Source organism: Callithrix jacchus, chromosome 7, assembly GCF_049354715.1.
Source record: "Callithrix jacchus isolate 240 chromosome 7, calJac240_pri, whole genome shotgun sequence".
In the NCBI taxonomy this organism is placed as follows: Eukaryota; Metazoa; Chordata; class Mammalia; order Primates; family Cebidae; genus Callithrix; species Callithrix jacchus.
Window position 1 is genome coordinate 157785376 of NC_133508.1, and position 117227 is coordinate 157902602.

A 117227-nucleotide genomic window follows, 5' to 3' on the forward strand; every position below is an offset into this window, starting at 1 on the left:
TTCTTGTGTCTTTTTCCCCTAAATCAAGGTGACAAAAATAAATGACTGTGCTCTTGGCTGTTACGATTTCGAATGGTTACTGTACAAAAGGCCACATGTGTTAAATTACCTACTGCAGTGCGAATTATCGTGAAACCTTGTTCACAATGCTGGAGAGACTGTGTTTTGCCACTTCTCCTGTAACAGTTTTTAAAGATCCAACGTGTATTCATTTTGGTATTGAAAGCCTCAAAACTCCTAAAGACCCCATGTGAATTTAAAATGCGAAGTTGTTTCACCTTTTTATACTAGATGGCATAGCAGTTTTTAAAGTAAAATGAAAAGTGTGATGTGTTGTGATACAGAGATAAGGGCAGAGAGAGAGAGGGAAAGGAGTAAATTGGAGCAACAAAAATTCCACTGTCATTTATAAAGTGCTGTATATGGGCTCTAAAATTCCATTCTGAAATACTCTTAACTCCGGAAGGGGTATGTTTCCTGCCAGCTTCTGTTAACACAGGAACCATAGTTTTTCTGTTCTTAAAATTAAGAACTTTATATCCTTTTGGAATTTTTAATATTTTTTCTCTATGTTTATAATGCTTTTGATTATGTTTATTATTAACTTATTAACTATGCTTATAATTTGTATACTCTATTCTGTTTGGAAAGTACAAAATGATACCGTAGATACTTCCTGAAGTTTTCTAGAAAAATTAAAACTTCATTCATCTTTATTCATAGCATCCTTGGACATTCAGTTAGTAAATTTTTCCACTAACAAACACCTCTCTTCTTTAATTCCTAGGATAGTTCATCTCAACCCTTATTATAAAATATCAGCGTGACTCGGATTGCTGTTGAAGATTTCTTAGTACAGTGTCTTCAGGAAGACACTGCCTCCGGGCTACTCAGGTATGTCATAGGGCTGTTTGTCCTTTCAGAAACAATTCTCAGTAGCTGTTGTTGCTTTGCATTTTTGTAAAGTGTCTGTTTTCAAAGCTTGATATTAATTCTTTTTTTTTTTTTTTTTTTTTTTTTTTTTTTTTTTGAGACGGAGTTTCGCTCTTGTTACCCAGGCTGGAGTGCAATGGCGCAATCTCAGCTCACCGCAACCTCCGCCCCCTGGGTTCAGGCAATTCTCCTGCCTCAGCCTCCTGAGTAGCTGGGATTACAGGCACGCGCCACCGTGCCCAGCTAATTTTTTGTAATTTTTAGTAGAGACAGGGTTTCACCATGTTGACCAGGATGGTCTCGATCTCTTGACCTCGTGATCCACCCGCCTCGGCCTCCCAAAGTGCTGGGATTACAGGCGTGAGGCACCACGCCCGGCCTAATATTCTTATAGCTACCGGTGTGCAGAGAACGGCACCTGTGAATAAAGTGAGAGAAACACGTTGGTAATAGGTTTGAAGAGCGCTTCAATGAGTGACGTCCTTGGGCTGTACGATGTTTGCTTTCACGTCACCAAGTCTTGCCCTAGGCCCCTGCCCCTGCCCTTTATGCCCTAGCCTCTTTTTAAAACGTGGTACTGGGCAGTGTTACAGGTACTGATTGTAAGAAAGATGAGGTTAGACTTGGAGCTTGACAAACGTGAAGGGAATTCAGAGAGGATCACTGAACAGCTCTGGAACCTGAGGCAAGTTCGCAGCTGTAAAATGGGTTTGTGTACACTCTCTCTCAGGATTGTAGGATTCAAAATAATGGATCTAGTTTCGGAGGGATTTTAACAAACGCTAGTTCCTTTCCTTTACGATAAATGACCCACTTACTTTGGAAATGGTATTTGCCTATTTTAATATGATGCTATAAGAATTAATGAGTCAGTATCTCCAAAATATGATAGCTTTTAAGATCTCTTTAATTATTCAGAAATGAACGGTATGTGACAAGATATTATTGGTTAATTTGGTTGATCACATGAATAAAATGTGCTGAAATATTTTGGAGACTGAAAATAAAATTAGCAAGAAAAATATTTTAAATCTGACCGGGCGCATTGGCTTACGCCTGTAATCCCAGCACTTTGGGAGGCCGAGGAGGGTGGATCACGAGGTCAAGAGATCAAGACCATCCTGGTCAACATGGTGAAACCCCGTCTCTACTAAAAATACAAAAAATTATCTGGGCACGGTGGCGCGTGCCTGTAATCCCAGCTACTCGGGAGGCTGAGGCAGGAGAATTGCCTGAACCCAGGAGGCGGAGGTTGCGGTGAGCCGAGATCGCGCCATTGCACTCCAGCCTGGGTAACAAGAGCGAAACTCCGTCTCAAAAAAAAAAAAAAAGAAAGAAAAAGAAAAATATTTTAAATCAACATGGAAAGCAGTTTTTTCATCTGCGTCTAATCATGCTGGAATATTTTATTACTATCCCCAGAGTGTTCATAAATTAGTGAGTGATTTTTTTAATGCAGAGGTAAATACCTAGAAACCATATATACACTTAAAGTAAAATCTCACAGCATTCTCAAGACCATTTTGCATTTACTTCTGCCATAGCAGTGGCGATACAGAGAGCCGTAGTAACCTGAAACAGTACTGCATGGATGCTCTGATAAATTTCATGTCTTTCATTATGGAATTTTATAACTGTTTATACCTTTTATTTAAACAATTCACAGATCAGATTATAGGATATCTTTCATTTAATAAGTATACTAAGTACAAACCTTATACCATTGGGTTTTGATAGTATGAGAGGGAAAAAAGAAAAAAAGTATGGCCTCTATCTTTTTGTTTTGTTTTGTTTTGTTTTTTTTGAGACGGAGTTTCGCTCTTGTTACCCAGGCTGGAGTGCAATGGCGCGATCTCGGCTCACCACAACCTCCGCCTCCTGGGTTCAGGCAATTCTCCTGCCTCAGCCTCCTGAGCGGCTGGGATTACAGGCACGCGCCACCATGCCCAGCTAATTTTTTGTATTTTTAGTAGAGATGGGGTTTCACCATGTTGACCAGGATGGTCTCGATCTCTTGACCTCGTGATCCACCCGCCTCGGCGTCCCAAAGTGCTGGGATTGCAGGCTTGAGCCACCGCGCCCGGCTTGGCCTCTATCTTTAAGGCACTGTTTCACAGTCATAGGAATCACTTGATTGAGATCCATTTGTGTAATATAATGAATTCCACACAAATCGCCTATTAAAAAGTTTTGAAAAAGTAGAGGTGAGATTGAATATAGTAAAGCTTTATTGTTGATTTTTTTGTTGGACAGGGTAAATTTGCTCACATTTTACATTGTAAACTATATCAAAATATATTTGTATGCTCTACTAAATATAGGGAACATAATTTACTATTTAATTTAAACTCTAGATTACCATCATTTATAGGCATTCTATTCATGAAACTGTTTTGCCTTTTTTTTTAACTCTTCAGTAACACCTTTAGGCCTTTTGATGCATTGTAGGGAAAGGCAATTGTGAGCTGCTGGCTCTAGCAAATCAGAGCTAATCAACCTGCGGATAATGTGTGCACTTTCCCGCTTCCAAGTCTTTGCTCAAGCTGCTCTCTACCTTTGCTACCACAGGTCTGTCCTCCCCCCCATCTAAACTCTCTGACCAGCCCTGAGATTACTTTTTTTTCAATCAACACAAAAAACATTTATTGCACATTTGTATCATACCTCCGTTGGCTTGCCTGTATCCTATTAGCAATGATGGATCATGTACAAAGAATTATTTTTGCTGTTTGTTTTATCATCATTTGCGATATAAGGTGGGAGATTTTCATGCAGTTATAATGCATTTTAAAAATCCTTATTGTGCAGTTTTTGTCAGTTAAATATGCCAGAATAAAGATAAACATTTTGAACACTGATAGCAGAACATATATTTTTAAGATAAATCATAAGCAAGTGTGTATGAGGGTATACCTGTTGATCAAGGATGCCCTGATGTTTCCCTTAGCTTGACTAAACTTGACAGGCTTCTTCCAGACTCTGAGCCCCAGACCTCTTTTTTCCTACAACATTTACATAAGAAGACATTGTAATTGTAAATTCTTTCTCTGCCTCTTTGGGAATGGGAGGGGGGTTAGTTGGGGAGAGATAGCATGGGGAGAAATGCCGTGGGGAGGAAGGCAGCAGATCACACTGCCACGTGTGTACCTATGCAACTATCTTGCATGTTCTTCACATGTACCCCAAAACCTAAAAAGAAATTAAAAAAATATTTACATGTCAAAGAAGCCTGAGCTTACTTTTTATAGCTCTCACTGTCTACGTCTCCTTCATCTTGAATATACCAGAACAGACTGGAAAGCTCAGGAAAAAAAAAAAAAACAGACATAATACTCAAGTCGTCTTTGATACCTGTTTTCTCTTCACTGCCAATTAATGGATTAATTTTTAATTTTTTGTTTTATTTAATTTTGTAAAGACAGGGTCTTGCTGTGTGGTGCAGGCTCCTCTCAAACTCCTGGACTCAAGTAATCCTCCCACCTCAGCCTCTTAAAGTGCTGGGATTACAAAGTGTGAGCCACTGTGCCTGGCCGTAATTTAAATAATCCTTTAGATCCCTGTCTCCGTCCCTCTTCAGAGCCAGGGTTACACTATATTCATGATGCACACCACCGCCAGAACAGTCTTCCTGAAGTACTAATCAGATTTGTGAGCAGAGAATGCTAAGACCATCCTTTCCAGTGTTGGCAAATACTCAATGTAGTCTCCTGAAATACCTGTAGTACCTCCAAGTTTCTGCTCTGTGCTCACTCTGTTTTCTTTGACCTCAAATGCAATTTCAACCTATAAAAATCTTAGTCATTATGTGGCCTAGCAAAGATCTTTTCTCTTCTATGAAGCCTTTTTACTGACCCTAACTAAAATATCTTCTCTGAGCTCCCAGCTTATACCGCTTGAGCTGGTGCAAGACTTCCATGATCTTTAGAAGAAAGTGGTAGGTTATTTTCCCAAGTAAATTCCAGGAAAGTTTCACTTCTTATAGTTAAGTCCCCTTTAGCATTCCACATATAGTTAGTGCTCAAATATTTGATAATTGCTCTACTCACAATTTTTTTGTGTGTGAAATTGTTAGCTATTCTCTACCCAAGAAGTAATGAAATGTACAGGCTTCTACAACTCTTTGCTGAGCACAGGGCCCCTTACTTTTTCTGTATCCTATCTACTCTTGAGTAGTAGGGTCATCGGAAAGCAGCCATTGGCTTACGGGATAAGTTGTATGTATTTTGGAGGTGGAGTAAAGGTGTTATTTGACTTTTAAAATGGAAGCTTTCTCTGTTTTAAACTATTCTGTTTCCTGTTTCTGTATTTATAAAATGATATTGGTATATGTATTATCTTGGCTATTTATTCCCCTTTCTCTTTAATACAGTGTTCTAGAACTTTGATGTGATACTGAATTAGAATCTCGTGTGTTCTTAGACTCTACACCTTTACTAAGAATCGATTGAGATGCTTATGAAGGTGGCGGTAGTAGTGATGGTGGTAGTAATGATGATGATTGTAACAGCTCTGCTGTGGAAGGCTTATGAAGGTGGTGGTAGTAGGGATGGTGGTAGTGATGATGATGATTGTAACAGCTCTGCTGTGGAAGGCTTATGAAGGTGGTGGTAGTAGGGATGGTGGTAGTGATGATGATGATTGTAACAGCTCTGCTGTCGAAGGCTTATGAAGGTGGTGATAGTAGGGATGGTGGTAGTGATGATGATGATTGTAACAGCTCTGCTGTGGAAGGCTTATGAAGGTGGTGGTAGTAGTGATGGTGGTAGTGATGATGATTGTAACAGCTCTGCTGTGGAAGGCTTATGATGTGCTTAGTGCACTTTTCTGGGCAGTTTGCAACTATTAACCTAATGTTCACAGCAAGTCTATGTGGTAAGATGCTATTATATTCATTTTACAAATGGAGAAACTGAGGCAGATATAAATTACGTTGGTTGCCTAAACAGCTTTCTTATAAGCATGTGAAGAATCCATGAAAAGGATGAGGCATATATTTTGGCTTATAGTTTTAACACTCACTGTCTAAAGAATTGCTTTAAGTAATGTGAATATGAATGTAAACCAGTTCTTATATAAATTGAAATACCAATATGCTAACTTTTTATAGAGTACTTCAGCAACTAGACCTAAATATAGATATTTGCTTTTGCTTTTAGGAAGTCTGTCACAATTCTTTGTGAAAAAGTAGGCATGCACCATCAAACTTAGAACATTGAGGAAAATTTTAGAATAATTACACTTTCTAAGAAACACACATGATTTTAGGAAGACTGTGCTTGACTATATACTGTATATATGCATACGTAGACATACACACATGTAGATGCATATACAGTTACTCTATGGGTGTGTGTGTTAGCCCTCAGTATCCTCAGGTGATCGGTGCCAGGACCCCCTCAGATTCCAAAATCCAAACACTGTGGCATGGTATTTGCATATAACCTATGCATATCCTCCCATATAGTTTATTTACTTATTTATTGAGACATGGTCTTGCTCTATCACCCAGGCTGGAGTGCAGTGGTATGAACATGGCTCACTACAGCCTTAACCTCCTAGGTTCAACCAATCCTCCCTTTTCTGCCTCCCAAGTAGCTAGGACCACAGGCACATGTCACCATGCCCAGCTAACTTTTTAAGTTTTTTGTAGAGATAGAGTTTCATTGTGTTGCCCAGGCTGGTCTTAAACTCCTGGGCTCAAGCAATCCTCCCACCCTGGCCTCTCAAGTGTTGGGATTACAGGCATGAGCCACTGCACCCACCCATCCTCTTGTATACTTTAAATCATCTCTAGTTTATTTATAATATTTAACCCAATATAAATGCTATGTAAATAGTTGTTATATTAATTTTTATTTGTATTATTTTTGTGTTTATATTTTTTCTGAATATTGTGTGTGTGTGTATTGAGATACTACTTTGTGATCTAATGTAATTCAAGTAAAACTCCTTAAGCATATATTTTTTGTTTTAGTAGCAGAAGATAAAACAATTTTAATATGTATGCTAAACTATTTTATTATATTTTTAATAATAAGAGGTGAGAATATTTTATTTCCTTCAGTTCATAGACTACGGGAAGTGGAGTAGGGAGTGAAAGTGGTGGCTGTGGTGGCTGTGGTGGCTGCGGTGGCGGTGGTGGCGGTGGTGGCTGCAGTGGCTGTGGTGGCTGCGGTGGTGGTGGTGGCGGTGGTGGCTGTGGTGGCTGCGGTGGCTGTGGTGGTGGTGGCGGTGGTGGCTGCGGTGGCTGTGGTGGTGGTGGTGGCGGTGGTGGCTGCGGTGGCGGTGGTGGCTGTGGTGGCTGCGGTGGCTGTGGTGGAGGTGGTGGCGGTGGTGGCTGTGGTGGCGGCGGTGGCGGTGGTGACTGCGGTGGCTGCGGTGGCTGTGGTGGCTGCGGTGGCGGTGGTGGCGGTGGTGGCTGCAGTGGTGGTGGTGGCTGCGGTGGCTGCGGTGGCTGCGGTGGCTGTGGTGGCTGCGGTGGCTGTGGTGGTGGTGGCGGTGGTGGCTGTGGTGGCTGTGGTGGTGGTGGTGGCGGTGGTGGCTGCGGTGGCGGTGGTGGCTGTGGTGGCTGCGGTGGCTGCGGTGGCTGTGGTGGCTGTGGTGGCTGTGGTGGCTGTGGTGGCTATGGTGGTGGAACTAACTTGTTTAACATCGATGCCTGTCCAAAGAGTTTTGATGAATGATTTTTGGTGTTGTCTAATAAGTGCTCTGACTTTTGAAACCAGTTGAACTAGCAAGCATGTTGTGCTTTACTAGAAACATCTTTTTTTCTCTCTCTCTCTTCTTTTTTTTTTTTTGAGACAGTTTCGCTCTTGTTTCCCAGGCTGGAGTGCAATGGCGTGATCTCGGCTCACTGCAACCTCCGCCTTCTGGGTTCAGGCAATTCTCCTGCCTCAGCCTCCTGAGTAGCTGGGATTACAGGCACACGCCACCATGCCTAATTTTTTGTATTTTTAGTAGAGACGGGGTTTCACCATGTTGATCAGGATGGTCTCGATCTCTTGACCTTGTGATCCACCCGCCTCAGCCTCCCAAAGTGCTGGGATTACAGGCTTGAGCCACCGCGCCCGGTACTAGAAACATCTTGTAGGTTCTGACTCTGAGTAGACAATGGAATCTAAATTGAGTTAGTGGAGGACATATCTTTACAACTAAATCTAAAGTGTTTTAACTATTTCTTTTTTAATCTCCTGTTTATTTTTCTTATAAAATTAATATTTTTGATTGACCAATCATAATGGCATACATTGATGACTTACAATGTGATGTTTTGATATATGTATTGAATGTGATGTGCTTAAAGCATGCTAATTAACGTGTCTGTCACCTCACCTATAATATTTTATAGTGAGGCATTTGAAATTTACTTTTATTATTTCAAAATACTGAATATATTATTGACTGTTGTACTAGCCTCTGGTAACCGTTGTCCTATTCTCTACTTCTGAGAGTTTAACTTGATTAGATTCCACGTACAAATGAGATCACGCGGTATTTGTTTTTCTTTGCCTGACTTCTTTCGCTCAGCATAATATCCTCTAGATTCATCCATGTTGGTGCAAACAACAGAATTTCCCCTAAAAAGCTAGCTTTTATCAAAAAAGATTGAAGGTAAAGTGGAAGGGTGTAAAGTAATATCACATTGTGGTTTTAATTTGTAATTCTCTAATGAGTGATGCTGAGCATTTTTTTCATGTACCAATTGGCCATTCATGTGTCTTCTTTTTTTTTTAGAAATAGTAATGCTGTTTTTTTTTTATTATTTTGAAGTGGGTTCTACTTATTTATGATTGTTTTTAATTCTGGCATTTCATCTTGCCAGCTCCTATCCTGTTTAAGCAATGTTGTCAGCTAAAAGGAATTTCTGATTAAACTAAAGTGGTCCAGTGATAAGTTACATACACACCCTACTCTCAATAATCCCAGCCAAATTGGAGAAAAATGCTACCACATTCTTATTAACTAATGTAATAAAATCTCCCAATTTCATGGTTTACTCTTTGCTTTAATCAACTAAAAGTTAAGTTGCTGGTAAATATTTACTTTGACCCATATTTTGATTTTATAATACTGTTTACCAAGGTGGTGATGTAGGCAAAGCTTGGGGCAAGAAAGGCATGCTCTCTACAGGTCTCGTTGCTATATTGAGAGGGGCGGCTATGTCATAGGCGTGGGCAGATTCATTGGAGATGTGATGGTGACAGGGTGTGCTGTATTCACTGGGGCAGTGACCGGGGTGGGGGTGAGTGTTAAAAGAGAGGTCATGGATAATGGGCTGGTTATAGTTACAGGACGCCCTATGCTCACTGCGCTGGTTATGTTAACAGCACTTGAAACATTTACTGGACTTCTCATGCTCATTGCCGCTGCCACTGTGACTGGGTTTGACATAGTCCCAGATGACACCGGGGTTGTTATATTGAAGGGAGCTGTGAGAGTCCCAGGCGTCGTAGCAGCTGTGGAGGTTTGGCCCAGGTTAGCAGCTTCTTTCTTCCTTGTTATCAGCTTCTTCCCAGTCTCAGCGTTTCTACCTGCTTCCCTGGCCAGCTTGTCACATGCTGCTGCTGCTTCTGGTTGCTGGTCTCTTCACTCACGCATGTTTTACTGATGCCTTGTTTACATGTATTACAGTTGATACTTTGGCTCTGCCCATGAGTATTTTTTTTTTTTTTTTTTTTTTTGAGACGGAGTTTTGCTCTTGTTACCCAGGCTGGAGTGCAATGGCGCCATCTTGGCTCACCGCAACCTCCGCCCCCTGGGTTCAGGCAATTCTCCTGCCTCAGCCTCCTGAGTAGCTGGGATTACAGGCACGTGCCACCATGCCCAGCTAATTTTTTGTATTTTTAGTAGAGATGGGGTTTCACCATGTTGACCAGGATGGTCTCGATCTCTTGACTTTATGATCCACCCGCCTCGGCCTCCCAAAGTGCTGGGATTACAGGCGTGAGCCACCGCGCCCGGCTCCTGTGTCTTCTTTTGAGAAATGCCTGTTCAAGTTGTTTGACCATTCTAAAAAATTGGGTTATTTGTTTTCATGTTATTGAGTTGCATTTACTCAAATATTTTACATATTAATCCCTTATTAAATGTACGATTTACAGATATTTCTTTTTATGTTTCCTATTTACAATGTTTCTGGACTTCTCTTGCTGCTCACTTTACATAGAGTTGAGACCTTTATAAAGGTCCTTTGTCCGCTTTCCCATGAAGAATTTCTCGCTGGCCACATATGTCCCATGGGCTCTGGTATCCTGCTTGTCACTTGACCGTCTCTCTCCTCCTCTGGCATTTCCTGACATCTTACCAGTTCTTTGTCTTCAGGATTTGCTTTCCCATGGGCTACTTAGAGACCTCAAAATGCCCAAGGGAAAAAATCAAGCTTTTAAAGAATTAAAGTACCTTTTATTCACAATTCTTTTTGTTGTTTTTTTTTTGAGACGGAGTCTCACTTTGTCACCCAGGCTGGAGTGCAATGGCTCGATCTTGGCTCACTGCAGCCTCTGCCTCCTTAGTTCAAGCGATTCTCCTGCCTCAGCCTCCCGAGTAGCTGGGACTACAGGTGTGTGCCACCACGCCTGGCCAATCTTTTCTTTTCAGTAGAGATGGGGTTTCACTGTCTTAGCCAGGATGGTCTCGATCTCTGGACTTTGTGATTCGCCTGCCTTGGCCTCCCAAAGTGCTGGGATTACAGGTGTGAGCCACCGCGCTCGGCTATTCACAGTTCTTACTGAGGACCACAGATTGAGGCCCATAGCCCGGGAGGAGTCTTTCTAAGCTGCGTCGACCCCTCTACAGCAGTGTTTCGCCCATTGGTAGGTGGTGAAGGTTCAGTATGTGCAAGCTCATATCTAAGGTTTGGGTGCAAGAGTACATTTGATTGTAGTTCTCATATCTAAGGTTGGGTGCAAGAGTACATTTGATTGTAGTTTACTAAAGCATATTCGGTTCCAGGCAGTAGAAGCATTAAGACCAACCCCATGAGATGCTACCTTGTGTAAGAAAAGGCAAGGACTAGGGTCAATTAACATTTAAGAAATACAGTGACTCAGGCAAGAGGTGTGGGGGGTTCATGAGCTCTATCCTGTTTTGTCAAAGTATCTTTCTGGAGAGCTGCTGGCCTCACAGCCAGGGACTTTGTAGAATTACACTGGCAAGCAGGAACAAACACTGTTCCTTCCGCTTGCTACTTTGTCTCATGGTATGCTGAAGAATTCTGCTTTCTATCCCTCTCCATTCCTAAAGCTTTGATCATATCTAGACTACTGGAAGGACCCATTAATTTGACCTCAAGCTTTTTTTTTTTTTGAGATGGAGTCTGGCTCAGTATCCCAGGCTGGAGTGTAGTGGCCCGATCTCACCTCGCTGCAACCTCCGCCTCCTGGGTCTTACTTCAAGCAATCTTCCTACCTCGGTCTCCCAAGTAGCTGGGATTACAGGCACGAGCCACCATGTCCAGCTAATTTTTGTATTTTTTAGTAGAGATGGGGTTTCACCATGTTGGCCAATGGTCTTGAACTCCTGACTTTGTGATCCACTCGCCTCACCCTCCCAAAGTGCTAGGATTACAGGCGTGAGCCACCACGCCCTTCACCAACCAAGATTTATAAGTAAAAGGAAGCAATATCGATACTTGTTTTCCCTCTGCTGTGAAATATGCCTTTCCTCTTCCCTTACAAGTGGCTACTGTTTGTGTTTTAAATGCCTTTTTTCACCAAGCTGTATTTGTAAAAGTAAGAAAATTAAAAGTGGTCCGAATGATCACTGGTACAAGATGCCCGGTTAAATAGATCATGAAAGAATTGACTGAAGAATGTAGTAGGTCCAGATGTTCTGAAACGGAAAGATGACCAAACTCTATTGTTAAAACACAACAACAAAAAATGTACGTTAGAAAGCAAGTTGCCTGAAGTATGTATAATATGAAAGCATTTGGCAATGTCCGGATACACTGTCACAGCCAGGCTGCAGCGGGGGTGGTGGTGAGGCTGTCCTCTAATGGGCAGAGCCAGGGCTACTGCTAATCAGTCTACAATCCATGGAGCAGCTTTCCAAAGAATTTGCTGGCCCCAAATACCAACAGGTCTGAGATGAAGAAACCTTGTTCTAAATATACACCAAACTCTTAACAGTGATTATCTCCAATAATTGAATTATAGAGGAATTATACTTTTTCTAAATTTTTAATCTATTTGCATTTCTTGTAACGAGTTTATTATACTCAGAAAAAAATGTGAAAGCTATAAACAGTTGGAAGAGCTTGCACATTAAAAAAATAAATATTTCTAATCAAATTACACAGAAGATGAGCAGAGAAGGAGAGAGCAGTGCCACAGAATCTAGGAGAAGAAAGATATCCCTTCCCTTCCCAGGGACAGCCAGTTGGGAGGGAACTCAGATAAGAATCAGCCCTTCATTCAAATGGAGGAATCCCCCCCCCCACCACCAAAGCACATCTCACCAATAGCCAGTTCATTCCTAGTCTCACCCTGCAGTGCTCTGTCTTCAGGAGGTCATGGATGGTTGGTTGCAGGGGAGGGAGACAGAGCGTGGAAAATTGTGTTCCTCCTCATCTGAACATCACACCCAGAGTCCAGGGGTTTGGGGAATGTAACTGTCATGTGCTTGACAGAAAATAAAAGTACACGTGAAGTAGAAGTCATAGTGCTATTTATTCTTCCACGGGGCACATCTCCCTTTTTAGTTTTTCTACAGTTGTTTTACTACACTGGAATTTCTCGAGTGCCATCTGGTGGACAGATTTTCATCACCCAGTCGGATGGTCTGCCTTCCCCACAAACATTTCAGTCACACTGTGCCGCTGTCTGGCAGTGTGACTGAAATGTCTTGTCTTCAATTCCCCAGCACTTTGTGCAGTTGACACAATATAGGTAACCAGAGTCTGTTTGTTGAAATAGATAACACTGGTCCATTAGAAGCTGGGAGTGAATATGGAAGTCAAGTATGAGTTGGCATTGGGGAGAAGGAGCTGAAAACCAGAAATAAGCTGTCCTGATTGTGAAGGGTAAGTGCAATGCCGGGCTGACGAATAAAACCAATTCCAGGCCAAAGAGCGTTGGAGATCCGAATAGGGTCCCCAAGGACACACGGAGGGCCCAGTGGAATGTTCCTGGAGCCTACTGAACTTCTACTAAGAGTGGACTCGGCCCTCTGCTCAGATGAGGTGCCATGAGGTAGGCAAAGGCTCTAATATACAATTTCACACTTCCCCGGGTAAAACAGTGGCCAGACCCAAAGTAAACATGGGTACTTCCTCTTTTCCCCCTTTTTTCTGCTTAAAAAAACTCAGCAATTCTTTCCTGTCTTTCAGCTCTGCACCTCTCAATTCCCCAATAACACAATGCCTGTTCTCCAAAGAGTGGGCCCCAGGATAGCTGCAAACTCATCACCTTCTGAAGGGACAGCTGTCACCAAATGGTCCCAAGTGGGCACTTGAGGCCAGTGTTGCTCTGTTTTCAGACTTTTCAGAATAAACAGAAATCTTTATTATCCTGTGAAATCCCTTAACTGGGAGTCAATGTGGGCTCCCATTACTTTCAAAACACTCCATGGGCCAAAAACACATTAGTGACCCATCAAAGAGGCTCTCTGGGCAGAGTGGGGTGACTGACACCTGTAATCCCAGCCCCTCAGGAGGCTGAAGTAGGAGGATCACTTGAGCCCAGGACTTTGAGACCAGCCTGGGCAACATGGCAAGACCCTGTCTCTACAAAATTAAAAAAAAAAAAAATTAGCTGGGTGTAGTGGTATTGGCCTTTGGTCCCACCTGCTTGGGAGGCTGAGGTGAGAGGACTGCTTAAGCCCAGAAGGTTGAGGTGGCAGTGAGCTATATTCTTGGCACTGCACTCCAATGTGGGTGATAGAATGAGACTGTCTCAAGAACTTAAAAAAAAAAAAATTCTAACTTCTTCCAGCGTTTGTAACACACTGTGGCTCTCACCTCGGCCCACATTGCTACATGACTACTTTTCAAATAAGGCCAGTTGCTGATCCTAGGTCAGTAAGAACCACAAGGTCAGGAGCGTTCTTTCTTTGAAGTTTCAGGTTACTCAGTTTCTCTCTAGGAAAAGACCAAGGCTTCTCTTTAGGTAAGGTCTGCCAGAGCAGCACCCACGCCCACCCGAAACTCACCTGGAAACAGCTCTCTCCTGTGTTTTGTGTTATGCATGGAAACTACATCGACCTCCTCTGCATTCTGATCACTTCCCCAGGGTGTGGTCTTTTTCCAGACTTTCTGTTTTCATTAACTTTAAAGTCTCTGATGCTATCAGATTGATTCAACTCATTCCAATCAGCATCACATGCTGAAGCTGGTGAGTCACATTGCCAGTAGCTTTAAAAAGAACAGGGTTGAATGTAGACCCTCATGTATTATATAATATATTGTGAGTAAGGATCGTGTTGAATCTGTAAATACGAGGGATTTAACACATTGCGGTCTACATTCAACCCTGATATACACATATTTATGTATATGTAAAGTGTTTGCCTCCTTAACTTAGCCTTGCTGACAGTTGTGGGAAAGTTTCTAGAGGTGTCGGCCCCAAATTTCTGTGCGAATCTGATCTAAGCAACTCAGTCTTGCCTCAAGGACAGAAAAACACTCATAAGCAAACAATTTCCCAAAGCCTGTACATAGACCCTTAAGCATACCTGGACCCCAGGTTAAGAGCTCCTGCGACATCACTGAGGGGCAGAGCAACTGCTCAGAGCCTGTATGTCTCATTTGATTTGAAGATGGCTTGTTAACATAAGCTTGTACTACATCGCACCTTCCAGTAGAACTGAACCAAAGCTCTAAAATACTGTTTTTATGCTCCCTTGGGAATTTAGGGCCCTTACCATGTATAGCTTCTCTGGGATGGTTTCTGATGCCAGTCAATCCTCCGACACCAACTGGGTATGTTGCCAGTGGAAGATATCCTGGTTATCAGTGGCAAATTCGTACGTGTCTGCAGCGACCTCAAGTCTTGCCTCCTCAGAAGAAAGAATTCAACTGAGGGGCATCAGGCAGGAAAAGAAAGACTGCAGCAAGTTTCAGTGTAGGGGTGGACGATTACTAAAAAGCTTTAGAGCAGGAAAAGAAAGAAAGTGCTTTCAGAATAGACGCAAGCAGGCGCTGAGAAGGTCAAGTGCCCCATTTAACCGTGATCCTAGGGCTTCATGGGCTGGCAAACTCTGGCATCTTGCGCCCCCTTTCCATGATTCTTCCCTGAGCGTGGGTCGCCTGCACGCACAGTGCTGTCCTTAACCCTTGGGAACTGAGCACACGCAGTATGTTTAGGAAGTTGTATGCATGCCCATCTGAGGCTTTCTTCCCTTTTCCAGTGGACTGCCTCCATACTCCACCATTTTGTCTCTTTTTTTTTTTTTTTTTTTTTTTTGAGACGGAGTTTCGCTCTTGTTACCCAGGCTGGAGTGCAATGGCACGATCTCGGCTCACCGCAACCTCCGCCTCCTGGGTTCAGGCAATTCTCCTGCCTCAGCCTCCTGAGTAGCTGGGATTACAGGCACGCGCCACCATGCCCAGCTAATTTTTGTATTTTTAGTAGAGATGGGGTTTCACCATGTTGACCAGGATGGTCTCGATCTCTTGACCTCGTGATACACCCGCCTCTGCCTCCCAAAGTGCTGGGATTACAGGCATGAACCACTGCGCCTGGCCATCACCATTTTGTCTCTTAATGTGCATGTCTGGGAAGTTGCCTCTCTGGTGTCTGCGGTCAGTCAACACTTCAGTGCAACAGGTGGGGACCATCAAGAAATGGCCTCTCTCTGGAGGCTGGCTGCCAATTTATCACTTTTAGAGAGGCAATGTGATAATCATCAAACTGTCACCTGACATTGACATTCCTGGTGGGTGGGAAGAGCCCTCTCCTGCCCAACTCATGCCTGTCTTAACTGCCTGTAATAGGTATCCAAAAATTCAATTATGACACTGTCTGGAGTTAGTGCAGACGACACAGATTAAGGTCTCAGTCCTGTAAGGCTGCACCCACTTCAAATGCCAGTCTCATCTAGGCCAGGCCACCCATACTTCTGACCAACCAGCTATAAATCGAGGATTCCCAAGATCTCCTCCTCAAGTTCAATAATTTGCTAGAAGAGCTCACAGAACTCAGCAAAACAGTTTACTTACATTTACTGACTTATTATAAAGGATAGAACTCAGGAACAGCCAAATGGAAGAGACGCAGAGGGCAAGGTATGGGGGGGTGGGGTGAGAGTGGCACAGAGTTTCAATGCTGCGCTCTCTGGGTGGGTCACCTCCCAGCACCTAGTAGCTCTCTGAATCTGTTGTTCAGGAGTTTATAGAGCTCAGTCTCTATAATCCCATTTCCCAGAGGTCAGCTCCAAGCCTCCAGTCACTCGGTCTTTTTAGTGACCATCCTGTTCTGAAGCTATCTAGGGACCCCACCTTAAGTTACCTTGTTAACGTGAGCTTCAGTGTGATCTAACAGCGCTCATTATAAATAACAGAGATAATCCTTTCACTCAGGAGCTTCAAAGGGTTTTAGCAGCTCTGTAGCAGGAACTCAGGACAAAGATCAAATACATTTTAAAAATACTATTACAGAGGATCGATCCAAGATGGCCGACCACTAACAGCTCAGGATTGTAGCTCCCAGTGAAAGCCCAGAGAACGAGACGACGCCACACTTTTAGACAAATTTTCGTCACTCACCGATCAGCTGATTCCCAGTGGAGGAGCCCCACGGGTCGCCAGCGCGACTCTTGTGGCCGCCGCAGCGGTTTTGCCGGCGTCTCGGCGCAGCAGCTCTTCATGCAGAGCCAACGGGACCGCTTCCCCTACTGACCGGAGTTTGGAGCTCCGGGAAGTCAGAGCCGCTTGTTGCGGACTCAAGAGGGAAGCCAGACCAGAGATTCCTGGGCAGAAGAGCACCATCAGTCTTACCGCTGCTATTTAGGCTGCCACAGTGGGTGGCTCGGATCCCAGCACTGGGAATCAATAAGTCGGACGTCGACTCAGAAACCTAATTAGAAAGGCGGTTCATCTACAATGAAGGGGAAAAAACAGCCTAAGAAGGCCGAGTTTACTCAAAATCAGAACCCATCAGCAACAGAACAAGCCCTGATGGAAAAGGACTCATCAGCAACCGAACAAGCCCTGATGGAAAAGGACTCATCAGTAACGGAACAAGCCCTGATGGAAAAGGACTGTGTTCCATTATCTGAAGTAGGCTTTAAAAGGTGGATGATAAGAAACTTCTGGGAGTTAAAGGAACTCGTTCTAACCCAATGTAAAGAAACTAAGAACTTGGAAAAAAGGTTAGATGAAATGTTGAAAAGAATAGACAATATAGAGAGGAATACAAATGAACTTATGGAGTTGAAAAATACAACACGAGAACTTAGTGAAAAATGTACAAGCTTAAACAGCCGAATGGATCAAGCAGAAGAAAGGGTATCAGAGGTCGAAGATCACTTAATGAAACAAAACAAGACAAGAATAGAGAAAAAAGCATAAAAAGGAATGAGCAAAGTCTCCAAGCAATATGGGACTATGTGAAAAGACCTAATATACGCTTGATTGGTGTACCTGAATGTGACGGAGAGAATGAAGTCAAGCTGGAAAATACTCTCCAGGACATTATCCAGGAAAATTTTCCTAATTTAGCAAAGCAGGACACTATTCAACCCCAGGCAATACAGAGAACACCACAAAGATATTCCTCAAGAAGACCAACCCCAAGGCACATAATCGTTAGATTCACCAAGATCGAAACGAAGGAGAAAATATTAAGGGCAGCCAGAGAGAAAGATCAAGTTACCCATAAAGGTAAGCCTATTAGGCTTACAGCAGATCTCTCAACGGAAACCCTACAAGCTAGAAGAAAGTGGGGGCCAATATTCAATATACTTAATCAACAGAACTTTCAGCCCAGAATTTCATATCCTGCCAATTTAAGCTTTACATTTGAAGGAAAAATAAAATCTTTTAGGAACAAGCAAGTACTCAGAGATTTTATTACCACCAGGCCTGCTTTACAAGAACTTCTAAAAGAAGCACTATACACAGAAAGGAACAACCAGTATGACCCTTTCTAAAAATACACCAAAAAGTAAAGAGCATTAACATAAAGAAGAATTTTTATCAACAAAAGGACAAAATAGCCAGTTAATATCAAATGGCAGCAACCCTAAATTTAAATCGACCAAATCTCCCAATCAAAAGATACAGACAAAATCTAACGGTATATCCAAAGATATACATAGACTCAAAATAAAGGGTTGGAAAAAAAAACGTACCAACCAAATGGAGAGCAAAAATAAATAAATAAAAAGCAGGAGTTGCAATTTTCACATTTGACAAAATAGATTTCAAAGCTACAAGGATAAAAGGATTAATGTAATAATAAGAGATCTTAACACCCAGATACATAAGACCCATAATGAGATTTAGATTCAACGAGACAGAAAATTGATAACGATATCCAGGACTGGAACTAAGATCCAGAACAAATAAACTCAATAGAGCTCTCCATTTTAAACACACAAAATATACATTATCCACAAAATCTAACGATATATCTAAAGATATACAAAGACTCAAAACAAGGAGATGGAAAAAAACTCACCAACCAAATGGAGAGCAAAAATAAATAAATAAAAAGCAGGAGTTGCAATTCTCACACTTAATAAAATAGATTTCAAAGCTACAAGGATGCAAGGGTAAAAGGATTAATGCAACAATAAGAGATCTTAACACACAGATACATAAGACACATAATGAGATTTATATTCAACGAGACAACAAATTGATAACGATATCCAGGACTTGAACTCAGAGCCAGAACAAATAAACACAATAGAGCTCTCCATTTTAAACACATAAAATATGCATTAACCACTTTAAACACTCAAAATATTGATTGGCCATTATTGAAACCCATTTTAGGAATGAAGTAATATTCCTTTTTCCCTCTTTTTCTTTTTTCCCCTTCTTAAAAAAAAAAAAAAAAACAGTTAGACTACCCCAAAAGCTAAATTACAATTCCAGCACTCACCAGCTCTGGAACCTCACTTGGTTACCTAAAAAAAAAAAAAAAAAAAAAAAAAAAAATACTATTACAGCTTCTCTGTGCCATCCAGGCTTACTAAGACCATAACTGGTCACTCAGTGTTCCCACCTCTAGCTTTCTGCTTGATTGCCATCTCCTCCATTCGTGTGCATCTCCCTGTCTTCAGCTGGATTAGGATTGGGTTTAGGGTCAGAAACAGGGTTCTTTTGGCATTGGTGATGGATAAACCAAGAGCAGGCTAAAACCTCCAAACCTGATCATTCTACCAGGTTGAAACTGACTCCAGTAGTAGGTAACACAAGGATGTCCAGGGAGATGCAGCAGGTAAATAACCAGGCATGTGGGCAGTGCAGAGCCTCAAAAAAGCCTACCAGGAGAGCAGGTGGCATTAGAGATGGCTGGTATCGGGAGCCTAGCCAGAGGATCGGGAACCCCGCAGTTCAGGGCCAGGACTTTATGGGAAGTGCAAGACAGAAAGCAGAGTTCGAAGCCAGGAGTCAAGGTAGGAAATTGACGCAAGGGAGCAAAGCAGGCACCCCGTTACTAATGTTGTAGCACAGGCCTTGTATTTGAGATGAGGAAGATGATGGGCACAGTAGCGAATGCCTGTAATCCCAGCTACGGGGGGGCTGAGGTAGGAAGATTGCTTGAGCCTGGTAGTTCAAAGCCAGCCTGTGCAACACGGTGCAACTCCATCTCAGTAAATGAATAAATGCAGAAATAAAATGTAAAATAACCTAAGGAAATAACTCCATAAACAAAGTACATCTAAGCAGAGCTAGCAGGAAGTTGGCTTGGTTCCGGGTCAATGAGCTTTAACCCTACATACAGTTCCTAAAACTCTTCTTGGGGATCAAGCCGTCTCTGAATCAACATGAACTAAACCTCCAGGTGGGGACCCGTTGGGTCTAGTAGGGGGCTTAGAGGTCTTCAGGGGGTAGGGAGCCAGGTGGGAACCGAGAAGGATGCCACCACCAGCACCCTCATCTTTGGTAATATTTTAAATAACAATTAATGTGAGAAGTCAGTGCTGAACATTTCCTGGGCCAGAGGCAGATGGTCCAGCGGTTTCTTGTTTTCCTTAAAGCAAGTAGAAAGACATCAGAGTATTGTGGTTAAAACTGAATTTGGAGCCAGACTTCCTGGATTCAAATCTCAGTGCTGCTATGAGGTCAGCTGCCTAAAGTTGGCTTTTTAAATCTCTTTAAATTGTCTTTAAATCGCTATATTACTCATTCAGAGATTAAATATAATTTCTATTATGTTATGGATGCTAATAATAGAACACAGCTCATAGGGTTCTTATGAGTAATGAATGAATTCTATAAAAGTGCTTATGACAATGCCTGGCATGTAATAAACACTGTATGTGTTGAAATCTAAATAGAGATTGAAAACATTTTATGACTCAAGCTGCCTCAATATGAGTCCTGAGTCTCAAGTGAAATCTCTGTGGAAAAGGAGATAGTGAGGAAATTATCCAGAAGGGAATAGTGCTAGGGTGCCAAGAGGTGATAACCCCAAGACTCAGGCTCCTGTTGAGACTTGGCCCTAATATATTTGGGTCTTGCTTTTCTGGAATTCAAAATGTGTGCCCAGGCCAGGCACGGTGACTCTGCCTGTAATCCCAGTACTTTGGGAGGCCAAGGCAGGTGGATCACCTGAGGTCAGGAGTTGGAGACCAGCCTGGCCAACATGGTGAAACCCCGTCTCTAAAAAAAAAAAAAAAAAAAAAAAAAAAAAATGTGTCCAAGAGCGAGAATCACAGTCAATGCATCAATGGGTAGAATCAACTATCTAGGAAAATTTAAAAGGTGATGGAATTAATACTATTTGTCTCATGCAATATGATCCCCTTGGACCTGCCAAATTTTAAGGAGGTGAAAAAGAAACACCGGATTTATCCAAATACCATTTAATCCCAGTTGATCTCAGTTTCTCCAGTCTAGAACAATGTTCAATTTATGTTTGTATTCCTTACCAATAAGAAAAGGATTTTGATCCAATGATTCGGTGTTAAATAGCATGTTGTTAAACAGAGTAGCATTAGGTTTGGTATTAGTCAACGTTCTCCAGCGAAGCAGAACCAATAAGATGTGAATATCTACATATAGAAAGAGATGATTATAAGGAATTGCTCATGTGATTATAGACTGGCAAGTCCAAAATCTGCAGAGGGGCTGACGAGGTGGACATCCAGGAGAGCCAGTGGTGCACATGAAGCTGGAAGGCAGTATGCTGGAGAATCCTTGCTTGCTCCAGGAGGCCAGCCTTTGTGTTCTGTTGGGCTTCAAGTGATTGGATGAGGCTCATCCACGTTATGGTGGGCAATATGCTTACTCAAAAGTTCACGGATTTAAATGCTAATCTCATCCATAAACAACCTCCCAGTTTTGAATGTTAATCTCATCCAATAAGATCCTTCAAGTTGACAGAAAAAAATGAACCATTACAGACTCTAAGCCACCTTTAAGACCAAAAATAATCTATTGTTCTTTCATCCTTATTTTGAAGGAAAACAAACAAATTTAATATCTTTCCACCATCCTTTTCTATTTTTTTAAGAGATAGGGATCTCACTCTGTTGTCCAGGCTAGAGTACCATGGCACAATCATAGCTCACTGCAGCCTTGAACTCCTGGGCCCAAGTGATCCTCCTGCCTTAGCCTCTCAAGTAGCTGAGGTTACAAGTGCACGCCACTGTGCCTGCCTCCACTATTCTTTCCTAATACATACTTTTAGTGTACTTGTATTAGAAAAAGTGGACATTGTTTGGGAAAGAACGATAAATTCTTATAACAAAAGCAATTTTAGTTATAAAAAAATTTTTGCAATCTACCCATCTGACAAAGGGCTAATATCCATAATCTACAAAGAATTAAAACAGATTTACAAGAAAAAAAAAGCCCATTCAAAAGTGGGTGAAGGATATAAACAGACACTTTTCAAAAGAAGACATACATGAGGCCAGCAAACATATGGAAAAATGCTCATCATCACTGGTCATTAGAGAAATGCAAATCAAAACTACATTGAGATACCACCTCACACCAGTTAGAATGGCGATCATTAAAAAATCTGGAGACAACAGATGCTGGAGAGGATGTGGAGAAATAGGAACACTTTTACACTGCTGGTGGGAGTGTAAATTAGTTCAACCATTGTGGAAGACAGTGTGGTGATTCCTCAAGGGCCTAAAAATAGAAATTGCATTCGACCCAGCAAACCCATTACTGGGTATATACCCAAAGGATTATAAACTGTTCTATTATAAGGACACAGGCTTACAATGTTCATTGTAGCACTGTTTCCAGTAGCAAAGACTTGGAACCAACCCAAATGCCTATCGATGATAGACTGTACAGGGAAAATGTGGCACATATACACCATGGAATACTATGCAGCCATACAAAACGATGAGTTCGTATCCTTTGTAGGGACATGGATGAATATAGAAACCATCACTCTCAGCAAACTGACACAAGAACAGAAAATCAAACACCGCATGTTCTCACTCATAGGCGGGTGTTGAACAATGAGAACACATGGACACAGGGAGGGGAGCATCACACACCGGGGTCTGTCAAAAGGAAACAGGGGAGGGACAGCAGGGGGTGGGGAGTTGGGGAGAGATAGCACGGGGAGAAATCCCAGATATAGGTGAAGGGGAGGAAGGCAGCAAATCACACTGCCACGTGTGTACCTAGGCAACAATCCTGCCTGTTCTTCACATGTACCCCAAAACCGAAAATGCAACAAAAATTAAAAAAGATAAAATAATAAAATAAATATAAAAATAAAAAACCAGGTCTGGTACTAAAGGGGATGGTGCAGGAGTAAGGTGCAGGGTCCTGTGTGACCTCGTGGAGTAGGGCTGCTTCCCAACTTCCCTGCTCATGGCAGGATCACTATGTGTGTAAGAAAAATGTTTCCATTCTTTTAAGTACTATATTTTGGAGACTTTGTTGGTAAATAATATAAACCACTGATACCTGGGGATGGATGCTGCCATAGAATGACCTTAAATACATAGCATCATCTAAGCAGTCAGGGATGGGCAATAAGAACAGATATTGTGGCCTAGAAAACCGGTGAGCCTTGTGGAAGGCAGACCACTGTCCCTTCTTTTCCCCTAGAGAAAGTTAATGTCTCTTTCAACTATGTTCCCCAAGACACATGAATTACTTTGGATGCCTAATTATTTCTGTGTGTTTCCGCAGAACATCTACTGTATGGAGCTGTTTGTCCCCAGCATCTGACAGGATGTCAGGCCCAGATATACGGGTTGGATGAAGAAGTGAATAAATGCCCAATGAACCAATGAATGGTCAGGAATTGTTTTTTGAGACTTCACTAGATAGGATTGGCTATAAACACATGGCATCTCTAGAGAGTGTGAGAACTTTTCCTTCCCTCTAAGTGAAGAGATTCAGGTTAGTTATTCCTCAAGGTAAATCACCGGTGAGCCAGGGCGTCAAGACACACTGGAAATGACCTGTAATAAATTCTAACCTTTGCTTATTCACAATGTCCCTGCTGGCCAAGGGAACGTTTCCTTTATTTGCTGCCTCAGATTTATTTCTATGAAAAGAGTCATAATCAAACTCCAGGAGAATGGTAAATTGCTATTGAGATGATATACAGGATATAAAAACATAAAAATTAACCTTTGTTGGACCCCAAAATATTTTTTTATAATAGATCTATGTTTATCGTAGAATGTAAGAGATCCCAATGTCTTAGTCTTCCTGTTCTTGTAATGCCTATGCTATGAGAACAGAAGGAATACATTATTCAGTAATTATAGAACAAATAACTGGAGGATTGAATTCTGTATCACATTCGGTTCTGTTAAAACAATGAAGCTGGGCATGGTGGCTCACACCTGTAATCCTGGGAGGCAGAGGCAGGAGGATCCCTTGAGTACAGAAGTTCGAAACCAGTCTGGGCAACACGGTGAGACAGTGTCTCTATTTAAAGAACTTTAAAAATTAGCCAGGTGTGGTGGTCACCTCTGTGGTCCCAGCTACTCGGGAGGATTGCTTGAGCCCTGGAGGTTGAGGCTGCAGTGAGCTGCAAAAAACAATGATAACGTACAGAAATCAAAACAAAAGAAAATTCATCTATAATCCTATCATCTTACAGTGTTTAAAATTTTTTTTTTCAAGACAGGGTTTTGCTCTATCGTCCAAGCTGGAGTGCAGGGGTGCAATCATGGCTCACTGCAGCCTCAGCCTCCTGGGCTCAAGTGATCCTCCTGCCTCAGTTTCCCAAGCATCTGGGACTACAGGCTGTTACCCCCATCCCAGCTAATTTTTGGATTTTTTGCAGAGATGAAGTCTCATTATATCGTGCAGGCTGGTCTTGAGCTCCTGGCTTCAAGCAATCCTCCAGTCTTGACCTCACAAAGTGCTGGGATTACAGGCATGAACTACTGCACCTGGCCTGTTTTAATTTTTATATGTTCTGTTTTACACTTTATATGTTTGTCTGTATTTTTCAAACACATGATGAAAAGAACTCATGCACACAAAACACGCACAGACAGGTTTTATGGGTATGCACGCTAGGCCAGCCTGGGGGTAGATGTCAGGTCACACTAGCAGTAATCAGACAGTATTTCTCTGATTCTAGCCCTACTTATTCTGCAGAAATTCCAGTCGTTCTCACATCCTTCCTAACCAGTTCTTGAATTCTCAGGAACTAATCTCCCAGCTATCATGTGTCATCTCCAATTTTCCTCTCCTTTTAAGCATCTCCCTTTCAGAATGTCTCTTTTTTTTTCCTCAGTGACGGGGTCCCCTACTTAGGCGCAGACGGGTAAGCGGAGCCAGCATGCCAGTGGGCTGGAGCTGGGTTTGTAGCAAAACTTAAGGGACCCCACGGAGACCCTTCGAGAAATCTCGTCTCAGGCCGGGCGCGGTGGCTCAAGCCTGTAATCCTAGCACTTTGGGAGGCCGAGGCGGGTGGATCAGGAGGTCAAGAGATCGAGACCATCCTGGTCAACATGTTGAAACCCCGTCTCTACTCAAAATACAAAAAAAAATTAGCTGGGCATGGAGGCGCGTGCCTGTAATCCCAGCTACTCGGGAGGCTGAGGCAGGAGAATTGCCTGAACCCAGGAGGCGGAGGTTGCGGTGAGCTGAGATCGCGCCATTGCCCTCCAGCCTGGGTAACAAGAGTGAAACTCCGTCTCAAAAAAAGAGAGAGAGAGAGAGAAATCTCGTCTCCACCAAGAGCTGAAGCTGATCGCCGAGTATGGGCTCCGGAACAAACGTGAGGTCTGGAGGGTCAGATTTACCCTGGCCAAGATGGCAAGGCGCGCTGGATGAGGGCAAGATGAAGCTGGATGACATCCTGGGCCTGAAGGTTGAGCATTTCTGAGACGCCTGCAGACCCCGGTCTTCAAGCTGGGCTCGGAGTCCATCCACCACGCTCGCGTGCTGATCCGCCAGCGCCGCATCAGGGTCCGCAAGCGGGTGGTGAGCACCCCGTCCTTCACTGTCTGCCTGGATTCCCAGAAGCACCTCGACTTCCCTCCGCCCTCCCTCCGGGGGTGCCCGCCCGCCCGGGCCGCGTGAAGAGGAAGAATGCCAAGAAGGGCCAGGGCGGGGCTGGAGCTGGGGATGACGGGGAGGAGGATTAAGCCCACCGGTCCCCCTCTTGGGCTCGTGGATTGCCGAGTTTTCCTGCTGAATAAACAGGATTAGCCCTTAAATAAAAAATAAAAATTAAAATTAAAAAAAAAAAAAAAAAAAAAGGAATGTCTCCAGTTGCTGGTGCTGCTGCTGGGTTCCCCTCTTCCGTTTTCCCTCTCAGCAGCCCGCGAAGACTGGCTCGGCTCCTTGGTTACCTCCTTGCACTCCGTCAGCAAGTCCACGGTGTTAGGGTCAGGGACACGGGCTATCGCGCAGTGCAAACCTGGAGGTCTTCATGGAGCCGTGCTTGTGGTTTTCACAGGCTTTTAATTGCAGGCCAAACTCGTTTGAGCATCTGTGAGTCCCCGGTTTGAGGGAGAGCGAATTAAATGGCTGACAATCTTTTTAGGATCACCTGTTTCTTTCTTGGCTGACTCTGTTCCCAAGCTGAGCTGATGATACTTAATTCTCTTCTTATAATGAATTTGTATTCAGTAGGTTCCTCAGTACCACATGCAAAGGTATGCCAGGCCCACGTTTAAAGACTTGCATGAACACAAGTTGAGGCGTCTGGGCACCCTAACACAATAGTGTCGATAAAATTCTGGGTTTTGCTTTTTTCATTTCACATTGTGAGTGTGTTTGCAAGGTTACTAGAGAGTTCCAATAATTATTATGTAAGTGGTTATATAAATACTATACAGCGTGGACATGCCGTAATTTACCTAATTGTTCTCTTAATTTGGACATTGATGTTATCACTGACTTTTCTCTAGTTAAATAATGTGAGTTGAGCAAGGACAAAGTAGGTGGTCTTGATTGTGTGTCTTACTTTGGACACATATGTATTAGTTAAGGAAATGATTGCTTCTATAACCCCCCATATTTCAGGAGCACAAAACTCTAACCATTTATCTCTCAGCAATATGCCAATCCAGTGTGGGATTCCTTTGTCAGCAATGTTGGGGAGAGTCTGCCCCACACAATCATTAAGAGACCCAGGGAATAGGGGCACCACCATCATTAGCACATGATTTTCATCGTCTCTCTGCGCACCAAAATCAGCCGGCAGATGAGTAGGAGAGACAGGTTTGTGTGAGGGTTTTTTTTTAGATTAAATTCAACCATTTTAATGGTCTAGTTTGATGAACTTTTGCTAATTGTGTATAGTTGTATAACCACCATGAAAAGAAAAATATAGACTTTCTAACATCCTAAAAATTTCCTGTTGCCCTTTTACATCTGATCCCCTCTTACAAACCCCTAACCCCAGGCAACTTTCTGTCAATACAAATGAATTGTGCCTGTTCTCTAATCTCATGTGAATGGAACACAAGATGTATTACACTGTGTTATGCTTCCTTTGTTCAGCGTAATCCACGTTGATTACCGTATTAGTTCTTCATTGATTTTTATTGCTGTGTAGTATTTCATCGTATGGATATGTAATCATTTATTTGTTTGTTTTTGCAATTTTATACGTTTATTTGATGTATGTGACCATCAGTGATTAGTTCTCATCCACATTGACTGTCTGTAGATTTTTGAAAGTGGTAACAGGTACACAGGTAACCAAAGTATACAGCTTATTTCGTGAGTCTTCATCCTCATTACGTTTACTGGACAACGGCACAGGATTCGGTGTGGGACATTCCTTATTCCTCTGGCCGACACAGCTTTGCTGAACCTGGCATCAATGTGCACATGTGGAGTTCCCATCTCCTTCAGAGCAAATTTCCGAAAATCTTTGAGTCCCCGAGGAGCACGCTTCTCGAAGCCCACTCCACGGAAGCGCTTGTGAATGTTGACGGTGTATTCTCGGGTCGTCACCTCGTTGATGGCAGAACGGCCCTTTTTCTCACCACCCTTCTTTGCGGGAGCCATTCTGTCGGGTCCGAGTTGGAAAGGAACACAATCATTTGTTTATCACTGGGTTTTGGTGCTTGGATAAGCCCCAGTTATTAGCTATTACTAGTAATGGTGCTATTACTTGTATATATGCCCTTTTATATACACATATTTTAATATGTCTCAGGAGATGACTGGGTCCTATGGCAGGTGTATGTTTAACTTCATAAGACACTGCCCTACGGTTTACCAAAGCTGCGGAACCGTCTCGCACTGTCAACAGAAATTACTGGGAGTTCTAGTTGTTCCAAATTTTGTCAATGCTTGGAATTGTCAGTGTTGTTAATTTTAGCCATTTCAGTGGATGTGTAGTAGAATCTCATTTCTCATTTGCATGATCCTAACTGGTAAGGTGAGCATCTTTTCACAGGCTTATTGGCTATTTGTGTATTTTCTTCTGTGACATATCTATTCAAATATTTTGCCCATTTGAAAAATAGGGTTGTAAGAGTTCTTTAAATATTCTGGATACAAGCAAAGAGTATATTCTTCTCTATTTCTTTTTAAAGCAAAATAAAATTTGATTCACTTTTAAGGAATATTTACTTGGAGAAATTTACATGACATTAAAGAAACACCAAGCCCAGAAGCCTACTGGGGCTGGAATCCATGCACTATTTCTTTTGTGATTTTCAGAGCTGCTTTAGGAAATTGTTCTTGAGTTGGCTGGAGGCGAAGTGACGAGTTATTGCTTTTTGCCTTATGTCCAGATTTGATAGGTGTTCATGAAAGAGTTGGTCTTGAAGAATCTTACTGTATCACTACAGGAAATGTAAACTATGTTAGGGGTTTTAAGAGCCGGGACTAGAACTGGCTCGCATCAGTTCTGCTTACATCCTATTGGCTAGAATTTAGTCATGTGACAACACCTAACTCCAAGGAAGGCTGGGAAATGTAGTCTCACCGTGCCCACAGGCTAGTGTGCCCTGCAGAAGAACAGGGTTGGTGATCAGCCAGCACTATCTGCTAGAAGGAACCTAGCAGGGCCTGGAAGGGCCTAGAAAGAATATGGAGTGGCAGAAGTTTTAGCCCAGGGACATGGTAACTATTTCTAGATCCCTTTTGTAATAAGCAGTCATGGTATACCTATCACATTCCAGATATTGAGCTGTAATATCTGAGGCTATCACTTACTGAGCACTTACTATGTGTCAAATATATGTTGACTCTGTAAATGTTTACTGACTGTTGAATGGACCTGATTTCTCGGAGTGGCCTGGGGAAGACTGCGCGCCATCTGATGGTGTGTTTGATGACGACTTCCCATCTTGCCAGCCCAGCATTAGCAGGGTTGTCAGTAACGAGGCTGCTCGCAAAGCACTGCCAGGTCCCCTGAGGGAAGGGGTCACTGGAGAAACAGTAAAATTGCTGAACTCCAAACTCCAGCAAACCAGTCTTTCGCCTCTCTGGGTGATTATTGCTGGGCTCTAGGGTTTGGGTAAGATGCTAACTTGCAAGCTCTCTCTTTGTCTCTGCTATGCCCCTACACCAAACTCATGACTATTTACAGCGTTCCATTCCAAAACTGTTCACAAATCAATGCTTCTAATTTTTTAGAGAATTTTCTGCTTCCCTACATGGTGCTGCCAGATTTATTGGTAATCGTTCTTCGAGTACTAAGTGGATTGAAAACGCTGCCTGTTACCATTTCTCTGTTGAAAGCAGCTAGAAACAAAACAAACATAATAATAACAGTCAGCACTGTTGGGCACCGTTGCTCACAAAGTGCATCCACGTACATTATTCTGTTTGGTCTACCCCCTCACATGATTCATTTGGATGACCAGTGGTAGAGCGATTTCACTTGTTCACATGCTTATTAGAGTAACACGTTCAAAGTTAATTGAAGTTCCTCCCCATCCTACTCTTGCTACAAAGACAATTGACATTGAAATGGTCAAAAGACATTCAGTAGGGATGGCCAGTAAGAGAAGTAAAAGGACCACACAATACAAACAGGATAAAAGGCTGCTTAGTATATTATAAGGGAATGGCTATAAACATATCCACACCTGGGATCTTTCTCACGTATCATAGATAAGACCTCACCACCTTGTTGTGCGACCTGTTTCTTCATTGCTGCACTTCTATTTTTCCTGACTGTGCATCCTCCTCTGCACAGCAGCTCCTGACCTGGCTCATGTCCAGTCTCCTGTGTCAAGACTGATCACTTCTCCCTTAGAACCGATACGCGGAAATTACTAATCTTATTGCAGTTTCCTGGATATGTTATGGTTTGTCACGTATTGACCCTTTACTTACTAGATTGCTCTAGCGGTCCCTGACATTGGAAGCTTCCTCAGCCCAGCCCTGCCTCCCAGCCAGACAATCTGATTTCTGTTAGAGCATTTCAGGAGCACCCTCTTCCGAAGTCCTTTTGACTTTCTTTTGTGGTAGTGTTGTTGATTTACATGACTACTTTCTTTTGTGACAGTGTTGTTGATTTACATGACTACTTTCTTTTGTGGTAGTGTTGTTGATTTACATGACTACTTTCTTTTGTGACGGTGTTGTTGATTTACATGACTATTTTCTTTTGTGGCGGTGTTGTTGATTTACGTGACTACTTTCTTTTGTGGCGGTGTTGTTGATTTACGTGACTACTTTCTTTTGTGGCGGTGTTGTTGATTTACGTGACTACTTTCTTTTGTGGCGGTGTTGTTGATTTACGTGACTACTTTCTTTTGTGGCGGTGTTGTTGATTTACGTGACTACTTTCTTTTGTGGCGGTGTTGTTGATTTACGTGACTACTTTCTTTTGTGACGGTGTTGTTGATTTACGTGACTACTTTCTTTTGTGACGGTGTTGTTGATTTACGTGACTACTTTCTTTTGTGGCGGTGTTGTTGATTTACGTGACTACTTTCTTTTGTGATAGTGTTGTTGATTTACGTGACTACTTTCTTTTGTGGTAGTGTTGTTGATTTACGTGACTACTTTCTTTTGTGACGGTGTTGTTGATTTACGTGACTACTTTCTTTTGTGACAGTGTTGTTGATTTACATGACTACTTTCTTTTGTGACGGTGTTGTTGATTTACATGACTACTTTCTTTTGTGACGGTGTTGTTGATTTACATGACTACTTTCTTTTGTGACGGTGTTGTTGATTTACGTGACTACTTTCTTTTGTGACGGTGTTGTTGATTTACGTGACTACTTTCTTTTGTGACGGTGTTGTTGATTTACGTGACTACTTTCTTTTGTGGCGGTGTTGTTGATTTACGTGACTACTTTCTTTTGTGACAGTGTTGTTGATTTACATGACTACTTTCTTTTGTGACAGTGTTGTTGATTTACATGACTACTTTCTTTTGTGACAGTGTTGTTGATTTACATGACTACTTTCTTTTGTGGTAGTGTTGTTGATTTACATGACTACTTTCTTTTGTGGTAGTGTTGTTGATTTACATGACTATGTGATCCACCTACTGTGAGCTCCTTAAGGATGTAGATTTTTTCTTATTTGCATAATTTCTGGAATATTTTAATTGAACAATTAGTGTGAATAAACAAATAGTTAAATAAATGTTCATACTACACACTTCAACAGTTTCATTTATTTGATTTGTATTTGAGGTACATTTTATAATCTTGTATAGATGGACAAGGAAGAAGAGACACTGTGGCAAAGGGAAGATCAATAAATAAATTGGCGATGAGAAAAACAGGTTCGACGACAATGGTTATAGAATAACAGAAAGAAAATGATCATCTTTAGGCCAGGCGCAGTGGCTCATGCCTGTAATCCAAGCACTTTGGAGGCCAAGGCGGGTGGATCGCCTGAGGTCGGGAGTTCAAGACCAGTCCTGACCAACATGGTGAAACCCCGTCTTTAAAAGAAAAAAAAAGAAAGAAAATGAGCATCTTTGAGCGTGTTTGCCTTCTTTTTATCAAGCATGCACTCTTCAAACTTATTCAGAATGGGTGTGGAATCATGTCTCCTAGACCTCGTTACTACACAATAATCACAAACAGTTGTTTAGGAAGTATATTTTCAAATCCATTTCTTTTCAGGACATGTTTACAACAACTCTGTTTTTCAGATGAAGACACTGAGACACATAGAAGAGACGTGATGGATCAAAGGTCATATAGCCACCCTGGCCCAACTGAATGTATAACATCTCAGGTCTGTAGCTCAACATGAAGTTAAGTCATTGGAACAGTTTCTGATTCCTGGATTGCCAATTTACACTTTATCTGCCAATCTAATTTCCTTAGAGTCCCTGTTTGCTCTCTGCAGAATAAAAAACATATTGCTTATTGCTTACTGGGTAGATTATACATTGTCTAATAACTGGTTATAGTTAGTTGAAGCAACTTATTAATCAATATGTAATCTTGGATTTGATTCTAGAATTGACCAGTTATCTTGTCTTTTCTTCCCCTATTAATAGCCTGAGCCCCCTGCCAATCTCTAAATTAAAAACTTCTCCATAGCCTACTCTTCCAAGTTAATCTCCTTTCTTTCCTTCTTAAACAGGCAGACTAGGTTTCCTCTCTTCACTTCCACCAACCTCCTATGCACATTGTTGCTTCCACACCTGTGCTCAGAACCTTCTGGACCAGTTCATTCTGCTTCACTGCCTGTTCTAGTCTATCCTTCTTAAGGTCCAGCTCACAGAGCCTTCCAGGAATGCTGACCCTCAGTGATCTAGCCCTACTCTGAGTTAACCAGCTGACATGTGGCCCACTCCACTTTGTTGGTACTTGACACTACTAATCATAAGAATACTATGGCTTGTTTCAGTTTTTACATTCTCAGCATTCTTTACAGCTCATGGCAATAAATGTTGTCAAGTGAAAGAATGGGTGTTGTTTTTCTTTAAATCTTCTAATACCAGACTCATCTTTATCAATAAGTACTCTTTTTTTTTTGAGATGGAGTTTTGCTCATTACCTAGGCTGGAGTGCAATGGCGCTATCTCAGCTCACCGCAACCTCCGCCTCCTGGGTTCAGGCAATTCTCGTGCCTCAGCCTCCTGAGTAGCTGGGATTACAGGCACGTGCCACCATGCCCAGCTAATTTTCTGTATTTTTAGTAGAGACGGGATTTCACCATGTTGACCAGGATGGTCTCAATCTCTTGACCTCGTGATCCACCCGCCTCGGCCTCCCAAAATGCGGGGATTACAGGCATGAGCCACCTCACCCAGCCATCAATAAGTACTCTTTTAAGACCATCACAGGCCTTGGGCTCTTGGACCTGTAATCCTTAATGGATGAAATGGCCCTGCTCTTGATTTGAACGTGGACTCACTTATTAGCATTCTAATTTGCAATTTTGAAGGTGGAGTTGCACTCTCAGGACATATTCAGAGCTTCCCACACTCTTCTCTAAACTTCTCTTTCCTTTTTATCTCTGATTCTCCAAATAGAAGCTAAGCCCTTTGAGAGCAGAGCATGTACTTCATTTCCTCTTAGATTCCCCGCAATTCCCCGCAACACTACCGATCTTGTACCAACTTTCTGTAGAATAAGAATGTAATCAGCACTTGTTAATTTAAATTAACGGCAGTGTTACATGCAGCTGCACAGCGTGGTGGGTTAAGATTGACCTGGGTGTCAAAAGCCCTGCACTCGAGTCCCAGTTCTCCTGCTTTCTGACTTTGGGCAAGTCATCTTTGTACTCGCTCACATAATTAGCATTACTGGGACTATTTCATTCCTTTGTATAGACCAACATCTCCATTTGGCATCACTTGACTTCGCTAAAGGACTGCCTTTAAGATTGTTTAAATAGTGAAAGTATGCTGGTGGTTAATTCCTTCAGCATTCGAACGTTTGAAAAAGTTATCATTATTTTTGAAAGGTGTTTTTGCTGGTTATAGAATTTTTCTTGATAGACTCATTTTTCCCCCTTTTCAATACTTTAAGGATGTTGCTCCACTTTCTTCTGGCTTGTGTTGATGAGAAATCTGCAATAATTCGTATCTTTATTCCTCTATATTTGCCATTTTTTTTTTCTTGGTCTCTGGCTGCTTTTAAGATTTTTACTTTGTCCCTATTTTACTTTTTGTTTTGATTTGCTTTTTTTTTTAAAGGAGTGAATATTTTATTCTTTAGCATTTAATTGTATACATAACAAGTCACATAATCAATGATTCATTACTTCACACACAGGAAGGAAAACAGTATCTAGTATTTTTGTTATACAGCTGGTTGTGAAGAGGGAGAACAAAAATCTTTACAGCATTAGATGGTTAAAGAAAGTCTCAAAGTTTGGGCGTGTCTGAAAAGACTTCATCTTTTTTCAATATAAAGGGATTTTTTCTTACATTTCTGTGTCATTAGAAAAATCTGATAATCTTATAACGATTTTTTTCTTCTCTTCTTACATTTAGAGAAAATGGCTTAATGATATGCACTACTTAAAATTTCAGAATCCCAGATAACTCTGTGTGAATCTTACAGTGTCTAGCAGAGAAGGTTTTCAGATGCCTGGAAAGATTTAAACAATATGTAATTGACATCTTCAAAGTTAACATCCATGATGGACGTTCTAATACTTTGTCACTAAATGGTTGCTTACGCTGTTAGAGAGTCATAAAAGGTCATTTGTATTCAACAGCAATAGAAAGATTTACCTGCCTCTAAAGGGAAAACAGTTGTATAATAGTTTACATTACGATTAATGTATACATACTTCAAAACACATTTAGAATTTTAAAAAACTGGCTTGGAAAAAAATCACAAAATATGTAAGTGACAATAAATCTTGATCAACCAGTCCATCTTCCTACCACACACGAGTGTACTCTAATATAGATATTCTACTGAATTTCTTCCATCGAAGTTTCAAGGGCCCCAGTAGACAATCAAGTGTTAATACTTTTAGATATTTATTGTCTAAAACTATGACAAAGAAAAGCTAACGTCAACATAACTTGTTTTAGGGTATACAAAAAGCTCTATCAGGTGCTACAGATACTGAAAATAAGAGTATTTTACTTCTTTCTCAAGAGACAGACTTAGGCCATCTAAGAAAATTCATTCCGTTTTTAAATGACTTATAGTAGTAAGGAAAAACAGGAAAAAATTCCGAACAAAGAACTGACTCTGATATGTTTACAACAAAAATATTCAGTTTACTATTTTAAAAACTAAATTGAGTAAAGTATTGTGATTCATACCATAAAAGAAATTCTCACAGAATTCAACCCCTCCAGTCAATACTTTTCTTAATGTCTGCATTGTCGTTCAGCATTTTACATGTGGGAGTAAACAACTGATTTGAATATTAGATCAGAATTTCCCCTAACTGGAGAGTAAAAACTTATCTAAGTGTCACCTTACATGGCTTTACTGAAATAAAAACTTTCCATGGAAAATTACAATAAAAATTGGAATATATTATGAGCACTGCCAATTGTTCATTTTGTCTGAGTATTCACAGATTATGCATTTCCTCAGAGAAGCAGCAAGCCCCATATATACACATATGTATATGACTCTGGTTTGAAAGAGAAGACAATTTTGTCTAGTAGTATAATTTATCGCTGTGCTATCAATAGAAAAAATAAGAAATACAGTAAAAACAACATTTGAAAGAGAAAAAACTTCAAATCTCACATCTTCCAGGAATGTTTTCTACAGCATATCATTTGAAAAATTAGAATGAATACTGTTCATTGTCCGCATGTATTAAAAACAAGCATGTCAATTACTTAGTGCAAACACATAGAACATGGTACCTGTTTTTTTTTCCTTTAACCACCATTGTCTACTCATCTTTTAAAATTTTTGCTACTAAAAGCCTAATGCCATTCACTTGTATTTATGACCATCAAATAATAATTAGGGCAACATATGTAAATGCATGCCTCTGAGTCGGATTCATGCAGTGATACTTATCTGAATAATTTGTGACATACTCCAGGTTATTTAAACAGTATCTCTGGAGGGCTTACGCAAATGAACCCACAATACCTCCATTCAAGTTTATACGGGATTACAATCCACTTTACAGGCCTCAAAGGTTCATTCCGTGGCCCAAAGCCCATGGAGGCGAAGGGATCTAAAGGTGCTCATGTCACATGCAAGGATACACAAAGACTCAAAACAAAGGGATGGAGAAAGATTTACCAACCAAATGGAGAGCAAAAACAAATAAATAAATAAATAAAAAGCAGGAGTTGCAATTCTCCTTTCTGATAAAATAGATTTTAAAGCAACAAAGATATAGTGGTAAAAGGATCAATGCAACAATAAGAGCTAATGATCCTAACACCCAGATACATAGAGACTTAGACTCAATGAGACAAAAAATTAATAAGGATATCAAGGACTCAAACTCAGATCCAGAACAAGTAAACTTAATAAACATTTATAGAGCTCTCCACTTCGAATACACAAAATATACATTCTTGTCAATACCACATCACACCTACTCATAGGTTTAAATGAAATATTGATTGGCCATTATTAATACCCATTTTTTAGAATAAAGCAACATTTCCATCTGTCTCCCTCTTTTTCTTCCTCTTTCTTACTCTCCTTCACTCCTTTTTTTCTTTCCTTCTCTCAAAAAAAAAAAAAGGCGCTCATGTCAAGTTATTTTGCTTGTTTATACTTTCCACCCAATGTAAAATGAATTTTCTTCACAGCCTCTACTTTGGGCTAAAAATAGACAGTTTTCTTGTATTGACTTTAACTTTAGAGGAGACAATTATCCCTGGAAAAAAGAAGTAGATTTACTGTCCCTAAGCATTAAATTCTCAGTCTTTCAAATAATGTAGGGGGTGCTGGGTGTGACAGCGTGGAGTGAATAAGAAGCCTGTGTACAAGACAGTGGAACAGTTCAACTCAAAGCTCTAGAAGGTAACATTTGCAAGACTTGAGTGACAGAGACAAAATTGTAGCAGTGTCTCAAGACTCTTGGAGTTGAGCAGATTTGAGAAGGGAACTCAGGATCACTGAGTCTTGCCATCTCTCAGTGGTTTTGATCTGTCCCAAGATGTTCTCAATCATGTGCTACCTGTTGAACAATCTAACAAAATGCCATACGAGGTAGAGAAATCTCTGTAACATTCACTTTTGGTCAGTGAATAACTCCTAAATTATTTCAGGGTTCAAACAGATAAATTCTGATGCATGAGTTAGTCTGAGACCAAACTCAACATATAACCAAACACAACTTCTTAGATTTCTGCTTCCATTTCCCCTAAAACTATAGGCTTTGTAAATAAAGTCAACTTTACTTCTCAAAAAATGTTAGTCTAATAAAAGACTTAAAATCTTTCTATTTCCAACTAAAAAAAATTAATGGATTAAAAATACAGGTACCTTGATTTTAAGTAGACAGTTAATCAATATATGATTAGTAATACAACTAATACTTAAGAAAAAATGTACAGAGCAAACTCAGTTTTACAATTATGCATTTTTTCCTAACCCAATTTCTTCATAGATATGGATATAAGAAACTCATCAGCACTTTGGGAGGCCGAGGAGGGTGGATCATGAGATCAAGAGATCGAGACCATCCTGGTCAACATGGTGAAACCCCGTCTCTACTAAAAATACAAAAAATTAGCTGGGCATGGTGACACATGCCTGTAATCCCAGCTACTCAGGAGGCTGAGGCAGGAGAATTGCCTGAACCCAGGAGGCGGAGGTTGCGGTGAGCCGAGATTGTGCCATTGCACTCAGCCTGGGCAACAAGAGTGAAACTCCATCTCAAAAAAAAAAAAAAGAAACTCACCAAAACCATGTTTCTTTATTATATACATCAGCTGATGCAAGTTACTGGGGTAAATATAGGAAATTTTATAGCATTAGTAAATGAATTTAAAAAGTAAATGATTCGTGTAAAATGTTTACATATGTTATGTACATCTTGGGTCACATGAGTCTAAGAATAAACTTTTCCAATTCGTAACATCTCTACAGACATAGTAAGATACAGTACGAGATTCATTTTTACAAACAGGGAAAAATAGCACTAATTTAAACACTGAAAGCTCTTACAAAATTCGTAAAAATGTACATTAGAGAAAGACGCTGAAAACAAAACCAAATAGGCTTCTCTGTAATCACAGAATAGCCAAGGACACCTCGTAGCATGAAGCATGACGAGGTTTATTTCCCTTGACTTACGACGTACATGGGATATGCACTGGGAATTTAGTCCGGGTAAGAGTAAAGCCATAAGGCAACCAGGTCTCCTCCTGTTTCTGTTGCATTTGCCTAAAACGCCATTTTATTGCTCAGCTCACTTATAAGTACTTATTTGCCTTCATTTAAAAAATATGCCATTTTACAGCTATCTACAGACGGGCAGCCTCTGGTGCTGAGTTCTCTGCAGAGCTGTCATTTGAAAAGATGCCACTTAACTTCAAACAAACTGCGTGAAAGTGGCATTTTCGGGTTTTTAGGTTTGCCCAGAAGTCAGTGTTTGCTGGGCTTGGAGAAAACAATGACTTTTAATAAGTGATCTTAGGTCTAAGTAACCAAAATGAAACTTCTTTTGCTCAAATAAATAGACTTTAAAATCAAGATTTATAATCAACAAGAAAATAAAAGTTCAAACACTGAGACCGTGCTGGGTAAGTCTTTGCTTAGATCATACACAAGCATTAAGAACTAAGTTTAGGACTCAAAACAGTAAGTTCGATACACTGCCAGTTAAGAGTGGGTCTGTTATTAATCTCTGTAACATGCTTGGCGTGTTTGCATTTACCATGTTTTTTTTTTTTTTTTTGAGACGGAGTTTCACTGTTGTTTCCCAGGCTGGAGTACAATGACACGATCTCGGCTCACCGCAACCTCCGCCTCCCAAGTTCAAGTGACCTGCCTCAGCCTCTTCAGTAGCTGGAATTACAGGCACCCGATACCAGGCCCGACTAATTTTTTATATTTTTAGTAGAGATGTGGTTTCACTATGTTGGTCAGGCTAGTCTCGAACTCCTGACCTCAGGCGATCCACCCGCCTCGGCCTCCCAAAGTGCTGGGATTATAGGCGTGAGCCACCGCGCCCGGCCACCCCACATTTCTTGAGCAAATGCCGTGTTTTAGGCACTGAGCCAGCACTCACCTCTGTCTTGTTTTGTTTTGTTTTCTGAGATGGAGTTTCCCTGTTGTTACCCAGGCTGGAGTGCAATGGCACGATCTCAGCTCACTGCAACCTCCGCCTCCTGGGTTCAGGCAATTCTCCTGCCTCAGCCTCCTGAGTAGCTGGGATTACAGGCACGTGCCACCATGCCCAGAGAATTTTTTGTATTTTTAGTAGAGACGCGGTTTCACCACGTTAACCAGGATGGTCTGGATCTCTTGACGCCATGATCCACCCGCCTCAGCCTCCCACAGTGCTGGGATTACAGGCGTGAGCCACCGTGCCGGGCCCTGAATTGAACTTTAATGTCAGGGAGGGTAACATATTAATTGACAAAGTATGAAGAAAAGAGACAGATAAGGAAATTCAAAAACAATACTGATTTTACCCTGAGAGGAAGGTACATGCTTGGCAAGAGGAAAATGAACACTAAGAGAAATCCAAACTTCAAGATATACAATGGAATTTTATCTACTTCTCAAGCGTGAAAAATGCACACTGTTAAATAAATTTGGCATGCCAGTAGACTATTATGACTTAGAGGAATTCATTTGATAGGTTGGCTATTAAGTTATATTTACAAGGGGGTTACATTTCATTAAAGTCAAGGGTAATTAGTTTGCGGAGAATCTCCTAGAGTATGTTACAAGTAGTTTCCATTTGCTTATATCTTTGGATCCAAACTACTGTACACTTCTGAAAATAGCGATTAAACTCACCAGAATAAGGCTATAGAGACGTGCTTCAAATGTAACCGGACTGCAGTTTAGGCCTAAAAAAGCAAAGATTTTTTTAACCATGGAAAGCAAATTAATAATGGATCCAATACTACGCATATATTTGAGGGAAGAAATTAGAAAAAAAAATCAGTTATATTTGTCAGTATTTTGGAAGAGAATAGAAACTGAAAGGAAACATGAAAAGGCTTCTGAGGGTTTTGATCTAGGGTGCTAGTTACACAATGCAATGTGTTAAAATGATTTGACCTACACTGTGATTTACTTGCAAGTATTTATGTTATACTTCAGTAAACACCTTTAAAGACAAATTTTAAAATCTCCCAAATAGGGCCAAGCACAGTGGTTCATGCCTGTAATCCCAGCACTTTCGGAGGCCAAGGCCACTGGATCGCCTGAGGTCAGGAGTTTGAGATCAGCCTGGACAACATGGTGAAACCCTATCTCTATTAAAAATACAAAATATTAGCCGGGCATGGTGGTGGATACCTGTAATCTCGGATACTTAAGACGCTGAAGCAGGAGAATTACTTGAACCTGGGAGGTGGAGGCTGCAGTGAGCCAAGATTGTGCCACTGCACTCCAACTCCAAGCTGGGTGATAGAACAAGACTCTGTCTCCAAAATAAATAAGTAAATAAAAATGAGTTACACATTCAATGTCCAAATTTTTAAAAGAATAAAGATGCAAAACTAACACATTGAGAATCAAGAATGTTGGTTTTGAAAAAGGGAATCTGAGAGGAATGTGCAAGAACAAATTACAAAGTCTGGTTCACGCTTGGAGGCAGCGGGAAATTCGGATTTAATTAAGGTTAGTATCACTTTATTTTCTTACTCAAATCTTCACGTAATTCACAAATCAGATACAATTTGTATTCACAAGGACATGTGAGTGTATTTTCTATCCTTCAAACAGAACCACAAGCAGAGAGGGATCTGCTAGAGAAAGTAAACCAAATAGATTGCCCTTCTATTTCACGTAGTAGTGGGGGTCGGAAGTTGGCAGGCAATGTAAGTACAAAGGCAACAATTTCATCTTTTCACATTCTGTTTTTTGTTGTATTATTGGGACTACTTTTGGTTACGTTAGGTTAGGCCTGGCCATGTCCTACCATCACTGTTTTCCTACATTGTGAGGCATCCTGAAAACTGTTCACTCTGCTTGCTATGATTCCACTGATTTTACCACTGTCCTTCCCAATACTCTATGTCATGAGGCATTAGCCCCACCCAACACTGACACTAACCCCAGAACACTCGCATGCTCTATAGAATGTAGAATGGTTTAATAGTTGGGGGTAGCTTCATGTTCAGCTATTGTCAAGCATATGTGCTCTGGTATGGAGTTTGCTCCAGTATCTGGGCTCAAGACATAGATTAAAGTATGCCTGAGAAGTGACCTAGATGCCTTCCCTCTTTTTTACTTCCTTATGGACTTACTGCATTTGAACAGCGTGAAACCTCCCTTTCAAAATTCGGTGCTCTGCTTGTGACTGATTAAGTAGGTAATAAAATTATAAATCAATGACAAATGGCAGGCACAGAAGACCCAGGCAAAAGTAACCAAGCTACTCGGGTGTAGCGTGGTTAGCCCCACTCAGGTGTCCTAAATTATAGCACACATGGAGAGCCATAGTTTCCTAACCTGAGCAAGCCAGAAGCCATCTGTTAGGCAGAAGCTGAGGCAGGTGCTGCTAGAGTGTTGACGGGGCACGGAGGGACCGCACCCGGGGGATCTACCAGGAGAACCCAGCCCACCTCCAGCTTCCTCATTCTCAACCCCTCCAGAGTCCAAAGCTTCCAACCCTCCCATGGGTTTGAATTCTAAACTTCTCCAAATTGTGTGTTGTGCTCAAGAGAAGATCCTAGAGATCTGGCTGGACTTTTTGAGAGGCCTGCAGCCAGAGGCCTGCCAGAATGCTCACTGATTCCTTAAACAAAACAAGAGGAGATTGTGCCTCATATTTGTTTTGATCTTTCTTCTTTCTCACTTAAGCCAGTAGGCTATTTTCTCAATTCTTCCACAGCTATTTCAGAGTCTATAGATTACATTTATAAAACAAAAATACTGGTCATGGCTTTTTGTGTATGTGTGTACATGCACATGGGTTAGTAGAGATATAAAAAGTATATGCAAGTGATCTTTTACTAGAAACTAGATCAACAAAATGTGGAGGAACTATGCTATGTAATAATGAGTAACATTTGGAAGAGTCATTATAAACAGTGCATGAGGTCATGAAAACTTCACCCTGATGCCTCACTTTTTCTCCAAGAGGATGGCAAAGGGCACTCCTCAATTTTAGGGCAGCATTGAAATAGAAAAGTGCCTCTTCTGAACTTGAAGTGTCTTCTTTAACAAGGAAGACTGCCACGTCTCCTGCCCTACATAAGTATTTGTTTACATGGATACAAATATGTACAATAAGTTCTATGTAAAAATAACTTGGACAGCTGGACTGTGTCTCCACATCTGGCTGTTCAACCTATTTCAATCACCTCACACGAAATCCCATAACCTCTACTCTGTCATTGACCTAAAGCTTAGCTGGTTCACAAAGAAGAAACCTGAAAAAAGTTATGTCTGAACTTATTCGTCTGGAACATGAGATGTGTATGACTCAGTGGACTGTGAGCTAGAGAAGTGTTGTGACTTGATTGTCACATTTACCAACTTACCCCTGGAGTACATTATTGATGAGGTACACACACACACACACACACACACACACTCCTTAAAGATAATGCAGATTCATTTCCAGGCCACTGCAATAAATTATATATTATAATAAAGGGAGTCACACAAAATGTTTGGTCTTCCAGTGTATACAAAAGTTATGTTTATATTTTACTGTGGTTTATTGTGTGCAATATCAGCATGTTTAAACACAATCTACATAATTTAATTTATAATACTGCTAAAAAATGCTAGTGCTCAGAAACAAATGAGCTGTTAGACGTCAGGGAGAAATGACCACGGAAACTATGAGTGAGGCACCAGCATTCACTCTGTGCTCTTACTGGGAGCCTGGTTCCGGCTCTGGACTCCAGGGAACGTGGGCAAGAGAGCATGCCTCTGAGCCAGTGAGTTGGGTCTTGGCTGGGGTGTAAGCCCCAGAGGGTGGAGGGTAGGAGGAGAGAGAGGAGCGGAAAAAGTAACTATCGGGTATCAGTTTCGGTACCTTGGTAATGAAATAATCTGTACAACATGTGCTTATATAAGAAACCCACACACATCTCCTGAAACATAAAAGTTTTAAAAAATAGTGAGTGTTGGCCAAAGTCAGACCAGAATAAGCCGTGTGTAGGGTCATGGTTAGCTTATGGGTTAAATACTCGGTGGCCTTTAGGTCCCCATTAAACTCAGTATGTTGCCAAATTTCCTTCCCAAACCACATAATCTTTCCATGTGCCCATTTGCGACTGCAGAAGCACGATGCCAGTTTTCACCGCTAGCTTGTGGTTTTTGTTTGGAACTCCAATAATCTTATTAATTGAAGCTTCTGTTTTATTACATGAACTTAGAGGTCAAGGTAAGTACAGCTTATTGACGCACATAAAGAGACTCGTTTCTCTGCAGAGCAATGGAGTTGAGCCGTCCTCTTTGTTCTTAATGAATTATCTTTTATATTTATCTGGGAAGTGGATGATTTTTATATTTATTTTTAAAAGCTTTATACAGAGTTATTTATACTGCCTCTATTTATCCCATTGAGAAATTAGTTCATATTGTACCAGTAACTCAAAGATAATTCATCACTCTGAAAATTAACTTTTACCCACTGAGCAGTTACAGGCTGGGACTGTGATGAATTTTCATAAGCTTGGTACATAATTGCTCAATATATGGTATGTGATAAGCTTAATTTCATTAGTGCTCCTCATAAATCATCACAATGTGATTTTCAGGGGGAAGCCACATGGCTTGGAGCTCTGGCCTGCTGAACCTTGTGTTCATGGTCAACAGCTCTATGGTGATGTGGGGTCTTGTGAGGCTTCCTGACAGGTGAGAGGCATCTCAGGGAGGTCATCACAGCTTCCTGATTCATGGCATAACTTAAAACACCTTTGTTTTTGATGGTTGTATTCACTGTTTCTTTCTGGTTCTCCTCACACACTCTTGGGATCCTGCACCTCCCCCTCATGGCTGTATCTCTTCCTTCCTCTCACCCATGACACTCCAGCGCCAATGGAGCTGAGGATGTAGCTGCCTGGTGGTGATGCTGAGTTTCACTTAGGAGCTGCACTAGTGCTGCCTTGGCCACGGAAACCTCTTTGGTGACTTGACCTCCTTAAACTCTTATTTCACTTCAGCTCCTCCATGTAGGCTAGGAGAAAATTGGGCCATTGATAGGATGCATAATGCAATTCTTCCTCATGTCTCCTAACACAAGCAGCAACTGTGATCTTCAAAAACACTCTTGCCCTGAGCTCTGACATCCTCCAGCATGAAAAGGAGAAAAGATGAACAGAGGATGAACTGCTGGAGCTGAAGGAACTCTACTCCAGGCCTTCCAGGGAGGACCCCTTACCTGGAGGAGGACATTCCTTCTTAGAGACCACTGAGGACAAAGGACTTGCACTAAACCTGCTGATTTCTTCTATTTTCCTCTGATTTAAAAAAAATTAAAATATGCTTGGGTGCCTCCTGTACTTAAAGAATAGGTTGGTCCTACTCTTTTGTCCTATACAGTTTCAAGGGCCAGGAGGGTCCCTAGGGCTCTCAGTTTGCAGTCCCCACGGAGGCCACAAAGGGCACCATGGTGCTTTCCCTTGGAACTCTGTAATGTCGCAAGATGCCTGGTGGTTTCAGTTCCGGGAAGATTGTGACAGATGTTAGCCCTGCAGATCCAGAGGTTCCTGACTTTTGGTCACACCATCCCAGGGGTCGGCCTAAGGCCTGCACTGCCGAGGCGTGGGAGTTGGCTGTGGAGGCTCAAGAGCCTCAGGAGAAGCAATCTTACATGGTTTCCTCAAAAACATCCTGGCCAGAGAAAGGTGCTTTCACATTTCTGCTGCTGCTGGAAAATATTCCCTCGTGTTTCTCTCAGACTGGGCAAAGCTTCCAGTGCTCCAGAGCCTGCGGCTGTGTGCTTTAGGGGGATGAAGCTGGGGGACTGGAGGAGAAGCAGTAACCAGATAGGATGAGATGGAGCAGGATGGGAAGAAGGGGGAGGCGGAGATGGATGAGCAAAGGGCCAAGGAGGCACATGTGGAAGAGCAGGGAGGAGGAGGTGGGGGACGAGCTGACCATCAAGGGTTTTTTTTGTCACCCCCAGAATGGCAGACCCTTTCTCTGGAATGCCCCTGACCCTACTCTGTGCCCTGGTCAAGCGCCCCCAGCCTCCTTTCTTTCTACAGCTCATCCCTTCCTCCCTTTCCCTTCCCTTGATTATGGGGACTTTCACGTTCCCGTTTTATTAGTTTTTGAGGGGGTCGGGGTCTCACTCTTTCTCCCAGGCTGGAATGCAATGATGTGATCATAGCTCACTGCAGCCTCAAACTTCAGGTCTGAAGCAATCTTCCCACCTCAGCCTCCTGAGTAGCTGGGACTGTGGCATGTGCCACTATACCCAGGCCAACTTTTTCTTAACCTCAAAAAGGCTTAGATCAGTGAAACAGAGGGACTGGAATTCCATTCCTTGTGTGTAACATAGGGACATGGGTGTTTCCGTGCCCCTGGACATCTTACATGAATGACCACAGCAGTGCCTAAGCTACAAACTGGAAACAGCCCAGATGCCCATCATCAAGTGTATGCATAAACAGATTATGACATATTTCATTGGCAATGAAAGTGGATGAATCAGTGATGACTGTTAAATCCATAACATTAAGTGAAAAATAAAAAGCCAGGCATAAGAGAATATACATGTATGATTACAGGATAACCTGGATCCATTAAGGGGGCATGAGAAGCAGAAAACTGTAAAGAACCAAACATCATGAAAATCAGGTAGTGGTAGTTGCTAAGGGTAGGAGGGGTCTGTGGTGAGGAAGGGGCCTGTGGGAAGGATCCAGAAGCTGGTGTTTAGTGCTAGCTAGTGCTCACATGCTAACAGATGCAAGAATTTATACCTATGTTTTATTCAATTTCTCCATATTGCATTACACAATTGAAGAAAAAATAGTTTTGTCAGTACATATCCCAAGAACTAATATGAGCAGAGTTTGTCCCAGGAACCATACTGTGCAGGGTGTGCATTTGGGTTATTTCAGGGAGCACGGCATACTGAGCTTGGGTACTGTTACGTCTTTATGACACACAGGAAAATGATCGGAGGTAACCCCTGGTCCCAACCAGGCCAGTGATGTCACCAGGACTAGGGAGGCCTCTCTGCAGAGATGGTGCTGGCAAGCACAGGCCACACCTAATGTCCCAGAGCAAGAGCCGTGCTTCGGAGGAGCCCGGACTCTGCATTCTAGAGCCTTGGACTGTGGTGCTAAGTCCTTTCCATGGGGGAAAGACTTGTCCTCAAAGCAAGGAGTGTGGAAACCGTGGCACAGCGAAGCAAGGCCCAGTTACCCCCAGAGATTTTGTGAGCCCAGAGGACAGAGTTCCATGAGTACAGGGTTATCAGAGTGTTCCAGATGTCTTAGAGGCCTTTAAAGTGGGTGTCTAACGGCAGAAGCCAGGGTCGATGGTCTGCAACGGAGTCCAGAAAATCTGGAGAGGATGGACAGCAGAGATGAGACAGCCTACAAGACGTGGGATTCCTGCATGCACTTCTTATGTGCTCCCGAAAGATTATTCCTGACAGAAACATGGAAAAACACACTTGCATGAACGCATGCACCCACGCACACACACACACACAGACACACACACACCACACACACACACACACACACACAGCAACAACAAAATAAAAGACAGAAGCTGACAGCAACGGTACATGACCACGCTGCAGCCTTTCACTTGAGCCTGACAGCACAGGGAAATGTGCTGATGGAAAGGGCAGAGGTTTATATGCCCCAGTGCGGTGATGTTCCTAGATATGCCTGGATGCCTGGATGCTCCCTTGGGAAATGAATGCAGGCCTGAGGGTTGGATAAAGATGAAGCACTTTATTAAACTGTTTCTGGCCTCAGGCCATCTCACCAGAGAATTTGTGCTCTGGTAGATACCTACATGATGAAAAAAAGGTTGTACAGACCCCAACACTTATTGGAGCAATGTCGCTTAATGGTTTGTCTACCTAGATTGTTATTTGATTTTTTTTTTTTTTTTTTTTTTTTGAGACGGAGTTTCGCTCTTGTTACCCAGGCTGGAGTGCAATGGTGTGATCTCGGCTCACCGCAACCTCCGCCTCCTGGGTTCAGGCAATTCTCCTGCCTCAGCCTCCTGAGCAGCTGGGATTACAGGCACGCGCCACCATGCCCAGTTAATTTTTTGTAGTTTTAGTAGAGACGGGGTTTCACCATGTTAACCAGGATGGTCTCGATCTCTTGACCTTGTGATCCACCCACCTCCACCTCCCAAAGTGCTGGGATTACAGGCATGAGCCACCGGGTCCAGCCGAGATGGAGCTTTTTGATTGAGAGAGGAAACTACTTAATTATACCTGGGACTGGAAAAGTATTCTCATTTATATTATGCATGGAGGAATGGGAAAATACGTCTTATATTTCAGTTTCTCTGCTGTCAGCCTGGTTGTGAGGACTCTATATATAATAAGCCTGTTCTCTGACTTCTACCTCCTCACCCCAATTTTAGTTTCCTATCAGTTGGGCAGATCGCCAGAGTGCTAACCTGAAGCACCCTTGCCCCAGATGTCCCAGAGTTGATTAGTGGCGCTGTTGGTGGAAACAAGAATGAGTGGATAGTCTAGCCCTACACGCAGGAGGTCAGGCTGCAGGATCTTTCGTGCCCTGCATTCCAGGACTCAGGGTGTAGCCTTGGTTATGTTACAGGCACGATCCAGTTTAACTTCATGGCTCCCTAAGCCCCCATGGAATGGTTGTAGATGTTTACAGATATTTTTTGAACAACTACTGCACAGAGTATATTATGCTCAATACTGTAAGAGACACAAAGAAAAACATTTCTATTTTAAGAGTGGTAGAATTGACTAGGAAGAAATAAGAAAGTCCTCACATAACCACACTAGAATCTGGAAGAACATGGGTAGGAATTAGGAAGCATCTGAGTACTTGGTGGGGTAAGGAAGGAGCTGACTGAGAAGAGTGAACTTCTGTTTTGAGTCTGAGTCCTGGGAGAATGTGGGAGCTCTTGACAGAGATGGAGAAATAGGATGGAGACGATGGAAAGTTAGAGATGAGTTTTCCAATGAAAAACAGGAGCTCAGAATACAGATAGGGGTGAGAGACTCAGATTTGTAGTCTCTTTTTGGTTACCATGGAATGTGTCAAGTCTGTGAGGGAAAATGGATGGAGTGTAAGAACAGAGGATTTGGACCTGAAGTATGAGAATGTGCTGAGCACTAGCCTTTGGACCAGCACTACATTGGACCTGAAGTATGAGGCGGAGGTTGCCATGAGCCGAGATCGCGCCATTGCACTCCAGCCTGGGTAACAAGAGCGAAACACCACTTCAGAAAAAAAAAAAGAACTAAAGTAGTAGAGGAGATAAACCTTGTCATGGATAAGAAGAGTTGTTATAGTTAAAAAGTCAGTTCTTCCCAAATTGGTGTCCAGATTCAATGCAATTCTAATAAAAATTCCAACTGGCATTTTGGTAGAAATTTACAAGCTGACTCTACCATTTATAGGGAAATGTCGATAATCAAGAATAATAAAAGAACAATATTATAAAAGAACAATAATGAATGAATTCACTACCTATTTCCAGAATTACTGTACAACTATGAAAATCAGGATCATGAGTTTTGTTGAAAAAAATAAAAGAACATATATCAGTGAAAGAGAAGACAGAATGCAAAAATAGATCCTCACATATGTCTAATTAATTAGGATATATATATATATATATATATTTAACTTTTTGAAGGTTTGTATCATTATCTCCAATAGGGAACACAAAAGCCACAACATAGGAGATATTATCCTTATTGCCAACAAAGGATTTTTTAAGAGTACACATAAAATGCAGTCTGATACGACAAACAGCACAATGAAACCATTTCTCAAAAGACTTTAATAGATACTTCAGAAAAGAAAATACACCAATGGTCAATTAGCACCTAAAAAGATGTTCCGCTAGTCATCAGGGAGAGACCAATCAATACAACAATGAGCTACCAGGACATACCCTTGAGAATGGCTAAATTAAAACGGCAGAAAATACCACAGGTTGGTGCACATAAAGCACATGGACGCCTTATACTTGCGGGAATGAAAAATGGTGCGACTCTGAAAATCTAGTCGTTTCTTAAAGGTGAAACATACACAGATCAGAGTGTCCTCGCCAACCGCCCCTTCAGTCCCGCCTCCCCGTCTTCTCTCCCCCCTCCCGCACCCACTCACCCCCTCTTCCAGGGCCCCTCCCAGGCGGGAGGTGGAAATGGGTCGCCCACCCGCGGGTGGAATGGGCGGCCTGGGGTTACTGGGACGGTGAGTAACTGCCCGCCCCCGTCCGCAATGGGCTCCCTCCGACGGCGCGAGGGGGGCACCCCGGGCTGGGGACTGGTTCCTCCGACCCGAGGGGCGGCCCCCTCTGCACCCAGCCCTGGGCTCCCGATTGCGGTCCCGTCACCCACTCCTGGCGGCGCAAGTTTCCGTTGCAATGTTTCAGGCGGGACCTCGGCAAAGGGGGGCCTCGGGGCTGCGCCCCAAGTCGAGGACACCGTCTTCAGCCTGAAGGGGGACTGTGCTGCCTGGCCGGGGAGCCGGGGTCTCCTAGGGGAAGAGGCAGGTGCGGCCCGGGTCGGGAGGGGCCAGAACGGGGCGTCCAGTCAGTTCCTCCGACGGCTTCCACCGCCCGCCATGCGCCCTGCGGCCCCAAGTTTCCCCAGCCGCCTCCCCCCGGCCCTGCTAACCTGCCTCATCTTACCCCCCTTCTCGTCCGCTCATCCTGAGCCCCAGACATTCAAGCTGCCTGCGGGGCTCCCGGTCTGGAGCTCGCCTAGAGCTGAGCGAGGGTCTCCACGCCCCCACCCCTGCTCCTCCCTCCCCCCTCCGGTCCTCCCTCCCCCCCCCGCTCCTCCCTCCCCCCGCTCCTCCCTCCCTCCCCCCCGCTCCTCCCTCCCCCCTCCGCTCCTCCCTCCCCTCTGCTCCTCCCTCCCCCCCGCTCCTCCCTCCCCCCCCGCTCCTCCCTCCCCCCCCGCTCCTCCCTCCCCCCCCCGCTCCTCCCTCCCCCTCCCCTCCCCACAGCACCCATTTTGCGGGGGCGGCTGGAGAAGGCGCAGGGAACCCTGACCTCGCCCCGCTGGCCCGAGTCCGATCCCCCCACCCCGGGCATCAGCTGTTCCTGGCACATCATCGCCCCGGGACCAGGTCATCGCGCTAACCTTCGAGAAGTCTGACCCGGAGCCGGACACCAACCGCCGCTGTGACTCGATGGGTCCGCGTGTTCAACGGAGCCGTGGGCGACGGCGCCCCGAGGTGGGGGAAGCTCTGCGGGGACGCGGTCCCGGGCTCCATCTCCTCCGAAGGGAATGAACTCCTGGTCCAGTTTGTCTCAGATCTCAGCTTCTCAGCCTCCTACAAGACCCTGCCTCGTGCGCTGCTAAAGAAGGGCCAGGCCCCAGCCCCAGCCGGGAACTGAGCCCAAAGTCAAGCCACCTCCCAAGCCCCAGCCGGGAACTGAGCCCAAAGTCAAGCCACCTCCCAAGCCCCAGCCGGGAACTGACCCCAAAGTCAAGCCACCTCCCAAGCCCCAGCCGGGAACTGACCCCAAAGTCAAGCCACCTCCCAAGCCTCAGCCTCCAGAGAAAACTCCCATTGCCCCGATGCACCCGCTGTCAACTGTCCAAAGCAGTGTCAGCAGTGCCCGCACAGACACGCTGTACAGCAACTTCCAGCAGCGCCCGGTGGTGACCGCAACAGTGAAGTCCATGGTTCGGGCCCAGGAGAGGGCCTCTCCGTCACTGTTAGTCTTATTGGTGCTTATAAATCTGGAGGACTGGACCTACCTTCTCCACCCACTTGTGCCTCCCTGAAGTGTTACGTGCCTTGCAAGCAGTGCCCCCTGCTCCGTGAAGAAAGGAGCCAGTTATCTGCTGATGGGCCACGTGGAAGAGAACAGAGGTCCCGTCCTTCCTCTAGAGACCTTCGGAATTCCCCACCGGCCCAACCAGGACCAGATCCTCACCAAGCTCAGCAAGAGGAAATGCCTCCCCCAACCTGTGCAGGCTGCCGAGCCCCCGGCCTGAGGTGCAGGCTGCGGAGCCCCCGGCCTGAGGTGCAGGCTGCCGAGTCCCCGGCCTGAGACGAAGGCTGGCCCTGGCCCCCAGCCCTCAGGCCTTCTTTCTTTCTTTTTTTTTGAGACGGAGTTTCGCTCTTGCTACCCAGGCTGGAGTGCAATGGCGCGATCTCGGCTCACCGCAACCTCTGCCTCCCGGGTTCAGGCAATTCTCCTACCTCAGCCTCCCGAGCAGCTGGGATTACAGGCACGCGCCACCGTGCCCAGCTAATTTTTTGTAATTTTAGTAGAGACGGGGTTTCACCATGTTGACCAAGATGGTCTCGATCTGTTGACCTCGTGATCCACCCGCCTCAGCCTCCCAAAGTGCTGGGATTACAGGCTTGAGCCACCGCGCCCGGCTGCCTTCTTTCTTATCCAAATAAATGTTTCTTAACTGAAAAAGAAAAAAAAAAAACATATACAGATCAGATGGACAGCCATTCCATTTATAGGAATTTACACACTATGTCTGCACAATGATCTGTATGTGTGTTTCTGGACCAAACTAAAGGGCGGGCCACTATTTCTTGTGGCCCAGTATTGAGATGCAGGTGAACTGGGAAGAGAGTTTTTATTTCTGCAACTGGTTACAGGGAGAAGTCCTGGAAATTATCAACAGACCAACTCAAAATTACAAAGTGTTCTAGAGCTTATGTGCCTTCTAGGCTATATGTGCATGTGTACGTGTGCATTCATCTAGACATATAAGCGACTAACTTCTCATTATAACTAAGGTCTGAGTCCTGAAGACCTTCCTCTGGAGTCTCAGTAAAGTTACTTAATCTAAATGGGTCCAGGTGCTGTTGTGATTACCCTTGTCTTGTCTCCTGCTAAATCATGGAGGTTTGGGGAGCTCCTTCAGACCTCTAATAAACTTGTTAGTGGAGGCCTGAGAAGTTTCTCCAGACCCCAATATAATTTGTTTAATCCTAAATGACTCCTGTTAAGAATTCCTTTGTTATTTTGTCATGCTTTAAGGCCGGGAAAAGCCTAGGCAAAACTTGTGGTGGGCATTTCTCACATGCCAGCCTTTGTATAAAGCCACTGTCTTTTTTTTTTCTTTTTTCTTTTAATATTGAGCTTACTCACTCAGATGGTGCTCAAACAGTCTTACGGAAGCCTGCGTTAGTGAGACCTGGCCTGCCACGTGTGGTTGCTCATGATGGTTTCTTCATCATAGCCCAAACCTGGAATGATAGAAATGTCCCATAACTAGTGAACGTCTGCACAAACACGGTATAGCCACACCAAGGAATACTACTCAGCAACGACACGGCATTAACTGGTAAAGCAAATACTCACATGGATAAATTTTTAAATTAAGTCGATGCATGAAAGAAGGCAGAAACAAAATAACATAGGTATGATTTCATTTACAGAAAATGGTTACAAATACCTAAAGTGACAGTGGCTCACTGGGGCTGAGGGTTGAAAGACTGATGAACTGCAAAGGGGTACAAGAGACTTGGGGGCTTATGGAAATTCCTCTATCTTGATTGTGGCAGAAGTTCCATGAGCGTATACATTGGTAAACATGGCTTGAATTACACATTTTAAAGTGGTGCGGTCTCTTGTACCTAAATTACACCTTTATGAAGCTGATTTGAAAATCTGAATTTCTGCATCCTAACAATTAGCAGCTAGAAAATGAAATTCAATAAAACATAAAAGAGATTAATATCCAGAATCACTACATGCTTAAGAATACATAGAATGAAGCAGGTACAAGGCCCCTAAAAGCAATTGGTGAGAGAAATTCAAGAAGAGAAATCCATATCATGTTCATTGACTGGAAGACTCAATTTGATTAGCATTTTACAGCACACAATTCTGATTAATATTTCTAGTAGGAGATTTTAGAGAATTTTAAAAGCTTGTTTCAAAATGTATTTGAAAATCGAAGCACCTAGAATAGGCAAGTTGGTCTTGAAGAAGCAGTAGGTTGGAGGACTCGCTCTGCTAGATTTCAAACCTGATTTTAAAGCTACAGTAATTTCGAAACAACAGGACCGGTGTGAGTCTTCCTACATACATAAAGTCAAAGAATACAGATGCAAATGCTATGCCCACATATGTGCGGTTATTTAACTTTTTTTAGTAGAATCTTTTTTACTCAGGAAAAAATACCCAAATCTGCAAAACAAAAAAGTTGTCCAAATACACACAGGAGGGGTATGGGTAGGGGGAGGTGTCTGTCCATCTAGCCTGTCCCGCAGCCCATGGGGAGGTCAGCACTGGGAACGCTGAAGGTGGAAGGCCATTTCATGATATTTCTCATGGGTGAAATTGCTGAGGACACCTTCTTTGTCCACCAGCAGGCCTAGCGTCTTCGCAGTCATGGCGACAGTGACATTGGAAGTGGAGGCTCCACCGATGCTCTTGGTAAGAAGGTCCTGAGCCAAGTCCTGCAGCAGTGAGTCCAGACCACAGAACATTTCTGCCCCCGCAGTGTCGGCCCATTCACGAAAACCCTTGACCAGTCGGAGTCTTGCTCTGTCACCCAGGCTGGAGTTCAGTGGCTCTGCGGTGTGGGCTGCTTTTGTATCTGGAATGTGTCTGACATCCTGAGACCTGGACTCATTTCAGGGAGCTTTGAGAGGAGCCCCAATCACTGATGGAATTGGACGGTGTGTGGAGATGCTTCAGCAGCACGGGGGTAAGTGGAGGAGCAAGACCAGGTCACAGTGAGAGACAATGAGCATCATCAATCACCCCGACCATGACCATGATCTTGCCAGGCTCTGCTGGGGGAAGGCAACAGTGCATCAATGGTGTTATAGCAAATATGTGTGTGTGTGTGTGTGTGTGTGTGTGTGTGTGTGTGTGTGTGTGTGTGTGATCTCCAATAATATTCCATAAAAACTGTTCGTGGCCCTGTTTATTTTCCTTTCAATACATGGGGAAACTAAATGCAAACAACAAAATAGCATCAGGTTTACAAGACTTCCCAAAGTGTATGGTCACACACATTTTCAGGGGATACACACAAATGATTTTGATCACTGGATACCTTGAAAAGAGCTCTTGTGAGACAGAATGATATTGGTATGTGACAAGTATGAAAAAAGTGTCAGTGACATCAAAGAAACAAATGAACCCACAGATGGAGGAGGAGCTTTGCGCTTAGCGATGTGAACTGGTCGGAAGTGTGATGAAAAGCCAAGATGCTGCCTCAGTGAGAGAAAAGAATCAACATAACAGTGGGACGCAGTGAGGAGAACACTGAGCCAGGGAGAAAATATCTTTAAAGATAAATTATTCATTAGCTTTTCAGTAGGTACAGAAACAAAAATGCAGAACACAGAAGCTATCATGGCAGTCTAAAAGTCTGACATCTTTCATGTGTGGAAAAGCCTTAAGATCTGTTTTAACTTAGAGAAGGTGGGTGACTTCCTGAAGACCACTAAGAAAATATAACCTCTGGGGAACTGTCTACACCTTGATGATTTTATACACACAAGAGACAAAGAGGAATGTGCTCAGACATATTAAGAAAGAGGTGATCTGCAGCACTGTCACAAGGGTAAGCAAATCCTGAGAGGGACTGCTGAGGAAATAATCCCCATCTGTGACTCTCAGGTGACATCAGGGGGCCTTGGTTTCAGCACAGCCTGGGCAACTGGAATGCAGGGCTCCTAAGATTCCATGACACCCCCACCTGCTAATTGTGTTATTGTGACTGCAGATGGTTACCTGGGATACCGGCTGCTAACCTCCCTCACTCTTGTAGAGTCTGAGTTACAGGCAGTGCCTTTGGCTCTGAGCTCTGGTGCACTAAACTCTGTTTTGGCGATTAAGTACTGTGGGGTGCTAATCGAGGTCTTCTTAACCGTAAGTCAACCATTCCAGCTGTCGTCATCCCTCAGTGCTGACTAAACCTATTTGGTTTCACTTGTTTTTGACCCATCATGTGTTTTGGTTTCTTCTCCCTAGTCCCTGTTATACCTCTTCTGCCACCAATGTCAGCATGTGGTATCTGCTGGACATTTATTTAGGGAGAGGGCAGAAATGAACATCCTGTAAATCAACCAGGAATTGTGCTTGTAAAAGTAATTCTCTTGTGAGGTTTATTGCCGAGTTTAAAATGGGGAAACTGAAGCCTGCATGGGAACAATTAGATGCCAATTTATTCAGCTCCTGAGAAAGGTTCTGTGGTCCGGGGAAAGAGGGGTAGGTTTTACAGGGACGGAAGGCGTTCTGATTGCCTGTGGACAAACAGGACATGGATGTGACAACCTGCTATTGGTAGGCAGGCAGGATTTCTGGTGAGCAGGCTAGGTGCTGGGTGCAGAGCTTAGTGCTGAGTGCAGAGGGGATTTCCAAGGTGGAGGTAGATGATGGGTGTATTCCGGTGACATAATTTTCAGGCAGGGAGAGGGATGGGCGTGTCCGAGCTCCCAGCAAGTCCACCAGCCTTACAGTGCTCCCAGGTGGCAGAGAGCCAACAGCAGTTCCAAGACCTCAAAGAGAAATTTCTTGTAAGTCAAGTTACTGTCTACTCTCTGGCCAAGCAACTGAAGAGATATAGTAAGTCCTATAGATTCATCATCACAAAAGTGATGACTAAGCGCCTGCTTCTCTCTGAGATACTGAACGGTCCCTTCATCTAAATTAATTTCCTCCTTTCCTTAGTTCTAGGAAAATGGAAATGGGTATTTTAAGTTCATTGTGTTAAGGATGGAAAATGGAGGCACAATGTGTTTAGCAACCCTTCCACGTTAGCAGTCCAGTGTGAGGTGGGACTAGAGTTGAAATCCTACTCACTGACTCTCACACAGGCACAGAGGCACTTACCTTCCTCAGCAAGAGGCTCTATCACATTATGAGGATCCTCTCTGTGCCCTGTAAGATCCTGCAGACAAATAACTTGTAGTCTGTTGGTAAATGTCTGGAACCAAAGAACTGCCATTCAGTTTAAGCTTCTTTGAGGCCCAGTAGGCAAATCTCCGTTCTGGGGACCCTGGGGAAACATGGTGACAGGACAGTGTACCTGCTCTAAAGAGCTTCAAGAGGACACTGCTCCTAACGGGAAGTGTGGCATCTATACGTGAGGGCATCAAGAGCAGGAAGTACCCTGGTGAGACGGAAGTCCTGCTTCCTGAGGCACAGACTCTTATTCTAAAGAGGAAGAAAGACAGCACATTAGACATTGTGGAGGTCACACTGTTGTGTGTGGAGCAATGGAAATATCGTAGAAATAAAGTGCACAAAATATGTAATGTGTGTGAATCATCCGGAAACCATCCCCGTTACCCTAAACCCAGAAAAATTGTCTTCCATGAAACAGGATGCTGGGGCCAAAAAGGCTGGGGACTGCGGCTCTAACTGCTGGGAGGTGTCCTCCCTCCACTGACGCAGTCCAGCGTCCCCTCCTTTATGCAGGCCCAGGCTTGCATCCTCTGCAGAGCTCCAGTGGCTGTTTCCATGTGTGGGCTTGTTGTTTCAATCGTGATTTGGTCTCAGTGCTATATTCTCATGAAAACCATAGAGAATGAGTGTCCCTCACGGGATACTGGCCTAACTGATGAGCAAAGCAGAGCAGTTTCTATCTCACGATGTCCAGAAAACCCTTCCTCTGAGCAAGTGCCCCTTGGTGTAGCAGCTTCACAGGATATGTAGAGAAAAATTCTGATTTTCATTTCTTCTTGCTCATTGTATTTTTTTTAACTTCCTTTCTGTGAATTTCATGTGGATCATTGGGAGTCTCAACCATCAACCTATTTTCTAGTAAGAGCAGGTAACTCTGTGATGTACCCCAGCATATCTGACTATGATGTAACAAAATTAGCAACAGTGCCAGGCTCCGTGGCTCATGCCTGTAATTCCAGCCCTTTGGGAGGCTGAGGCAGGTAGATGGCTTGAGTTGAGGAGTTTGAGACCAGCATGGGCAACACTACAAAAACATGTCCCTATGAAAAATTAGCAAGGCATGGTGACAGACACCTGTACATCCAGCTTTATTGGAGGCTGAGGTGAAAGACTCACCCAAGCCTGGGAAATTGAGGCTGCATTGTAACACTGCATTCCAGCCTGAGCAACAAGGTGAGACCTGTCTCTCTCTCTCTCTCACACACACACATTCACACACAGACACACTCACACACAAACACACACACACAGAAACCAACTAGCAATGAAAATGTTGGTCTCTAATCTGTTTCAGTCAGTGAGTGCCTTTCCTACCTGGACCATCCCCTCTCCCATTTTGCATTTCTCCCTGAGTTTGAAAAAGCAAATACTTTTCTGTGATCACAGTGATTCATTCAACAAACAAAATACTCTTTGACCTTGCATATGCGTATGCCCTGTCCCTTGCCAAACAACCTCTGTCCTGCTATAAACATTCAGAGCTGAAGGAATGCTCCCAAGGGGGCAGTGGGATCTCCATGTTAGAGCTGAGGGTGCTGAGGCTCAGAAAGTTTCCTTCACTTGCCCAGGATGGCCCGACTAGCCATGGTGAGAACAAAGGGCAATTTTCACTTATAAAGTGTTCACATCTGTCTCTTTTATGAAAACCCATTTAGTTGGTCATCTCCACTCATGTCCTCGGCCATGTCCTCAGTTTTTCTCTCAGAGGCATCCACTTCCGCTCAGATTTCCTTAATGCCCTGGATCCTGTTCATTCTCACTCTTCGTCCCAGTCAATATCTAATCCTGGAGCCCTCAGCTGAGGAATATGGGAACCCCTGTCCTCAGGAGAAGGGAGGGTCACATGAGATAATGAGCACCATTTGGGTCAGTGGAAACGATACCTGGAAGGCTGTCAGCGGGTGTCAGGGATGTGCCGTCCCTTACATGTGCCGTGTAACTAATTTAAACTGATTTTGTCCCACCGCATTCTCCTTTGTTTCACTATGGATTCCTACAACCCCAGCCAAGACCCAACTCACTGGCTCAGACACATGCTGTTTGGCCCACGTTCCCTGAAGTCCAGAGCCAGAACCAGGCTCAGTAACAGCACAGAGTGAATGCTGGTGCCTCACTCATAGTTTCCCTGGTCATTTCTCCCTGATGTCTAACAGCTCATTTGTTTCTTTGCACACCTTTTCTTTCTCATTCTTCTCATGTTTCTATGATTTTTTCAATTTCAATGGAAGAGAATATTGATTATACTGTTACATTAAATATCTCCCAAATCTCTATATATTATTTTTTATTAGATTAGTATCTACAGATATATGCATTTACACCATTTGCTGTGTATATTATGTACATTTGGTGTGTATGCGACACAGTGTGTATATATATGTGCAATAGATCATATAATGATGCACGTTTTGTAAATTCTCCAGGTTTAGTCTTCCCCGGTCTTTTTCTCATCAGCTGCTGTAACCTCTGCCTGGTCTCACCTCTGTGTCCCATGGGCTGCCACCCTGCCAGGCCCTTCCACCCCCCCTGTCCTGTTTGGACTCAGCTCTGATTTACCTTTCACTTTTATAATCTCTTCCCTCCCCAAAGCACAGCCGACATACAGTGTGATTCCCTTGCTTTGGCTGTATCTACCCTCGGGCTATTTGTGATTCTTAATCTTCAGTTTCTTGAATATTTTTGTGAATCGGGAGTGCCTTTGCCTCCTGGCACACTTGTCGTTACTGAGTAATGTCAGAAATATCAACAAAAAAGAAGTATTTAAGTCACTCTGTTGGCTTCCCCTCCCCTTTGGACTTTCTTGTCCAAGGCCACATTCGTGATTTGATGTCCTTTGGGTGGAAGAGAAAGTCACAGTGAGACCATGGATGCCAGTGGATGCCATTAACTGTATTTCATTTTCAGAGCTGGTTTTACCTTCCTCCATTGCGATGGAGAACCCTCCGCAGCTGGAAGATGATCCACTCGTAGGCTCATCAAACACCCAATGGCATCAAGTCACTGGCAACATTCATGCCTCCAGTGTTTCAAAACCAAAGAACATTAAAAGAATACTCCCGTTCACGCTGGGCGCGGTGGCTCACGCCCATAATCCCAGCACTTTGGGAGGCCTAGGTGGGCACATCAGGAGGTCAAAAGATCAAGACCATCCTGGCCAACATGGTAGAACCCCATCTCTACTAGAAAAAACAAAAACATCCGGGCATTTTGGTGCTCACCTGTAGTTTCAGCTAGTCGGGATGCTGAGACAGAAGAATCACTTAGAACCCAGAAGGCAGAGGTTGCAGTGAGCTGAGATCATGCCACTGTCCTCCAGCCTGGGCGACAGAGTGAGACTCTGACTCAAAAAGAAAAGATAAAGAGAAAACTCATGTTCAGCAACTGGATCCGTTGGCCTTCACGCTCAGGGTGCAGAGGTAATCACTTCTATGGCTCTGAGCTGCACTCACTTCTTATTTCTCTCTGTCTATGGTGACAGCTCATTCTCCCACTGCTCTTTCTCTTCCATTTGTTCTCCCCAGCGGTTGCTGTAACCTATGTCTGATCTTACCTTAGTGTCCCATAGGCTCCACCCTGCCAGCCCCTTTCTGGCCCCATCTCCTCATTGCTCTCTGAACTCTGCTCTATTCCTTCTTTTGCTGTCTTGAGGGTCCCTCTCGTGGTCACAGGAGAGCAGGGCCTCCTAGTCCTCATCCAAGTACACAGTTAAGCTGTGGAACACAGGGTTCTTTGCCTGGAATTGCACACTCTCTTCAGAAATGTCCCTTTCCTCCCTGCATCCCCAACTCCATTGTTGCTTTCTGCAGGGAGCATGGCTTTAATACATCATTTACACATGGGTTTTCCTCTTGAGTTGGCTTTAGAGGAACCTGGCCAAGTCCACCCTCTTGTTCCTCTGAATGAGAAGTGTTATAGCTGAGCACAGAGACCCCCACTTAGAAAACTAAACTTGAACCTGGGTCACAAGTGGGAGTTCCCTACCGGACTGGAGCCAGGTTTGCCTTCAGCCCCAGATGTGCAGCCTTGTGACAATGTAGATGGAATTGCCAGGGACTCAGTGTTCTCACCACATGGACTCATTTGTGCTGACATTAACTGAATGACATTTATGACATTCAAAAATACATGCAGAGGACAAGACTTCAATCTGCATACATCATGAGATATATCATTCTAACCTCACTCCATTTTATCCTCATTTCCATTTCTACATGTCCATTTAAGGGTCTATAATGCAACTCAGATGAATCTTGAGGCCAGGGTATATGAGAGAGTATTTTCTCAATTAGGTTTGAGATAAGTGGCTCCAGTACCTTTATTACTGAGTAATGTAAGAAATGTCAACAAAAAAGAAAATATTAAAGTCACTCTGTTGGCTTCCCCTTTCCCTTTGGGCTTTCTTGTCCAAGTCCACATTCCTGATTTTATGTGCTTTGGGTGGTTTTAGCCCCGTCTGTTGAGATGAAGAACGCTTTGCAGCTGGAAGATGATCCACTCGAAGGCTCATCAGACACCATCCAAGGGCATCAAGTCACTGGCAACATTCATGCCTCCAGTATTTTGAAACCAAATAAGATGAAAATAAAAGTGCAGTTCAGCAAGTGGATTCATTGGCCTTCATGCCCAGGGTGCAGAGGTAATCACTTCTATGGCTCTGAGCTGCACTCACTTCTTATTTCTTTCTGTCTATGGTGACAGCTCATTCTCACACTGCTCTTTCTCTTCCATTTGTTCTCCCCAATGGCTGCTGTAACCTCTGTCTTGTCTTACCCCAGTGTCCCATAGGCTCCACCCTGCCAGGCCCTTTCTGGCCCCATCTCCTCATTGCTCTCTGAACTCTGCTCTATTCCTTCTTCTGCTGTCTTGAGGGTCCCTCTCGTGGTCACAGGAGAGCCGGGCCTCCTTGTCCTCATCCAAGTACACAGTTGAAGCTGTGAAACACAGGGTTCTTTGCCTGGAATTGCACACTCTCTTCAGAAATGTCCCTTTCCTCCCTGCATCCCCAACTCCATTGTTGCTTTCTGCAGGGAGCATGGCTTTAATACATCATTTACACATGGGTTTTCCTCTTGAGTTGGCTTTGGAGGAACCCGGCCAAGTCCACCCTCTTGTTCCTCTGAATGAGAAGTGTTAGAGCTGAGCACAGAGAGCCCCACTTTGGAAAATTAAACTTGAACCTGGGTCACAAGTGGGAGTTCCCTACTGGACTGGAGCCAGGTTTGCCTTCAGCCCCAGATGTGCAGCCTTGTGACAATGTAGATGGAATTGCCAGGGACTCAGCATTCTCACCACATGGACTCATTTGTGCTGACATTAACTGAATGACATTTATGACATTCAAAAGTACATGCAGAGGACAGGACTTCAAATCTGCATACATCAGGAGATATATCATTCTAACCTCTCTCCATTTTATTCTCATTTCCATTTCTACATGTCCAGTTAAGGGTCTAAAATGCAACTCAGATGAATCTTGAGGCCAGGGTATATGAGAGAGAGTTTTCTGAATTAACTCTGAGAAATTGATTCCAGAACCTTCTTTATGCATACACAAGATGACAGACAAGCATCTGTCTACAGGAAAATCTATGCTTTGGCCTAGCCCAGTTGATAAGAAAGAGATCTCATCAAAGTTGTCAGAGAGGAGACTAAAATCCGTGGAACCACAGGGAACAAAGCCAATCATGAGATAAACGGGAAAAGGAAAGAAAATGATGGGAAATTGGATTGTTCCATTTTGTATCTCTACATCCCTCTGCCATGTAGTAAACACCTGGTGGGATTTCAGTTAAGATGCACACCTTGAACTCACACCGTGAGATTCTCACTGACATGATCTGGGGTGCGGTTGGGTGTCTGTAGTTTTAAAATGCTCCCATGTGATTCTGATATGTGGCTGAAAATGAGGAAGACAACTGGTCTACGACCTCAGGTTGCCAACATGGGAGTGTTCCATGTGTGTGGCTACTCCAAAGAAGAGGCTGAGCATCCATCAGCATTTCATGGGATCTGTATTCCCCTCTCAATAGTATTGTACACATAGCATAGAAAAAAATCAGATAGGAAACCAATAAAATTAGGAGATTAGACCTTTAGCCTCTGCTTGAAGTGTACTTGCTCAATTTTCAATACAAGGCAAAGTGAGGAACACTCATTACATAGACGCATAATGTACAGAAATAATATGTCCCGTATTACATCTAGGAAAGTTTAGTGTTTTCTTTGGCAGTTCACAGTAAATCTTGCAGGTGACGTTTAACCACACAGATTTTATAGCCCACTGATTGACTCAGCGCTGCAGTGTGAACATTTTACTTTTGGTCAATTGTTGTTCTTCTTCAAAGCCCCCAAAGAGAACTTATTCGTCTCACGCTCCTGAAGAGAACAAATAACACATCAGGACTGAAATTCTTCAGGAGATTGCCTGTGAATACTTCCTTATGCCACTCTTAAAGTTGACGTTAAATATTAATAGGGAACCTGTCAGCCTGCTGCAGTGGCTCGCAGCTGTAATCCCAGCACTTTGGGAGGCCGAGGTGGGCGGATCATGAGGTCAAGAGATCGAGATCATCCTGGCAAACATGGTGAAACCCCTTCCCTACTAAAAATACAAAAATTTGCTGGGTCTGGTGGCACGCATCTCTGGTCCCAGTTACTCAGGAGGCTGAGGCGGAAGAATCGCTAGAACCCAGGAGGTGGAGGCTGCAGTGAGCAAATATTGTGCCACTGCACTTCAGCCTGGTGACAGAGCAAGTGTCCGTCTCAAAAAAAAAAAAAACAGGAAACCTTTCCCAAAATGTACTTGGGGAAAACAAAAAATAAGAGGAGAGAATGTAGTAAAACAAAAACTATTCCTTTTCACCTCATACTTCAGAGTTTTGTTGGTCTAGATAGTGAAAATATTCCTAGAAATGCCTTAACGTGTAACCAGATATGCAATCACCTTCTGGGCATTAGGGAAAATAAGTAAGTCCATAGTTACACTCCCCACTCTTTGCTCATTTCATTTCAAAGTTTCTTTCTTTCCTGATCCCCTTTCAAAGAATACTTACAATTATGTTTGATTTTTCTTCTTTTTAATTTTTTAACCGACCAAATAAATACCACAGACACCATATTTCTTTGTAAAACGTTGTATTCCTGTCCTAGCCAAGGTAACCCAACAGCCTCTCATGACTGCCGAGACCGCCAGATTGGACCCTTTCCTCTCACTTCCTCCAATCTCTATTGTACGGGCCTTAGTGCCTGGTTCTAGTTCCGCGTTGTCAATAGCAAGTCATGTGACCTTAGTTCAAACTTACCCCTGTGGCATCACTACTACTCTGTTTTAAAAGGTGGAAGAGAACGTGGATATTATCTGAGGTTCCTGCTGATTTTTAGATCCACAGTGTTGCCCATGGCCCTTCTGCTCCTCCCCAGAAGCCTGGGAATTGGAGTTGTAAGGGGGTGGGTTTCTCTGAAGAGGATCCTTTTTCTGCAGTCCTCTGTGTCTGAGCATGAATGATTGATGCTGAGCACATCCTCACTGGAAGGAAATGCCATCACTCTGCTCCAGACAGAGGGGATCAAGAGGAAATGGGCTGATGTTCCTGGCTGCTGCTTGGGCATAGTTGGGGTCCCTATATCCTGCACCCCAGGCTGACAGGAAGTTCATGGAAATTCAGGGGTGTTTTCTTCTCCCTTGTGGATGGTGCTTCCCCCTTCAGCCAGTCCAATGCTCACCCTCAGCTCAAGCTGCCACCAAAGAGTTTCAGAAAAATGCAAAGTAAGAAAAAAATGTCAGAAACAGAGAGATTCAAGATGGCACAGTAAGAACAACTCAGGATTGCAGCTCTCAGTGAATGCTCAGAGGGTGAGTCAAAGCTGCATTTCCAGATGGATCTTTGTTGCCCACAGAACGGGGAAAGTCCCAGGTGTAAGAAAGACATGGGACGCAAGCGCAGCCGGTTTGGCTGTTGTGGCCGCTTTGGTTGGCGCTGCAGCGCAGGCACTCCCCAACAATCCGCACAAAACACACGGGCCCAGGTGCCCTGCTAAACTGGCAATCTGAGATTTGGGAGGGCAGATTGGCATATCCATCTGGTTAAACAGGACTTGGACAGTGAGCCAGACCAGGAGATTCCTGGGAAGTGGTGTTTGAGCCAGTGCAGTGGCTAGCTGCACAGGAAATCACACAGATTCCAATGCACTAACAGTGGGCAACCGAAACACCTAGGAGAAAGCCATCTGTTCAACTTAAAAAAAAAAAAGTGCTCTGAGGCAGGGAGATAGGCGAGCAGACTCAGCGGGTTTCACCCCCACAGGGACAAAGAAAACGGCAACTTGAAATGCTCTGGGTGGAGAGTTTCACTGCGAGCACAGCTGAACCCAGAACGGTGCAGCTCGGTGGGGGAGGGGCGTTGGCCATTACCGAGGATATCCGCCCCTATGGAGGTACACTCCCATTGCTGACGCAGCCTGCCATTGCCAAGGCAACCCGCCATAACAGAGAGACTCTGCTGTAGGGCAGAGCTCACAGCAACAGGGCCGACACCACATCAGCAGGGCGGAACCTTGGCAGGCAAATAGTAACTAGACTGCCTCCTAGCTGGGCAGGATAGTGCCATGGACACTCATAAAAAAGCCCCAAACCCCCGAGACAGAGCATCTCAGGAAAAAAAGGGGTTTTAAGAGTTGTGCTGAGGCAGACTTAAATGCACCTGCCTAACAGCCCTGAATGAACAACGGAGCTCACAGCTCAGCACTTGAGATCCTATAAAATACAGACTGTCTGCTCAAGCAGCTCCCCGACCCCTGTATATCCAGAGTCACCTCAAAAAGTACTGATCAGACTGACATTAGGTGGGCAACATTCTGGGACAAAGATAGCAGAAGAAGAAACTGGTAGCATCCCTCACCATTCTGCAGCTGCTACAGGTGTACGCCAGACAAGCAGGGCCTGGAGTGGACCTCAGCAGTCATACAGCAGAGGGGCTAGACTGGTAGAAGGAAAACAAAGTAACAGAAAGACCTCATCATCAACAATCTGGGCATCCACTCAGAGACCCAATTGAAAAGTCAGCAACTACTCAGATGACAGGTGGATAAATCCACAAAGATGGGAAGAAACATGCACAAAAAGGAGGAAAACACCCGAAACCAGAACACCTCACCTCCTACAAAGGACCAAAACTCCTCACCAACAAGGGAACAAAGCTGGATGGAGAATGACTGTGACGAAATGATGGAATTCGACTTCAGAAGGTGGGTAATGAGAAACTTCTGTGAGCAGAAAGAACATGTTCTAAACCAATGCGAAGAAACTAAGAACCTTAAAAAAAGATTCCAGGAAATGATAACAAGAATGGATAACTTAGAGAGGAATATGAATGAATTGAAGGAGCTGAAAAACACAATACGAGAACTTCGTGAAGCATGCACAAGTTTCAACAGCCGAATTGACCAAGCAGAAGAAAGAATATCTGAAGTCGAAGATCAACTCAATGAAATAAAATGAGAAACCAAGATTTGAGAAAAAAGCGCAAAAGAGAATGAACAAAGTCTTTAAGAATGTGGGACCACGTGAAGAGACCTAACCTATGTTTGATAGGTGTACCAGAAGGGGATAAAGAGAATGAATCCAAGCTGGAAAATACTCTTCAGGATATTATCCAGGAAAATTTCCGTTACCTAGAAAGGCAGGCCAACTCTCAAATGCAGGAAATACAGAGAACACCACAAAGATATTCCGCAAGAAGAGCAACCCCAAGGCACATAATCATCAGATTCAACAGGGTTGAAATAAAAAAGAAAATACTGAGGGCAGCCAGAGAAAAAGGTTGGGTCACCCACAAAGGGAAGCCCATCAGACTCACAGCAGATCTCTCGGCAGAAACACTACAAGTCAGAAGAGAGTGGGGGCAAATATTCAACATCCTTACAGAAAATAACTTTTAACCCAGAATTTCATATCCAGCCAAACTGAGCTTCATAAGTAAAGAAAAAATAAAATCCTTTGTAAACAAGCAAGTACTCAGAGATTTTGTCACCACCAGGCCTGCTTTACAAGAGCTCCTGAAAAAGGCACTACACATAGAAAGGAACAACCAGTACCAGCCATTCCAAAATCGCACTAAATGCTAAAAAGCATCAACAAAATGAAGAATCTACATCAACTAACAGGCAAAACAGCCAGCTAGCATCAAAATGACAGTATCCAATTCACACATAACAATATTAACCCTAAATATAAATGGGCTAAATGCACCAATCAAAAGACACAGACTGGAAAACTGGATAAAAAAACAAAACCCATCAGTGTGCTGGATCAAGGAAACCCATCTCACATGCAAGGATACACAAAGGCTCAAAATAAAGGGATGGAGGAAGATTTATTAAGCAAATGGAGAGCAAAAAAAAAAAGCAGGAGTTGCAATTCTTGTCTCTGATAAAATAGACTTTAAACCAACAAAGATCAAAAGAGACAATGAAGGTCATTACATAATGGTAAAAGGATCGATGCAACAAGAAGAGCTAACGATCCTAAATATATATGGACCCAATACAGGAGCACCCAGATATATAAGGCAAGTTCTTAGCGACTTACAAAGAGACTTAGACTCCCACACAATAATAGTGCGAGACTTTAACCCTCCACTGTCAATATTAGACAGATCAACCAGACAGAAAATCAACAAGAATATCCAGGGCTTGAACTCAGACCTGCAACAAGCAAACCTGATAGACATTTACAGAACTCTCCACCCGAAATCCACAGAATACACATTCTTCTCAGCACCACATCACGCCTACTCTAAAATTGACCACATAATTGGAAGTAAAGCCCTCCTCAGCAAATGCAAAACAACTGACATAATAACAAACAGTCTCTCAGACCATAGTGCAATCAAGCTAGAACTCAGAATTCAGAAACTAAGAACTGCACAGTTTCATGGAAACTGAACAACTGGCTCTTGAATGTTGACTGGGTAAACAATGAAATGAAAACAGAAATAAAGAAGTTTTTCGAAACCAACAAGAACGAAAACAAAACATACCAGAATCTCTGGGACACATTTAAAGCAGTCTCCAGAGAAAAATATATAGCAATAAGTGCCCATATGAGAAGAGTGGAGAGATCCAAAATTGACACCCTATCATCAAAATTGAAAGAGCTAGAGGAGCAAGAATAGAAAAACTCAAAACCTAGCAGAAGACAAGAAATAACTAAGATCAGAGCAGAACTGAAGGAGATAAAGACACGAAAAACCCTTCCAAAAAAATCAATAAATCCAAGATCTGGTTTTTTGAAAAGATCAACAAAATAGACAGACCACTAGCCAGACTGATAGAAAAGAGAGAACAACCAAATAGATGCAATAAAAAACGATAAGGGGGAAATCACCACAGATTCCATAGAAATTCAAACCATCACCAGAGAATATTACAAACAACTCAATGGACATAAACTAGTAAACCTGGAAAAAATGGAGAAATTCCTGGACACCTGTGTCCTCCCAAGCCTAAACCAAGAGGAAGCTGAAACTATGAATAGACCAATAAAAAGGTCTGAAGTCAAGGCAGCAATTAAGAGCCTACCACACAAAAAAAAGCCCAGGTCCAGATGGGTTCACAGCTGAATTCTCCCAGACACACAAAGAGGAGCTGGTACCTTTCCTTCTGAAACTATTCCAAATAATCCAAAAAGAGAGAATCCTTCCCAAATTATTTTATGAGACCAACATCATCCTGATACCAAAACCCAGCAAAGACTCAACAAGAAAAAAAAAACCTTCAGGCCAATATCCATGATGAACATAGATGCAAAAATCTTCAACAAAATACTGGCAAGCCAATTGCAACAGCACATCAAAAACTTATCCATCATGATCAAGTAGGATTCATCCCGGGGATGCAAGGCTGGTTCAACATATGCAAGTCCATAAATGTAATTCACCACATAAACGGAACCAAAAACAAAAGCCACATGGTTATCTCAATTGACACAGAGAAGGCATTTGACAAAATTCAACAGCCCTTTAGGCTAAAAACTCTCAATAAACTCGGTATTGATGGAACGTATCTCAAAATAATAAAAGCTATTTATCACAAACCAACAGCCAATATCATACTGAATGGGCAAAAACTGGAAGCATTCCCTTTGAAATCCGGCACTAGACAAGGATGCCCTCTCTCACCACTCCTATTCAATATAGTACTGGAAATTCTAGCCAGAGCAATCAGGCAAGAAAAAGAAATAAAGGGTATTCAAATAGGAAAGGTGGAAGCCAAATTGTCTCTATTTGCAGACGACATGATAGTATACCTAGAAGACCCCATCACATCAGCCCAAAAACTCCTGAAACTGATAAACAACTTCAGCAAAGTCTCAGGATATATAATCAATGTGCAAAAATCACAAGCATTCCTATACACCAATAACAGACTTAAAGAGAGCCCAATCAAGGACAAACTGTCATTCACAATTGCTACAAAAAGAATAAAATACCTAGGAATACAACTTACAAGGAACACTCTTCAAGGAAAACTACAAACCACTGCTCAATGAAATAAGAGAGGACACAAACAGATGGAGAAACATTCCATGTTTATGGTTAGGAAGAATCAACATCATGAATATGGCTATACTGCCCAAAGTGATTTACAGAATCAATGCGATCCCCATCAAGCTACCATTGACTTTCTTCACAGAACTGGAAAAAACCACCATGAACTTCATATGGAACCAAAAGAGAGCCCGCATAGCCAAGTCAACTCTAAGCAAAAAAACAAACAACAACAACAAAAAAAAACAAAAAAACCCACATAGTGAAAGGCATCACACTATTGGACTTCAAACTATACTACAAGGCTACAGTAATCAAAACAGCATGGTACTGGTAACAAAACAGAGATATAGACCAATGGAACAGAACAGAGGCATCAGAGGCAACACAGCATATCTACAACCATACAATCTTTGATAAACCTGACAAAAGCAATGAGGAAAGGATTCCCTGTTTAATAAATGGTGTTGAAAAAACTGGCTAGCCATGTGCAGAAAGCAGAAACTGAACCCATTCCTGACACCTTACACTAAAATTAACTCCAGATGGATTAAAGACTTAAACATAAGACTTGGCACCATAAAAACCCTAGAAGGAAATCTAGGCAAAACTATCAAAACTATCCAGGACATAGGAGTAGGCAAGGACTTCATGACCAAAACACCAAAAGCATTGGCAACAAAAGCCAAAATAGACAAATGGGACCTGATCAAACTCCACAGCAAAAGAAACAGTCACTAGAGTGAATCAGCAACCAACAGAATGGGACAAAATTTTTGCAGTTTACCCATCTGACAAAAGGCTGATATCCAGAATTTACAAAGAACTAAAACAGATTTACAAGAAAAAACAAACAAGCCCATTCAAAAATGGGCAAAGGATATGAACAGACACTTTACAAAAGAAGACATATATGAGGCCAACAAACGTATGAAAAAATGCTCATCATCACTGGTCATTAGAGAGATGCAAATCAAAACCACATTGAGATACCGTCTCATGCCAGTTAGAATGGCGATCATTAAAAAATCTGGAGACAACAGATGCTGGAGAGAATGTGGAGAAATAGGAACACTTTTACACTGTTGGTGGGAGTGTAAATTAGTTCAACCATTGTGGAAGACAGTGTGGCGATTCCTCAAGGCCTTAGAAATAGAAATTCCATTTGACCCAGCAATCCCATTACTGGGTACATATCCAAAGGATTATAAATCGTTCTACTATAAGGACACATGTACACGAATGTTCATTGCAGCACTGTTTACAATAGCAAAGACCTGGAACCAACCCAAATGCCCATTGATAATAGACTGGATTGGAAAAATGTGGCACATATACACCATGGAATATTATGCAGCAATCAGAAATGATGAGTTTGTGTCGTTTGTAGGGACATGGATGAATCTGGAGAACATCATTCTCAGCAAACTGACACAAGAACAGAAAATGAAATACCGCATATTCTCACTCATAGGCGGGTGATGAAAAATGAGAACACATGGACACCGGGAGGGGAGTACTAAACACTTGGGTCTATTGGGGGGTATAGGGGAGGGACAGTGGGGGGTGGAGCTGGGGAGGGATAGCCTGGGGAGAAATGCCAAATGTGGGTGAAGGGGAGGAAGGCAGCAAAACACACTGCCACGTGTGTACCTATGCAACTTTCTTGCATGTTCTGCACATGTACCCCAAAACCTAAAATGCAATTTTAAAAAAAGAGATAAATAAATAAATTCAGCTTAAATATTTTGCCAGGAGCACTGCAGGGTCAATGCTATGAGCTTCCTACCTCAGTCTATCTGTGGGCAGAAAAGTGTCCATCCCCATTACGGTGATACTAGCAAGAATGGTCACTGTGTTAAGGAGGAGTCTAGGAGCTCTGTCCCTTGTAAAGACACCTTATTTGTAATTAATTTGAAAAGTGGTTTGAAAAACTCTAAACATCTGTATTCTAACCATCTTCCTCTGACCATTTTATCAATTAATCACCCCTGTCTGTGTTAGTTATTATATTTATATTTGTAATTGGGAAGATTCTCTCTCGAAATTTTACCTTGTACTTGTTTTTACTGGCATTCTTCACAAAAAAGAATATTCCCCACCCAAATTTTTACTTTCATCCAAAATTAATTTTAATTTGTTTTGCTGGCATTCTGTTGTGGAAAAGAATATTCTCTGCCCCAGTTTTAACTTTCACCCAAAATTAATTTAAGTCTATTAGTTATAATGTTTAAACTTTAAATTTGTTTAATTAAAATTTTTTTTGCCCATTACTCTGGACTAGTGGATTTTTTACAAATAATGTTTTAAGTTTTTATTATTATGATTGATTTGGTAGATAAACCTATATTTTAATAAAAACATTCTTATTTTTCTGTTTATATTCTAAACTCTTCCATACTTTAGTCTATATTTATTATATGAGGTAGATTGTGTTTCCTGTATTTCTTTGTTGGTGATACTTGTTTTGTGTGTGTGTGTGTGTGTGTATGTGTGTGTCTGTAGGTGCATGCACACACCTTTTGTTGTTATTTAGGAAGAGTTGTATAGCTCTTGTTTAACCTTGCACTAAGGTTTTGACATCACTAATCCCCTTTTAACTTGAGACACTTCCGCTATTTGGTTTATACATTTTAAATTATATCTTTAAACTTCAGATTTTTACCACTAGAAGAATCAAAGCATTGTTTTCCTCTTCTCTATCCCCTGTACCTGCCATTTCTTATTTTTCCTCTCAGCCCAAACATACAGTGACAGCCTGTGTGTCCCACCTGTTCCCACCTTGGGTTTTGGTATAGATCTACAATTAAATATGCTGACGCACATATGCTATTCAAACGTGTGTCCTAAGTGTCCCTTGTTGGGTGGAATTTATCCGTAACAGAGTCCTCCTGAGGGAATCAGGTCTCGCTGACTTTTCTTAGGGAACTTTTCCCAGTCTTCATGCATGGGTCACATCACCGGATATACAGTACTTGCTAAAAGGGATTTTTCTTATGATTTTAGGATGTACTGTTTGGTATTGGGAGACAGCACATTTGCCCTCTCTGGGATTCTATCTTGTTCTACCAGGACCTTTAATTTCTGCCAGTTACTTCATTCATTCTCATCACTGCAAGTCTCCATAGGATGCTTCCTTTGGAGTCCAAGTTCCTGGTTTCCCAGCAATGCTGCCCTTGGAAGATTGGTCCCTCTGGTTCTCTGTACCATGAAACCCCTGCCCATCAATTTCCCAGTAGCAGGGTTCTGATCCACCAGGTCTCAGGCATGCTCTGTGTTTCTCCGCACTGACTGTCTGAGGATGGTGATTCTGGGTGTTCTGTCCTGAACAGGCCCTCCCTGCTGTGCTGGTTTCTATTTGCATAGTGTTTCCTGCTCCTTCTGCTGTTGTGTAGCTCCCAGATCCAGCTAAATCAAATCACCTGAGGGCCACAGTGTTCCCTAGCCCTGGTTGGGGGCAGGATTATGGGTGGCATTTTTGACTCTGTGTTAATCTTTAGGGCTTCGAAGTGTATGTGGAGAAATTCAGCTTTTATCTCTCATACTTCTTCAAATGCAGAACTTCAGTAGTGTAAAAAAGGAGACAGAATCGTACAGTAGAACATCCCCATGTTCACTGACCAGCTCCAGCAATAGTCATTGAATAGCTGAACTTTTAAAAATACAGTCCTTCCTACTTACTTACAAAATGTGTGTGTGCGTATATACGTACACAGCATGTGTATGTGTGTGTGCGTATATATGTACACAGCATGTGTATGTGTCTGTGTGTATATATGTACACAGCATGTGTATGTGTGTGTGTGTATATATATGTACACAGCATGTGTGTGTGTGTATATGTACACAGCAGGTGTGTGTGTATATATGTACACAGCATGTGTGTGTGTGTGTATATATGTTTGGACATATGATTATGGAGGCTGCAATTCCCAAGATGGGAAGCTGGACACTCAGCTAAGCATTTTCTTCTCATTGACCTTTTCCTTCTCCTCTGGCCTTTGGCTGATTGGATGAGGCCCGCCCACCACAGAGAGGGCATCTGCTTCACTTAGTTTGTCTAGTTTAGTGTGAATGCCATCCAGAAACAGCCTCCAGCACACACCCAGAAAAATGCTGGAACAAATGTCCTGGCACACCGGGGCTCGGTAAAAGTTATACACACAATTACCCAGTATACAGGACCTTTGACCTATGTGGGGTTTTCATATTTTTCTCCCAATTCATAGTTTTTAGTCTATTAACAGTGTCTTGTGCTGAACAGGAATTTTTAATTTGTGTCAAGTTGAACTTATGAATGTTTTCTTTAGTACTTTTTGTTGATATGATAACTAAGTCTATTTTGTGTCTAACTCTACATTATGGAAATTTCTCTTAGGTTTGCTACTGTAAGTTTTCTGGATTTGCAGTTTACGTTTAGTTCTATAATCAATTTTCAGTTACTTTTGGTGCAAGTATAGATGTTAAAGTGGATTTTTTTCCTTTCTTTGTTTATTGCTTTTTACTTCACCTTTGACCTGAAGTTCAGGAGTACATGTGCAGGACGTGCAGATTTGCTACACACGTGGGTGTGTGCCATGGCGGTCTGCCGCACAGAGAATCCGGATCCTCGCATTGCCTAGGGATTAAGCCCAGCGTCCATTACCTTCTCTTCCTGAGGCTCTCCCTTCCCCAGCTCCCCACCCCCTGACAGGGCCAAGTGTGTGTTGTCCCCACCCCCACCCTATCTGTCCATGTGTTCTCATCATTCGCCTCCCACTTATGAGAGAATATGCAGTGTTTTGTTTTCTGTTCCTGTGTTAGTTTGTTGAGGATAATGGCTTTCGACGCCAACCATGTCCCTGCAAATGACATGATCTCATTTCTTCATATGGGTGCATAGTATTCCATGGCTCGGGGGAAGGGTGTTTTCCTGAAGACCAAAGTTACTGCCTTTTGTGTCAGGAGAAATAAGGAAGAATTGCATTGCACATCTTATCAAAACCCAGTTTTCCTCCAGTCCACATGGGTGAGCTGAATGGTTTAAGGAGGTCAGCTCACCACAGAGGTCTCAGTGGGACACGGCAGTACCAGGGCAGCTTCCAAGTGAAAAGACCCAGCCCCACACCACACAACTACTTCCTGAGCCCCGTGGGCCCTGGAGACTGTCAGAGTTGAGGAGAAGGAGAGATATAGCCATGAGGGGGAGGTGCAGGATCCCAAGAGTGTGAGAAGCAAAAGAAACAAACAATGAATCAATGTCTTGAGAACAAAGGTGTTTTAAGCTATGCCATGAATGAGGAAGCTGTGAAGACCTCCCCATTGAAACAGAGTCCCTTGAGATGCCTCTCACCTGTCAGGAAGCCTCACAAGACCCCACATCACCATAGAGCTGTTGACCACGAACACAAGTTTCAGTAGGCCAGAGCTCCAAGCCATGTGGCTTTCCCCTGAAAATCACATTTATGAGGAGTGCTAATGAAATTAAGCTTATCACATACCATATATTGAGCAATTATGTACCAAGCTTCTCAATATTCATCACAGTCGGCCGGGTGCAGTGGCTCATGCCTATAATCCCAGCACTTTGGGGGGCTGAGGTCAGTGGATCATGAGGTCAAGAGATAGAGACCATCCTGGTCAACAAGGTGAAACCCCATCTCTGCTAAAAATACAAAAATTAGCTGGGCATGGTGGTGTGCACCTGTAGTCCCAGCTACTTGGGAGGCTGAGGCAGGAGAATTGCTTGAACCCAGGAGGTGGAGGTTGCAGTGAGCTGAGATCTTGCCACTGCACTCCAGCCTGGGTAACAACAGTGAAACTCCATCTAAAATAAATAAATAAAATAAAATTCATCACAGTCCTAGCCTGTAATTGCTCAGTGGGGAAAAGCAAATTTTCAGAGTGATAAATTATTTTTGAGTTACTGGTAAAAAAACAAATGAGACACTGAATCCATTTCGCAATGGGATAAATAGAGGCCATATAAGTAACTCCGTATAAAACTTTGAATAACAAATATAAAAATCACTCACATTCCAGAAAAATATAAAAGATAATTCATTAAGAATAAGGAGGACTGCCCAACTTCACTGCTCTTTATGCACTTCAATAAGCTGACTTATCTTGACCCCTAACTCCATGTAATAAAACAGAGACCTTCAATTTATAACTTACGCTGGAGTTCCAAACAGAGACCACAAGACAGCAGGAAAACTGCAGTTCTGCTTCCGTAGTTACAAGTGGGCACGTGCAAGAGAACATATGGTTCGGGAAGGTGCTTCAGCAATACTGAGTTTAATCGGGAGCTGAAGGCCACTGAGTGTTTAACCCATAAGCTAACCATGACCTACACACGGGTTATTCTGCTTTGACCTTGGCCAACACTCATCATGTTTATACATTTTATTTTAGGTTCAGGAATGTGCGTAGAGGCGAGTTATATAAACTCAGGCTGGATGCACTATTTCATCCTGCAGGTACTACACCTCGTACCCAATAGTTATTTTTTCTGCTCCTCTCCCTCCTCCCACCCTCCCCCTCAGGTAAGCCCCAGTGTCTGTTGTTCCCCTCTTCATGTCAGTGTGTTCTTATTATTTAGCTGCCACCTCTAAATGAGAAGCTGCAGTATTCGGTTTTCTGTTCCTGAGCTGGTTTGCTAAGAATACTGGCCTCCAACTCCATCCATGTTCCTGTACAGGACATGAGCTCTGTTTTATGGAAGGTCGGGGAATTGCATAAGAGAATATTCACCTGAAATGGAGACAACACAGAAGAATGGGCTGCAAATAAACCTGATGAGAATCATAAATCATACCTGGTATCAAATTTTTTTAATTTATATTATTGTACTCCAGAATAAAATTAGTTGTGAGGCACACATAAAGCCACAACACGGCTGAGACCACCACCATCAGTCCCCAAAGAGCCTTCCTCTCATACTAGGAAATGATCTAGCCCAGATGTGACATACGAGCTATGTAAGTGACATGTGAGATTGTAATTTACATAATAAGGAGCCATTTTCGGTCATCTCCATTTGAAAACTGACAGTAGCATAGACTATGTGAGGGTTTCCAAGGAACAAGGACATGTGAATCTGCAGGTTCCAGGTTAGACCATCATGAAGAGTCCTACAAAGATCAGACACATCTTGGTAAATGCATTCCACATGTAAGAAGGTTTTCCAGAGTAAGGACTATTGATGCATTTACCTGCAGTCGGTCACCCTCTGTTTACAATGAAAGTTGATGGGGCTGCCTTTTCTCCTTGTCCATGCCATCCATCAGTGAAGGGAGATCATAGCAACTGAAAGAAACAGTGCTTGGTGTCTTTTCTCCAAATCGTTTTGTGGAGATTTTAGCCAAATCAAGAGGAGTTCAATTTTCCTTGTCTAGAAAAGGAACAATGATTCCTTCCAGAATTGGCCATCAGTCAGTGGCAGAGCTCAGAGAGCTAGTTCAGGGTACTGTTCTTAGAAGTAGCATGACAGCCGTCCTATCTGGAAGCATCACAACCTAAGAACACCCCTGCGGTGTGCTGTCATCTCTCTGTAATGCTTTTCATTATCTCCTGGGCACGCATCCTTTTCCCAGTGGTGAAACCAGTTTAAAGGTTCTGTTGAACCTGGGATGGGGCCAGGAAGAAGGCTAACCAAGCCAGTAACCGAGTTGTATATAAAGTTTTCTTCCATAAGGCTACATGCTATGATGTTATATTCCACCCTAGAATAATATTAGGAATATGCACGCCAAATTTAAATGTATAGATATGCTATTTTGTGACAGGTATCGAAGTTCTTGGTACAGCACGTGCTCTCGGAAGTTATATTCCTGGACTCTGTTAAATGTGACTATCCCTGCACCTGCACACTTGCCCATATCCTGTCCAAAGCCCTCTCAGACACCTAGAGGACTCCAGGAACCCTATCTTTGAGGAGCTCTACGCTTTATAGGCCCCAAAATATGTGAAGGTACCTTGAAAGTCGATTCTTCTCTGCCACGGTTAGGCACTGGTGCTAGACTTGGGCCTGGAACCCTGAGATCAGGGGACATTTTTTAAAATGTGAGGCAGGAAAGATAGTTTGTTATACTAAGCTATCTACTGCATTCTTTCTTCACTGCTCATTCCACTTCACAAATCTTAGAAGGCATTCCAGCGGGGTCTGCACTTCATCCACCCTCATTCAAGCTGAGGACACAATAATTTAAACCACAGATTCAACCTTTCAACTTTTGTCCATCACCTGTTCTGATTTCCATGTGTTTCAGTTGAATATCAGGGGTTTCATTTTCAGAAAGGCAGCGCAGTGAGAGTGGTAAGTAATGAGGTCTGACTATGCAACATCACATTCCCTGAATCGTCCCTTCACTCAGACAATCAAATTCCTTGTGCTAGTGTTCTTCTGACCACACATTGGAAACCCAACAGATCTTACAAGTGTGGCGTCTGTGAGTTGAGATAGGGCAGTATCAGCTAACCCTTAGGATTCTCTCAGAGCTCACTGGTTCTTAAATGAACGGGACCTTTGCTTGTCAGATTTCTCTATCTTTTCTTTGGGAGATTATAAGTCTAGATGCCTGCTATTTTCATGTTGACAAAATATTTACAAACTGTGAAATGCCTTTTATCTGCTCCTAACACCCAAGACACATGTTTACTGAGTCCTTGATATGTGGAAGTTCCCCTTTGCATCCAACTCAGGAGTCTTCCTAGGAGACTAAGTTAGATCACCTGGGACCCCTGTTAGCCCCTCTGTACAATCCTTCCCTGCTTTTGGTGCATTTTGCTCCTAAGGGTTCTTCTGAAAGACTACCCTCCGGCTACTGTAACCATTTTGCACCCAGGTCCTGAAAATGGGACTTATATGGAAATGTATAATCCATATTTCCCATTTATCTGTCTTCCCTCAAGGCATTAGCCAGTCACTGACAGATGCAGGAGGAAATCTCAGTTTCATGGGCTGGGGAAGGAAAACTCTTAAACATGACTTATCTCCAAGCTCCCCTGCTGCTATTTAGACAAAGCCGCCTCATGGCACTTTGCCTGACATAACACATGCACAGCAATGAACTCAAAATGGGTGTAGACCTAGTTGTCAGAGCTAGAATAGAAAGCTTCAAGAGGAATTCACGGGAGAAAATCTTTGTGAATCTGGGTCAAAGAGTTCTAACATAATAATGTACCAAAAGCACAAGCCAAATAGAAACCACTAAGATAATGGACTTTACTGAAATTCAAACCTTTCTGCTTCAAAAGAGATCACTAAGAAGAAAATACTCATGGGTTAGAAGAAAATATTTGCTAAACGTATACCCTACAAAGGACTTGAATTCACAACATATAAAGAACACTCTTTTTAATTCCATCAGAAGCAACCTAGGCCAGGCAGGGTGTCTCAAGCCTGCAATTCCGGCACTTTGGGAGGCCAAGGCTGCTGGATGATCTGAGGTCGGAAGTTCGAGACCAGCCTGACCAACATGGAAAAAACGCCATCTCTACTAAAAACACAAAATTAGCCGGGTGTGGTGGCACATGCTTGTAATCCCAGCTACTCGGGAGGGTGAGGCAGGAGAATCACTTGAACCCGGGACGGGGAGGTTGCAGTGAGCCGACTTTGCCTGCCTCATTGTACTCCAGCCTGGGCAACTGTGTCTCAAAAAAAAAGAAGCAGCAACCTAATTTTAAAAATCAGCAAAGAACATGGATGCCCATGTTACCACAGAAGAAATATAGATGGCTAGAAAGCATATAACAGGGTACTCAACGTCATTAGTCTTCAGGTAAGTGTAAATTAAAACCACACTAATATACCACATTATACCCATGAATATGAGTAATATTAAAAAGTCAGAGCATACCAAGCCTTGCTGGTTATGTGGGAAAGCTGAAATCCTCAAATATTTCTGTTGGGAATGTAAAATAATAGTCACTTTGGAAACCAGCTTGACAGTTTCTTAAGAAGTTAAACACTGTTACCATATGATTCAACCAGTCCACCCCTAGAAATCTATGCAAAATAAATGAAAACATATGTCTATTCAAGAATGATTCTGGCATGTTCCCAGCACTATTATTCACAATAGTCAAAAACTGGAAATAATTCAGTGTCCATCAGCTGCTGAATGAATAAAGAAAATGTGTGCACCTGCGCAATGGAATTCTATTCAGCAATGAAATCTTATATATGCGATAACATGGATGAACCCCAGTAACATTGGGTTAGGTGCAAAACACCACATATTGTCTTATTCTATTTCTGTGAAAGGTCCAGAAAGGACACATTTAGAGAGGCCCAGGGCAGATTAGTGATTGCTTGGGACTGTCATGGAGGTAGCAGGTGAGGGAGCAGGGACTGACTGCAAAGGAGCTGGAGGGAAATTGAAGAGGTGAAGAAAATGTTCCAAAACTGGTGTTGGTGACGGCTGCACAACTCCATGAATCTACTACAATTGTACGAATTTGTCAAAATGCATTAAACCATAAACTTAGGAGATGCATTGTTTTTGAAACAGGCTGGAGTGCCATGGTGCGATCCCAGCTCACTGCAGCCTCCAACTCCTGGCTCAAGCCATCCTCCTGCCTCAGCTTCCACAAGCTGATTGGGAACAATAATATGGTATCAGTATATAAACCAACAAATAAATAGATAAGTGAAAGAGTCTAGATAAGTCATTATGGATCATTGTCTGTAAAAATTTAATACATCATAATGACACATCAAATCAGTGGAGGAAATATATTTTTAAAAATAGTCTATGCTGGCAAAATTTAGTGTCTATCTGGAAGGAAATAATGTTGAACCTCATCTTACTCAAAAAACGGATTTGAGCCTAAAATGTAAAATAAAATTTCAATTTAATTTAAAATCTTTCAAGACAACTTAAGAAAATATATACATGATATTGGCAATGGGGATATATTTTTCAACCAATACTGGAAAACCAGGAGCTGAAAGTATAAATGACATCCGTGGTAACATTAAAATCTTCTCATTCTTTTTTTTTTTAATCTTCCCATTCTTCTACAAGTTACATCTCTTCATTTGTTGAGGCTTTCTGGTTTTTGTTCATTGAAGCTTGTGACCCTGCAAAATTCACAGTTTAATACAAGTAACTTTAAGCACATTTCTTAGGATCGTCTACATACATGTTAGTCGTGAATATGGATTGTTTCATGTCTTGATTTTCACACTTTATTACTTTTTATTTGTCTTTCTTTTCATTGTTGCTTTGACTAAGACCTCCAGAATGATAGTGAATAAACGTAGCAAAAGCTGACATTCTTCCCCTATTCTCTGTCTTAGATGAAAAGCATTTAGCTTTTCACTATTAACCACGATATTAGCTGGATGTTCTTCACAGATGCATTTCTCAAGTTACAGAAAGTTCCTTCTATTCCTAGTGTGCTACATGTTTTTTTTTCTTTTTAAAATCATGAATGAGTTTCAATCTTGACAAATACTTTGTCTGCATTAATTTAAATGTTGGTATAATTTTTTCCTTCTGTTAATGGGCTGAAGAACATTAATTGATTTACAAATGTTGAATAAACTTTATATCCCTGTAATAAACTAGACTTGGTCAAGACTTATTATACCTGCTATATGTTTGGCTTTAACTTGTTAATATTTTGTAGGATTTCTTGCATCTCTGCTTACAAGAAGTAGTGATTTTTTTTCTTTTAAAATCTTTTGGTATCAGGGTTATATTTGCTTTGGTTTTCCTATCAGGGTTATGCTTGCCTCAAAAACGTTGAAAGGTTCCTCTTCTATGTTCTGAAAAAATTAATTTTATATTTTTATGATGTCATCTGTAGATAAAGGAAAGAATTCAACCTCTAGGCTTAGATTTTGCTTAGCATCAGATTTTTAAATCATTAATCCAATTTCTTTTATAGGTAGAGAAATATTCTTCTATTTCCTCTTGTGAGTTTAGGTGAATTGTCCTTTTCAAGAAACTTGCCCATTTTAGCTATATTATTGCTTTCATGAACATAAAGTTGCTTATCGTAATTTTTAAATATCCTTTTAATATCGGAATCTATGCATATCACCTTTTTAGTTCCTGATAAAGATAATTTGCATTTTCTCTCTTTTTCCTTGATTAGTCTTGCTAGGTGTTTATCAGTTTTATTAATTTTTTTAAAAAACCCAGTTTTTAGCTTTAATTTTTAGTTGTTTATCTGTTTTATATTTAACTTCTGCTTTTTATGATTTATTTTGTTCCACTTACTTTGGGTTTAATTTGTTTGTCTTTTTCTAGAATCTTAAATATAATTTAAAACAGTGATTTAAAAATATTTGTATCCTCTAGTATACACATGGAAAGTTATACATTTTTTCATAGGTATCACTTTAGCTGCATCTCACAATTTTAATATCTTGTGTTTTCATTTTCATTATATTTCAAGTATTTTCCAGTTTTCTCTTCTTTTGGAGTCATGTTGTTTAGCAGCATATTATCTAAATTCCAAATACTTCATGATTTAATAGATTTCTTACTGTTATTGATTCTAATATAATTTTGTGGTCAACAAACATAATCTAACTTTTTTTTTTTTTGAGACATTATTTCACTCTCGTTACCCAGACTGGAGTGCCATGGTGCGATCTCGGCTCACCGCAACCTCCACTTCCTGAGTTCAAGCAATTCTCCTGCCTCAGCCTCCCAAGTAGCTGGAACTACAGGCACGTGCCACCATGCCCAGCTAATTTTTTTTGTATTTTTAGCAGAGATGGGGTTTCACCATGTTGACCAGGATGATCTCGATCTCTGCACCTCGTGATCCACCTGCCTCAGCCTCCCAAAGTGCTGGGATTACAGGCTTGAATCACTGTGCCCGGCCCAACATTTTTTAAAAATCTGTAGAGATTTATTTTACGGCTTAGTGTATGTGATTTATCTTGGTGAATGTTATATGTGTGTTTGTGAAGAGTTATTTGCTAGCTGTTCCTTAATGTTTGCTTAAATGTCAACTTGACTAACTTGTCTTATTGATTGTGTGAATTAGTTTTGTTCTAGTGGGCAGTAAAATTACTGTCAGATCACTTTGGACTTAATGTGGACTTGCTTTCTGTTTCATTACTATGGATTCATGGAAAGCCCACAGTATTTCCCAAGACCCTCTAACTTGGCAGGACTCAATCCCCAATCCATCCCCTGGTGGATTTTGTCAGGATTTAGTTTTAGGCTTTGCTAGGACTGGTCTAGAATAGGTCTTATTGTAAAATGTGACACCTATTCCTAAAGCAGTTATTCTAGTGTCTCAGTGGGATACCTGGGTGCTAATGAGGTGTGCATGAGGTCTTTCCCCCACCACGGATGGCAGGAGCTCCATTGTCCATTCATTCCCCAGTGCTCCTCCACCTGAAGGACCTCTGGTCCAAACATAATTTTGAAGCAGCCACCCCTCTGCTAAATCTGTCAGTCTCTTTCTTGTGCGGGCAGAGTCCAGTCCTTGATAAGTATGCAAAGGGAAGCCCACGTGGACTTTGGGAGCTGCCCCTCTGCACAGCTGTGTCCTCACTGATACCCTACCCTGCAGGCTGCGGTTGCTTCAGCAGTCCTGAACTCTGCTCTCTGCCTTCTCAGCTCAGGGGGGCTGCCCTGCTCTGGGCAGACTTTAGCCCGCTGTGCAGCTGATGAGAAATTCTCCCCAGCAAAAAAACTAGGAAATTATGGGACTTGGCCCTTAAGTTTCCTGTTTCTCAACAAATCAAAGTGTGCTGCTGTTGTCCACTGTCTGAAAACAATTTTATGGTTGTTTATGGAGGTAGGACTAGTCTGACATCATTTATTCTCATAGAAGCAGAAGTCGGTTGTACTTTCTAAATCACTATCTTTATAATACAGTGGTAGACAGAATCTTAAGATGACTCCAGTGATCTTTGCTCTTTTATTTTTTTTTTGGTGGGGGGGCGGTCAGAGAGGTTTTATTGGGCAGTAGGCTGCGGGCAGAGGGCGGGGCATCACCGGTACAGGTACTCAGCCTGGATGTTGGCGGCGATCTCCGCCTCCCATTGTCCCCGTCGTTGAGCAGCTTCTCCTTGTTGCGCAACAGCTCCTGGTGCGTCTCCGTGGAGAACTCAAAGCTGGGGCCCTTGACTATGGCGTCCAAGGGGCAGGCCTCCTGGCAGAAGCCGCAGTAGATGCACTTGGTCATGTCGATGTCATAGGGAGTGGTCCGGCGGCTGCCATCAGCTCTCGGCTCAGCCTCGATGGTGACGGCCTGGGCGGGGCAGATGGCCTTGCAGAGCTTGCAGGCAATGCGGCGCTCCTTCCCAGATGGGTACCGGTGCAGGGCATGCTCCCCACGGAAGCCAGGGCTCAGTGCGCCCTTCTCCGAGGGGTACTTGGTGGTAGCCGGCTCCCGGAACAGGTAGTTCAGGGTGATGGCCAGGCCTCGGAGGAGCTCGGTCCACAGCAGGGTCTGGGCTGCCCGGTCAGTCACTGACCTCATGTCCATCTTGGGCTCCTGCATGTTCACATGCTTGTGGGTGGCTGCCACTGCACTGCTGTGGAGGCGCTGGCTACCGGGAGGTCCTGCACAGGCAGCCTGGCCAGGGCCCGCAGCAGCATGGGCGTGGTCAGGCAGCGCATCTTGAAGCGGCTGCTTGCCTTGCTGGGCCAGCAGAGCAGTCAGCCGGGAGCTGCTCTTACATAATCTCTTTTTCCTGAGGATAGACAAAGCCAGGGATGAGGTATCACTCCTGCAGTTATGTTTTGATTCATGGCAAAAGCAATTTAGCAAATGCAATCAAGATCCCAAATCAGTAGAAATTACGATTGAGAGATTATTTTATGAGCTTGACCTAATGAAGGTAACTTCCTTGGAGGAACTGAGGTCTTCCTGGAGTGATGTGATGTGAAGGAGGGTTCCCATGCAGGGCGGTTCTCCTCTGCAGGATGGAGGAAGCATGCAGTGGGAACACGGGAGGCCTCTAGAGCAGCGAAAGGCCCCTGGCTGACAGCCAGCAGGAAAGCAGAGATCTCAGTTCTACAGTCAAAAGGAACTGAATTCAGCTGGCAACCTGAGGGAACCGGGGAGGAAGTCCTTCCCAGAACCTTGAGAAAGACACTCAGCCTCATTTCAGCCTGCGAGGCCTTGAAAAGAAGACCCAACTAACCCATGCCTGAACTGCTGATCTGTGGAAGCGGCATGAAATTAAAAGGTTGCTATTTTAAGCCTCTAAAATTTGTGATAATTTGGTATGCAGCAATAGGAAACTAACACAATAAAATGCAGAAAACTCTGGAGTGGGGACCAGAACCAAACCGTTGGAGAGGGATGCCTGTATGCTGCCTAGGTTGCATTGGGTCTACTGTTCCTCATCTAATTAGCTATGACCCATGAAGGGGCACAGCTGTACACAGATGTTGGCCTAGGCTGAACCCTAAGGAAGAAGGCATTGCATGCTTTAGAGTAGACAAGAACATCCTGAATTTGGGGTTACTATATCCTAAGTCATATATCAGGTCCCTTCAGGAGAAGGTTTACAGCATTGTGACAACATTGAAGATTTCTTTCTTCCTCAAAGGGACCCAGTATCCCCTCAGTCAAGAAGCTCCAGGTGTCTGATCTGGATGCCAGGTCATAAATTGCCACTATGGTGACTCCATCAGGTCTCTGTCCTCAGTGCTAGAGCTTCTCTAACTATTATGTAAGTCAATCTCTTAGTAGATTTCCCACTGATTACATTCCCAAAGACCCCCATAATGATGAGTAACCACTAGATATCCCTGTTTCTCAAGGAAATCCCTCCTGCCTTGTTGGCCGAGTGCCCTGCCTGTTCTCTCCTCTTCCAGAACCCTGTTGTTCTCACTGACAGCAGGGAGGCCAATTGCATGGCGTCATCTCCCACAACGACCTCCAGCCTGCAGAGGATAGGCGCCATGGGATCTTTGCATGCATGCCACTGTTCCCCTCGCCCATGCATTTAACACCTTGGTGACAATAATGTCTCTGGAGCTTCCTTGGTGGGAGCCAAAAGAACAAAGGTAGATACTATCCTTGGAGCCCACTGAGAATTGTTGTGGAAGAGTGGCCATTGGAGAAATAGAGAGATGTAGCTATTGCCAGTTACTCAGTGCTAGAGCGGGGAGGGAGAGGGAAGGAACACAGACCTCACCTTCCTCTCACTTCCAGGCTCCATCAGGTGTCCCCCATCGCTAACCCTAACTGGAATTGTGCACGCCGGGGAGTCAGGGATGCGTTCTAGAGGTGACGAGCTCCAAGTGGCATGAGACAGGATGGAGAGGAGTGGACAGTGGACCTGTGGGCAGGTGCAGGGGATGCTGTGGGAAACAAAAGGAGAATACTAGCTGATAACACTACGTGACACTAATATCCCCAAGTCTGTGCTCATGTAGAGAAAAGAAAGTTCAACATAAAGCACTAAACCAGGAGTTGAGATGCTGTATTTTCAACTGTCATTCCAGCAGCTAAATTTTAAAGAGCCAGCTCATTTTATGCCTCTTTATTTTAATCTAAAGTGCCAGGTAGCATTGAGGCTGGCAGAGCCATGTTCAGGTATGTGTTGATGAATGCACAGAGGCTGCCAGGCTGAGGGAAGACACAAGAGAATAGAAGAGGTGCTTACGGGGGAAAACAGACCATGCAGCCCCAGAGCCAGAGGCAGCATCGGCCACTGCTGGCTGCTCATTTTCCCATATGGAGCCCGCAAGCCTCAGCCATGCTTTGCTTCTGCAAGATGCCTCTTTGCCTTTTCAATAAGCCTGATGAATTTAAGCTGACTGGAGTTTATTTCTCCTGCGTCATAAATGAAACTGTTGGCTGCAGCAATCACTGATCTGTGGGCACAGCAGGCAGACCCGCTTCTGCTCCTGCTCCACTACCTCCCTTGCAGGTTCAAAGGAAGAGGTACTGACGTACCTCCACGTTTTCCTCTGGCTCTGATATTCTGTCATTCCAGTTTCTTTTCATCTCCTTTCTTTCTGGACACACGTATCCCAAGGCGACCAGCTGAACTAACTTGGTCTGCTGTGTCCAGATATTCCTGGTGGTGTTTCAGATGAGACGCTCTTGGTTTGCGGAACTCACAAACACTGAACCAATTCCATGACCATCTGCTTCATGGCCACGTTTGCTCATTTTATATGTACATAAAGGGAGGAGACAGACAGCAAACTTGCATGCTGTAAATTGTATCATCTTAAAAAAAAAACAAGGTAAGACTTTGCAATAAAACCATAAGATTTATTAATTTTAAGCCTAATGCAATAAAGAATGCCCATAAAATTCTTATCTAAAGACTATTTAGAAAATTGTTGAACAAGGGACATCATCATTTAAAGTGGTAAGAAACCTTCTCTGCTAAGCATATGGGCTCAAGAGAAAAATTAAGGACCCATCTCTGTCCTGGAACAAAAGCTCTCTGTATTTGAGTATGCCCCTTTATCCGTAGGTAGGCTCCATTTGATCCCAGCTGCTGGCTGCTTCTTGACATCAACACTGGATTTCTAACTAGTAAATCTTAATAAGGTCTGAGTTTCTGCTGATATCCCATGATTTTGTTTGGCCATCCTTATCTTCAAGGACTACCAAGAAGGAACAAAGAATTTATTTAGCTGCTTTATGGAAAAACGTTTTCACCAATGAGACACTTTCTTACCATGAAAGTGATTACTATCAAGTGATCAGGGAAGTCTCCTGTTCCCTGATCACTTGAGTACCATGTGGCCTCACAGGAGCTCCTGCTGGTCACAGGATTCCTTATATGATTAACCTTCTTCCCGAATCCCAGCTTCATGGTGGTGGTGATGGCAGGTGTCCTTGAAGTCATCAGCCACATCTCCAGATGGAAAAACTTACACATATATAAAGAGGCCTCTTTGGAAGTAGAGAAAGCTTTCTCCCTTCTCCTACATTAATGGTTGGAATGTATAATAGTATAAGCACTGTGAGGGGGAAGTCTGGCAGATTCTTACAGAACTAAACAACTGCTACCTACTCTATGACTCAGTAATTCCTAAGTATTTATCCAAGAGAAATTGAAATATATGTCTGCAAAATGATTTCCACAAGAATGTTTATGGCACTTTTATTCATAATAGCAAAAACTAGAAACACCCAAGTATCTGTAACATGCGAATGGAGCGATAAACTGTGATACGCTCATTCCATGGAATGGCTAAAGGAACAGACTGTGACACACAAAACAACAGAGATGAATCTCAGGAACATTTGATTGAGTGTGAAAGGAGCCGTATACAAGAGTACAGATTCTTTAATCCCACTGATAGACGTTCTGGTGGAAAAAGTCCCCACAGAACAGCAGTTGCCTATGGATGGGGTCAAAATGGATGGTGAAAGGGACACAAGGAACTTTTTTTTTTTTTTTGAGACGGAGTTTTGCTCTTGTTACCCAGGCTGGAGTGCAATGGCGTGATCTCGGCTCACCGCAACCTCCGCCTCCTGGGTTCAGGCAATTCTCCTGCCTCAGCCTCCCGAGCAGCTGGGATTATAGGCACGCACCACCATGCCCAGCTAATTTTTTTATTTTGAGTAGAGATGGGGTTTCACCATGTTGACCAGGATGGTCTCGATCTCTTGACCTCGTGATCCACCCGCCTCGGCCTCCCAAAGTGCTGGGATTACAGGCTCGAGCCACCGCGCCCAGTCTGGAACTTTTTAGGGTGTTGACAATGTTTCATATCTTCATAAACATTTCTCAAAATTTATCTAATATTCACTTGTGATTTGAGTATTTAATTGCATGTAAATTTTACCTCAAAAGAAAAAACTGTAGATAAATATTGAACTTCAGTAAAAGATGTGAGTGCTGGAGGATTTAGAGAGGAAAGTGTACTGATGTCTGCAGTTTACCTTGAGATGCATCAAAAAGCTAAGATGAGTGAATGGCTGGACTGGGAGATGGGTGAACACATAGACACGTGACAAAGCAAGTATAAGAAATGTTAATGACAGACTCTAAGGGACAGGAATACGGGTAAAAATGCCCCACCTTTGTAAAAGTCTTTCAACTTTGTTTTATGTTCAAAAATTTGAATAAGGAAATCCTTGGAGCCTTTGGAGACCCCACAAGCAGGGAAATTACCATCCACATAATCGGTCGACTATATATTATGACCATATTCATTAGAACACCAATTTCTTGCCCAAAATAAAGCCATTATTGGGCATCAATTTGAAGAAAACCTGGCAAAGCCAGTCCAGCAGTAACCAGTGTCATGGCTGGAGGGACTTTCGGGGGATTTGGTCTCCCCCTGCATGAGAGTGGAGCTGAGTATCAGCATCAATAGCTTCTCTCTTCTGGGGAGCAACACAAATCCTGTGTCTTAGTTTTTCCATGAAACTGGTCCAGCCCACACAGTCTACTACCTGAAATGTTGGCGCCTGACTGCTTCCAGACTGTTCTTGCAGAAGATGTGGATCTGCCTCTATTATCCAAGCTGACCACTGCCGTATAAACTCCACATGGCTGGAAGTCTCTCTAGAGGAGAAAGCCCCAAAGGGGAGTCTAGCCCAGCTGGTTCATAAAGCCATTGATTCTCACCACGTTTCCCTCATGTATTCAGTAACCAAACATTGAGCCTTAATTATATGCTGGCACTGTGGTGGATGCTGAAACAGAGCAGTGAGCCTCTGCTATCACCGAGGTCACAATGTCAACTTTGCTGGACACTGTAGTTGATATTTAGCACCACATCCTCACACAGGAACTTCCTCAGCTTTCATTTTCTGGCTCTGGGGCTCCCAGATGGCTTGTCACTGTTAGGGCCAAGATTGCTGAAGCAACTGAGAGACACCCTCTGACCCACCACCGGCAGTTCCCACTCCCGGAGCAAGCCACACCCATTGCTCTCACTTGAAATCATGAGCCACAAGGCCTTTCAGTACGCAGCACCGCATAATATGAAACCCAAGGCCCCACTACATTGTGGAGGACCTGAAACAAGCATGGCCTTCTCATTTCCCTGCTGTTACTACCAGGCTCAATGCTCCCTTAGCCAGAAAGCATCAAGTCCACCTATTTGACTCTACACTCACTTTTTTCTGATTTCTTATTGGGCAGGCTGGTCTCAAATTTCTGACCTCGTGATCTGTCAGTGTTGGCTTCGAAAGTGTCCACTTTTTAAAAATGATATAAGAGCTTAATAAAGCTCTTACTATGTGCCAAGTACTATACTAAGCTCTTTGCATTCATTATCTCATTTAATTTTCACAACTTCCCTATGGCAGATGTGGAATGAAGATCTGGTTTTATTAGAAAGGAGACAGAGGATTCTTGAAGTATCTACCCCAAAGCCCCCAGCTAATAAGCAGCAGAACCCCATGAGAACCTGAGCCTCTGATGCCAAAACCCAGGCACTGACAACCATATCATCTGCTTCCCTCTAAATCCATTATTTGAGTTAGAAGTGAAGTCAGAAATCACCCACTCCTACTCCTTTGTTTTAAAGATGAGGAAACTGAGGCCTGGTAAGGCGGATACTTATTTCCTCACAAAAGACTTATCTTCTCAAGGACTGGGGCATTTTCTTCGAGTAGCTGTTGTTTTCTTTCTTTTATTGTGGTAATATAGACATAACACAAAATATATCATCTTAACATTTTAAAATGTACCATTCAGTGGTATTAAATACATTCATAAAGTGCATCCATTACTACTGCCTTTATAACTCTTTTTATCTTGGAAACCAGAAACACTGTAACCATTACACAGTAACTTCCCCTATCTGCCTCATCCAGCTCCTGACAACCACCACTCTACCCTCTGCTTCTATAATTCTCATTGCTCTAAGTGCCTCAGAGAAGAGGAATCACATAGTTTTTGTCTTATTGTGACTGGCTTATTTTATTAAGCATAATGTCTTCAAAGTTCATCCATGTTGGCCGGGCAGGGTAGTTCATGCCTATAATCCCAACACTTTGGGAGGCCGAGGCGGGTGGATCACGAGGTCAGGAGATCGAGACCATCCTAGTCAACATGGTGAAACCCTGTCTCTACTAAAAATACAAAAATTAGCTGGGCATGGTGGCGCGTGCCTGTAATCCCAGCTACTCGGGAGGCTGAGGCAGGAGAATTGCCTGAACCCAGGAGGCGGAGGTTGCGGTGAGCCGAGATCGCGCCATTGCACACCAGTCTGGGTAACAACAGCGAAACTCCGTCTCAAAAAAAGAAAAAAAACAAAAACTCGTTTCAGCTGGATGAAATAAAGGCGTCACTTCTATTTTGAGTCTTTTCTCCTGGGGCAAAGGAGAGTCTTGCAACTTTGTTGCTAATGGATTCTCTGATTATTCTGCAGACTCCTAATGGTAGGTGCAGCTGGGCTGAATGTTTCCTGGAGCTGGTGCAGTTGCACGAGGCGGAGGAGCCCAGGGTGCTGCAATGTGAAGGCTGCACAGAATGTGTGTTTCTGCTGCCTGATCGTGAGTTCTTCTGTCTGCCAACTAAAAGGTTGGTGGCTCAAGCCCAGTTAGGCACTCTGAGTTTTACATGATCTCAGTTCATTGAAGATAAGCTTATGATAGGTTTTCTCTTAGCTAGCCTCTCTCCTAACCTTATTGTCAATCCCTCTACGTTAAATCAGATGTGGTCAAATCCTGCTTGAACCCCAAATGTTCATGTTACTAAAAACATGAGTGGTTGGGATTCAAGCAGGATTTGACCACATCTGATAGTTAGTTCCATGCCTGTTTCCCACTGTGGAGTGAGTGAGTGGGGGTGGGTCCTGCTGCTCTCAAGACAAGGGTTTCTTCAAACTGGCTGTAAAAGTTAATGGACACCTCCACAGTGACTCATTTCCTCTCTCCCGCTGGTAGGAGTGGCTTTACTGTCAGGAGATGTGACAGGCTTTGCCTGCTCTGGATCGTGGTCACTATCTCTGTCAAATATGAAAGGACAGAGCCCAAAGCCATAAAACTTTGCACCCTATGGATGCAGGGACAAAATCACAGTAATTTTCTTCGTCTTTTTAAATATAACGATTAGTTCATGCTGTTTCTTAAGATTTAAAATTAGAAAAATTTACAAGATTCACCTCCATATTATATAGTCACCTCAGTTCTTCCTCAAATCCTACCAGACACCATTGTTTTTACATTCTCCCAAAATACACCTTCTTTGATCTCTTTCTAACACCATTTCATTCCATATTTTCCACACTGCTGCCCATCAGGCTGAGGTTCTTCTTCTGACCCTTTGAAAAAAGTTCTGACAGGCATCGGCTACTAGTAAAACAGCAACTTCATGAGTTAAAATGGGTCCTAAGTGAGTTGCTGTCAGACCAAAATGTAGGCAATTGACCCTTGACCTCAAATGAAGAAATAAGGAGAAGCTCCGCTATTCGACACCAAACGAAGTTCATCAGTCATCTGAAGAGGAAGGGAAAGGAAGTCAACCTTCAGCTAGGGAAAGCAGAGGAAGAAAAACGCACTGCAGATGAAACAGAAGAACTCCACACTCAGCCTATCACATCTCAGACAATGACAAAGATTTCAAAAGTATGCCCTAGGTGTCAGCTGAGACACTCCTGCTTGGCCACCTAATTACATTTGGCTCAAATGCAAGTCTTTTAGGAAGACAAGTTAAATCACCACATAGATGAAGGTTACATGTTTCAAGTGGGCTTAGAGCAGGAATTATTCTAAGAGAGAAAATAAAACATTTCTCCCTGACAAAGAAGCGAATATCTTCTCCAAAAATATGTTCACTGAAGTTTTCCTGGGCTGAGTGCAGTGATTCACGCCTGTAATCCCAGCACTTTGGAAGCTGAGGTCAGGAGTTTCAGACCAGTCTGGCCAACATGGTGAAACCCCATCTCTACTAAAAATTAAAAAATTGGCCAGACATGGTGGCGGGCGCCTATAATCCCAGTCACTTGGAAGGCTGAGGCAGGAGAATCACTTGAACATGGGAGATGGAGGCTGCATAGAGCCGAGATCCTGCCACTGCACTCCAGCCTGGGCAACAGAGCAAGACTCATCTAAAAAAAAAAGTGAAGTTTGTCTCTGAAGGGGAAAAGAAAGATATGAGTGAGGTTGCTTGTTCCCTAGAACCTCTACGTGGAAACGCCTAAAAAGAAAAGAGGCAGGTTTCGAAGCAAGTACTTTTCTTTGGGTTGCTGGTTAGCTTCGCTGTTAAAAATTGCTGAGCATAAGGTGAAAGAGATGAGGGAAGTATGATCCCTGACTTGAAGCAGCTTAGTGAAGTATCAAGTAGGTAACCAGAAAACAGAAACTTTAAGTGCAAAGTGTGAGGTATGTGAGCTCAGCGGAAGACATCTCTGCTGTCAGAGAGTAGAATAAGGAAAAATCTCCAAAGCAACATTGTAAACCAAACCAAGCTTGGTTGTGGTAAGATTCTGCAGGACAGGAACCAGATGGGTGTTCTTCAGTGTTTTCTCACCTCCTGTCCCCCTCCCTTCCACACCTCCACCCACATACCCAGATGCTTGCACTTTATCACATTCAATATTGACTGAATTAATTAAAAGAAGAATAAGCATGCCCAAACAAGGTACAAGGAAAAGTGCATTGCAAGCGGAAGAATGACGTGCAAAAAGGCATGGAGGTGTGGCCTTGAATGGGGATATCCCAGGAAGTCCCAGAATGTGGTCTTCCACATTGACGGAGCACAGATTTGAGTGGATGGAGTGTAAGTGTTGGAGGCAAGAGTGATATGAGAAGGATTTTCCTGCTCTGCTGAAAGCCTTGGGGAAAGAGGGGCTCGACTGTAGTATTTCACCATAAGTGCAGCGACATCAAGTTTGCATTACCAAAAAACTACTCTGATAACGCATATACTTAATATTTTCTAATGAAGTCACAATTTAATCATGATCAGATCTTAGAATATTTTAACTTCACTACTAACTCTCTTTAATCTTAGTTGTTATTGGCTGGTATTTTTGTTCCTACTTGTGTTAAATATAAAACAAAATGACTATGAAGTTTATTTGAAACATTATTATAACTATTTAATGCAGCCAACACATTTCTTTATTGTAACACATCTCTGCTTCTGGGATTCTTTTAGTTTTTGAAAAAAGGACACGCGTAAGAAGTAATTTCAATGAGTCTGTGGATAACAGTCTGACTATGGTCTTATAATTTTAACGTACCTGTATGTTAAAGTGCTCTGCACTTTGAAGCTAGTGTTCCACACTACTCAGTCTTAGAAGAAATGAAATATTGGCATTCGCAGCAACCTGGATGGAATTGGAGACTATTGTTCTAAACGAAGTAACTCAGGAATGGAAAATGAAACACTGTATGTTCTCACTCATAGTGGGAGCTACGAGGATGCAAAGGCACAAGAATAATCCACTGGCCTTTGGGGACTAGGGGAAAAGGGTCAGGGGTGGTGAGAGAGAAAAGACTACATATGGGGGAGAGTATACACTGCTTGGCTGATAGGTACCCCAGAATCTCAAAATCATTACTAAAGAACTTATTCATGTAAACAAATGCCACTGGTTCCCAAAAAAAACTATCAAAATAATAAATAAATAAATAGCGCTACTATTGGAAAGCTGCCTGGCTTCCACTTTATTTCTCCATCATGGTGCCATCCTCATCCTCGGTACTTTGAAGGTGATCCCTGCTGATTTGGGGCTTTGGACATTCTCACTTTCTACATTTCATGTATGGTGTGTCTATATGTAGACCTTTTTTTATAGTAAACTTACCTTAGTATTCAGTGGACCTTTTTGGATTCAGGTATTTTTCTGGTCCTTAATATTCTTACATCTCAACGGTGCATGTGAGTTCTATCAGTGCCCTCATTTGGAGCTAGTCAACGTGAGGGGTCAGTGAGAGACCTCTTAAAAGTCCTGTGAACATCTAGTTTTCTCACGTATTCCACTCTCTTCCCTCTCATCCCAAGTCTTTACATCTATATAATAGCATGGAGGTAGCAGAGTTAGGATTGCTTTGGCTGGTAGAAACACAGGACACCTATTTAATCACTCATTTTGTCAAAACTTTTCTGTCTGACATCTGGACCAGGGCTTCTGAAGCTGAAAGGCTTGGAGTTAGCATCTCTGTGCGCCATTGTGCCATGAAGCACTGATGATTACCATCCAGCTGCCTGAAGAGAACGAGGTTTGTGAGTGAAAGAAGTAGTGCAGCGAATAAATTCATCTAGTAATAACATCGTCATGTACAGATTAGGAATCTGAGGAGCCTGAAGATTTTAAATCCTTATATAATGGCATGGAGGTAGCAGTGTGAGCGTTGGGATGGCTGGTGAGAACACAGGAGATCTGGCCGGGCGCGGTGGCTCAAGCCTGTAATCCCAGCACTTTGGGAGGCCGAGGCGGGTGGATCACAAGGTCAAGAGATCGAGACCATCCTGGTCAACATGGTGAAACCCCGTCTCTACTAAAGATACAAAAAATTAACTGGGCATGGTGGCGCATGCCTGTAATCCCAGCTACTCGGGAGGCTGAGGCAGGAGAAGTGCCTGAACCCAGGAGGTGGAGGTTGTGGTGAGCTGAGATTGTGCCATTGCACTCCAGCCTGGGTAACAAGAGCGAAACTCCATCTCAAAAAAAAAAGAACACAGGAGATCTAAGCTGAGGGTCCAAAAGGCTCAGTACCATGTGGAGCATCGCACAGTGACTGCACAGCCGAATGCAGACCTGAGCCAACAGCCATAGGAGGCCAAGTCGCGTGCTGTTCTCCCAGAGCATCATCAGAACGGGAAGATCCTTTACCATGTCCTTTGTAAACCATGAAAGCATTACTTTCTCACGTCCTACCGTGAATGTATGCATATGATGAAAAAATCTAGTAACGACAGCTGAGTAGCATGTTTCAAGCAATGTTGAGCTGGCAGCAAGGAAGCTGGCTTCTGATGTCAGCTTCACCCACAACCGTCCGTGCATTAAACCAGTCACAGTATTTCTCTAGGCCTGTTTCCTCACCCACAGAGCAAAAGGGTAAGATTCGATAACTACTGTGTTCCCTCCCAGACTCAAAATTTCCGGACATAAAGGTCCTTTACAGACTTAAATCTGTAGTTTGAAGTTGATTCATCTCTGGCACCTACAGCCTAATCCTTTGCCATCTATATGGGAAAAGAAAATCGTGTTACTCTTTTCAAATAGCCTATTTTTCGGTAGGACTGTATTTCAGCAAACAGCTGGATTTGGAGTTAGAAGGCCTAGGTTGAGCATCCAGGTCCACTGCTGACCAGCGTCGCGAACCTTGGAAGCCTCCTAATCTCTCTTAACGTTGGGTTTCTTGAGTGTGTGACGGGGATGTCTGTCCTATGCTGCTCACAAGGATTTTGTTAGCATCTTATTTGATGACTTAAGTGAAAACCCTCTATTGTAACGCATTCTGTCGACGTAAGCCGTTTTGACATGATGGCCCTTGTTTCATAGGAGAAGCTCAAATAGTAGATATCCGACGAAATTGATGCGTGCTGGGTGAAAGGAGTGGGTGCTGCAGGAAGGAAAATCTGTGTGTGGGCATCAAGTCACACCGCATGGGTCATAACCTATGCCTGACCCTGACAGAAAATCCTCCTAGAAATAAGAGAGAAATAAAGGAAATACACAATACCAAGGGATAAAAAGAGAGCCAAGAAAAAATAACACAAGGGGAGAGGAAGATGGGCTTATAACAGATTCCAGGATCTTGTCAGTTTTAATAACAGGATGTAAAGAGAAGAATCTGTTTGCACACAGGGAGAGGTTCTCCTGGCTACTCAAAGCACACCTTACGTACATTCGCAAACCATCTCGCAGATGATTCATTATTTCACTGTAGATAAGACTTTTATGAACGGATTATTTTTCTCAGATAATTGCTTTATGATTAAAGTAAAGATTATTAATTCCTGAGGCAAGAAGATATAAGAGGTCCAGAAAGCTGGGCTGAGACCACTGGAGATGCTGAAGAAAGCGGGGTCCTCAGAGTCTTGGCTGCCAAACAGGTATCCTCCTTGCAATTGATGATGGGGGTCTTTCTTCAAACACATTTTTTTCCTCTATCAGCTATGAACCAGGCCAGAAATAACAAATTGTATTTCCAGAGAGGCTTGTCAGGCTTTCCGCTGCTGTGTCATTTGCTTTAAACTATTTACCTTCTTTTCTTCCCCTTCTGTAAAGAGCCTTGGCTTTGGGGTCAAACTGTCGAGTCAAACCTTGGCTCTGTGGTCTGGTAGCTGGGAAACTTCAGAAAAGTTACTCGATGACGAGTGTTAGTGTCTTCATCTGTAACGTGCGTTTACGAGACCTACAGTGCAGCTCGTTTATGAAGATGACACACAGGCATTCGATGAATATCAGCTGACTAAAAATTATTCACAGATTAAGGCCGGGCATGGTGGCTCACACCTGGAATCCCAGCACTTGGAGAGCCCTAGGCCAGCAGATCACTTGAGGTCAGGAGTTTGAGACTAGCCTGGCCAACATGGAAAAACCCCGTCTCTACTAAAAAAAAAAAAAATACAAAATTATTCACAGATTAGTAAAAAAGATGCTGCCTCTCCCTTCACCCAGAATGGTCATCTTGACAGAGAAATTCTGCATTTTAAAGGGGTTTCAGGACATTGAAAATACACTATTACCTTTGGAAGGAAAGTTTAGCAAAGTGCAAAGTTTAAACAATGATTTAAAAAGAGGTTGGGGATGGGGAAGGTCACATCCACACTCTTCAACCTTTGTCTCATTCTCGGTTAACGTTGCCTTAAAGTGGCAATGTTATGGACCTCAGAATCAATTTTCCAGAAAAGTCATCATGTACATCATTTTCTTAAGCAATCCATTATTTGAGAGTTAGATTGTGTACCTTGACTTTCTAATCATAAAGTATGATTAAATGTGAATTCAATGAATGACTCAGTTTAAGAATTATTTGGGAGGGAAATCCAGAACTCAATTTCATACTTATGCTGAAACAAAGCTCAGACAAATAAAAATAGAAGGAAACATTGATAAATACTTTAATCTTACGTGACAGTAATGGCCGGCCTTTTAATATTAATTAAAATTACTTTAAAAACATAAAAATAAATATATTAATTAGGAAAATTTCAGAATGGCAAGAAATTATAATGAGAAAAATACAAACTGAATAATACTACTAGTAACACGTGAAAGACAATAAACATACAAGAAAGATCTCACAAATTGGAAACAAACAATAGAACAGAAAAAGGTGCAAAACTATAAACTGAAAATTCACCCAACACAGAAAGCAAATTATTGTATAAAAAGATGTTCAACTTCATCAGTAATTATAACAAATTTTAAAACACCAAGTTTCTTCTTTAATATGCCAAAGTTAGCCAAAAATTTGACAAAATTAAACATTCACTGGGAGCTTAGGGAACCAATTATTTTCGTGTTCTGTTAATTAAAATGTACATGTTGCGTGATGCCACAACCCTGTATATGAGAATTTACACAAAAGTAAAATAAAAAATGCATTAAAGTTATGGGAGTGCAAGAAAATATATTACAATCAATCTGTTTCTGAGAAACGAAACCAGGTTATAGGACCATATGATCTTATTTGTATAAAATTGTACACAGAAAGAGGTGCATAGAAGGAAGTCTGTAGGCTACTAACCAAGTTATCTATGTCCTGGAGATGGATTTACTATTTATTTTCTAGTTTTGTATTGATTCCCTAATAGCTCATGTGTTGTGGGGAAAAGATAAAGCCATTTTTTTTTTTAAATGGTGTCAACTAAGTGTAAAGGAAAGAGTGCTGATGGAGTCAGATCTGCTTGTAGCTGGTGTCCACGAACAAATGACGTCATGCTTGCTGACCTTAGGTTTTCTCATCTGTAAAATGTGGGTATTCGACACTGTGCTCATGTTTAATACAAACATCTAAAAATTCAGTGTCAGAACCACTCTATTGTATTTTCTTTTTATTTATTTATTTATTTTACTTTAGGTGTATACTATACCCAGCATTTCTCCCCATGTTAGCCCTCCCCACCCTCCCCACCCCCCACTGTCCCTTACCTACCCCGTGCAACTGCCCCCAGTGTGTGATGCTCCTCTCCCTGAGTCCACGTGTTCTCATTGTTCAACACCCACTGACAAAGTGAGAACATATAGTGTTTGGTTTTCTATTCTTGTGTCAGTTTGCAGAGAATGATGGCTTCCAGATTCACCGAGGTCCCTACAAAGGACACGAACTCATTGTTTTTTATGGCTGGGTAGTATTCCATGGTGTATATGTACCACATTTTCTTTGTCCAGTCTATCATTGATGGGTGTTTGGGTTGCTTCCAGGTCCAATTTTGAATGGAGTTGTTTTCTTGTAAATCTGTTTTAGTTCTTTGTAGACTCTGGATATCAGCCCTTTGTCAGATGGGTAAACTGCAAATTTTTTCCCATTCTGTTGGTTGCCAGATCACTTTTATGATGGCTTCTTTTGCTGTGCAGAAGCTCTGGAGTTTAATTAGATCCCATTTGTCTATTTTGGCTTTTGTTGCCAATACTTTTGGTGTTTCAGTCATGAAGTCCTTGCCTACTCCTATGTCCTGAATGGTTTTGCCTATGTTTTCTTCTAGTGTTTTTATGGTGTTAGGTTTTATGTTTAAATCTTTAATCCATCTTGAGTAAATTTTAGTGTAAGGTTACAGGAAGGGGTCCAGTTTCTGCTTTCTGCACATTGTTAGCCAGTTTTCCCAACACCATTTATTGGATTTTTTTGATGACAGAAAGCCCATCATTGCCTTAGCCATGAGGAAACTTGCCTTGGGTGCCCTCTGCTATCTCTCCTGAAGCTAACAGGGGCCAGTGCTCAGTGGTTTACAAATTGCTTCCATTCAGACTCTGAAACTGTTCAGACTGCTTTGGTTAGATCTCTGGCACTGGCCCAGGAGGTCTTGAAGGTGAGAACAAAATCTCTTAAAAGTTTCTAACCTGTACATCTAACTTGAGATTCTTTTAAAGTCTGGATTTCATCAGGAAAATACTGTATTCTCTTCCCCATATGTGAGTTAGCATCTAGATTCCTGGGTCCCTCTCACCTGTGCAAATGTGTTCAGATTCGTAGATCAAGGAAAACCCGGGAGTTTCAAGGACGTGCCAGTAAGAACTCTGAGATCCTGGCAGTAGCCACATCCTTAGGGAAAGAAGACGATGGCCTCCAGAGGCATGTGGCTGCTCCTACTACTGAGCTGCCTGCCCAACGCGGGAGTCCTGAGTGGTGAGTACCCGTCACTTAGCTGGAACTGAGCCACAGCCAGTGTTCACACAGCCCACATGGAACAGCCATCCATGTGCCCACAAAAACATTAAGGCCCTGTAGGAAAAAGATTTTTAAACATAGAGATGAAAAACGAAGACCGGTACTAAAAAAATTCAAGGACTCAAGAATCCAACAAAACCCAATTCTCTATGGTTGTAAACCATACTTAAATCATCAGTTACGTGTAAGTTGTAATACTAATTTTGCAAGTTTATTGTGAAGGGCAGAAATAATGTGTTTAAAAGTCCTGATGCCTAGTAGACTGTCAATAAATCATAGCCATAATTAGAATTCCCCAGGGTTATCATCAAGGGTATTACTTCAGGGTTATTATGAAGATGATTAGAATTCCCCAATACTTAAGCACTGGTTTATCATTTGAGCATTATTAGGGATTCCAGTTTGCAAGGGACCTGCAATCTAGTTAGAGAGATGGCTCTTACACACTTACAGACCACGCATCAAGTGCAAAGCCACATGGCCACAAAGTGGGTGGTAATACTGTCGAATCCACCAATAGAGAAAGCAGGGGAGGAACACTGTATGAGTGAGCTAAGAAGCAATGTCACAGAACACCAGGAACAGAAAGAAATGAAATGTGAACTCATCTGGTGTCATGTCTTCCTTCTATTTACAAGGAAAATTAAGTCCAGAGAAAGGTAGAGATTTGCCCGACGTTACACAGTAAGACTAACTGATGCTAGGACTTTTAGTGCTTTTCACGGTCCCATGTGGCCTTGCTGGGCATTGGACATGTAAGAGTGAGGGAAGAATCCATGCTTGAGTGTCTCCTCTGTTGAGAAGAGGGCTTCCAGAGGGGTCCAGTGCTGTCTGTAACTTAGCACTGCTCCTCCTGGGGAATGTCCTTGGCCAACGGTAGGATGATTTGGAAGGACATATGAAGAATAGCAAGGTCCTCTGGGCATCATGTTGGCCCCTATGGCTGAAGTCTGTGGTCCTGGTTATAGCTTAGCCTTAATATGTCCCCCACGGCTCTTCGCCTTCAACCATACACCAGTTCACTCAACTATCTCAGGGGGCTCAGGACATGTAGAACTCAGCCATGCAAAAGAGTGCAAGTCTCTGGGGGGCCACTCTTGAGCCCCTCCTGCAGAGCTGCCTTATGTGGCCATTTCTAAGTGGCCAGCTGGTTCCCTGCAACGTCAGGCTTCCTTAATGAAACTTGAAATCTGCCCAAGCTATATCCTGGGGAATATGATACATCCCTCTCCCCATCCCTGGGATCTCACTAACCTTCCTGGGTTCTCTCTGGAGGAGGAGATACAGACACAATATTCACCACAAGTCCTTCAATTTCTCTTTTCCAGGCAGATCTTTCTTCCAGCTGTAGAAGGACTTTCTACTTATTCTTAATATCTTGGGGGAGCCTCCCTTGTGATATATTCTAAATGTGTTTTGCACTGCAGTACTTAAGAGAAATAGAGGGGATTTAGAAATTAATTTTCTCTCTCCACAAAGCCTTGTGGTGAACATTAAACTCTGATTGCTTCCACAGTGATTTCTTTGTCCTGATAGCTGCCCTTCCCCTGAAGCAATCCATGCCATTGATTCAGCGAGGGGAGACATAGAGCTACATCATTTATGGGCAGTAAAAAACTTCTTCTGGCTTATATTTTCAAAAATATTACATAATAATGATAATGGGTTTAATAGCTTTAAGTTTTAACTAGCTAGTGTTTATTGAACAATTCCTATACACTAGGCCCTGTCCTGACCACTGTACATAAATTATCTTAATTAATCCTCCTGACAACTGTGTGAAGAAGGCGTAATTGTGGACCCACTGTACAGTCAAGAAAAGGAGAGCTAAAAGAGACTAAATCACATTCCTAAGGTCACACATGCAGTAAGTGATAGAGTAGAAAGAGGATTAGAGTGGTCCAGGCAAGATGCTGGAAGCTGAAACCTCTTGACACTACATGTGCAGAGATGAGGGGATGGAGCACCATGTGAGGTGGGGCCAAGGTTCTAAGGCCACCATGGAAACATTGGCTTCTCTCCCACTTTCCACTGCACCCCACATCTGGGTGACCTCAGCAGGTTACTCACTCCTCTGAGGAATTTCCCTTCTCTGTACAATGGAGATGGTCATCCACACAGGATCTCTCAGAGAGGCTCTGTTAATTAAACAAAATAATCTCAACGAATATGCTTGACCCATACAGGATTTAAAGCAATGACGTGAGCACCGTTACTAAGACTAACACTTCGAGTCAGACCGTCCGTCTCGGATCAAATCTTGCCTTTATCATTTATTTTCTGTGGGATCCTGGGACATGATACTCTCTTTCTGCCTTTGTTGCTTCATTTGGAACACAAGAATAATGACAGTGTTATTATGAAGATGATTAGAATGTGTGTAAATGGCCTGGACCTGAACCGGGTACACAGTAAATGCTCACTAAACGTGTGGTGTAATTGCTCGCTGTGGCGGCACACGCCTGTAATCACAGAACTTTGGGAGGCCGAGGCGGGAGCTCCACTTGACCCCAGAAGTTCAAGACCAGCTTGGGCAACGTGGCCAAACTCCCGTCTCTACCAAAAAAAAAACCAAAGTACAAAAACTACCTGGGCATAGTGGTGCTCACCTGTAGTCCCAGCTACTCCTGAGGCTGAGGTTGGAGGATCACCTAAGTCCGGGAAGTCAAGGCTGCAGTGAGCTGAGATGGTGCCGTTGCCCCCCAGCCTGGTCGCTGGGAGTGGAGCAGCAGAAGGCAGAGCCACAGCGCAGCAGAGTGGCGGTTAGTCGCAGATCGAGGAGCTGAAATGTCTCCACCAGGGGGATCACGGCCATAGCAGCAGCATTACAGGGTACGGGGCAGAAGGGGAGGGGAGAGAGATGAAGTGAGGAGGGGGGAGGGGGAGGAAAAGAATGCGAGGCAGAGAACAGAGGGTCGTAGGCAAGGAGGGACCCGCACAGTTACAGAGGCACAGAGACAAGAGACAGAGACGGAGACAGAGTACAAGGATGGGGAGAGAACGGAGAGATACACAGAAAGTCCGAGACAGATGCACAAACAGAGACAACTGAACACAGAGATGCTCAGACAGAGAGAGACACTCAGAGAAACACAAAGAGAGACAGCAAAAGGAGAGAAACAGAAGAGAGAGAGCTTGGTTGTCTGGGCTCGTGTGTGGCTGTGGGTCTCTTTCACTCTGACCCTCCAAGTCCTCTGCATGTGACCCTCCAAGTCCTCTGCATGTGACCCTCCAGGTCCTCTGCGTGTGACCCTCCAGGTCCTCTGCGTGTGACCCTCCAGGTCCTCTGCGTGTGACCCTCCAGGTCCTCTGCATGCTTTCACGGCTTGGATCCAGGGGAAACAACAACCATGGTGGTGGAGGTTCTGTCTGTCCTAACATGTTTGCCCAGACTGCCAAGGGGAGTTGCTTCCGAGGGCACAAGACCAAACCAAAAGCACTGGGTGTGATGCCACAGGTCTCTGTCCTCAGGCCTACGGTCAGAGATTTGGGCTCCTCCTTGTCCCTGCTTTCAGAACAGTCTCACCAGTAGTAAGTTGGAAGGCAGACTTTCCAGCTATCCCCATCTCATCGTCTGCCCTCTGCTAAGCAATGGCCAGCCTTCTCTTAAGAAGATCATTTTTACCTGAAGTGCAAATGTTTCTTTTCCTTCTGACAAAATAATCAAGGCAGTCCAGATAATTATGTTGCCAAGTTTCTAATTTTTCATTCTTTCATATTTATAAAGACTGGGAGGGTTGGCAGCAGTAACATGGATTTTTAAGTCGTAGAGAGCTGGATCTGCAAAGCAGCTTTTCCATCTTACTGTGTGACCCTGGGCCGATGACCACCCTGAGCCTGTTTCCTTATCTCCTCAAGCAATCATGATAAAACCACAACATGGGTAAAACACTTAACAAGGTGCCTGGCACCAAGAAAGCACCTTGCAGGGTGAGGGGCAGAAAGGGGGAGGGGAGAGAGAGAGAGAAAAGTGAGGAAGAAGGAGGGGGAGGAAAAAATGAGAGCAGCAAACAGAGTCATAGACAAGAAGGACACACAGAGACACAGAGGCAGAGAGTACAAAGACAGAACGAACGGAGAGACGATGGAAAGTCAGGCACCTTATAAGACAGAACGAACGGAGAGACGATGGAAAGTCAGGCACCTTATAAGACAGAACGAACGGAGAGACGATGGAAAGTCAGGCACCTTATAAGACAGAACGAAGGGAGAGACGATGGAAAGTCAGGCACCTTATAAGACAGAACGAAGGGAGAGACGATGGAAAGTCAGGCACCTTATCTACAGAAGCCGGTCATAGTCGTACTTGTAGCAGCAGCAATGGCATAAAGGCTGCATTTTATTTGTCATAAAATTATGTTCATATTTCTGAATGTAGTAGAAGATGAAGCATTTAAATACATGAATGTCTTTGCTGTTTGTTCACAGTATATTTGACCTATGCATTGAAACATTTCCTGCCTTGCCTTAGCTGGGTTAGTCATTATCCATTATTCATAGGTACCAGGAATAGCACGTGCAAGGGGTCTAAAGCTACACTGAGCATCGTGTTCCAAGACGGAGCTGGGACTGTGGCATGGAAGGGGCGTACAACGAGGTCATAAAACCTCTCACATGCTAGACCAGCAGAGAGCTCATCTGAAAGCAGTGGGGAGCCCTGGGAGATTGACAGGCAGGGGCTGAAATGAAACAGAAGAGCAGGGCAAACGCGACAGTAGTGTCATTTGAATGAGGAGAGAGAAAATGCGCTCATGGCAGCTGCGGCCTATGGACGTCCCCTAGGGGAGGAGATGCTTGCGGTCTATGGACGTCCCCTAGGGGAGGAGACGCTTGCGGTCTATGGACGTCCCCTAGGGGAGGAGACGCTTGCGGCCTATGGACGTCCCCTAGAGGAGGAGACGCTTGCGGCCTATGGACGTCTCCTAGGGAAGGAAACGCTTTTGCAGCCACCAGGGTGTCCCAGGGTAGCCACATGGTCACAAAGCCTACACTTGCTAGCCTGACGTCCCTCGGATCACCTGGTGCCTCTGTACATCCAGCCATCTCCTCCTCTTTATAAACCTTCACATTCAGTGACATGGCCCATTCACCAGTTAACCAGCAGGAAAAGCATGTGCGTCCCTGAATCATGGCTTCCTTTGCCTCTAGGCTCTGGCTCTTTCCTGTTTCTGCAGCAGTTACCTGACAGACACCCTGTGCTTCAGGCAGACTCAAGTGCGTGTGTTTCTATGCATGCCCTCACACTCCTGCCTCCTTTCCTAAATTACTCCCTTTCCCAGTACTGACACGTGACCCACCTCCACGCAAGTTCCAGTCAAGTTGCCATGTAACCAGTCCCTTGTCTCCCAGGCCAAAATGACTTCTCCCTCCTTGTAACACCCCAAACTACTAATTTATGTCCCTCATCCACTATTGTGATGCCTTAAATTATAATTGTTTGACCCTCACTATTAACACAAGATTCTGCCAGTTGCTGAGAATCTATTCCAATTATGTGTGTCTATCTTTTCCAATTATGTAGGTATGTCTATTCCATTTATGCATTCCAGAGCCGGGGAAATAACCACAGCATGAGTTTGGGGTACCCGCTGGGCTCACAGTACCCACCATGAGGCAGATCAAGCTAAAACTTCATTGATCACCTCACTTCCATAATTCCTGCTCTGACTGGTCGACCATAGTGACATTTTCTTGGAATTACTGTCAGTTCAGAGGTAGTGTCCAGTAATCGCAGAAGCACAGTCACACTGGTAAATGCCATAGGTCCCCAGTCCCTTTGGAAAAAGCCAGAGGAAGGGTAAACTGTACACATTTTTGGCAGTGTAGCAGTGATCTTCGTGAGGGGACTGTTCATTCAAGGGATTCCTGATTGCAGGCTGGATCAAGTCTGGGAATTGATTTTTTTGTGATCATAACATGAAATCGCTTTTTGTTTATGTGCAGATGTCATCATGAGACCCAGCTGTGCTACTGGATGGTTTTACCATAGGGCCAATTGCTATGGTTACTTCCGGAAGCTGAGGAGCTGGTCTGACGCTGAGGTAAGAAATCTGCTGCCTGCTTGGCCTGGCCTTTCTAGAGCAAGGGACCAGCCGGAGCCCCAGATCTCATTTGATTCAGGATCCAGGGTTCTTCCTGGGCACTCTGAAGAGATGCCTGTTGGGTGGTGAAATGGAGAGAAGAGGGTTGTGTGTTCAACTCATTCAGTTCTGCAAGCATTGCTGAAGCAGGTGCTGTATACCAGACTCTAGATGGAGTACTTGCAGTACTCTAATACACTAAGTCCTCATGACAGGTCCTAGGTAGCAGTAATTATTTTCCAGATGAAGAAACTGAGCCTCAGAGAGGTGAAGTGACTTGTCAAGGTCACATACACCACTGAGAGGCAAGACCCGGGCCCCAGGCATGTCCTTGGACCCTAAGTCTCCCACCTTGGCCCTGTACCGCCTCTTCCTCTGAGACCAAACGCTGCGGCAGGGCAGTTGCATTTTCTCCCAGGGTGCCAGGAAGCCTTTTGTGGGGTTTAGAGCATGATGTGTGGAGGAAGTGGGGCTTTGTGAGTCCCTCCTGCTTGGCACACTAGCGTTCTGAGAGGGCTGTGCTTTAAACATTCGGGCATCATTAACAGGACCTCTCCTTGCACGTAGCTCGAGTGTCAGTCTTACAGAATCGGAGCCCACCTGGCATCAATCCTGAATTTAAAGGAAGCCAGCACCATGGCCGAGTACGTAAGTGGCTACCAGAGAAGCCAGCCCGTATGGATTGGTCTGCACGACCCACAGAAGGTAACTTACCCTCAGACTTGGCCACAAAGGCCCTCTCGGGAAAGCCAGGCTGGCATCCTCTCCTTGGGGAATGGCCACCCGGCCTATAACAAGGACACAGCAGTGGATCTTCTCCAGATATGCCTCCAACTGACAAAGACCAAGGCCTCAAGGTCAGGGGCCCGGTTCTGACCTCAGTGGAGGATGTGCTCTGAATGACTCCATTGTATAGACCTTTGTCTAATCAAGGTCCTCCTGAATCATAGAACACAAAATTACCAGCTTTCTAGACCTAAAAAGTGCGTGTGCGTGTGTGTGTGTGTGTGTGTGTACACAGACCTGTTACAAGACAGATTATTTATTTATTTATTTATTTATTTTTTGAGACGGAGTTTCGCTCTTGCTACCCAGGCTGGAGTGCAATGGCGCGATCTCGGCTCACCACAACCTCCACCTCCTGGGTTCAGGCAATTCTCCTGCCTCAGCCTCCCTAGTAGCTGGGATTACAGGCACGCGCCACCACGCCCAGCTAATTTTTTGTATTTTTGTAGAGACAGGGTTTCACCATGTTGACCAGGATGGTCTGGATCTCTTGACCTCTTGATCCACCTGCCTTGGCCTCCCAAAGTGCTGGAATTACAGGCTTGAGCCACCACGCCCGGCCCACAAGACAGATTAATCAAATCTCCATTGGATCTGAGTTAAAGTTGAAAGCTTTCAGCTAGCCTTTGTTTTAGATGCTGTAACATTTTTTATGTTATCCTTGATGTTTTCACTGAAACTCTGTTCTTCTCATCAATATCTTATTGTAAGAAATGGCATGAGAGCTCTTTGTAAGGAACAGCTGGTTGGTGAGATCTAGGTATGGGGTCTTCAGTTCACAGATTCTTGTTGGGGCTTCTGCAGTTGACTCAAACAAACATAGGGGACATAAAGTGGGACCCCCCACAATTCCTGCTTAATAAACCTGCTGAAGATATGGCACATTCATTCACGCTCTTTCATGAGTATGTGCTTGCCTTCTAGTATTGGTCTATAAATACGGCTCTTTCTCTTTTTGAACACTAGATTACAGCAAAACTAATAATCCTCTGCCATAGTTGTCACAAGTATTTTATACAGTTATTTCATTTTTAATGTCATTTATTTGACGATCAGAAATTTGACCTTTTTACGTATGCCCATTGCTTTCAATCAGGACCCTGTCATTCAGACAGAATACTTACATCTATTTCTATTTTTTGCAGTAATATTGGTAGTGTTTTTCTATTAGTGGTTGAGTGGAATGACTTTCTATTTTTCCTTCTTTAAGCATTTCTGTACTTTCCCAACGTTTGCAATGAAAACCATGTTTTAAAGGGGCTTGAGGGGCCTTCCTTGGCTGTGACCAGTGGGTTCTGAGCTGTGCGCTTCTCCACCTCCTGTTGTTTCAGAGGCAGCAGTGGCAGTGGATTGACGGGGCCACGTATCTGTACAAATCCTGGTCTGGCAAGTCCATGGGTGGGAACAAGCACTGTGCCGAGATGGGCCCTGGTAATGGTAGGTTCTAACGCACCACCCCTCAGCACTTCCCCACACACAGCTTCTTCCCTTTACCTGGTAAGAGTGAAAATGGACACAGGAGGCCCCCACCGTCCCCACTCCACACCAGCGACTTCTCCAGCAGGGCAGTGGCCTCGCCACAGACACTGGTCACCGACCTTCAGTCCTTGGTGACCACTTCACAGTCTTTGTCATATCAATGTACCAGCTATTCTGTTATTTACTCAGTATATTCTTTAAATCCACTCACTTTTTTTTTCTGAAATACACTAATTTTAAAATCATATTCTATACCATGAAGGGGGATATATGTCTCATTTTGGGAAACCCAGACCACAGGGAGGAAATACATGTGGTGGAAACAGATAAATCTCTTCTGACTTCTTTAAAATGAGAGTTTGCCATGAGCCCTGGAAAGCTGGTCTTTGCCCGAGTTCTCCCCTCCTGTGTGTTTCCCTGAATCCTGTCCCCAGAAGCTCAGTGCAGGCTGCACACACACGGGAGCCTCCTCCTTTCCCCGGCCTGCTTTCATTCTTTGCCTTTATGCTCATGAGTTAGGCTGTTCCACCTTCTTGCTGGTGACGCCTTGGGCTGGACACTCCTTGGTCATGGGCTATCCCGTCACTGCAGAAGGTCGAGCAGCATCCTTTGTCCCTACTCAGTAGGTGCCAGGGACACTCCTCCTCCCAGGTCGTGACAACCAAAACTTGCAGTTTCTCCTGTAGGGGGCAAATTCACCCCCTGATGAGAACCATGATTAGTTAGTGATGTGGAAAACTCCAGCTATACAAGAGCACAGAATATTAAAGAGTCCTCAATGTACTTGAGAATATTCCAGTGGGTCTACTAGGCCATCATAGGGACACCAGGACCCCCTGCCAGCCAAGAAGTCAGCCTGGGATAGGCCCAGGCTGAGGTCCCAGCTCTTGGTCTGGGGTAGGGGGGACCTGGCCACTGCCAGCAGGACATGGGGTCAGTTTACTGTTGTCTGAGGAATAAACTTGTAAGAAGGAAAAAGAGAGTGAGAAAACTTTCTAACAGCACAGGGCGAACGGCAGACATGAGGGGACATACTCTGAGGAAAACCCTCAGAGATAAACAGCCAGAGAGGGGGTTTTCACAGACCACTGAGAGCACAGCTCCTGCTATTGAGGCAGAACTCGGCTCAGCTGGAAAGAACACGACCCACACCAATACGTAGAGGCCACCGACAACTGGATTTTTACTCAGATCAAGGAAAACATTTGAACCCTTACACTGTTCAAACACATAATGAGCTACCCCAGGAGGTAACGAGAAACCTGTCACTAAAATTAGCCAAGCAGAAGGTGGGCATGGTCGTTTTTATTGCAGTTGACACATTGAAAGCGTTAGAGGAGAGCCTCCATGTCACAAAAGAATCAAATGAGGAGCGTTGTAAAAATACTGATATCAGGGATTTGCTTCTCAGACCTACAGTATCAGAATCTCTGGGGCTGGTGGCTGGACCTGCTTCTGGGAGCAGTAGACCAGATGCCTCCGCAAATCCCTCTCCTGCCCCAGATTCTGACACCCCCACTGGACAAAGTTCCCAAACAAAAGTCCTTTCTCTGTGAGTCAGTGATGACATCAGCAAGGCTCAGGAGTGAAGCTGCCTGTGTTACGTGGATGGGAAGCAGAAGCCTGAAGCTCTCTGAGAACAGCATCTCTTTGGGTCCCTTCCTCTCCCATGGTCACTCACCCAGCTTGTGGCTATCAGAACACAGGCTCTCAAGGCAGAAAAGCACAAGGAATGAAGGAGGATTTGAGAAGAACTGGCGGAAGGTAGAATTTAAAGGCACATACCCCTTGGCCACATCAATGCAATGGATTTTGCACCCCACTCACCTTCTAATTTTTTTAAATTCAAAATGTAGAATATTAATGCCTCAATACACGGCCATGCACACATTCCTGTTCTCTGTGACAGGGCTTGTTCCTTTTTTATATCTCTTTTGAAAGAACTCCAGAGCATTGTACTGTGTGTGTCCCTCTCTCACCCTTTCTGACTCTCCCCTTTATGTCAAAATGTGTTTTGTGACTCTGGAAAATTGCAGCTTGCACTGTTTCCTGACTTTTTGCTGGTCCACTTTGAGACGCTCAATCATGATAACTGGGGTTTTGCAATTTGAGAAGAAATGCCATATTCAGTGTCCATTGTGGTCACGAGCGTGGGTTCTGCATTCTGAATGCCCAGGGTGGAATCCTAGCTCCTCCTAACCGAGCTGTGTGACCCTGTGCACATCTCTTACTTCTCTGTGCCTCAAATGCCTCTCTATGAAAAGGAGAACACAGTCGCCCTAATCATCTGAATACATGTGGCATGCTTATCATGTGCCAGCTAGGCTCACGGCTCCTGTGGCCTGGAGGAGAGGGAATGTAGTATAGTCTCTCACTCACCCTTCTCTGCACCCGCCTCTGGGGAGGAGGGAGGAGCAGAGTGAAACAGTAACCTCTCTTGCTTAGTGACTGTGGTGAGCTGTGTTGTGCTTAATTGTCTGAAGCTGCTGTTCTAGCTTATCCACAGGCTCATTGGACAGCAACCTCAAAAAGCCCACTAATGAGAGAGTCAGTCTCCAGCAGCATCCTATGCAGGCAGACTCCCCAACCTGGCTCCTGGCCCATGGCCTTGTGTTGTATTCATTTTGCCCCACACTGTGAAAGTACTCACAAGCTTGTGGGCCCTTTCATTTACGCTCTGTGGTCGCTGTGACCAGCCCTATGGAGGCAGGCATGAGCAGGCCCCATTCTCTGTGCCTCCCAAGAACAAGGAGTGAGAGGGGCACACCTCACCCCAGGGCTCTCACCCATCCAACACACACTGGGAGCAGGGCCAGATCTGCAGGTCAGGGCCCAAGCAGACACCCAGCCGGGAAACAACTCTTCATTCTGCTGCAGACACCCGAGATGACAAGTGATGCTGTGGAGCTTGGCTTCTGGGAGGGAAATCGTTGACTCTCACCTCAAAAATACTTCAGTTCTTCAAAAGGCCGCCTCCACCTTGCGCTCAGCTGTTTTTCATAAGCAGATGGCCTGTTGGGATGTGACTGGCTTTGGAAGCTTTCCGTTCCTTGAACATGGAACAGGAGCTTCTCAGAGCCTCAGCTGTGGACTTGACGAAAGGCTACCCTCAGATCCTCACTGCACCCTGCTTCAACACAAGAGCCCCTCATTCTCACTTCATGTCGTCCCCTGCCTTCTCTCAAAAGCAGTGCTGGAGTGGAGATTTTGCCATGATGTGTGACATTTAAAGTGTTTTTCTCTCACTGGCAAAGTTAGTATCTGTATTAAGTTTCTCCAGGGAAACAGAAGTAATTGGATGTATGTAGAGAGACAGAGATTTACTTTTAGGAATTGGCTCATGCACTTGTGGGGGTTGTCAAGTCAGAAATCCACAGGGCAGGCCGGCAACCTGGAAATTCTTGCAGGAGTTAATGTGTGGTCTTGAGTCCAAAGATGGTCTGGAGGCAGAATTTCTTCCTCTTTGGGAGACCAGTCTTTTCTGTTAAGGCCTTAGGTTGATTGGAGGCGGCCCACCCACATGATGGAGAGTCATCTGCTTTACTCAAAATCTACCGATTTTTAAATGTTAATCACATCTAAAAAACACCTTCACAGCAATCAAACAACTATACACCATATCCTAGTCAAGTTGACACATTAAGTCAGCTGTCATATCACCTTATCTGTGACTCCAAGAAAAACATCCAGATAACTCTGGCAAGCTCAGAACAGAACGAAATGGATCTAAATGTCTGTTTATTTTCTTACAGACTTTTTAACTTGGAACAGCAACGAATGCAACAAGCGCCAACACTTCCTGTGCAAATACCGACCATAGAGCAAGAATCAAGATTTTACTCACACACAGCCCGGTCCTCTTTCTTTCTGCTAGCCGGGCTAAATCTGCTCATTATCTCCGAGAGGAAACCTAGCAAAATAAGAGCATTAAGGCCCCCATTGCACTGGCTTTTTTAGGCTTAGAAACAGAAGCTTTAGCATTGGCACAGTAGTGACTTGTAGCTCTAAACGTTCACCCTGCCATCCCTTTCCACAGTACCCTTCTTTGTGGGAGTTGAGTCAGGGTGGTGGGAAAAATTTTAGAGGAAGTGTTATAAAGATAGTTATAGGAAATAGTCACAAACCTTCTTGGAAGGCCAGGGGGGTGGGGTTGCATAGCTTCAATAAAAGGTTTGGCCAAAGGCAGCTGAATTCTTTAAAAGCTTAGGATGTTAATACATAGGAATGTAGAAGAATTTATCTAAATAGCTTGTTTACTCACGTGCGCCCAAGACCAATGTTTGATCTTATGTGTGGGGAACTGCTCTCTACTCAGTGAGTTGGCAAAATTACCCATTAGCGCTATTTGGTCAAGACCTTTGTCATTTAATCTGTACTAAATAAATGTGAACTTCACTGGCTAGTCAGGGTCATGGCTGCTAACTCGTTACTGGACACTCCTCGGTGTCTGTAAGCTGCTCAGACCCCCAGCGCACTCTTCCACTGGTTATTTGCGTCTGAGTGCATCTGCATGTGTGCATCCACTGCTGGGTCAGGGTCTGTGGGTCAGACCCGACACTTCCTCCCTCCTCCCCTCTCTCTGGCAGTCTAGAAAAGTGCATCTCCAGCCAGTGAAACAGCTGAGTCTTTGGGTCTTTGGACATAAGAAGTAAAGACTTGAAGACAGGAGGGAGAAACTCAGGAGTAAGCCTCTAGCCCCTTTCATCTTCTACACACCTCTGCCCTCTCTCCATTGCCCACACAAGCCCACTCAACTCCTGTTCGTTTTTCCTTTGGCCATGGGAAGGTTTGCCAGTAGAATCCTTGCTAGGCTGATGTGGGCCATACATTCTTCTAATAAACTGTCATATACATAAGAGGTTGCCATGTTCCAGTTCAGTAGTGGTGAAAGTGGAAAAGTGAAATAAGACCAAGAAATACAGCCAAGTGTTTCTTCATCTCCTTCATCTGAGTCTCTGTCTCCTCTGCCCCTGCAGTCGCACTGGTTCAAGGGGAGGAAAGCTGCAGGTGACATGCCTGCCAACTTCTGAGTGGGGTTGGGTGAGTGGGTGCTATTTAGTCGTGAGTGCTTCTTGGCTTATGAGGGAGGTGACAGTCACGGCAGGTATAATAGAGCTGACCTGGATTCTAGACACTCATCTCCCCCACTGCCACTGATTACCTGTGTGGCCTTGTGTGACTCTCTTTGCTCTGTGAGGTTCGGAATGGCTTATGTGGTGGTTACTTCAATCATGAGGAGGTAATTTTGCTGGCAAACAGATACAGGACACCCTAGGTCATGAATCTGCATTGTCGTGTAAAAAGAAACAAATATGGACTCAATGATGATAGCATATGACTGTGGTATGATCACATTCACATTGCTTAGAGGAAAATACCACCAGGAGGAAGAGATCATGCAGTTGAGACGTGCAGTTCAGGCTACGTGAATGGCCACTTGCTTCATTCATGATGCACTGCCAGCCAGCAGACACAACGGGTCTTATTCCTCAGTCTTAGAACACTCCCTGTCATCCCAGCAGGCTAAGGCCAGCCGCTGAGTACTGGCTAAAAGAAAAGTAGAAAGAAAGGGGAAGTGGAAGACATGGAGCCCAGGCCCTAATCACTTCTCCTTTCACTCTCGTTTCCCTTCTTCTTCCTTCCTCCATCACACCTTTGTTATTCTTTTCTTGTCAAAGAGGAAAACACCAGAAAAAAATGTGTTGCTCCTCTCAAGCATAAAAAGCCTGGTCAACCCAAAAGATAAATCTCCTATTTCAGACCAAGTGACAGGCAAAAGGAAAAGGCTCATTCTTTCAAAGCATATAGTTAGCTTCAGCAAAACCGCAACCACCAGCTCCCAAGAGGGTTCTGGGTAAATCGCTGTCAGAGAAACAGACAAAAGTGTCAGAATGCATGATAGAGATGATAGAGGAATTGAGAACGCCAGACCGTGGAGAACAACAGTAGAATCCTGTTGAAACAAGTGCCAGATTCTGTAGTATTACTTTCAGGAACCGGAAAAAAAAGTGCGAAGGAAACATGGCTGAGAATATCTCATAAAGGTAGAAGCTCTCAGTTTTTTCTGACTGTGGCACATGTGAAAGTTAGAACAACAAAAAAACACCATGGCCCACCTCCTTCTCCTAGTTTATTTGCTTTCAAGAGGAAAAAGACCTCATGATGGCAAATAAGTAGAGATAAAATAAAAATTCAAAAAATGAGAGAAAGCAAATCTACTAAGATAAAATAAAGTGAGAGCTAAGAGCCACTCTATAAATATATACAAATGTTTACCATAGATTTAAAAATAATTCCAACTGAAAAGCATCAACAACTTAAGACCATCTTGGTGATACTGTAATAACAGGGCTCCCTCCCAGAACTTGCTGAAATGCTGACAGTCTGCATGTGCACATGTGCTGGGAAAGGCGTGGATAAGCAGTCACCCACCTTACTGGAAGGTTGGAATAGTCTGGAGTTAAATCAAGAACCCTCATGATTTTCGTTTATGTATGTAAACTGTTAGTAATCCTCAATAATTCACTGAGTGGGTATGTCATTCAATACATTCTTATTGAACGTCTGCTGTGAGCCAAGAACTCACTTTAGGAGCTGAGAATCCATCAGTGAGCCAAACAAATAAAATTCCTTGCAATCGTGGAGTGCTCATTTCATCAGGGATGGGGAAGGGATGTAGACAATCAGCAAAGGAAATGAGGACAGGACATACTGTGAGACGACGACGAGAGCTGTGGTGCAAACATAGAGCCAGGAGGCGCAGAGCGGGCAGGTGTGTGCAGGCGTGTGCAGGCATGTGCAGGCGCATGCTGGCATGTGTATGCGTGTGTATGCGTGTGCATGCGTGTGCTGGCATGTGTATGCGTGTGCAGGCGTGTGCAAGCGTGTGCTGGCGTGTGATGGCGTGTGTATGCGTGTGCAGGCGTGTGCAGGCGTGTGCTGGCGTGTGTATGGAATATGCGCTGTGATCCCCCACTTCTTTGGTCACAACTGGCAGCCAGACTGTTTCAGTGTAAAAAGAATGTATTGGTTTATGTCACTCCACGGTCCCTAAGTCTATTTGAGCTTCAGGTATAACTTGACCAACAACTCAACAGAGTTACCAGATGGGACTTTTTTTTCTGTTTTGTGTCCATTTTTGCTGGGGATGAGCTTCATTATCCGGCCACATCTAGTGCAAGATGGCTGAAGCCATCTCACCTCTACCAGGAAACAGGTCCACAACCCTTAAACGAGAGCCTCCAAATTAAGCCTCATTGGCCAGGAAAAACCCTACATGAGTTATGTGCTCATTCTCCAACCAATTAAAGTAGTGAGGAGGATGGGATATGATGATTGACTTAGCTAAGTCATCAATTCTAACAACTCTTCAAGAGCCCAGGAGTTTACACAGCTTCACCTGAAGGGCAGGATCCTTCTCACCCATATGGTGCCTTTGTAGAAACTGAAAAAAAAAAAAAAGATGCCCCTTCTTCTTAAGAAGACATGGCCCTGTGGACTCACAGAACCAAGACAGGCTGGAACGTAGCCCCTTCTTGCCTCTGAGTTGTGTGTAGTGTGCAGTCCTATTCTGTGGCCCGCTGTATGGACATGGGAGGGAACTAGGGCAGAGTGGTTCTCAACCCAGGGGACCGGGACCATGCTCTGGGAAATTTTATCCTGAGAATTAAGAACCAGGAACCAGTCTCAGCTGAGACTGGAGGAGCATCTGATGCGAGAAAGGGAAAATTCAGGTAGCTGTTGTTTCCTGAGCTGTGTCCATTTATATGACCCCAGCTGCCACTCATGGCAGTTTATTACGATGGGAAGAGTTAAGCCACCCTGGGTGGCAATTCCTCAAGGACCTAGAAATAGAAATTCCATTTGACCCAGCAATCCCATTACTGGGTATATACCCCAAGGATTGTAAATCATTCTATTATAAGGACACATGCACATGTATGTTCACTGTGGCACTGTTTACAACACCAAAGACCTGGAACCAACCTAAATGCCCATCAATGACAGATTGGACAAAAAATAGTGGCACATATACACCATGGAACACTATGCAGCCATAAAAAACGACGAGTTTGTGTCCTTTGTAGAGACACGGATGACTCTAGAAACTATGATCTCACCAAACTGACACAAGAACAGAAAACCAGACACCGCATATTTTCACTCATAGGTGGGTGACAAACAATGAGAACACTCGGGTACAGGGAAGGGAACAACACTCACAGGGTGAGGTGGAGGAGGGAGGGGAGGAGGGGAGGAGGGGAGGGGAGGAGAGGGGAGGGACGGCGAAGGGGGGCAGGGAGGATGGAGAGGGATAGCACCGGGTGAAATGCCTGATGTAGGAGATGGGGGTGGTGGAGGGGCGGCACAGGGATGGAGACAGCAAACCACCAGAGCATGGATACCTATGCAACAATCCTCCAGGATGCAGGACTTGCACGCAGACCCCAGAGCCCAAATACAATTAAGAAAAAAGGAAAGAAAAAAAAATGTGGCACATACACACCGTGGAATACTATGCAGCTATAAAAACGATGAGTTCATGTCCTTTTCAGGGACACGGACGAAACTGGAAGCCATCATTCTCAGCAAACTGACACAAGAGCAGAAAACCGTCCCCGGCTAGCCTTCCAGGGCCGCTTGCGCTCCGGAGCGCTGGCTCTGCGGGCGCTGAGGGCGGCGGTGCACCAGTCCACTGCGATGGAACTATGAAATGGACCAGTTTTAACAAGATGTAATGCTACAAGCATGCCTGATGGGATATATTCAGTCATGGCATCTGAACTTTGTAAGACGATCTCTGTGGCAAGGCTGGAAAAGCACAAGAATTTATTCTTAAATTATAGGAATCTGCACCATTTTCCATTGGAGTTACTGAAAGATGAGGGACTGCAGTACTTGGAGAGACTCTATATGAAAAGGAACTCCCCGACAACCTTGCCAGAAAACCTTGCTCAGAAGCTTCCAAACCAGGAACTATACCTGCACTCAAATAACACAGTTGTGGTACCAGAAGCCTTTGGGTCCCTTGTAAAACTCCAATATCTGGATCTTAGTAACAATGCCTTAGAAATCGTTTGCCCAGAAATGGGTCGTCTGCGAGCTTTACCTCATCTTCGATTGGCTAATAACCAGCTGCAATTCCTACCTCCAGAGGTTGGCGATTTGAAGGAGCTGCAGTCACTAGGCATTTCCACCAATCGTTTGCTAACTTTACCCAAGAGGCTTCACATGTGCCTTTCTCTGCAGTGCCTCACTGTGGACCGAAATCGTCTATGGTATGTGCCGCGCCATCTCGGCCAGCTGCCCAGCCTCAATGAGCTCTCCATGGCTGGAAACCGTCGTGCATTTTTGCCACTTGATTTAGGTCGATCTCGAGAACTACGATATGTATACATGGATAACCACATAAACCTGAAAGGCTTGCCATCTTATCTGTACAATAAAGTCATCGGGTGCAGTGGCTGTGGTGCTTTCCTTTTCTTTTTTTCTTTCTTTTTTTTTTTTTTTTTTTTTTTTTTGAGACGGAGTTTCGCTCTTGTTCCCCAGGCTGGAGTGCAATGGCGCGATCTCGGCTCACCACAACCTCTGCCTCCTGGGTTCAGGCAATTCTCCTGCCTCAGCCTCCCGAGTAGCTGGGATTACAGGCACGCGCCACCATGCCCAGCTAATTTTTTGTAATTTTTAGTAGAGACGGGGTTTCACCATGTTGACCAGGATGGTCTCGATCTCTTGACCTTGTGATCCACCCGCCTCGGCCTCCCAAAGTGCTGGGATTACAGGCGTGAGCCACCGCGCCCGGCCGCTTTCCTTTCCATCAGGGCCTTGAACCATTTTCCTCGCAGCCGAGGTGAAGGCCACAGGGACAGAGCGTGATCACGTCCTCCTCTGCAGGAATTGGCCATGAGAAGTCTGCATCACACCTGCCACAGCTCTATGAAAGGTTTGAACTTTCTGTGCCCAACCTCGTTACCCAGAAGTCTCCTGGAGCTGCTGCACTGCTCTGGGGCACTGTCATCGGTGTAGTGAGCCTATGTTTACCGTCGTCTACCCCGAGTTTTTTCGCTTGAGAGAGACGTCAATGGCAGGGCTGCACCAGGGGAGGAGAACTGTCAGTTTTGTGCCTTACGGCTGCTCCACCCAGTATCTGCAGACGTTTGACCTGCTGAGTCGATAAACACTCAGGCGGCTCAGGAGCACTGCCAGCTTGACGCTGGGGAATCCGGCCAGTCCAGAAAAGGCTCTTCCATCCCGTCCTGTCCAAGGCGGGGCACTGCGGAACTTGCTGGAAATGTCATGATTGGGCTTCAGAGCTAAAATGCCTCACCCTTCCCCCAAGTTGGAATATATCCTCCCCTAAATTTAAAAAACAAAAAAACAGAAAACCAAACACCGCATGTTCTCACTCATAAGTGGAAGCTGAACAATGAGAACACAGGGACACAGGGAGGGGAACATCACACACTGGGGCTTGGAGGGTTGGGGGCTCGGGGAGTAATAACAGGGGTGGGGGGATTGGGGAGGGATAGCATTAGGAGAAAAAAAAAAAAGAGTAAGCCACACTGGAACTGGCTGACTCTGCCTCAAACCGGTTGTGTGTCACTGAGCCCACAGTGTC

General features: G+C 43.6%; 1 protein-coding gene and 5 pseudogenes across 3 annotated transcripts; 4 read left to right on the top strand and 2 right to left on the bottom strand.

Moving 5' to 3' along the window:
* Nucleotides 1–24704: 24704 nt before the first annotated feature.
* On the top strand, nucleotides 24705–25641 carry LOC100391662 (small ribosomal subunit protein uS4-like; annotated as a pseudogene).
* A 1248-nt stretch (nucleotides 25642–26889) lies between these two features.
* LOC100392026 (large ribosomal subunit protein eL31 pseudogene) lies at nucleotides 26890–27587 on the bottom strand (annotated as a pseudogene).
* Nucleotides 27588–45709: 18122 nt separating this feature from the next.
* On the top strand, nucleotides 45710–50710 carry LOC128928294 (uncharacterized; annotated as a pseudogene).
* A 3668-nt stretch (nucleotides 50711–54378) lies between these two features.
* On the top strand, nucleotides 54379–113308 carry REG4 (regenerating family member 4). 3 transcript variants are annotated; one of them, XM_035252635.3, is made up of 6 exons: nucleotides 54379–54492; nucleotides 98062–98222; nucleotides 104208–104305; nucleotides 104912–105049; nucleotides 106462–106567; nucleotides 110362–113307. In XM_035252635.3, the coding sequence occupies exons 2-6, from the start codon at nucleotides 98156–98158 to the stop codon at nucleotides 110427–110429; spliced, it is 477 nt and encodes a 158-aa protein (XP_035108526.3). In that variant the 5' UTR covers nucleotides 54379–54492; nucleotides 98062–98155; the 3' UTR covers nucleotides 110430–113307. The 3 variants fall into 3 exon arrangements, with proteins under 3 accessions (XP_035108526.3, XP_017821669.4, XP_078189004.1); XM_017966180.4 differs by lacking the exon at nucleotides 54379–54492 and adding an exon at nucleotides 94933–94983 and having other exon boundaries at nucleotides 110362–113306; XM_078332878.1 differs by lacking the exon at nucleotides 54379–54492 and having other exon boundaries at nucleotides 98086–98222; nucleotides 110362–113308.
* LOC100386971 (NADH dehydrogenase [ubiquinone] iron-sulfur protein 8, mitochondrial pseudogene) lies at nucleotides 81949–82663 on the bottom strand (annotated as a pseudogene).
* Nucleotides 113309–115368: 2060 nt separating the features above from the next.
* On the top strand, nucleotides 115369–116960 carry LOC100387698 (leucine-rich repeat-containing protein 28-like; annotated as a pseudogene).
* The last annotated feature ends 267 nt before the right edge of the window (nucleotides 116961–117227 follow it).

Bases quoted from the DNA above. Each gene is read 5' to 3' on its own strand.
- REG4 (XM_035252635.3), top strand. From the start codon at position 98,156: ATGGCCTCCAGAGGCATGTGGCTGCTCCTACTACTGAGCTGCCTGCCC. The intron at 98,223-104,207 runs GTGAGTACCCGT...GTTTATGTGCAG, and splicing joins CAACGCGGGAGTCCTGAGTG to ATGTCATCATGAGACCCAGC. The intron at 106,568-110,361 runs GTAGGTTCTAAC...ATTTTCTTACAG, and splicing joins CGAGATGGGCCCTGGTAATG to ACTTTTTAACTTGGAACAGC.